Source organism: Stigmatopora nigra, chromosome 19 (assembly GCF_051989575.1).
Source record: "Stigmatopora nigra isolate UIUO_SnigA chromosome 19, RoL_Snig_1.1, whole genome shotgun sequence".
Taxonomy (NCBI): domain Eukaryota; kingdom Metazoa; phylum Chordata; class Actinopteri; order Syngnathiformes; family Syngnathidae; genus Stigmatopora; species Stigmatopora nigra.
Window position 1 is genome coordinate 7725773 of NC_135526.1, and position 139968 is coordinate 7865740.

Genomic DNA, 139968 nt, shown 5'->3' on the forward strand with positions numbered 1-139968 from the left:
CGATCTCCATGTGAATGCTCAGGCGGCTGATGTGCCATTATTGTCTCGGTTCTGACTCCATTTGGAGTCATTACAAAGGAAGTCCCTCATCGTTCTGCCCCGGCAAATCCACTTTTCAACTATTGTTAGAGACTAATGCAGCGTGCCACAGTGAGAATGGGCTGCTCTCTGCCAACTCCGTATAAATGGTCTCCTACTTAATCTATCCAAGATGTCACAGATTTAGTTGAGATAGATAGCACTTGGGAACTCCTTGACAGCCAAACCACAGAGCTACCTAACTAAGGTTCTGTTCAGGGAGCCAAAGCAAATTTGAAAATAAAGGCAACCTATTATCTCAAAAACTCATCCCTGACACTTGTAAAAAATAAATCAATCAATCAAATATCAAATAAAATTTACAAATAGCGAATTGAAACCAATAATACTTGGCAAAAGTGAAGAAAATTTCCATTTGATGGCCGTCTTACAAATTTGGCTTTTGGCTAGAATATATGTTGGACATTAAGTTGTTATGTTTTTCTTTCTAACCAACAGTACCTAAAAATGGGAGGCATTTGTGCTTGTCTCTATTCGACCTTCATCATCATTAAGCATTAAAAAATGACATAAAAAAAAGGTGCTCAACCATATATTTTTTCATCTCAATAGTCAAAATGTCATCTGATTGAAAAAGGGCTTCAGATGTAGTTTTGTTCAACATATCGAAGGGAAGATTTTGTTGAGTTTATCACAGCAGTTTCTATTGAATTGAAGTAGTTCTGCTTGGATGCACCTCATTTTCCACGACATATTTTCAAGCATTCATGCATGCGCTCGCCCAAATACTAATGATAGAAAACACAGCACCAATTATTCCCACGATAATGTACCTGCAACGCACATCAATGTATTTGCACAGGAAAACTAGGCCACTCATTTGCTGCGTTGCGCAAAAACAAAACAGAAGCAAAAAAGAAAAAGACAGACTGTGGTATGTATAGGTTTTGGCAGCAGGTGACAAATACATTATTGCTTGGTGTGCGCTGGCAAACCTGCTGTGGAGAGTGAGCTGTCACAGAGTTCTGCACCCCACACGGTGTCACTCTATAAATATCAATAAAAGAGGTAAGGCGAGATGTCCTCGGGGGGAGCACGGTCGGGTACCGGTACATGAATTAGAAACATCACCAATACATTTTCAGGTGATGGGGCAAAAGGAGAAAATAAATGTTTACCTTGAGGGAGATAAGGTCCAATGATTGAATGTACACTCATGTCACCTCTCACAACAACAAGTGGATAATCATGTATCTAATATATTAGTAGGTTTGGCCAATTGTTGTTGAATATTCATATAATTATTTATATAACATGTATACTACGTCTTTTGTATGGCTGCTGTAAATACTCCACTTACATACATATATTTGACACTAGGCATATATTCACCATGTAGAATGTGTAGTATAGTTTGCAATAAAAATGAAATAAATTCACTTGACATTATGTAGAGTTATTGTGAAAAGAAAAAATGTGTGAACCATTTCCAATGTCATAACTTATTGCTTATATAGGCCTTAAAAAATCGCAATGATGAACAAACACAGTATATTACACACTCAAAAACCTTTATATTTCAGTTTATAGTTTCAAAACGCAGAAAAGGGATAATGTTCCAAAATGGAGAAGGTCCTGCACGATTGTTTCTCATCCAAGAAGTGCCTTTCCTCTTCTTTCTATAGTCTCATTGCATGACTGACTTTTTGTATGCCCTCTAACCCCAAACCTACTTTTCTGCTGGAACACCAGTTTGCCAAAATTTAATTTAATGTTTGTCACAAAATTAGAGCAATGGTAGATTTGGTCCCTTATTTAGGAGAATTTAAAATAAATACAACAACAGTGAAGAATTTTAACTCTGAGGCCAAACCAATTAACTTTAATTCCCCTGAAGGATACGTTTGAGGAGGTTACACAAACCACACATGGTGAGGCAGATGTTGAAACGGCACTGTGGTCAACGGGGCTTCTTATCAACTCACAGTGGTCTCACAATTCAATATGCTGCCAAGTGCTTCGTCACCATAAATGTTAGGCAAAGAGTTAAAAGCTTTGCCAAAAGTAATGCACAAAACATTTAGGTCATGCACTTTGCATTTGTTCCATAAATCTCTTTAAACAAAAAGACCAAATGATACTCATGAGAACATTGGCAACCAGAAAAGTCAAAGAAATGAAAGTAAACCATTTCCGGGGGTGACTTGAAGCAGACATATCCTGACCTCATTCTGCTCATTTTGCCTGGGCGTGCTCTGTCTCTTAACAAGAACCTCGGAATAGTCCTAATGAAGATGGCAGGCACTGCTTGATGCCAATTAATTTGTCTGCTTACGTGCAGACAGGACGGTTAGATTTGGAGAAGCCTTTCTCCCCTTTTCCCTGGTCTGGTCTGCCGTTGCTCATGCATACAAAATAGATTTTGTGTATTGTCCTCTAATGTGCATATTTCCAATTTGCAGGAATGGTCCATTAAGTGTTGTTGTGTAGTACTTGCCTTTCTTTTCTTAAGTTAGGATGCTTGATCTTATTTCGATATAAATTGCTGTTTTCTCACAGTGCTCGATACATCAATTGCTTTCCTCATTTAAAAAAAAAAAAAATACAGCCTGCCTATTGGATTAGCAAAGGAACCAATGTCAGCCATATAGCCTTCAATTGATATCTACGACAAGATTTGTGTGCATTCGACTTGTTTCCCTATGAGATTTGAGCGCTTTATCAATTTTTGACTTAAAAATATCCTTGCCAAGTCCCACTGACACACTTAAAAGTGCATTTAATGTTTGGCAACAAGGTAAGGCATAATCAACCATTTTCGTGGCCCCAGATGGGTGGATTAACAACGCACCGGCAAGGGCCATCTGTTCGAAAAAAGAAAAAAAAATCAAGTGTGTACTGGCAGGAACGCAATCCCTTTCACACCATCCACGTTCAAACGCCCACCGTGAAGAACTCGTCTTTTGCTTTACAAATTGAGGCTTGGCTTCCCGACTCAGAGAATCGATGATTAGGTCGCAAAGGTGCAGACGTATGCATAACTCACATATTTTGGTAAAGAGACCAGCGGCTTCTTGTAGTTGTTATCTGTGCCAAGCAGAGGCCAGATGGGACCCAACCTCAGCACCATTCCCACTGGGCTTTCATTTTAGCACTAATTAGCTGCTTTTAGATGCTTGCTTGGCGACTCTTCTCCTCCAGACTAAAATAACCGAGACTCTCCAGCCAAGCAGGCTGCAGCTCTTCTGAACAGGACATGACAGTCAACGGTTAACAGAATGTTAACAACCCTAATAAACCGCATCTGAAGTATTGTTTTAATTTTGAATATATTTTAGTGTACATTAATCTTCCTTCCTACAGGCAAAAAAAAAAAAAAACCTTCCTGCAAATCCTGGGCATGCTTAGAGGAAAATACAAACACACTCACACATACACACACACACACGTTAATCATTTTTATTTACCCTGGCATCCGAAAACTCTGAAGGGTGCCTCTTACCCTTCGACAGGACTCCAAGCTGGCATGAGGCTTAAATTGTGAGGCTCATCCATAATGGATGTAATTCAGGAGGCAGCAAGCTAGCAATAAAATATGGCAAGCTCAAGTTGCTTAGTGAAACATTACAGAATGAATAACAGTCTTTTCTCTCTTCACATTTTAAGTGTTGTTTTTAGATTTCAAACCAAGTTAATCAGCCAATTGATAGCACTTCTTAATACAAACGAATGCAAAATCAGCACCAGGAAATTGCAGTACCAATCATATAGATTTCAACTCTTTTTTTCACTAACTACTACAGCATATGCTGAATAGAAACTAATATACCTCGACTGGCTCTGAGTTATAACAGTTAAGGGCAATATCGTGTAAGCAATCAGTTCCACCGTTTATGGTGTAAACTTTACAGTGTCTTTTCAGTCACAAGTACTTGATCACAGTCACAAAAAAGCTGAAATTGCTATCGTACACCAAAAATTGGGCCATCATCCACGAGAGAATCGATCACAAAGTCTACAGTTGATGATGGATTATTGAGCCAATAGATTTTCACTGGTGAAAAGGCAACACGTGTGACGTGCTTTGTTAAGACGGAGAAATCCATTAGAACTTCCTTCTTTGTTCACTTGCTCGCCTTCTTGCTGCCAAGCTTTATCTTTCAATCTTTATTACCTCTGCCAGGGTGCTAATGTTTTGGTTGCTGTGTGCTGGCTTGATATCACAAAAACCTGGAGAGCGACAGAGAGAGAGAGAGCCTACTTTGTTTGTTTGTATTCTTCTTAATTAACCATCTCAAAATATATTTCTAGTGCATTCTTTTGTCCAAAAACTCATCCTAATAAGTAGTTTTTATTTATTTTGCTTTAAATATAACTGTGTGTGTTCTCAATCTAGTGATTTTTTGATCAAGCCAACAATTGTCAATTTGTGACCTGCTATCAGTGGAAAATACAATTTAACAAGACAATTCCCCAATCCACGGGCTCTCAATCTCTCTGCTTTGTCTACCAGAATAACGAGAAGGACATTTCCAATTATTGTGTCAGTTACTGTGTCTGGTTACAAAAATGGCAGCGAAATGTACTCAAATATTCATTTATGAGTCATCTGGCATTTTGCATGAGTTACCTTAAAACATTTGTATTGGACGTCTATCACAGTCAATGAAACTTAAACATTGTCAATGACATTTATCAAGTAAGGATTTTTTTAAACAATAAGTGCTGTATTTTTAACATTTTTACTTTCTCTCTCTCTCTCTCTCTCTCTCTCTCTCTCTCTCTCTCTCTTTCTTATGGAATGTGATTGAAAAACGAGACAGGTAATTTGCTCAACAAATCAAGCAGCCATCTTTGGATTCCCCGTGACTCAGTGTCAGTCTTAAAGGCCACAACTGTCCATAGAGCAAAAGGAATTGTCAAGCTTTACAAACAAACAAGGAGCTGGAAATACCTGCATACTAACTAAGCAGAGTCGTGTACTGAACACAGAACAGTCCCCAATGTGTGCGTTGATTTGGGCTCAATAAGAGCGTTGTGACGGCATGACCGAATCCCCGAGGTGCGCTGTGTTAATGACGCTGGTTCAAAGTCGGCACGTCTTTCATGTCTCCTCTTATTTGTCGGCTTGTCTCGGAGCGCAAGAGGACTTCTGAAAGGAAACTTGTATCCTGTTTATGACCTGGGATCAAATGTCCTTTTGTGTGATTTGTACTTGCAAAAGATTCTTCAAAGTCAAATTGTTGGTATTTGACAACCACAACTAATGTAGAATGAGCAGATTGAATGGGATTTTGTTGTCTATGTGTTGTTTTATGACTACATTGCGAGAAGAGCCATGTTTCCATGAAAAAATAGTTTTACCATCATTTTTTTGTATTTATCCGTAACCTAGAAACCAATCAAAGTTTCCACAAATTATAAAAATTCTTCCAAGATAAGTCATTACGCTTTGTATGAGAATTCAACACATTTTCCCTTGAATTACATTCAGTTTCAGGAGTAAAACTAAATAGAAGTTTTAATTTTCTCAAACGACCTTACAGGTAACCTTGCAAATTAGAAGAAAGGCTAATAAACTGGGGAATTGATTGGTTTTCTTCCTAACTGTATATTCATTAACTTCATACCCCATTATATTTACCACACTTGCTTAATTCTCTCCGTCATTGTACAGCATATATACACTTTATTTTCTTTTATTATTATTGATTTTAACATAAGAAGTCCATCACTCTGAAATTTGCCATTGACACATACCTATATAAAATACCATCATCACCGAACTGGCCATTTCCCAAACTTGTTATCACTCTAGATTCCCATCGGGCCAACGGAATAAAGATTGATGTCCTGTTAATGGTCTGCAGGCCTGCTGAACGTTAACGAAGCACTGGTGGCAATCCCACAGTCATTAACGGTCGCGACTTTAAAATCTGTCCCTTTTAGCAACACCTGCTGCCACATGAATCATTGATTGACACTGATTGTCTCCTCTTGATTGTCTTCAAATTGACATTTCCTAGCTTTTTCAAAATTATTCGACAGCTCAACATTGAGTGATCATGTTTCAGTGTCATTGACGGTGACAGACGTCCAATCGGTTTTGACTCAGAGTGACTGGTTGGCATCTTACACCCGGAGGAGATTAGTGCCATGAAAGGAGGGGAATATTCCCTCTCAGGTCAAAATAGGTCAAGACCATGCAGGTGTAATCTTCCTACGATATCAAGCGAAACGTAATGGACGAGAAAATGAAAGATGTGGCGATCAAACGTGAGATGAGGTTTGAGGAAAATGTATGAAATCATCAGTGCAAGTCGACCGTAAATGGCTTTTTATTGTCATGCTAAAACACACAAGGCAGGGGTAAAAAAAGGAGGAGCATAGATTGGGGATAAAATATGTCCACTCATGAGGTCGGAATTACAATGTTAGAATTGCAATGCCGGTTAATGAGCTGAGAACAAGGAAAGAAATAGAATATTGATGGCTTAAAGTTCGTTGAAGTGATATCTAAAGAAAAAAAGACTTCTGAAATAGCCTGAATTCATCCATTTGATGGTGTTCAAGGTTTACCGGGAGCTGAAACCAATCCCCACTGACATTGAAAAGAATGTTGATTACACCCTAGACCGACTGCCAGTCAATCATTCAGCTTTTATTTGTATAATGCCATTTTGAGAAACTGTGGCTAACATTTGTGAATTTTATTTTGGTTAGGAAAGACAGCAAATTGTCCCAAAAGGTGAGGCGCCATCTTAATAACTTATGGGTTTAAATGGCATGTATTTGTGCATATTCCTGCACTCTCAGGAGAACCCAGAGCAAACTGTTGCACACTTGGACTGGGCCTTCGCTTGGGAACTATTGATTTTTGCGGAATTGACTCCCAGAGGAGAATCCACTCACCACAGTGCAGGCGCTTTATTTATAAACAGGGTACTTGTCTTCATTGACAAAGAAGGAAAGCAGATTGATCCTTCTTTGTCTTGTTAGGCGCTCAATGTCATTAGTGGGTTCCAAGGGCTGAAATATTCTCCAAGGTTTTTAATTATAATTGTATTACCGTTAGACATACTCACACATACTGACAGTGGTGAACTGTAAGCACATGTATATTTAATATTATTTTCCCTCATGTCTTCTTCACTGCTATAAAAGCCATCATTAATTAATCATTGTCATATAATATTGATTTTGAACTACAAATGTAAAATTTACCTATGTTTATTACAATGCTAAATAAATAGTGATGAATGAAAGGTAAATGAGACCAAAAATGTCAATTTTGTACAAAGAGTTAGGAATTAACAATGTTTTTTCAGTGCATGTTTTAAGTTTATTACCAAGATTTGTTTTCTTTCAAATATGAAATGACTGAAGATAAAATATGAGTGAAAGTATTGGGGCACAAAGGAATGCGCCCCACAAAATCTGCATAACGACAGGTGACCAATGACAAATAATTCAGGCACGCGGATGTTTTACAAAACCTGGAGCCAAATAATGACCTTAATTATGTTTAATTTATATGCCATTAATTGTGTAGCCATTAACATGTAAACATTTAGCATCTAGTTTTCCTTCAGAAGTTAATTGGAATGGCTCTTATCTGCATGGCTTTTCTAGTTTTTAAAAGCAGTAATGGTAGGCATTCTATTTTCATCAAGTTGGTGGGATAATTTGAAGTGTCTAGCGCTTGTTTTGGATAATAGAATGGAAGCAAAGTTCTGCAATTAAAGTAGAAAGATAAGAAAATAAAAAGGAAATGTTCTATGTGGCCAATAGGGACCAGAGTAGGCCACAAATGTAAGAAGGCAAGCTGATAATGGCCTTGAGTGAAATGGCAAGTGAACCACTACCGCATCAGGCAGCTTCAAAATGTTATGTTTACCGTTTTTTTCCAACTGAAAACAATAGTTTCACAGAAGTCATCCAGCAATTCCTAGAGCAAATTTGATCACTTACTTCATGGAGATCTGCGTCGCGTGATTAAAGTGTTCCAATTTGCAAAATCCTCACAAATGATTATTATATCATTCCTTAGTCATGGTAATTATTACAGTTCTGGTAAGTGCTTAATATTGTTCTGGTATTTACAATCGGTTTTGTTTTCTTCACTTCGACCGAGTTTGACTAAGATTTGCTCAGCATAAAATTCCCAAGGTCACAGTGTGCCATATCTTGAGGGGGTGTATAACCAAAACAAGCATTAACCGAGGCACTAGGTTCAACTTGACAGCTGTCATCATTATTTTCATCACCCTGTCAGTATTTTCCATGATCAAAGTCATGTTAGACATGCTAATGTTGCATTCATGCCATTTCTAGGAAGAGGTTGAAAATCGGACAATTTACCATTGAAACTAATGCCCACAAAATGAAAACTATGACTCCTATCACTAGTACGTGTGTGTGTGTCTGTGTGTGGACTCAGTGAGCAATTTCCATTTGGTCTGTGAGCTCATCAAAGGCCTCACACTTGAAATTTAATGAGAACGTCTGGCAGCCAATTATTGGAAATGACCTAATTGCGTGATATAGTTCTGAAACACACACACATAAACACACACACAAACACGCAGACACATTCGCCTTCTACTGATTTGTTGGTTTGCCCGTCAACATCTGTCAGGCTGGCTCTTCTGCCCATATTGAGATTTTTGTTCCATTACGCTTTTTGGAACAATTGGCTGAATCCTTAAGTGTACAATCCTAGAAAGCCAGTGCCAGTAAATGACACTAAATGAGTTTATAGGACCAAAAATCCCCTATGGTGATTATTATGTTTATGTTCAGATACACGCTTTTTTTTATATTTAAATAGTTTTTCTGCCTTAAATGAACAAATTCATTGAAATTGACGACTATTTCATTCTGAACTCTCCCAGTGAAAATGAAACGGACAACTGTCCCTGTCAATGACAGCCAAAAAAATCTGTTTTTTTGCAATGCGTTTCCAATAGGACAACCCTCAGCTGCTCTTTTCAAAAGTAGAGTATGAATATATACATCATTTTACCAAATACACTATTAACCCTAAGAAAACACCAAACATTTCATAGCTTGAAAAACTTGAGACAAATATTATTAGCCTTTGGAATGATTCCCCCCACCAAGTAACTCGTCATGTTTGTCGCCAAACATAATTACTCCCATCGCTGCCCTTTTCATAGACGCCGGGTGACGAATTCCTCATCCGCTCTTTTCTCGGCAGCTCATTCCACACAGTAGTTCTTAAATCACACCAGGGCAGCACTGCTGTATTCACAAACCTTTCCAAGACAGTCACTGGGTACGTCTTGGAGTGCAACGCGATGAAAGACTCACTGAGAAAATAGGCTATTATGCATGCATGTGTTTTCGCAGAGACGCCATCCAACCCGCGCTCTAATTTGTGGTATAAATACTTGTGACAGATATGTAAAGGATTTCAGCCTGCGTGCAAACTGAAGTTGTACCATTTGATTTAAGATCGCGTACTATCATAAGTCAAGCTCAAAGACCAGAGGACACTTGCATTAGTTTTTGCGCAAATACATTCAACAAAACACTTCAATATACAATCTAATGAGGGCATTTTGAAATATGCAGACCTCCATGAAGGTGCAACACGGCCTGTTGGGGATGAAAGCATCTGAATTTGTTCAGATTGATTTGTACATTGGCCATGAGATTTGCTAATACGGCTCATTGTTTCTTTAGTAAATATGGAAAATGACATTCAAGGCTTATATGTGACATATAAGGGATTATCTTTTATTTATGTTAACACTCCAACTGTGATGAGCAGTTCCAAGTGAGTCATTGACCTCTTTTATGAATAATTGTTCATTGATACATTCTACTACTTGTTATACAATTTGGACACCCATGTAGTTATCATAACCTCCGAAATTCTAATTTGTTCTATGTACAGGACATTTGTAAACCTAAAAATCTCTCACCCAGTCTATCCAATCACATTAACTCATTGTTTTCTCTATAGAAGACATTCAGAGCTTTCCAATGATACCAAATGTCTTATGCAGTATTCAAATTACTTCACATAGATTGGGGAATTTGAAAATAAATGTAATTGGACAACATTTCTTTTTGCCTGGTAGTCAGGAAGATATGAAAGAATCAGCTGAGCAACGACTATGTTGATGATGAATCAGAAAAAAATTGATAACAATACGGAAATTAGGTGAGAATGAAACTTGTGTATGTTTTCCATGTTATTTTTTGCAAACTTTGTCACAAATGTCACCCATAATTATGTATTTCATTTTGTAGTCATTCCTCAGACAGCCAGGTCATGTCAACATCAGCAAAATGTACTAAACGCAAAGATTATTTTGTTTATCAGCACATTTCAATATTTTTAACATCTGCTGCTTCAGCATGTGTTCTGTCGACCATTACTTCAGGCCAGAAAATAGAGCAAATATATCATGTCAATGGTGACAACCTTTTCACATTGGGTGAGCTAAAAATGTGCAAAATGAGTCCAATATGGAGGTAGGGGGGTGGTTGCTTTTTTTAAATTATATATTTGACCAATAATACGATGCAAGTGTTTATTTAATACAACTACTAATATTGAGCCCACAGTGAAACCACCTTAACATTTTCTAAGAAAGTTTAAACAAGGTCAATAAAAAATACAGTTGAAATAAGCACTATGATGTACATGTGCAATGATTGAACTCAAGATTCACAAACATCTGTAAAATTTTGACTCAGGGTCAAGCTTGCAACTATCAATTAGATTTTGGATTCAAGTGTTTCCAACCAGACCATAGTAGCAATTTCTAACACTTTCACTGATCAGGAATGTTATGTTTGAATACAATGTAATTCCTCAAAGACTTGGTTGGAAAGAGTGGATTTCTGGGTAATTTATGCTCTCGTGTAATCCGCAGTGTCTTAATACGCACACAGTAGTTAGTTAAGAGGTTTGAGGTCTTTCTGCACTGCTCTATGATTAATTGCGCGTCCAACCTCTTTGTTAATCATACTGTCTATTAGTGGACTCAAATGAACGGATAGCGCAACAGGCCCATTCATTTCTGTTCACCTCAAAAGAAGTACTTGAGTCACGACTTCTCTTCTGTCCTGACAGATATTTCCAAATTTGAAATGGCCAACCTGCACAGTACACAATCCTGCTTCAGTATGATTTCAAATGACTGGCTTGCCCAACATGCAAGATATTTGAACCATTAACATGTCATGGCTGTGGAAATGATTCATTGGTTCATTTTCTGTACCACTTACCCCCACAAGGTTTGTGGAGTGTCCAGCAGGCATTGGATCCAAAACACAGTTAAACAAGCACTAAATAATAATAAAAAAATAAATTAAAAAAGACAAGGCAAAATCAAATTTAGCCAGAAATAGCCAGAACAATGGCAAAATTGATTGGAAAGGCAGATGCAGGGATGGAGAAATTAGACTTGCATCACTCTGTCACTGAGTGAGTATGTCAGTGATATGGAAATAGTTCGTTTTTGAAATATACTTTATGACAAAACTTCACTCATCAGCCTTTATTAATGCATGACATTTCACGAAGAGCAAGAAAAAAAAAAAAAATATATATATATATATATATATATATATATATATATATATATATATATATATATATATATATATATATATATATATATATATATATATATATATATATATATATATATATATATATATATATATATATATATATATATATATATATATATATATATATATATATATATATATATAATTTTTACTTTCAGTAGTATCTTTTGGCACCATATATATATATATATATATATACACAAACATACACTATATTTTCTACCGGAGACTACATGAAAGTAAGGGAGAGATAGGTCGATATACGCTGATACAAGAAATGGAGAAAGACGGCAAGAATGAAAGTAAATGTGCTCTCCAGCCATGTCTGCCAGCTCAAGCGGAACCTTCATCTCTTGACTCTTTCTCATACACACACACACTTCAGAATGTCCTATCTTTTTCCTAGGTGGGCCACATCGGGGACGGGGACGGGGGGGGGGGGGGGGGGGGGGGGGGATTTACAGTAAATATAAAATCAGTACAAACCTCACATACACAATTTTCATGTTGGCTTAATATATTAGTAAGGCTGATAATTCAGTAAAAACATTTCTGTGAAAATATTTGTTTGCAATCAAATAAGAGCTAAGGTTTATATTTTTCATTGGCATATCCATAATTTCAAAAAGTAATTCATAATTAACTGTTGATCAAACTAATTGTCAACAATTTGATGCGCAGTTTTATTTCCACTTATTTTCAAAGCTACTGTTGTTTGAGTCTTTAATTAAAGCAAACTAAATACTGGTTCAACATAAATCCATAAAACTAAGACTAATCATGTAATATTATGACTCTATATTTCTGCTAGCCCCATGGCTCTCTCTTGAACTGTATTCAACATTTGAATAGATAAATTATGCAGCTTTGCACAGTCCCCTTCTGAGCGTTGTACCCAAGAGGAGAGGGGTGGGTGGAGGGGGTGCACAATGTAAAGCAAAACAGGCAGTGAACCACATGAATTTCAGTAAACAACCTCCCTAATTAGACTAATTGATTTCACACACCTGGCTCCATGATGGATGGAGTAGCCAACTTTCTATGCATGCGTAGCGATTTGTAATTCAAAAGCAAGCTGCTTTTGTGATGCAGCATTGGCTGCAGTTACACATTAAAACATCACACCAGCACACGTGCTGACCTACAAAAAGACAACAGTTCTATGAATAGAACATACAGTCTTGTCTCACTATTCTTTTGGGGGGGCAGGAATTGAGCTCTCCAAAAAAAAAAAGTGAACATTTCCTAGTGTTTGACATCATACCCCTGGAGAAGCAGTTTATCAAAAGCTTACCTGAGTTTTTAGTTCAATCAAAGATTTCCATGCTGTTCTTTCTGCTGTGTTTCATAAAAACAAGTCAAGTGTCAAGTATCTCAATGTGAGGTAAGAAAAGTAGAATAAAAACTTGTGAAAGTACAACTTACCCCCAAATGGACTGACATGAGTGAATATGGTGCATTATTTTTGTACATACCCCCTTTCTTCCAGTACTCTCTTTTTTCCACACTAATGGTTGGATTTCACCCTTCGCATTATCACATGGCGTCTCCCTTTCCTCAATGCACTGGTGCTCCTCTGCTCCCTGCAGCCATCTTACTGTGAAATACAAATTAAGCATGACACATGCCTTCAGAGGGCGCAACGCTTCTAACACCCTAGCTGGCCTCATCTAGCAAAATACCCCAATTTAATTGAACATCCTGAAGCTGACCCCGTGCACGCACAGGGTGAGGAGCGTTTTGGAGGGTAGGGGGTCTGTCGTGTGGCTCAGGGGGCTTCACACATGGCTGCTGCTACTGGGTCGGGCTCGCTTTCTGTGCATGCCGTGCTCTCCACTGTTGATGAAATAACAATTACAACCAACTTAATCGGAGGCTGGAAAATGCTGGAGGCGTGAAAATATTATCAGATACATTTACTGATTCATTCAATCTCATCAGATGCAGGAGAAACAAATACTGTCATTCCAATCACGTCGCATGGGTCATTGTGAAGCATGTGCAAGTATTTCTACGAGCTTTGCAAATGTGGCATATGCATACATATTTAATCACCATACTCTGCTGACCTTTAGTCCAGCTGGGATGAAGAAGAGGCAGACAAGCCAGTCTACACCAATGTCTGCTAAATCCTTTAAATAACCACTTTTGTTTTAATTTCAATACAAGAAACTTCTGTATATTCAAATTTTCTAACCCTAACCCTAAAAACGCTAAAAAAAACATCTATTGAGCAATGTCCTGTGAACTTTTAAGACCAAATACACCACAAATAACATTTTGCATTCAAAGTATTGACATAACATTAAAACTCAACTGTAGGAACAAGAGAAACTAATTTAAATCAATTCAAATGTATTGCACAAAATAACTTACCTGAATATTGAATGCATTTTGAAAGTTAAATACAACTCACTACAGGCTGCATTTACTTGAAGAAAAAAAAACTACTGATTAAATAAAGATTTGAAACTATCTAGCCCTGTTTTCAAAATGTATTTTATTGCTTGACCTGGAAAGGGAATGCAATAACTTGGCTAAAATGTCCAGTTTGATATGTTTTCATCTTTTGGTGCACAAAGTATAATAATGCTTATGATTCATTTTCCCCCACCATGCCTCATTGATGGTCCACCTTGCCCCTAGTGATCCCCCCTCCCCCCCCCCCCCCCCCCCGTACTACAATCAACCCAGGCAGCTGTGGCACAATTAATTTCTCATTAGGGTAGACAATGACTATCATGCAACCTCGCTTGAAGTCTTTCACTGTGGTTATGTCTACAGAACCCCCCCCCCCCCCACCCCCCACATCCCCTTCCCCAAACTCCCACCCCCTCATCATCGTCATCATCATCACCCACGCCTTTAGTGATGACATGCAGCCTGCGGGAAGCTTTCGTGTCCTCACCGAAAGAAAAGAGAAAACAAACAATAATTAGCTTCCTGTTGACACAGTAAATGGACGACCATGAGTACAAATGAGCTCTCCATGAGAATCAGTCAAAGGGGACTTACACTTTTGCTCTTCCTTCATTAAGCAACTACATTTCTTAATTTGTTGATATATGCATCATCAGAAACATTTCATAATTGATACTATCCCTGAGACAAGAGTATTTTATTCCTAATAACATTTAATAAGTGTTTGAACAGTAGTCACTTTTTGTGCCATTTCATTGCTCAGCTCGGTCAATTATCAAATGTTTCCAGAAAGGCTGTTTTGTGTTTTCTTTTATACGTGGCCTTCAAATGTTAATCACACCCATGAGTCTTCACAGCGGCATCTTGGTCAGCAGCTGTATTTTATTTGTCACCGACGTATTTGTTTCACAGTGCTGAATCAACAATTCCGCCTCGGCTGTAAATTTTGGTTGGGTTTCTAGCATGACTACACGCTTCACGCTTCACTAGATGTTTCTATGTAGTATTCGCGCACTCTATTCCTGAAGGTCAGGAATTCCTACAAAATATAAGGAGGACCTTCTATTCTATTGGATTAGAGCACAGGCTATTAGACCCCTTCAATTTATTTCATTATTTAAGAGTTATTGGGTTCTATTTTAATTAGCGCAGGTTGATGTACTCATTACAGTAACAAATGCATGTACAAACAAACAGAGCCATCATATTATTAATCTATCTCCACCACAACTTGAATGGTAAACTCTCTGGCCCCTCACTCCGAGGGGCACTAACAAAAAAAATGGGACTAAAAACATTCAATATGGCAGTCGTTTTTAGAAGAAAAAAAAGAAATTATTTGTGAGTGAATGGTAAAATACACTATGCACTTTGCTGTTTCTTGACCAAAGCAAAAGTTTTCCTTTTGGTTAAAGTTAAAGAATGGACGCCCACCCAGTCAAGTTTGAGATGCTTTTCACTTTTAAAATGCAGACAACTCAGCAAAATTCAGGTTCCTGCATAAATCACCAGAATTGCAAAAAAATTGTGCTGGCTTTCTCCACTGCGAGATTCTTTGAAAGTCCATCTCAAATAAGCTCCAAGCTAAAGATGGGTTTCTGGATGGGAGATTGTAATGATCTTGGAGGGAGATTTCTCAGGCATGACTTGGGGCTACTGCAACATTTGGGGATATGGTCAGTGCGAACGTACGACTTTGATCGATCGTTTCTCTTCACGGGTGTTAAAACCGCCATTTCAGCAGCGGCCTCCGCAAAATAACCCACGGCTCAGAGCGTCTGCTATCTGCTTAGTGAGCAGATGGGCATATAATAGAAGATTGTGCGGGCGAAATTATTTCAAGAAAGGGAAAGTGGAGTGTGCAGCGACTCGACGCCAGGGGAGGGACGGTATTGCATCGTGGCGAGATGCTGACGATGAGTGGTGAGACAATAATGGTGTGGATTTCCCGGGGCAATCGTTTTTCATCTTGTTTTTCAATTTCTTTGGAAATGGAGTATGAATACATGCCTAGTGTAATGTTTCTTATCCGCGCAATTTGTATTTGAGAGTTCTAGAAAATGTTTTTATCCAAAGTTCCATTGACAAAAAATACCAGGATTCCCAATTTATCAGATTAAAATGCTCTAATATTTGAGACGATAAACATTTGACCACTTCTGCATATTTGTATTAACTTTACGTGTTTGCAAAGAGAAATCTGACTAAGTTGGCAACATTCTGAGAATGACAAAAAAAAACTAGTCTAGTCCAGTAGACACTTTGTAATAATTTCAAAACTCTCTTTTGCATTGATCTCATTCTCTCATACTTAATGCAACACATTGTGCAGTGAAATTAAAATAATAACCAAGTTCCCTTGAGGTGAATTTCAACTGTTAATCTTTGTATCATTATAAGTAAGTATAGAATAGATGCAAAATGATATGACCTGGAAAAAAAAGGATGAGCATTATGTTCACTGCACACATTGAAAATTCACTTTCCTGGGCTTGCTGCACAGTTGTAATTCCTCCAATTCAGTCACGGTTTACGCTTGAAACGCCGCCATGAACATTTGGGTTCAAGCAATAGTGGCGCCTGGACACACACTTGAGTGTGAAACACGCTCACATTCAGTGGCTGGCTGGCTCCTCCCACGCCTAAATGGAGCGGCGGCGGACAAACACGGTGACTTGCCGGCGCAGGCCCGGCACCTCTCTAGACCGTGAGGATAGCAGGCCTGACAGCGTAGCTCGCTGATGGACTCATTGAAGCGGTTGGCCAGCATGGACAGCTTGCTGCCATGACACAGCGAGCAAGGTGTGCAGCCCGAGCCACCGCAAAGTTGGCAGTCGTTCCATTCCTACGGGTGGAGACGCAGAGTAACAATCAAATCACAGTTATACATGCATACAGGTAAGTCAAAAGTCCGCATCACTGATGATTAGTCAATGTAAAACTTGAAACAATGATTCAGACAGAGTATTATAGGCAATCGAAAATAATCCAGATTTTTGGGGATTATAAATCCCAAAAATGTAGAAGGTTAAATTGAAATGGCTGAGGCCTAATAGTTAAAAGTATGGTAAAGGAAGGAAATGTTTTGTCTATTGTTTGTTTGGTCAAGCAGCAGTGACATATTCCATTTGTTTATGGCATTGCATTGTGTTGGACAGAGAGATCCAAATGCAAAAGAGCAAGTGGTACTACTAATTATGTTATGCAAACCCAAAGCGATAGTAGTTGTATGCCCATTTCTTTGTGTGTGTGTGTGTTCTTTGCCTAAAGTTGTATGTTCAGCATGTTGTGCAAGCCAAGCAGAACTTTCCATTTTAACTGTGTTTTTATTCCCCAAAGCCTTGTGATTGTACTGTGTATATAAATAGATGGATACTGTCGAAAAATTGAACTCCAGATTGCCTCAACAAATGTAAAATGTCTCCATAGCCGTGGAAACTCGGAATGGGGGAATCACAAAAGAAGATTAACTTCTGGACTTTGCGCAGCCAAGATGAAGAGAAAATTGGCAACTTGAGGAAAAAAAAAGAAACAGTAAACTTTTCCTTTACAAGACAAAATGGGAAAGTAGCGAGATGAGAGGAAAGAAAGGATTAAAGAAAAGAAAGGTAATCGTTTAAGGAGATGAGAATGAAGTCGGTGTGAGATCTGAACCCTGTGGGTGATCCATAGACTCTGATTGTTATGAGATTGCCAGAATACAAGGATGGTTACCTGTGTGGGCGTCGTTCGTTTCCGTTCTCCCTCCTGCGTGGTGACGGCCTTGTTTCGCCTTCTGCTCCTCCGCTCACGGGCCTGCGGCTGTCCTTCCGCATCCACAGGGGGCGCCGCGCTGTAGCCCGATGCGTTGCTTTTACTGGCAGGTGCTCGTACAATGCGTAGTTTGCTCGTGTAGATGATAATTTTTCCAAAGTCCAACACTGGGGACTTAAGGTAAAATAATGCAATTTAAAATTTACAAAACAAAGAACGTGACCATAAATCGTCTGGCTTTGTTGCATTCTGGTGCAACTCACAGTTGGGAAATGCAACTGTCCATTTCTAAATGGACAATAATTTTAATGCTGTTTTATTGTAAGGAATGTGTTGGATGATGAAAAAGTGGTTTTAAAAAGATTTTTTTTTTAACTACGGCCAAATACATTATGCCTTATATTATCTATCCCTTAGTGGTTATACAAACCTTTCTTTTTATCTTTTAGGGAGCAGATAAAAGTAGCAATTTGCATTTTTTTTAACTTGGTGAAATGACAATCAGATAAGGAGCATTGTACTCCAGTGGAGTCTCTTTTGAAAGGAAAAAAAAATGAAAGTATCGAGGAAGGCAGCCAAGTATGTGAACCTTAAATGGCTCTAAAACGAAATACCACCCCTGTATAAAATCCACATTTCTGTCCTCCACTGATAAATGTGATAAGATTGTGGTGTCTGAGATGACGCTTGGCTTTATGTGCGATGGATGAAGCTGACACTAAGCCACCAGGCTGCTCTGATATCATTGCCAAGTGTCATGTTAATTGTTTTGCTGTTTTTATCCCCTCAAATTTTCAACTACTTGAATTGCACAGGCATTTGTTCCATAAGTTATTCATGGTCTTGTTTTTTCCTTGCTCTCTTAAGCATCTTTTTTTAAACATGGCAACTGTTTTAAACTATATAATTCAGTGTGGAAGTCTAAACTGACAATGCAACAGAACTAGTAAGCCTCTTTTATCATAATACAATAAGAAGCATTAAAACTAGACTAGAAGGTTTTAGGTTACTATTGTAAAAAAATGCCCAATCAAGGGCGAACAATACTAAAAATTGAATCCTTTTTTTTTTTTGCTAAAGTAAATATCTGTCTGGCCAAACTGTTTCCTCCCTCACCCCATCAGGGGAAAAAAAAAGAAATCTTTACCATGTGAGTGTGCCATGTTGAAGTGGGCAATCCAAATACACAATACATTTACTATGTTACTACTGAGCCCCAGATTTCTAGTGCTTACTTTAGTATCTCCATCTGTTAGGTTGGTCTGGCCTGCAGCAGCCTTGTAGCTTCCCATTCCTCTGTACACATTGATTCTCTGGGCAATGAGCCCTGTTGGAGGCTCCACACCTGGGAAAAGCAAAAGACATCACGCTAGCACACTTTCTCTGCCTTTGGCCCTAAATTCAACATACTCCTACAATCTTCAGTTTGCGATCAACTATTTTTATAAGGAGAGCGTTTAATTCATTCATTTATCCATTTTCATGCTCATCCTTGTCAAGGTCGCGGGGTGCTGGAGCACCACCACAGAGTGGGAATCAAACCTACGCTGTCTGCAAGTCAGGCAAAAGAACCATTCCACCAACGAGTGGCCACAAGGAGAAGCATTTGGTTCTTAAATGCAGAGATAATTTGTTTATCAACATTTTAGTTTTCACATTTTTTTAGGATAAGTTTGACATGAATAATATATAGGCACATAAACAAAGCAATACAAAGTCCAAAAATGAAAAAAGAAGAAAACATACCAAATATTTTAATATTAAAAAAGTAGAAACTAGATAGGGGTATAAATAATATATCCTTAAAATAATACATTCTGCATGAAGCCAAAGAGAAAAAACATCTCCTACCAAATATTTTGGTTTACGTCATGCTAAAGGAAGAAAATAGAAAATCCCAAACTATTCTTTCTAAGGTTGATTGAGCCAAAAAAAGTTGAAGCGCACTCCATATTTGGTCTGATTGTCAATATCATGATGCAGCCAAATTTCCATGACTATTAACGCAATTGGCCTGTTTGAATTGATGCAAAGCGGCAGCTGGAGGTGCTCAGATAAAAGCGGCCTTTAATGATCTGCCAGGGTTCTAGCTTCCTTGACGGAGGCCCTCCCGAGCAAAGCTACTGTAAGTGCAGCCATCCATTTTACATGAGCCGACGCTACGCTTTGTTGCCGTAACGATAACAACTTACCCCGCTGCTCCGACGGAGGCTCCTGAAAGCCGCACAACTGCTCCATCTCCAGGTGGCTGGGCGGTATCTTGCCATGCGGAAGAAAGCTGTGCGGGTACTTCTCCTCGGGGCTGTCCAGCTCCTGCCCGTCCACGTACACGTGCTTGAGGACCCGGCCGCTGTAGGACGACGCCAGTTTGAACCTGACCTGCCGGTTTGCGAGCAAAGCGGGCTTTTACTTTATCGGCTACGCGTCGGTTGTGGAGGAGACGATCGGTAAAGGCGGAAAGGTTTGATCTATTATTGGAGCGTACGTGTGTGAGCTTTCATCGCTTCTCTTTCAAGATAGAGTGAGAGTAAAAAAAATATACTAAAAATAATTGTGAATCTTGTAAGATTGAGTACTTTTCACTCTATTGTAAACGCTCCATGTACTAGTACCATACCACCATCAGAGGATTAATCCCTGTACACTTCATGTCTCCTCAAATAATCCTAAAGTTTGACAGAGTTAATACATCCTATCTGAGCCGATGATGGACAGCAGATGGGGGAGACCCTGAATTGGTTGCGAAACAATCTCAATGTAGGGTGTTAAACTACCCTGCGATGCATATTTTGGGGATGTGGGAGGAAACGGGAGTACTCGGAGAGTACCCATGCAAACTCCACACAAGAAGGTCGGAACCCACTATCTCAGAACTATGAGGCGGACATTCTAACCACTCTGGCAGTTGGATAGCAGAGTTAACACGAGTCTATTGAAAGAAAATGTTCAGTAGGCGAAGGCTGCAACACCTTTTGCTGTTGCCAGTTCTCGGCTCACTGGTTCCGATCCATTTTTTTTCTTTTTTTTTGCCATTTGACAGCCCAACAAGAAGCATTTGGCAATCTTTCCCCAGATAACTCACCTTCCTGGGCTTGGTGCCATCAGGTCGCTGACTCTTTTTTCTTTGAGGTTCCTCCATGACGGCTGATGGGACAAAGAGAGCAGGTGGCTCAGTCCATGAAGTGATAACGTCAGCATTAAGCAGTCACTGCATCGCCTTCTGTGATGGACGGCAATCGGGGGAGAGCACGGTGCTGAAGAGCTGTGAGTACAAAGGTGGGTGGAAGAAGCCCTTATTTTTCTTGTATGTGTTTGCCGTGCCTCCTGTGCTTAACAACGAGCTACCCTTTGCCCCACCTCAATTGGAAAGCATGTTAAATTATGCACAACTGGATCATGTGCGCCAAAGGGTGAAGAAACCAGAAACTTTGCCATCAAATAGTGATGACTGTTAGAAGAAAAGCATGCATGCATGTTTGTGTGTGTGTAGAGGTGAGTGGGTGGGAGTCTTGTTACGCAACACCTGGTCAGAAGAGTCGAGTGTCAGTGCTGTATACATATTCTACTGTCTATAATATTAAGTATATACACAATTTCAAATGTGATCTGAAAGTTTTGTGGAATTTCCCCCACTGTGTGATCAATACAATGCAATTTTATCTGATCTAGAATGGTGTTATTCAATATGTTGTTTGTGTCTGCCCTGGGGAGAAAACTGCCATGACAGTTTGACAGTAGATTTCCAATACGAGGCTTAGAATTCATAGTGGGCAAAATATCAAGACCAGAAGAATCACACAAAGGCATTAAAACGTGTCTCTCTTTAAAATATATATACTATATATAGATTGTAAATGTCGCCCAGATGACCAAAGTTTAAAGGTCAGTTCAATTTCTCATGTCATTTTTCTGAATTAATTGTTGAACTTCTTGTGAGTCCCCAATGCGGAATTAATAAAGGTTATCGCATATAAACTGCAATAAAGGCTTCACTCAAGAAAGAAACTGGGTCACAGTTTTGGGCATGAACACTTCACACTATGTTCTAACACCCAATATGATCTCTATCCATTCAACATGTGTGCGTATAGCAACTGTGTGCAGGCATCACAATATGGCGTTCTTTTCTATTCATCTTTGTGGCTGCGTACTATTGCATTCTTGCAATAATTGGATCAAATGAAGGTGAAAATATTCAAGAAGTTCATCTCTAAGTAATGGAAAAAATACATTTCCTAAATCCTCCACCATTCTTATTTGATTGCCGACTGTGTGCTGAAATGTAACACCATCCTGTCATCTTATTAGTGTTTTGCCAGCTTCTCCTTGTACGCCTTTTTTGCTCCTTTGTATCTCATTCTGACTCTTTGACCGTGCTTTCTCTATGTACTTTTTCACCGAGCCTGAGCAGAGACTAAAAAAAGGCACTCCTTGTGCTATTTTGGTTTTATTCTCAGGAGTAAAGAGATGCTGCAGTGCAGTGTACTAAGAAATTCATAGTGAAATGAATATCACTCTATTGAGCATTGTTCTCCTTCTGAAGAGAGAATTTATAAAGGGGAATGCTATGAAAAATAATTGATTTGTATTTTTGTACATAAGTAGGATTACCAAATCGCCTGCTCAAGTTTTAGTGACATTGAAACTGATAGACAACCATTCTATAGTTACCAGTTGTAAATTCAGAGGAAAAATGCCAAATTTTACTCCTTAAAATTCATTTCTCGCTATCATTAGATTGTGCAGTGTCCTCCCCATGCACCAAACTTCCCGTTCTGTAGCTGGTTCTGGCCTCAGGCATTTCTGCGACAGGAAGGAGGAATATGAGGGAGTAAGAAGGAAGGGCAAAGACAGATGGAAGCGAGAAAAAATGGGAACGGAGATGGATGAGACCACGATGTCAAACACGGGAAGACAGGAGAAGAGTGATGGAGCACGGATTGATGTGAAAGCCCATACGTATGTCAGAAATCATGTCACTCACACCCAAACCGTAGGTCACATGAAGAAAAATAGAAGGCAAGGTTGACTTGACTTGACATGAACTCACTAAACATTCCCGATTTATTCCATAAACCTATACCGTTCTAGATTTTGTCAGTAAACGTGGCTATTTAGAAATGAGGACAGATTTGGTAAAGAACATTTGAATGAAAATGTTGTTGTTATGTTGGTGAAGTATTTTTTTTCTGTATAAACTGATTAAAACATTATCTGTCATGCTTTGTGGAGGAAATAATGAGTTGTCATGTTCTCGTGGAGAAATCCAAGTTCACTTTGCAATAATGACAAAAATATGGTGACAAAGCAAAAGCAAGTGATTCGATTAGACAACCATTTAAAAGAAATCAGTTTCATGGCTGTAACTTTTAAACTGGAACATTTAAACTTGGTCTTCTTAATTAGTATGTCAGTCAAAAGCGAAGGCAAAGATAGGAAGCTGAGATTTGAAGGGTGTTTTACTCTCTTTTAAGCGTGCAAATAAAAACCAGTGTCAAGTCTTCTTGTAAGCTCCCCACTTCATGTCATGGCTACGAAACAAGATGCATTGTAATTGTAATGGGTGCCAGACTTGTTTCCATGGCAACCGTTGGTCCCCCAACTTGCATGCTCTATAAAAAGTATTGTTTTTCAACATATAGTTAAATTTCATTTTCACTTTAAGGCAAGGTCTCAGGTTGAAACTTGTACATCATCATTTTTTATTATACTCCCACTATTCTAATAATATTTTTATACGCTGTATATTGTAAACCCCTTCGCCCCTATCTGGACGATGTTGCACTACCAATATTGCTGTGAAAGTCTCAAACCTTAGGTTCCACTGAGTACTAAAGAATACAGAAACTGACTTCAGTTACAATGAATCCTTCACACTTATTTAAAAATCTACTGGAGATATGAGCATGTTAGAATCTTCAAATTTGGTAGCAATGCTCACAAGGGGTTGAACTTTGATAAATCATAGGTTTGACCATACATCAATTTCCCCCCCCCCCCCCATATGTAGCATTGGAATACTATTTGACGAACCAAGGACCCCCTACACAATTACAGTCAAATCTTTCCTATTGAAGCATGCGCGACGCGTTGTTGTTGGCAACAATGAGAATATGTCAAGGGCTTTAAATAACTCGCTTCACTTCACTTGCCCACCAGTCTGTCATGTGGGATTGTAGCTGCAGCGTATTCTTTAGATCTCATTTGTTTTACACTCCATTTGATTCATTGGGAGTCTTTCCTATTTTCCAAATGATGGCTTCTCAATTTTAACACTACATTCTTACCTTGATGCTTTTTTTTTGACCATTTGCAAAGTCATTTGTCACTTGTCTATCATTGTTTTTGACTCTGCACGCTTTTATTCTTTTAAGTGATTTTCTATCTCAATCTAGTTTACCATTGTATCACTGTCAAAAAGCTGTATTGCACCATGAATTATCAGATTTCTCCTGAATTACGGGACAATTTATGTCTGACCACTCTTTATTGGAAAATAAACTATATTCACCGTCTTGGGTCCAAAATCCGGGTGGGAAGCATGGATCGACAAATGGGCTGGCGGTCAGATGGATTGGAAGACATACAGATGGATAGAATCATCAAGATGGAGCTTGGTAATAGAATGAATGGATACTAACAGTTAGCTAGACATATCCAATGAGGACTGACAAAAGGCTAAGATTGAATTGCATTCATAAATCATGGGCTTGCTGGATAAATATAATGATCACAAGATAAATGGAAGAATGAAAAACAGACAAATCCAATGGATGCGTGAAAAACAGAAATAAATGAACGGACACATGAACTGCTTGATGGATGGACATATTTATCATTGTAGAGTTGGCTGGACACAAAGATCCGTGGATGGATGCAGTAATACTGTTTCTCCCTCCTATGGTATCACTGCTCTTCCTATAGGATTTTGTCAAGGTTTAACAAGAGTCAGGTATAAGGTCATGGTACAATAACTAGCAAATACATTATCCATGTATTACATAAATAGCAGCCAAAGGTCACAAGCACTGACGTTTCTGGTAGTTAGAGGACTTCAAGTACTTAGGGTCAACAGTGCAAATTGAGGGAGAACGCGGAAAGGAAGTAAAGAATTGTGTGCAGGCAGTCTGTTTAAGGCTAGAAGTACTAGAGATGATGACGTAACCAGGTTGGATCGGATTAGAAAGGAGAAAATAAGTAGAATATGGAAGGTTTGGGCGTTTTAGAGACAATGAAAACTCATTGTTTTGGACATATCCAGAGAAGAGATAGGGACTATTATATCGGTAGAAGGATATTGAAGGTGAAATTCTGGGGAAACAATGGCACCCCGCAAGCAAAAATGTCTACTAGTAGACGTATGTATGGCTGGAGAGGAGACAAAGTGCTGGAAGCCAGCTGCTTAAAAAGTCCTAAAAATCCACTCCTTGACCAATCTCGTGGTAGCAATCAGCAACCGCATCAGGCAACACCTGCGCTCGGATGACTAATACACAGAAGTGGGAAGGAAACAACACAAATAGCAAAACCCACAACTGGCCCAGAGGGTCATAACAGAACAGAACAGAATTCTACCTCCACCAATCAGATCACTCAACACTTCATTGCACTTCATTGTTTGTGTCTGCCTTTGAGTGACACTTCATCCTCTGAAGAGCCTCACTCGCTAGATTGGACACGCTCACATGATCGCAGCTTGTGTTCGTCTTTGTATGAAGACAAGGCAGCCGTTTTCTTGTTTATTTTTAGATTTCCAAGACTTTGCTCACACGCCATACTGTACTTTGTTTAAAAAGATTCAACCCTGGTGGTTCATGATCTTCTTGTTTAAATTCTCACAATGATAGTTAGAACTCTCCTGAGGCCCGGACGTCAACAAAAGTGATTTGTTTATTTGTCCATCTGTTAGTACGGGGTTGACTTAACATTAATAGAGCCATACATCGCAAACAGATGGAGAGAGAGACAAATGGATGAATTGAGGTAGCGCTCAATCCTGATGTGAATGACTGCACTGTGCCTCATTAAGTAAGATGTATGCATTTTGCTGGCCAATCCGATCTAGCCAACTATCTTACAATGGAATTACTCCATTAAACACAGTTCCATCCAGCACAAAGAAGATAGGGAAAGCGGCAAAGACGGCCTGAGGAAGCAACAGCGAGGATGGAAAAAAAATCCTGAGGACTTTTAATCATCACTTCTTGCACTCTCTTGCTATTGGTTCTGTGTACCACCTACACAATTTGAACACTGAGCAAAGCACTGAAGCGGTATAGTACTAATACACACACACAGGTAATTGCCCCAACACGGCACACTTTTATGAAAGAACACCTACACTAATGGCAGGGCCAGGTGAGAATGTGTGTAGTGTATATGAGAGCATTATGTCATAATAACTAAACAACATTTCAACCAGGCAACATATACACACGGGTCATATGGAGGGACATTTAATGTGGTGTGACATATTGCAAATAGCCTGCAGGGGTAGTTTTTCACACTTAACAGTGATGACAAGGTGAAAGAGCACTCGGTGCATTCATGCGGCAGCAAAAGTCTGCAATTAAGACGAGAAATAGAAAAAAGGGGATAAAAGTAGTTTCACGTTTACTGTTGGGTGGGTGGGTGTCATCTTCGACAAAATGCTTTTTTTTTGCTGGATCCAAAAATGAGTTTCACTCGGAATGTGAGGAGTGCACAGGAGCACGACCCCAAGTCATTGGGAGCGGAATGAGGAAGCAGAAAACAGGATGGTTGTGTTCCATATCAAACTATTCCTTTCAAGGAAAGAGACAGGAAGAGAAAATAAAATGAAAATGTAAAAAAAGGTTGTGTTTGCACTCGCCTGGAGGCTCTCTGTCACTGACTTAACTTCATGTTTTCCATTTTTGGGCTTTTGGGATCATTTGCTTTCTCACCTTGTTGTTAGAGAGGCTTTCTAATGGATTGAATTGAATTGATTGAATTTAAAGCTGTGCTGTGTGATGTATAGTGGACTAAAGTTATTGATGTTAATTTTTATTAATTAACACAGTTTGGCATGACACTGTTAAATTAGTTTGGTAGTGAAAACTGTGACTCATCCCCAAATACATGGAAGGTGGCAGCATCATGCGCCTCCAGGAACCAAAGCGCAAGAACCCCGTGAACATCAAGGGCCACCAAAAACAACACAGCAGAATAACAAATAGTCTTGGTAGAATGCGCCTAAACATTCACTTTGAAGCAATCGCATGAAAGGAGCTGAAATGGTACCTTCAAAGCATCCTCTCCCCCCTCCAGTTTTCTTCATACTGCAATATTGTTCCAGCTCGCCTGCAGATAGAACACACGTTTGTTACCATTTAGCTTTGAGCGCAAAAACATTTCAAATCCATTTTGAAAACAAACTGAGAATGACAGTTTTGCAATAGTACCGTCAATGGCCTATTCAATTCATTCTATGACGGGGCTCATAATTCATTTACTCATATAGCCAGTCAATTTTCCTGCTAACAAGCAAATGGGCTGAATGTTCATCATCGTTGTTGTCTATTTTAAACGTACACCGACAAGAATTTGCTTACTAGTTAACCAAAAGAGGACGACACAAAAGAGGCACCCTACAATACAATGATTGTTACATTTCTTAATAGTTCAACCTTGGTGGTCTTGTGCCTGTTTATGACGTCCTTGGTGCAAGAAATATATTCTATGCCTTTCTACACTTTTCTGCTCAGTCGCACCATTTGCTCAACACAAATAAGATGATAATAATAATAATAATAATACAGTTCTGCATAGTGTCTATATACTCCTCTGCTGTGTGTCAAAACAGTGATCAAAGTGATGTATGTGTATCTTGCCTTCTGTGTTTCGGAGCTGAGTGACTTTTTATTCTGACACAACTGCGAGAGTAATAGATAAAAGGTTGAATATTGTCGGTTATAATTATTCATTCAAACAAAGTTATAAATCCATGCTTTTTCCCATTGCACAGTAGAGATTTCCACAATCTGAGACATAACTTTGGCAAGTCCAATTGCCACAAAAGCACCTAAGATAACACTTCAATTTTTTTTCTCTCACATGAATAGATTGGGAGATGAGGAAGGAATAGGTAAGTGTGGCACTTTAGTTTTGTACACACAACACTGAGTCTTTTTCAGCTCGTCATCTTTCCATAGTGTTGGTGGGTGTGCAGATCGAGGCCTGGTGTGTTCCCCCTAGAGCTGTGTTATGATTTCATCGTTTTGCAAGCGGCGGAAGTGCAATCGCATCACCAAGATACACAGCCTAAATTACTCATACGCACACATTTCCCCAAAGGGCTGTTTTCTATATGCTCATGTACTCCACACCTCATGCATTTGTGTGTTTTGTTGCTGAAAGTGCAGGAAGTAATATGATCTCACCGATTTTATGGGCCTGCCTGCTGACTTCAGATGCTTCAAATCTTGACCTATTGCCCCGCTGTGGGAATCTCCGATCTGATTTCAGATCAACACACTGGACTGACTACTTGCCCCTATGGACAGCTTTACTTCAATTCTTATGGCAAAACGGTACACTCACATCTGCAGCAAGACTGCCCCCCGTTGGCAGGTAAAAGAAGGTCGGGCATTGGTGTAGAGTAGGGCAGGGAATAATCACTGAGGCCTCAGTAGGGCAGCTGGCAGGATCCAAAATGTGTAGACTGGAAGGCACAGTTTAGACTGGGGCATGAGGCCAAAACAAAAAAAAATCTTCAAAAAATTCACAGAGGGGAGCTTGCTCTGACCCAACGTGACCTATAATCCCACATTTTGTCTTGGTTTGTTTTCAGGCATCGTTCCATGTGGTGTTTTGCCAACAGGGCAAAGAAAACGTCCAAGCCACTGCAACCACAAACTGGCTTGTCATCACACTTTTTGGGTGAAGGGACTATTGCAAAATTGTGTTTCCTGTCAGTTCCACAATTTGAAACGTGAACAAAAACAACAGCGACAAAAAGAAAACATTATTCGTACATGGAGGGGTTGAAGGTTGGAAATGGAACTTTCCCCAGCAGTGCTTTGAATGAGCTGCCAGGTAGTCAGCCATCTTGACTAGATGGTAATAAATGGCATGTTTGCCCTTTCGGCAGCCATCTGCTTAGTGTATAATGATGTTTTCTCACACTCATAGCAAATGCTTGCTGGCTGGCATTTCAAATTGCGGCAATCAGGACGAATAACATAATTGACCGCCTGCAGGATGAGAATGCAGGAGGGAGTGCGTAAAGACATAACATCAAGCATGAAATTTCAATTCCTTACCAATAAACTGGAAACAAATCATCTTTGCCCTCTTCCCATTCAAAATTACTAATTGGACGTCTATCCCTGTCAATGGCAGTGAAATATGATCATCATCAGCGCAAATATATTTGAAAATATTTTATTGTGCTTAAGGAATTCTAACCTAATTCATACTATGTCATGTCTGAATGTTGAGCAATAACATTAATTTCTTTTTAACCATAACAAAACCCATTCAGGTTGGTCTTTTTTAATGATTAATCTCTGTCTTATGTTTTTATTTAAAGAAATAAGAAACTGGTGTTTTAACATGGGCTTGTAGACTTTTTATACTCAATGCAGTGGCTTTGCAGTTTCCAAGCTTTGCGCCGAGCTGCAATACTCGTTTATTTCGCTGTCATGTACGAGAGGGATTACATTTAATGTGTCAGCTGACCTTTGGCGTTCAAGACAAAATCAAAAAGCTCAGACCTGCAAAATCTATAAAGCATTACACTAGGGCGCTTGGAAAGATTATGAGACTCATATCTCTGTATGTGCAGTAAAAATATTTAAGAAAAAAAATCCCAAGTCATGCAATGGAGAGACATATATTCAACAATTCAATTTTGTTGGCGAAAAAAAGTGTGTAAAAGTGTTGCTTCATACAATACCAAACAATAATTATGCAAAGTTATGATTGACACAGTCATACGGTAAACATTAGTATCTTTAGAATTGTTTTTTTTTTTTGCAATAGATTTTATTTGACATCATTAGAGCAAGTGCTCCTAATAAAGATGATTGATCCTTAAGAAAATCAGGGGTCAGGTCTGACAGTGGCTTACTAAGTCAAGAACATACCAGCGCGGTGGACACGTGGTACGTGCGAGTCACAGTGCGTCGCTTCATCTCTCGTACCATCTGACTCACAGCCAAAGTGTAACAGCAACACACGGCCATCCAGTCGTCACACATGTTCCCCTTTAGATAAACACCACAAAACAAATGCTTTCAGAACGGATCCTATTAATGTTATTATATAACACCTTCCTTACAAACGAAAAAATACTATCTTTGCCCCTAGATAGAATTCATGTCCAATTTTTGGTGTTTTTTTTTTTTTTCAATCTTAAAGAATGTGAACCTCTCTGATGGTCTAGGAAAGCTTTATGAAGTTTTAGGGTAAATCTCACTCACTTTTATCTTATATCTCTCCCTGAGTGCAACCCTCATAGCCAAAGTGGACCCCGGCAGGAGAGGAAAACAAAGACTTTCGCCGTACTGGTTAGCGAGATTCAGGTCCCAACAGCATGGCGCCAAAGCACCAAAAATGCCTGCAAAAGAATTTCCCAAGGTTAACCTGAGTCGGCAGTTAAAAATGACAACTCCCACAGAATATCAGTTACATGTGAACTTGTCTTCGAAGATGTCAAATAGTCCGCTGCTCCAGTCGCCTCCTGTTTGCGTGATAGTGGTGACAGTGGTTTGTGTGATTCCCGTGCCAGGTTGTGTCAGTGCCACTCCGCTCGCATATGGCGCATCATTCGACCTCCAGTTCGTGTCACTTTCTGTGGAGAAGCCATCATCATCCTTCTCCTGAAACATGGACCCTGATAGAGAGGGTCTTTTTCACAAGGAATTTGATGCATTAAATATTTACTGTATTTTATTCTATTTTTCGCACTATAAGTCGCACCCGAGTCTAAATTGAAGGCCTGACCAAACAATGAAAAAAGTGGTATTTATATTTTTGAAAATACAATTACACACACGCACTTTTATCTTTAAAGACCGGGATTGGACATCTATTGTCAATGACAGCTAACGAGTCGGATAATGGCAAAAATGTATCATGACAATTTTATCACAATATCAGCCTACAAGCACTCCATTCAGAAAGAAAAACAACAAGACAGCAAAATCAAACACAAATTTGGGAAATGTTCAGTGGTGAAGAAAAGCCAAACACTTACTGGTGTGTGACAATGTTCTGCTCCATCACTTCAAGTTGCTGGCATCCAGAGAAAGTGAGTAAGGCCTCGGAGAATCGGGAAGGACGAGAAGAAGGCAGAGATGACACTCACCCAACGAGAGGAAGCATGTCAGAAGCAGATAAAAGCACTCGACGCAAGCCTTGGTAAAAATAAAGAAAAAATAAAAATGCTGCTCAGTAGAGATAAGTCCGCTCGCTGGCCTATGTGGACTAAATGTTGCTGAAATACAAGAGGTGTTTCTGAACGTAGCACACAATGCAAATGTGACATTTTAGGGTATTTCTAAATCTAACTCAAAACTCAACATGATTCCATCAGTACAAAAATGACAATAGCCATAGTTTTCCCATGATGCAAGTTTATACAGTGTATTTTCTTTTCTTCTGCTAGTAGCACAGAAATCCAATCATGATTGGCTGTTGTGTTGTAACATTTCATGATGTTGCAGATGTTTTTTTTAGATGTTAATAAAACAGATAGGCCAGAGTGTCACCGATGTCCACAGTGAGGCCATTATCAGCCACAGTGACTTTCTTCTCCTGCAGGTCGATGCTGAACACGGATTGAGGGGAAATAACGACTTTGCCTTGCTCCTCTTGTCCCAGCACAGGTATCTGACGGGTCCCCATTAAGGGGTCTTCATATCTCATCAGCTTCACTTTAGAGAGATCTGTTGAAAGGAAGCGTGAGACGTTAACGTGCCTAGAAAGGGAAAAGTGGCGACATAAAAACACCAAGTGCTATACTATAGTTTCTAGGCGGCCATGCCTGAACATGCAAATGCAAAAGGGTTCAAAACATCCACGTGAACAATGAAACTCTTAATATTTTGATAGAAAATTAGTTTTTAGTTTAAACAAAGCGACAGGTATTACCTACCTTTAATGAGTCGGTTAACCTTAGCCAATCTGCGGACTATGCTGTCCCTGCTATCTCCCTGTCTGATGTCGATTCGAGTAGAGAAAAGACCGTTGCAAGGCTGAGGGTTTACCAGAGAAACGCACACTGCCAGCTATGGAGAGACAAATTATCCATTTCCAATTCATGTAACCTTCAGAATCACAAAGCCGCCCTTCACACCAGCAGTCACCTCGGATCTGAACACGCAGAACGGTTGCCCCGGGCAACAGTCTTCCTTCACTTTGTCGTCGCCCTCGAATGCAAATAAGATGTCGATCTGCTCCAGCTGCGTTAAGCGTGAAAACTGATCAAGAGCTTTGCAAATGCATTCAAAATTTTACTAATTAACTGCTGAGCTAATTGTATACTAGGGTGATGCCCATGATACACATGGATCATACCTCTAGAGAATTGGTGAGGTAGACCAGGTTTTCCATCAGTACTGCCCGCTCGTCAAACTCCAGCTCCAAGTCCAAAACTCTGGGTCCGTTTTTTTCAAGTTTTTCCTGAAAGGAAAGCAGTAACTGATAGTTAGTCAACAAAAGCAACCGTGCCAGTTGATAAATGTTTGGATTGTTGATTAAATCCAGTGTTAGTGTGCATTTTGTGATATGTAAAAACACACACACACAAACGAGTGTCACAAAATTAACATTGATGAAAAATAGGGGAGAAAAAAATTCTGAATAAGATACTGGAATAAGCATTGAAAAGTTTGTTATTGTTTTCTCTTTGTCAATATTAAGTGTGGGGTTGAGATAGAAAACCTTTGAGAGCGATCAATGTATCACTTTTCCTCCACAAGAGATGTCTTTGTTTGAAACAAGAGCAGAAAATTGCCTGTGGAGTGGACCACATTTGTTCTTGTTTTTTGGGGGATTTTTTTTATGCTTTACAGAGGACACTGGGGAAATGCGTTTGTGTGAAATATGTTCATAAAACATCAATAAAAAGAACTTGGAAAGAAATAAAAAAGAAACATTTTCTACTATGTAAATCATTGGGGTGTTGCATTATAGAAAGAAGAGAGCTACTATATTGTCTCCCTATTATGTTCACACCCAATGATTGGAAGCAAACGGCCGGGCAGATTGTTGCAATCGCACCTTGATCATGGCCACAAAGGGCATGACTCTCTTCATGTACTTTTTCAACTCGGGCAGGGCTCCGAGTTCACTTGCTATTAACTTGTTGTCAGGAAGGACGCCGTTGTTGCTCTGCATAAAGAGGACAAACAAAGGAGCTATGTCAGGACTTTCATTTTACAGGAGATGTCCAGTTTGTGAACGCATGTCGCTGACCTTGTAATGTTTGCCTAGCAGGGATAAAGCACTGTGCTGCCATGCGGGGTAACTCTTGGCCACATAGATGGTACAGTGAGAAGGCTTGGGAGGTGGCTTGGAGTCACCTTTCTAATCAAGGAAGACAATATCAAAATCAAACAGATTATAAATCAAGTCAAATTTAATTGCAGTGTTTTGTATAAAAATGCTCATCGGGAGAAAAAAATGAATCTTTTTTTATATATAAAACGGTGTAATTCTGCATGAAGAGACATGTGACTGATCATAAATATATTTATTGAGTATATCAATTAATTAAAATTAACAAGCAACTCCCTGGCCTCTCCAAGCAGTCGCCTGCAGAGGAAGCTACACACCAATAATCCCACTTAAATTCTATTTACCAAAATTTACCTTATTTTTGGGGGGAAGCAGGTAAGCTTTAAGTCTCAGTCGAAGATCGTGTGCCGTTTCCATCAGGTACTGAGAGGAGCGGATGAGAATCTCATCCACTGGACCTGCGATGGGCCATGATGCTTTTGTCACTGAAGCAGACTATAAAGGGAGACAGATAAAAGTAAAAAAATCACATTTAATTTGGACTTTGGAAAACCATCTCTTTTCCAATTGTGATATAAAAAGCGGGTTAAAATTGTCCAGAGAATAGAACTCAGTTATAAGACTTGCAATGGTTGCTAGGTGATAACCTTATTTCCAGCACAGGAGCCCCCGTTTGTACAAGCCCATCATTAGTCTTTTCAAAATGATACACTGTATTGTTAAAACCATGCAAAGTAAGTGGACTGCCTTCATTAATGGTGGAGGAAGTGCACAGAAAAGCTTCTGGTGATCATGCAGAGGAAGAGTGTTAGAAGTGGATTAAATAAAATGGGTTGTAGGTGGGTGTGCTCATGAATAAAGATGAGCATCAGTCTTTTAAAACGTCACTTTGTGCCACAGCTCCTTTCAAGTGTAAAAAAAGGAAGTGAACAGGATGAAAGTAAGGCTTGAACTCCTGGCCAGTACTACTTTATGTGAAGACTACAAGGCATTTGGAAGATGAGGAAATTCTTACCTTGCCCAGCAGTGTCCAGGTGTACTCGCACAGGTGTGGACAGATGGGAGCCAGCAGCAACGTTTGTCTCTCGATGAACTGAAAGACCAACTCTCTGTGCATGCCCTCAATGGCTAGCTCCCTGTATTTATCTTTGGCAGCCTGGAGCAAATATTTATTGTATTAATAGTGGTTCTGGTCGGATTTGGGGGAGAGCAAACAATTGTGTATGGCTTTGGAGGAGGAAAGAAATTCATTGACCTGAAACTCAAAGAAGCCACACTTCAAAGCCTCCTTGTACATCATTCTTTCATAGTGTTGCTCCGTCTTCAAGATTCCAGAATTCATCTCGCTAGCCAAAAAGAAAAATCCTTTTAAGTTCAATCTCGGGGTTCTTTTGACCCATTCGTTGCCATAAAGTTCAAACCCAATTGAAGTGGAACAGGCTGGCAGCATCTCACAGTCAACATGCATAAGACCAAATGAGTTTAAATAGATAAATAAAATAAAATCAAAACCTCCTATATGGAGGCCTCTTAAATGCTGGTGATGTGATCTTAAAAGAAAGTTAAAAAATGCATTTACCTGGCAAAAACGCGATCATTGAAGGTGTCGGCAGGTCCGGTTCTCAAGTTGTTCTGGTTAGCAATCATCTCCTTCACCCACTCAAGCCAGGTGTAAAGGCGCAGGATGCCTGCATCAGCCATGGTCTCCACAAAGTTAGCATCCTCTACCGTGTCGCCGGCATCTGCCAATGCCAGACGCATGCCTAAAACAAAAAAAAATAAGCAGAAAATACTTCTTATAGCCCAGATCACACACAACATTTTTTGTGTATATATACACACAGTTAGGGACAATTTAGGGTGTTCAACCACTGGGTAGATTGAAGAGCTCCATCTAATTGATGGAACAGAACAAACACCTTGCCCTGAAATAAGAGCCTATCAGAGTGGACCATGCTATTTGAAGAAAAGCAGTAATTTCGTGCAGAGCAAACACCAGAACAAATGACTTCATCTCTGAAACTTACACAGAGACTGCCAACTTGAGACTGTGCAAATATCTAGCAGACACCACATCCAGCAAGGAGACATCTTCATCAAAAAGATGCCTCAATTAGACACCACTTGGACCCCAAACACACACACATGCATTCTGTCAATAAATTTTTTACACACACTGTTTATCCCTCAGCTGTCAAATTGCTGAAGCGCACTGCAACAATGAACAGAAATGTGCCTTCAGGGCCCTCTGTCTCCATCTATAGGCAGAAGCCATCTGTCTAACCCCAACAGGCACAAGACAGGTTGAGAACTTAATGTCTGAAATCTCCTGCTGCCAGAAATGGAGTCTCCAGACACACAATGTAACATACAGTATACTCATCTATTATTCAACACTAGAGGAAGAAATCTGGGAAAAGTAGGTTGCGTTAGGAAAATAAGAGTGAAGTGATGCACTCTTTGCGGAACAAATGGGCATAAATCAATAGGTGCAAAAGAACTCCTCCCGGGGAAATGTGCAATTACCTAAAACTAAACATAAGGTGCCTCTTACATTGGCAATCTGGACAAGAATATGTACTTCCATATGGAATACGAGGCAAGTGGTTAAACTTTGATTAAAACAAATGAAATGATTATACAAGAAGTCATCTTTAATAGGGCAGTAACTTATGTCTGGTAGACAGCTGCATCTCATTAGGAATTTAAATGATGTCATTTAGTTTTAAACAAAATGTTTATTGTATAAAAATGAGTCTTGACTCATAGAGTTGGCAGATGTTTTAGTTTAGCTTCAGTGAACAATGCAAATTAAAATCATAACAGGTAGAGTTTTAATATAACTTTTTATTCAAGTTCAATATAGATAGCGCCTGGGGGAAAAGTCAATGATTTTGTTACTAAACATCTGGCAGCAACTATTTAGCGATATATTACAATATTGTTATATTAGGTTGTTAAAACATTGAAGCTATCATGTAAATTCATCATAAACAATGACTTTTCTTGTAAACAAATTTATATTAAATGTTTTCATCCAACTCATGATTGCGCCCATTCAATTTGTCAGATGGTTATTTTAGAAGAATGCAAAATGCTTCAGAGACAAACCCACTGAAACCTACCGTCTGCTGAGAACTTTTTGATGGCTTGGCTTAGGGTGAGGAAGTTTCCGGTTGATTTGGACATCTGGTGGACAAGAAAAGCAAATGTCAGTATACCCCATACACACACACACACACATCATAGAATTTCTATAGAAGTGACATATTTGTTGTGTTCAAGTCAAACAAGTGACGGCATTAAGATTGGACACACCTTCTCAGAATTGAGGAGCAGATGCCCATTGGCTCTCACGGCCTGTGGCCATTTCCCACTGAGGGAAAAATATGACAATGTGATATTGGTGATATGATGTAAAAAAAAAAAAATGTTTAATATCTTTTTTAAAAGTAATAATTTCCTGACCCTCACCTGTCATTGGGCCACATGGCCACATGGTTGTAGAGATAATAAGACAAGTGGTTGGGCACCAGATCTTTGCCAGATACGCGCACGTCCACCGGATACCAATACTCAAACTCTCTCCTAAGCTTCTGAAGATGCTCCCTTGGGATGTCCGTTTTTGGGAAAGGGGATGTTTTGAAAAAGATAAAGTCCCACACCTCTTTGGTCATCTGCTGTGGTCTAAGGCAAACACATGCAAAATGGAAGTTACACATTGGATGTAAATGATGTGTTGTTGCTGTTACAGATATGTGGATTGTGTCCTTACTGGATGCCCAGCGGTGAGGCCCCCTGTCCATTGAGCACACCTCCTTGGAGAAGGTGGGCCACCGTGTAATAAGCCATATATATGGTGGAGTCCGAGAGGGACTCAATCAGCCACTGCTCGTCCCAAGGTAGTCGAGTTCCTAAGGCAACCCAGCACAAACATGCAGGTCAAACGTGCTTACCCAATCACAAAAGTATTAGGATAGCAGACTTATGCTAAAAAAAACCACATACATTTTGACCATGTCATGCATTATTATGAATTATTATTTTTCTTTCAAAGGGAAATAATTCAATTGATTGGCAGTCATTAACCTCACTAGACATCTAATCCAATTTAACTGTCACAATTGACTCATTCACAACTTGTCTCTTCTGGAATTTACATACACTTATGTATGGTCAGTCACTAAAACAATTGCTCACACTTACCAAGCCCATAAGTTCTAGAGCAGGCATGTTCTTGCAACCATGCCAAAGTAGCCTCAAAGTTTCTCCTGGTTTCATCACAAAATCTGTACAGGATGGAATATATAATCAATTAAAAAGTCAGTATAGTAGTCCTTATGGCGATCACCATACACTTGCAAAAAGCATAAAACACATTTGATCAAATGAATATAGCTCCTAATAAGTGGTCATCTTACGTCTCCAAAGTTTTTAGGGCTTCGTTGGCCTTCTGCTTCCATTCTGCATCACCATAGTCCAAATACCTGAGATGCAAAAGAAATCATTTGAATAAAACCCTATAATTGGAAATCCGAGTTGCACTTGGTCCATGTACTCACCACTGATCACAGAGTGCCACCACACATTCATCAACCGACCGCGACATGACCTGCTTTTCTGGCTCCATGTAGATGCAGGCCTCACCCTACAAACATGTGGTGCAGCAACGTGACCATTTTTTTAGAATTTGAACAATAAATCAATCATTCTAAGCATTCCATTCATGGGAGTCATATACTATAACTCAAAAAATGTTTATGATTCAAGAGGCTCTTCCTACCTTCTCGACCATCATTTTCTGGATAGGCTTTTTAACATCCTGGACCTTTTGCCCTTTGTAGCCATCAACCAACATGATCTGATGGGAATCAATTTGTCACCATCCAAGTAAAATACGTTAAAAATATTATTAAAAATTTTATATAGAATTTGGTATACAGACGAACCCCTTCGTAGAATCCTTTCAGGTAGACTTTCTCTTTGGCTTCAGCCAGTTTCTCCTTGTCATTCTGGCTCTGGATCTTCAACTCGTCACAGACCAGTGGCGCGGACAGGTTTCCATAACCAGGAATGTCTATAATAGGAATCTTAGGATACAAATATATCCATAATGGCTTTTCAGACTATTTTTTGACAGGTTTAAAGTGACATATCTGGAAAAGATAGTTTTACCGGCTCAAAGGGGAGAACCATCTTATCCTCGATTCCATACTTCTCCCTCAGGGCCTATTGAAAATACAGTATTCATTTGTTTCTATAAATGTGGCAGTAGGAACACTTATTTTGACTGGATTCAGCTTTGATGGTGTAGAAGAAAAAAAAAACTCACTTGTTTTTTCTTGATGTCCCTAAGAGCAGCGATATCATCGGGGGCGTCAGAAGGCACGCTGGTAACTATACCCGTGCCTAATGGAAAGCAATCACAAAACAGAAGGGATATTGAATTCAGGGCAATTTCTGAAGCTGGGCAGCTTTGCTATTCACACCAAAGCTAACTGCGCGTGATGAGCACCAGAATGGACATTTCCCAAGAGGAAATGGTAAATAAAACTGTTTAAGAAGCCGTCGAAATGTCAGTGCACGAAAGCCATCCGTGTTTAACACACCTCATTGAGCTGCCCAACCTTTAAAACCAGGTAAGCCTGAGGGCAATTAGAACTTTAACAGTGACATTTAACTTTTACCTTTTGCAAGCTGAAAAACACTAAGCTGCAAGTGCAAATGTGTAATGAAAAACACTGAAGTGTGAGTGCAAATGTGTAAATGCTCAGGATGAACTTTCTTTCACCTTTGTCCTCCTTGATGGTGAGCATGGGCAAAGCGTAGATAATCTTATAGGAGGTAAGGGGAGCACTCAGTGCGCAGCCGAGGATGTCCTGCAAACAAAGATGTATATTTAACTCAGCTGGATGAACTATAGGTGCGAGACAGCGGTTTTAAAAGGAGCAATATGAAAAAACTATTGGCCATAAATGGTACTACTGATCAAAATATTGAAGTGCACGACAACAATTCCCCCTTTGGTGTCAACAAAACCAAAACAAAAACATTTTGCACCTCACCGCTTTGATAAGACTTGTCTAAAACCTTTAAAATGCACTGAGAACACAAGCATGGATGTTCACATTACCCATACATACCTGTCCCAGTATTTCCATAACTACTGGTACTACTCCATTTTCCTTGGTAAAGCCTTGGAAGGACATGTTCCTAGCAGACCTCCTGGTACAGATGAAGACATCCCCGCTGGTGGTCTCAAAAGCCACATAGTTCATGTCAGGCCTCACCCAGCAGTTGGTTTGACCGAACATGGTCTCGGGCCTTAGTGTTGCTGCCACCAGGTAGATGTTTTTGCCTTTCAAGGCGCTGCAATAATGAAAGCGTCAGTGCCGTATTTTGATTTTCATTTCTCCAACTTACGTCCACTCATTATTCCACACATTATACAAATGAGCATTAAACATTGTTTACCTGCTATAGAAAACCTTGGATTTGAATTTGGATGTGTAAGGCTCAACCATTTTCATCTTGATGAGAGTGTACTCCTGAGGTCCAACTCCCTACAAGTGAAACAGAAGAACACAATGTTATAAATAACTATATGCTCACTCATCTTTACCATGCCATTGACAATAGCAGTCGTTAAATATGATACAAAAACTACTACTTATACCTCTCCTGTCTGCCTGTCATGGTCCATACATGGTTGTCCATCTTTAGGGGAGTAAATAGTGTACCTACAAAAGATAATCACACTTATTTAATATACATGACATCATGATTATATTTTATCTCACCTTTTGCCGAAATTAATCTTTTTTCTCTCCTTCAGAGTGAGAAACTGCCAGCGGACAAATGAATCGTAGAAAGGGTTCACGTCAGTGGTGATGAACGAGCGTCGCCAGTCTACCTGTAAAATAACAACAAACACTTCATCACTTAACATTAGCTCTTCTAGTCTGTCTTTTTTAAGCCTAAAGGGTGATTTTTGTACCTTGACACCCATCATTTTGAGGTCTTTGATTGCCAGAGGAGGAAAAAATTCCAGCCAGTGTTCAGCCTTGGCGAACTGAACAATATCAGAGTCAGACAAGCCCAGAGACCTCATGATATTCCACTGAAAAGCAGAGGAGCCAGCTTTGGCCACTGCTTTACTCTAGAAAAAAATGACAAGATGAAAAAAAAAAAGTAAATATTTACTGCCAGGTCCTCCCAGTTCAAATGGATTAAACATCTCCTATTCTGACCTTCTTTCCCTTTGCTTTGTCCTTAATGATAATTTCATCACAGATCTTAGGTTGCTCCTTTTTCTCCTCCTCCTCTTCCTCCTCTGGAAACTGTGGTGGATTTCCATACACTTCCATCTCCCGCTTGAGCTTGTCTGCGCAGGCCTTTGTGAAAAATACTTCATGTTATTTTCCCCCTCTCAATATTGCACACTGCATTGGAACTAGCTCAAAAGCACTCACTTTGATTGGCATTCCTGTGCAGTGGAGACCAAAGGGGAAAAGACATTTCTTCCCTTTCAAAGATTGGTAGCCAACAGCAAACTGCCAAGAAACAACATAGGTTAGACAGGCACAAGTGCGCTCCATTCCACTACAGACTGAAGGCTGCATGCCCTCTACTGGCTAACTGGAAAACTGCAGGCAACACAGGCAACAACAACTCTACAATTACTCAACCAATCAAATGTGATATAAATACATATATATTTTTAAAGTCAGCAATTGGGCTTTGATGATTGATACATACTTGCCAAGCCACATAACTACAACTTTCAAGATGATTGGTTCCACCAATGACAAATAGGTTAGGTTTTAGGTTATTTTTCTAAGATCTTTCCTTTAAAAAAAATGCAACTCACCTCACACTTTGACAAGCTGAATGTGTGACCAAGATGCAACCGCCCATTCATGTAAGGGTATGGGAATGTGACAAAATACTTATTTTTGCTGCAAAATACATATTCAAAAAACATGGGAGGAAAAGTGAGAGAAATGATAAGGAATCACTGAATCGCAAATCACAATGTGCATCAATTTTTTGACAGGGGATTGTCACTGATGAAAGCTCATAGGAACGAATTTAAAGGAAAAAATGCCTTTATGTCCCTCATCAGTGACAATTTTTGACTCACCTTTGGTAATTCAGCGTTATATGCATTTTAATTGACTTTAGCAATTCATCTAGATATATTACACAAAACAACTACTTACTGTATGCTTTCCCCGATTGTTGCCGTTGCATCATTCTCAAATGCTTTTTCCTTCTCCCATTTTGCTTGGATTTCAAGCTCAATTTTTCTTAAGAAGTCCAACTTTGCTGTTCCCTTTCGCTCCTGTAGACAAAAAAACGCAGCAATACATTAACCGATGTCGATCTAAACGTCAGAAGTGGAAAGGTGACAACTAAAACTTTTGCCTTAGACTATGATCGAGAAGAAAATATATCAGAAAATTATACATTTTGAGGGTATTTCATGTGTGCAGCTGTTTGCTAGCTAACTTTGCTCATATTTACAACATGTTAGTGTTGTGCAACATATCCTGATTGCCTACTTTAACCCATTTTTGGATCAAGACCCATGCACTTACCGTCATTTTGGTAAATCAATTAATTATTACGTTGATTTAGCAAAATAAATGAAAAAAAGAAGCTAAGGCAAGAGGAAACCCACGCCACCGATGCCCGGCTGATGACACCCCTGTCAATGGTCTGCTAAGAACTCTGGGAGATGTAGTCCAGAGCACATATCACGTGGATAACGCCTCCTACACAAACAAGTCACTCTTTTTGTTTAATTCCCTCAGCGATCGGATATCAGTGTTTTAACATGAGTAAATTCTAGCCACATGAGAATAATTAGTCTCTTGTGGCTGGCTAAATTTGCATTTTGAATGCAAAAAACGCCTGCACACAGTTTTGAGTTTACGACACCAGTCATGTGTTGACGTACCGTAAAGTTCTTCAGTGCGACCTGCCAGTGGAAAGCGACAGAAGGCCCGTAAGCTTATAAATTTATAGACGATGAAAGCAGGCAAATCGGGGCCCCGATTCATTTTATAGACCGCATTATCGTCTCCATCACGATGATTATAGAAAATGTGGACGCCCTGAAGTCGTGGCTGGCAAAACTCCTGGAGCCGATGTGAGTGTTTCAATTGAAATGTCATTTAGCACGCCTGCTACGTAGTTAGCTATAGAAACTGACCACCGTGGCCGATCGCTTGCTTTTCAAGGGAAATCAATCTGTTTTGACTTTGCAAACACTAGGAAATAACCCGATCTCTGTGTTAAATGTAGTAGTGGGGATAATAAACCACACAACTTCATGCGATCTCCCCAAAAATAACTTTACTCAGTTGCACGCCTCCAAACTGCAGGAATGAGCATGCACCCTCTTGTTTGCAATTCTAGAAGCTGTTTTGGAATCATTCCAAAATGTGTAGATTGCTTTAAGATCATGCATGACATATTTGTTGCTATAGTTACCATCGATCGCGCTGTGAAAATTGATATTTATGTTTGCTGTCTTTATAGGTAGCTGACATGAATGAAGTGTTGAAAGCTGCTGATGTTTTACACTCACTTGCCACTACCTTAGCCATTCTGACATAATCTTGAGCAAACATTTTATCAAACTAAAAGGCCTAAAGTATTATTATGCAGATCATTGTTTAATGGGCATGTTGTACCAAGCATAATATTTTACAGCAGCACAGAAAGAGTAATAATAATACAACAATAATGGTTTTGTCTTGATTTAAGATGGATACTTTGTGTGTAGTTTAATACAATGATTATTCTTTTTCACTAAATGGGAAGAGGGGGATATGCCGGTTATTTATGTACTGCTGCATGTGTCAACAATCGACATCCAATCCAGTTTGACTCATCTAAAGCTTGACGTTTTTTGTTTTACATTTGCAGATGTGATGCGGACCCCTCAGCATTAGCCAATTACGTCGTAGCTCTGGTAAAGAAGGATAAACCGGAGAAGGAGCTCAAAGCGCTATGTGCCGATCAGCTCGACGTCTTCTTGCAGAAAGGTATTCATTTCTAACAACAAATCCTCAATGAAAGATCCTTCTCTTTTAGATTATTAATGTGCATCTTAACCAGAACTGAAATTCTGATATCATGTCTGGTTGTTTTGAAGTCATTTCTGAATCGATTCCTGCTGATTTTTACTCAATGAAATATTTAATATGCATTATTAAATGAACGAGAATAATTAGTTTTTGCAACAACAACAAATAAGATAAGAAAGCTCCAAGCTTCTGAAATAGAACCTGATTGAATTGATGAAAGAATATGGAAAATGTAGCGAACAGAAACAGTGTGGAGAATAAGATTAGGTTGAGAATGGCATCAGCAGTTGATGGAGTGATGACATGACTTTTGCACTACAAATATGTCATTAAGATTCCATCAAAGGAACAATGATGCATTAACCTGAGCACTTTTTTTTGTGTCATTACAGAAACGGTAGGCTTTGTGGATAAACTTTTTGAATGTCTGACAAGCAAGAACTACCAGCGGAATCCTGTTGCTAAGGAAGTTCCAAAAGAAGTAGTCAACGTTCCTCCCCCAAAATCTGATGCAGTGGAAGTAAGGAATGCCTGGTTGTCTTTTGATATTATCTAAACATACAATGAAAGGTAATTGCTATTTATTTTTTTTATTCTAAGGTTGAGGCTCCCGAAGAGGAGAGAGAAAACCGGCGCAGAAGAAGTCCTTTGCGGAATCGCTCCGACTTCAACGAGTCCAGGTTTGAATCTGTTCACTTGTATCGGTGCACTAAATGCACGTTTACAGTTGGAAGAGTCATAAATTGTGGTGTACTCCGTTTTTAACGAAGCAGAAGTCGCGATGACAGAAGGCGGGACGAGCGCAAGAGGCGAGACTTTGATCGACACGGCAAGAGCGGCGACTCGTACCGCGAGCGGGAGCGTCACGAGCGACGCAGGGGGAGCTCCCGCGGGAGGAGCAACAGCCGGAGCAGAAGCGGCAGCCGTGGAAAGAGCAGAGGAAGAGGTGAGAGAACGACAACAACCGCAGTTTCGGGAAAAAGAAAAGAACTATTTTTTTGTACGATAAAATGTGGACCGCTTTCCATGTACCTTTTGCTCACACGGGCTGGAATTTGTCTTACTATCCTCAAGGTTGGTTTGTGGGATTTGGCAGGAACATTTTGTGTGTACGGTCCTAACGCTCGATCCCTTCTCCGACAGACTTTAAGTCAAAATTTGACGGAGAGAGGAAGGACGCGGATGGCTATAACTCGTCCAGGTCCCAGCAGGCTCCGCCGCTACTGCCCACCCCATTGCACCCCTTCCCGTCCACCGGTGGCGTCGCCAAGGTCTTTGGCAATAAGAATTCTTCACGCAAGCAGCGATGCAGGGATTATGACGGTAAATTTTATTGCTTGGTGTCAATGATTAGCATCGTATTAAATTGACCAGTAGTATCAAAATATGCAGTGTATGTTGATTGTTTTGTTGTACTTAGCTTTTGTTTAAGAGAACCATTTTTTTTTTGCTGATGGTCATGTTTATTATCATCACTAATGACCATTAATGTTGATAACTGTCCTCTCTGGAGGGTATGGGCGAGGTTGAAATATACTTCTCCTGAGGTAAACAGTTCAAATAGCCTGAGCCCCTTAAGGCCACACAGTCATAGCACTTAGCCCCATGGGATCGGTTCTCTTAATGAGATCTTGTCATAAATACTGTTGAGCTTAGCCTCCAGAACCCAAAGAAAATCAAAAGGTTGTCAAAAACCTTCAGGTTGAACACAATTGACATACTCAAAACACCTGCAAAATGGACATCAGCCTTTCAGGAACGAGTCTTACTTTAGCTCAGAAGGGGGAGACTGCCAAATTGAGAGTATATAAACCTTTTCTGAGTAGTACTGTATGTCAAACAAGAACTTTCTGATAATATCGTACCTCCCTTGCAGAAAAAGGATTTTGCGTCCGGGGTGACCTCTGCCCATTTGATCACGGCAACGATCCGCTCATCGTGGACGATGTCAATCTTCCCAACATTATTCCTTTCCCACCGCCACCCGTGATACCCCCTGGAGGCCTACCCATGCCGCCGCTCATCACCGAGCCACCTCCCTCACTCAGGATACCCCCTCCGCCGATGCCACCTTACGGCCCACCGCCCCCACCTGGCGTCTTCTCTTTGTCTGGTAATTATCTATTCATCTATGATGTCAATTGTGCATCTTTCTGGATTTAGAATTTACAAAACAAACTGGGTTGTTCAGTTGCTAGGGATTTCAGAACTCACCCGTTAAATGTGTTCATATATTTTTCGGTGATTTTGCAATTGTGATGTGAGTTTGTATTTAAAAAAAAAACAAAAAAAAAACAACAACAACCAACGAGGTCTTTACAAGCTCCTCCCCCTCTGATGAATGAAAGTCTCATGGTCATGAGACACCAGCTTGGGCTTTTGTCTCCATCAGGACCTCCTCCTCCACTGATCACAACCAGTGGAATGGAGACCCCCAAGCACCAGTCAGTGATCACGTCATCGCCTCCCGGCGGACCCCCCGGTGTGAGGTTACCGCCTCCTCTTCCTCTTCCTCCTCTGCCTCCTCCCATCTCCTCATCGGTGTCGCTCCGTCCGCGATATGTCCAGTCGGAATGTAAGCAGATTGGAGGCTTATTGTAGAATTTCCTCATTCGTCGCTCATTCCATTGAAATACCCATTTGGATTCATTTCCCATTGTTTTTATTTCTAATATTTGTTGTTGTTGTTGACCAGAAATTAGCAGTGTTATTTTAATTTGTGGTTTGGGTTCTAAGACAATAGGTAAATGTTTGGGGGTTTTGTGGTTGTTTACAATTTAGTTTGTCATATGAGTATTATGTCGCTGTCCAATAAAAAGCTTTCCTCTCCAGGAATCTCTAAGCAAAAACCTTTCTTTTTTTAATGTTACAAAATTTTGGAGAGCTTTTCATTGAACAGTGACGAACGACATGGTTGTTTGTCTGTGTTTCATTTCTCATTTTTTTGTGTTCAATGTTGTCCCCAGTAATTAGTTGCTGGCAAATGCTGGGTTTGACCCATAACAGAAATATGGACACGTAACAAGAGATTGATAAATGTGTTTCCACACATCTAATTGATGATGCATTTTTGTGTTCTCAGATAACTACGACCAAGAAGGCTACAACCCAGAATCACCAGGGCTTACCGGAGCCGGTCGTAACCAGTACCGCCAATTCATTCCCCGAGTGCAGACGCAGCGCCCAAACCTCATCGGCCTCACATCCAGTGACGGCCAAGTATCCAGAGGTGCTAAATCTTTCCTTTTTTCTTAAATACACTTAATTCTCCACAATGGAAGATTTTCCTTTTTTCTTAAATACACTTAATTCTCCACAATGGAAGATTTTAGATGGGGAAAAATTGAAATGAGATTTCTTTTCATTCATTCAGCTGCCAACATAGTCATTCAGACAGAACCGGCAATGCCAGCAAGCACACCTGGAAGCAATATGTCCTGTTTTAACTCGGAGCAGCATAGAAAGAGACCAATGGGTTTTATGATTATTGATGGACCCATGGCTAAAAAAGCATGGATACAAAAGTAAGTCACATTTTCGGCTGCCTGATTTTTTGGGGGTTTACACAATTGTTAACTGTTCTATCACCATTTGGTTTCAGGCCCAACTTCAACAACAAGGGTGGCTTCCCTAAGAGGAATTTCCACGTGAACACCAAGCTGGAGGTGCGCAATATCCCACCCGAGCTCAACACCATCACCAAGCTTAACGAGCACTTCAGCAAGTTCGGGACGATCGTCAACATTCAGGTCACAATTCAATTCGAAACAAATATGTCGTTTTGAATTCCAAAGTGGACGTCATCCAAGGTAACCAAGGGGATTGATTTTTTTTTTTTATCCATTCAGGTGGTTTTTGGCGGAGACCCCGAAGTGGCGTTAATTCAGTTCACGAGCAACGAAGAAGCCCGTCGGGCCATGTACTGCGCTGAAGCGGTCCTCAACAATCGCTTCATTAATATGCGCTGGCATCGCAAAGCCAACGTGCTGGGCATTCACCAACTCGATCAGGGCATGGTGAGCCAGGTGGCCAATCCCAATCTTGTCCCACAGGTAATGGAATTAAATTTTGGTAGTTGTTTGTCAGATCCCCTTTTTTTCCAATCACAAGATCCCGAAAGGTCATATTTTCAAATACTGTGGAATTTTTCTGTTTGTTTGCAGGGCATCAAGCAGCACAATCCCGCTGCTTACGTGCTGAACAAGAATCGGTCCCCAGCGCCAGTCGGTATCACAAATGCGCCTGATAGCCTGAACCCCAATGCGGAAGCCATCAATGTACGTTTTCACCTTTCTTCATCTGTATCATTTTAAGCCTTTCTGGGACAGTAGACCGCTCAACCAATGTGATCCTTTTAAATACATCAGCAAGTGATTATTTTTGGTCATTTTAATTTATCCACAACTCCCTGTATGGAACACTTAGATGGCGACAGCTCTGACAAACACCCACAAGGGCCCCTACGTGTCCACCCCACACAAAACGTCCTCCAAGTGCCTTAGTAAAATGGCAAAACCGCTGGAAGCACAGGAGGCCCTGAAAAAGAAACAGGCATGTTGCTTATTGTTTTTAATACGCTTTGAGAGTGGGAAATTGATGGGCAAAAGTGCCTTTTATACCTGTGCAGTTTTGCCATTTAGAGTCTTCATCTTATGCCTTTTTCCCCCCAAATCAGGAGGCGTTGAAACTACAACATGACTTGAGGAAGAAAAAACAAGAAATGCTAAAGAAACAGATTGAGTGTCAGAAGGTGAGGATTAACAAATGTTCCGTTTTACATCTATTGCCGTCAATGGGTGAATGGATTTTAAACCCATAACATACCCAAAATAACTTAAGTTGAGGTCCACTGTAGTGACCACTTTCCTTGCAAGGGTCCAAATGAGACTCAATTGTTCCTACTTATCAGAATGACTTTGGCACTCACTCATTTGGTCTTACCACTGATCACTTATCAGGCGCTGATTAACCGTCTGGAGAAGAACCGAGGGATGAAAGCAGAGGAAAGGGCTGGCATCATGAAAACGTTGAAGGAGCTGACTGAAAAGATTGCCCAGCTTCAAAACGATATGAATCCGGCCTCACAGGTCTCCAAAGCCAGTCAAAACCAGCCCAAAACCAAGACCGATGTAAGTTAGGAGCCCTTGTGTGGTCTCAAACATACTGGCAAGGGAAATCCTAACCCTTTTTTCAACTCTTTGTACCTATTCTGTTTCATTTCTCGTGCCCAGGCCCAGAAAGAGTTGCTTGATGCGGAGTTAGATTTCCACAAAAAGATGAGCTCTGGAGAAGACACGACCGACCTCAAGAGGAAACTGGGGCAGCTACAAAAGGAGGTCCACATTTTTCCTCTTTTTAATGCTCTCTCATGCACAGACTTAATATATTTCTCATGGTGGTAAAAAGTAGTGTTGCACCACTCCTGATAGAGATGTCTGCATTTTAGGGCTGTATCAAGGGCTGTATCCTTACAATAATAGTATTGCCATCGTTTAAAAGTTGTCCTTTCCACTGCTTTAACAGGCAACACAACTGGGCATTCTTCGATCCCCGACGTGTCGAGGGCGTGGCCGAGGGAAGCCGGCCTTGGAAGCGGGCCCCGTTCGCAACAGGGGCCGCGTAGGATCCGTTAACCGCATGGTGGTGGACCACCGGCCCCGAGCCCTTTTTATCATCGGCGTCACTCAAGAGGAGAAGGAGGAACTCACGTCACACTTTATGGTGAGGACGTGGATGGAAATCTTCACTTTAAATGCTTAGGGTGTTTTGCTGAAAGCTTTTTTGGGGGGGACACATTTTTAGAAATTTGGTGATCTGGAAGAGCTCCGTGACCAGGATGCCACCAGCGTCGTCATGACCTTCAAGACCCGAATTCAAGCTGAGAATGTAAGTTGGAATTAATCGAGAAGAAGAAGCCATTGCTGTAATGAGCTTTTGTATCTGAGACGCCTGTTAAAATGTATTATTATTAATTTTTAAAGTAGCGCTAAACCTTGAGTAATGCTTCCTCTCGTGCCATGCAGGCGGCCAACCAGGGATCCAAGTTCAAAGGTCGCGTATTGCAGATTTCCTGGTACAAGCCCAAGACACCCTCTGTCACTACAGAGCCCGAGGAGGAAGAATCCAAAGATGAAGACAACACGCTAGCAAATGATGCTCAATTTCATTCCTCTGGACCTGCACAAGAAGGCGGCAAAGTATTACTTTTAAAAATGGTCACTTGTGTTTGTAAATGTCCTGGCTTTAAAGGTGGCATCTAAGAGTACAAATGCAATATCATCTTTTTGCCAGCAGAAAGAAGTTCGGTCTTATCTGCCAGGCGAGGAAGAAGAAGAGGAAGAGGACGACGACGAAGACGACAAGTACGAAAGTCGATCTTGGAGACGGTGAAGACATCCACCTATCCGTCAAACCAAGACGGCAATGTCCCTGAAGGAGCCCCGTCAAACCCAGTATTTTCAACAAATTCATTTTAACGACTTCTCAGAAGTGCAAAGTTTTAGTTTTTCGAGCGGTCTCTTTACTCAACAAAAATGAAGGTTCAGTTCTTCAAGATAGTTGAAGTGTGCTTACTTGACTGTCAGAAATGCACAACATTTGCGTATAGTACTGTGAAAAGCTATTTTTATACATTACTGTATTTAAGATCGTTTTCTTCCTTTTTGGGGGGGAGGGAAGGGGTGGGTCAAACTTTCCATACAAGGACCACAAGTACATTTACGCTTTCGCCTCCAGATAACTACAACGCCCTCATTCTAATCATTATTTCAGTGCCACCTGCACGTCTTCTGAGGTGGAATACACGGTTGGGATTTGCAAATCCACCCACACCTTGCAAGTGATCATAAAATCTCATATTTTCCAGGAATTCACACCAAATATGTTTTCACCACTTAACCCTCAATGAGTAATCACCTTCCAATAATTTAATGTAAATATACATCACATTTCTCACGTTGCTTCTCATACAAAAACTCAGCTTGGTTGGTCATTCATGAATTTTCAGAGACAGATGTTTGAATGTAAATTAAATAAAATTGAGTTAGTTTAATCCCTAAATGCTCATATAGAGAAAGAGAAAGAAGAATGGACTTTCTTACTTTGCCTTATGCCCACCAACCCTTTTTGGAAGGTTTTTTTTTTAAGAGAATTACTGATTTTCTTGATGTAAAATATGTAAATTTGCATAAGTTGATGTTGTTTTCTTTTTATTGAATTTTTTTCTGTCATTTTGATGTCTTCTCACGAATTCTGCCCACATTCAAACAAAAAATCCTTCCTTATACTGTATCAGAAATTAATTGTAGTTTATAGTAACATTTACATGCACCTTGATTTAGAGTGGCTCTGTTCCATTTTATTTCTTGGTAGTGAAACTAAAACCAAAAGAATATTTATTGAACTTTTCATGCATGTAAATACATACACTGTATCTTTAAGAGTCACCCATGCATCTTGATTACTTTTTCGAATAAGTTCCCTGTTGGTTTTAAAAAGGATTTAAAAAAAAAAAAGGAACTGGGTTCTTGTATATTCAGAGAAGTTGCTCTATAGCCCCCTTTTTTTCTACTTGAGCGTGTGCGGTTGTATACCGTAGTGTAAAAAAAAGTATGTTTATCAGATAATAGTTTTGGATTTGTTACTGTTTATATTTGCAGGATGTGGATCCTAACAATGTAATTTCTTCATGTCATTTTGTTTGTAAAAAAAAAAAAAAGATGGGTTTCTAATTTACGAGCATGTGTGCTTTGCCAATAAAGAATTTGGAATGAGCTGCTTGGGGTGGGGGAGGGGGGAGAAAAGAAAAAAGAAAAAAAACAATTTGAATATCTGGAGGGAAAAAAAAATCAAGAAAAAAACAAAAATTGGAAAATTTGAAAGGGTTAAAAAAAAAAGCTCAAGCATTCCAAGAAATAACTTAAAATTTTGTTGTCAGTTTGCATTATTTGTTCATGACCATGTATAGTAAGGCTTTAAACATTTTAACAGGAAACTCACCAATACACTTTTTTTAATATCAATTCCCATATTTTACTAACTACTACAACACATTCTTGGCATTAAATTAGTTAAGCCAAAAATAGATTTAAAATAAATGTCCTCCGTATTGACAAATTCCCTGGAAGGATTGATATTTATCTATTATATTGTACAGTAAATGGCATTTAACATGAATTTCCTGTTGACCCTCATTATAGTTACTTTTTATAACTCGTACACTAGCATTGAAAGAATGAATAAATATCTACTGCAAGAATTGATTGCATTTAAGCATGCAGTATGTCTGTCGATTATAGTTCACTGCTGAAAACCTCTTAGATGTTTTTCTTGTTGCAATTTATTTGGCAACCATTGTATTCTTGCTGCAGTTATCCAAACAACACATTAACAATACAGACATGTTTTTTACCAGTGGCAGCTTGGACGCAATGTACCTTGGGGACAGGGCTCAGGTGATGTATTATTCACCCTAGTTGGACTGGGTGTATAAAGCAAGCTGAGACTTGCATTGTGCATGCTACAAATGTTGGATAAATAAGGCTTTTTTTAAAAAAATATACTATTTTTTTTAGGCTTGCACAATGTCAGTCTAATTCATGGTGAGTAGCAATTAAATAGGGAGCTATTAATTCAAATAAAAAATGGAATATAAGACGTTACCAGTCTCAATATTTACTATCAATTTCCCTATGCAAAAAAAACCTGATATATGTCACTAATCTAATGACGTCATGATGGTTTTTTTTTTCTCAACTACTGCGTGGCTCCGGTTTCATTAATGGATGCATTAGAACCAAATCCTGTATCCCCGGAATTGTTGCTCTCAGACGGCGACACTATTGCTGACTGGCTCACGACATTTTCACCTCCTATTTTCGGGTCAAACTGTTGCGTTTGAATCCAGTGAACGGTCATTTTCTTTTCCGGTAGCTCTTTACTTTGAATGGCATTGGCCATATTTTTTGCAACGGCCTCCTTATCACTGACTTTTTTGACAGGAGTAGTATCTTCCAGAATCTCCTGTTCTTCAATATTTGAAGGGGCCTCTGAGATGATCTCTTTCGAGTCATTTTCAGGGTCTTTGCCGCTGCTCTTAGTCTTAAACTGATTTCTACCTTCCTCCATTTTTACCACATCGTTGTGAGACACTAACTTGGACCCTACTTCCTCGCATTCGGCCTCAATTTGCATGTCAGAATTTTTGGGGTCTGCTCGGTTCTTTATCTGATCCCCTTCTACTATGGTGGCGTCACTTTGCTCACCCAGCTGGCTGTTAAAGCCTCGGAAATTGTTTTTGGCGCCCAAGATGTACTTGCCCAGAAAAGAAGCGCCGTCCTTGGGTGGCTCTTGGCTGGCAGAGTGCTCATTGACGAAATGCTGATGAACCCCCTTGAGGTCGTTGTGGATCTTCATGACCACTTTGCCCAGCTCAGTGATGCGATTGCCAACATCTGGTGGGGAAATGAGCAATTCTGGTGAATGGGATGCCAATGGCTACAAGGGAGATGGAAATAGAATGTGCATTTCCACATGTATTACCTTTTCTCCTTGTCTCTTCAAACTCTCTGCGTGCTGATTCGATATATCGTTGCACCAGAGCTCGGCTCACCTGCTGACGATACGGCACCTGGTTGTCCTCCGAGCCTTTTTTGTTGGCCTTCAAAAAACATACTTGATTATTTGCATGCATTACATAAACAATGTGCAAAAAACTGGAACAACTCACTTTTTTTATTCTTGATTATGTACTTTTTAATTTTAAAATTCAAATTGAATACTGAAAAAACAATCATAAATAGACAATACTTTTTAGACTTTGTCCCTTTACAGTTTTTTAATACTATTTATTTAAAAAAATCCAAATAGAATATATTTACAGTTGTTTTTCTTTTTTTTTTTAAATGTAATAAAAATAAAATGTGTTATCAGGAGGCTCAAAATAGTTTTGGACAATTTCAAGCTCAACAATATAGGTGTCAATTAATTTGATTATCTATTAGATGTAGCCCTGATATACAACGTATTTTGTTTAAGTATTCACACAAAATCTTACCAGTGAAGCAATCGGTGGATATTTCTCAGAATTCCAGTTAACACAGCAGCATATCCTTCTAAAAATGCCTCTGTGGGAAAATTCGGAAGATAAACAAACTATAGACTTCCACCCCAATATTTTTTATGCATTGCTGCTCACCTTAAGATATAAAATAAAGCTTTGGGCGAAGGGATGATGTTGAAGGGAACTGGCATGGTGAGGCCTTCTCTGAAATAACTGAGATACAACTTGGACCTGGCAAACTTCCACTCCACATCTGCATCGTCCTTAAATGACATGCCAAGATGTAAAAATGTGTCCACTTATTAAATAACATGTATTAGTAAAGTATGGAAATGATCTTGTATAGTACCTCAATTTTCTGAAAGGAGTTTGTAATCATAGCAATAAGCATGTTGAGTAAAACAATCACAATGACAAGCGTGAAGATGCCGTATAGAACCCTCCCGACAAATTCGGCCAGCGCGAACTGCGGCATGTCCACGTAATCCTGATTGGCCACGCCAAACATGGTCCAGAAAAGGAAATGGAACGTCTCGTTTAACCTGCCGTGAAGAACCGCCGTAATTCAGTGCCGTCAATGACAATAAATCTCCTACCCAACCTCTCTCTCACCTGCCCAGATGCGAAGAAATGACATACGGGACGTAGACGTTGTTGATCCCGCAAAGGAAAGCTGTCCCAATGATCATCAAAATGAACATGAATCTAAAAGGGTGATTGAAATTACAATCAAATATGAACATTTTGCGAGTTAATGACATCCAAAAGACTGAACCTCTCACCTCATCATGTCGTCAATCATCTTCCCTATGGAAATCTGCAGTGTTCCTAAGGACTCGTGAGCTGGAAGGATGTAGGCGAGTCTGGTAAAGCTCATCATGCTGGTCACTGCAAATAGAACCTCGGCAATGAGCTGAGGGTCCTCCTGATGCCAGTTATCGCGTACTGACAACAACAAAAAAACAGGAATGAAATACTGTTATCCCCAATTTTAAACCACACCAGCCAAAACAATGCATAAGAACAAAAAAATAACATTTAAACAAGGGACACCCTTTTCTGTTTTCCTACCAGTTTGAGTGAAGTAGACACACTCCTCTGTGCCATTGGATTCAGGACAAAGGAAATGACCTTTGAGCATGATGACCACGCGTAAAGAAAATGACGCCAAGTACATGCTGAGCACCATCATGTCCAAGCAGTTCCACCAGTCCAGGAAATAACTCCTCAGTCCCTCTATCCACACTTCCTTACACTCATACCAGAAAAACCCTAAGGTGACAAAAATAGGCATTCGGACTTAAACGGGGAAATGATTGAGCAAGGCGACGAGAAGAAAGCGCACCAACCGACAACCCAAACCATGTGGAAGGAGGTGTGCAGGAGGTTCTGCTGCCTGGATGCAAATTTATCCCGATACAACTCCATGGTGATGGATTCGCCCAGCAAAATGATGAGGAACCACAGATAAGAGGCGGAGTGAAGAAGGAACTTGATGACGGGAATCCTTAAGAGCTTCCCCACCTGAAGCCCAAAGTGAAGGTTTTGTTGAGGCAAGATCCGTTTTTTTGTTTTGTTTCACCTTGGACTTGGGCGCAATCCAGTATGCCAGTGAAAGAAGCGGCATGGTGAAAAAAATCCCAATGGATACAAAGAGCTTCCACGCCGTCCTGCTGCCTCGCCAGCCCGCCAGCTTGCCGCACCAGATCGAGGACAGAACTTGTTGGCAGATGGGGTGGGCTACAAACTGCACGTGCACAAAGACAAAAAAAGGAGGAGAGAGTGCAGGTTTGAATCCAGTTGGTGACCGCATGACCGGTTACCTGCTTTTGGTTGTAGTTGACAGCCAAGCGCAGTCTGGACAAGTTGGGGATGCCCTCCTCGAAAGCCTGCTGGTCAAGGTCGTCCTGGCTCTCGTCCCCACAGCTGTTGAGGATGGTGGTGACCTCGCTCTGGTTGCGACACATTCCCAGCAACTCCACGGCAAACTCTTGACAAAGCTCCTCCAAGCTTAGATACTGAGGCTGCATGAGATACCAAAGAACCAAAGAAAATTCAAGTGTGAGTTTGATTCATAAATCAACTTATTTAGTGAAAAAGTTGGTGACCTAATGTGATGAATTGACCTTTTTTTGCCATATTTTCTTTTTTCCCTGCAAAGTTTATTCAATATTCAAAATATATATACGTATATAAAGGTAGAACATATATATATAAATATAGAAGTACCTTTCCTGCCATTGAATATGGTGAAAAGGCCTATTTAGAGGATGCTAGGTGGCGATCAAGCACTGACCTTGAACTCGGGCTCTTTCCGAGAGAGCTTGCGCAATTCGCTGCTGAGACCAAAGGCGCTGAGCATGGCGTCGTCGGACGTGACGGAAAGGTAGGCGCGGCTGGCGATGCCGCGGTAAGTGTTGATGCGGGATAGGGAGAACTTAAGCAGGTCGTACTGACGTGCGTTGCGGCACTCCAGACAAGCGCAGGAGATCTCGTGGGGCCAAGGAATGACGTGGCCCTTCCGGGTCAGCACGGCCACGATGTCGTACAGATCCTTCTGGCAGGCCAAAGTCAGCGGGGTCACGCCCGGGGCGAACTGCGAGTTGTCGATGGAGTGGTCGAAGATGGCTTGGGAGAAGGAGCGCACGTCCATTTTGTTGCCTTTCTCCTGATCCAGCCGGTCCAGCAGGAGCTTGACCACCCGCGGCTGGTTGGTATCCACGGCGACCAGCAGGGCCTCGTGAATCTGCCGGAAGTCGAACTTGACGCCTTGGAGGAGGGCGTCCATCACGCCCTCACTCCCCAAGCGGATGGAGAGGTTGAGGGCTTCTCTCCATAGGCGGTCTTCCGAGTCATCTAGCTGGCGGACAATGCCGTCACCCGTCTTGAGGAGGCCACGCACCAGATCCATTTTCCCTTCCTGGATGGCGCCGATGAGCTCCTGGGGGAACGCTAGTTTTTTGTTCATGATCTCGCGCCATTGATCTGGCTGAGGGACAGCAAAGGCACATTAGCACTTTTTCCCTTCTGTATATAGAATTCAATTGAATGTCTGAATTATTGTCATTATACAATTATAATAGGAATATAGAAGTACTCACAGTGATGTTTTGCATCCCTGAAGCAAACTCGGAATGACGATCCTTTTGCAGTCCAAAAAATAAATGAAGATCTGCCAAGATGTGCGAGCACTTTGACGTTCAGTGGTTTTCTGTGAGTGTTCTGTGAGGAACTGTGGCTTCTATCAGCAGCAACCCATGGGGATCCGGCCAATTAAAATGTAACCACTTCATAATGTGTTTCTGAGTCGAGGTATTAATTAAAATGGTTGTTGTCCACCGTACAAGATTTCCCTGAGGAAGTCAGAAGTGGAAAAACAGGGAATGCATTTCTAAAAAAGACTGTTAGGCTGTTAAATGCAAGAGTATAATTAAAAGATCATTGACAAAAATAAAAAAAATAGTTGTTTCAATACAAATTTCAGGTTCTTGAACCAATAGGTTGTGTTTTATTGGTTCATAATGAAAGGGTGTCAGCACAATACAGCTGTTATACAACAGTGAATAAAATAAAGTACTTTGTAATGTGGTTGATGACAAAACTGAAGTGCATAGAGGACTTTGAAGGTATTGAGTGGAAAAAACGAGATACAAAAATCACTAACAAAGGATTTAGATGAACACAAACAAATAAACTTAAATGTCACTAAACTTTTTTTATGGATCCGTAAAACAATTAAAATACAGAAAATCCTAATATTTTGCATTTTTAATTAAAATATAGTGTAAAAAAAATTCTGCATGCTCATCATTTACTAAAACCTCAACTATGGAACAGTAAAACAGAAATTCAAGTGTCTTGTTCAAAAAAACAAACTTTTTTTTAAATAAAAAGATGAGCAAGCTAAATCATTACAAACAATTTTTCCTTAACCTACCTCTTTATGGTTTTTAAATGATTTATCTTGGGTTCAAAAACAAAAATAAGCATGTTTTTGTATGTTTATCATCTACTGATCGACCCACTGTTGTGTCATGATTGAACTTAACGACACTGCAAAAAATCTACAACCCCCCCCCACAAAAAAAAAAAACTTAATTAAAAATGCAGTGTTCTATCTTAGTAATTCAAACGCAAACAACACATCAAATGAAAATGAATCGTCTAATCAGAACCCCGAGCACATATTTACATAGCAATCCTCTGAGAAACGTTAAATAAGTACTAAAACAAAACGCTAAATGTACAGAGTAAATCAGGCTCCCAGTGCAAACGAGAGTGGACTTCTCGGACGGTTTTAGTGTTGTCCCTTTCGTGATTCCACCTCTTCCTTCATCTTCTGCTCTTGCATGCGACTGCGAGCAGAGCCTGAATGGAAAATTGGAGAATGTTAATATCCTGCGCAATAACATATTTTTTTCCCCCATTCGTCAAAGGAATCAAGCTAAATTTCAAGAAGTTATGTTACTTACTCAAATCATTGAGCCTCTGTATAAGTCTTGAATCTCCGTCAGATTTGCTAATTAGAAATACCACAAAAATGGTTATATAACAAGGACCGTTTTCTCTCTGGTCGCCAAGATTTCACACCAACCTTCCGTCGGCTTCATCTTGGCCATCGACATCAAATCGTAACCTCTTTAAATGTTTGGGAGTTCCTATGTGATCTGAGGTTCTCTTTAAAGAGCGCTCGCCGCTGTTAAGCATCTGATTGATCTTTTGGAAGCGATTGGGCGTCTGCATGAGAAACGGGAGAGTCAAATATTTGCCTCTGTAGGTCAAAAATGCGGTAAACAATACAAAAAGCGGCTCACCCCGAACGATTCGCCGATGGAAACCAGCATTCTGCGGGGAAAAGCAGCAAGTTTAAGCTGAAATTAACACTTTGGAAGAAGTGGGAACTCACCTGCTTCGTGGCGTCATGATGCAAGGAGAACGTGAGCTCTTCATGGGCGAGACGTACACGTTGTTGCTTCCAGGCACACGCAGAGGCGAACTGGGAAAAGGGCTGCGAGGGATTTGAGGGATCGGAGAAAGGGTGGGCGGCTGCAAGAAAGCAACCAGAAAAACGTCAACAGTCCAGACTTGAACGAAATGAAGCAGGGGAGGGATGTCTTACTCTTGTTGAAGCGTATTGAAGAATGTTGGTTTTCAGCTCTTGCATGAAAACCTCGTTATAAAAGATGATGATGGAGTCATAATGGTCGCCGCCGATCAACACGTGCTTGAAAGTCTGTGCGGACACATCAACTTACATTAGCTTGAATAAGAGTCGAGAAATTAAGTGTTCTTTTTCAAATTGAATTAATAAGGCGAGTGGAAAGACAGCGTCACCTCCTGGCTGGTGTTGGGCATGTCCTTATACGACGACACAATAGTCTTGAAGCGTAGTTCCACGCTTTTAACCCTGCATATGGCGTAAATGGATGACATCATCATCTATGTGGACGGAAAGGGCGACAAAAGGTTAGAAGGGAGGTGGCGAGTGGATGGAGCGGTGAAAAATATTCGGGCTACCTGATCGAGGTGTCGATCTCTCATGAGCTCGTAGTTGTGCTGCAAAGTGTGCTGGAAGAGAGTCCAGATGATGAGTTCCAGTTCCGGATGGGAGGAGAGCAGGTAGGAGCAGAGCATCTTCAACCTGGTGTAAGCCAGGCGGTACACTAGCCAGGAGACAAATAAAAAAAATAAAAAAATGAGAATTAGTGTGCGATTCCCCCCTTATATGGAGGATTTTTTTTAATTTTTTACAGCCCATTCCATCTTACATTTCTTATAGAAGAGGCTTAGTGAGTTAGACTTCATTTGTCGAGGGTTCTGTCCCGGAAGCGCGGCGGCAGCTTGAGAGCCCACTTTGGCCGGGGACTTTGGCGCTAAGATGCGAAGGGACGGGTGTACGGGGGACAGATATCTGACAAAAAAAAGGGGGGACCAGCGAAAATGTCTGGTGGTTAAGTGGTTTTCAAAGTTTTTTTTCTTCAAATAACATTTTACACAATGGTAAAATCAGACAGACAAATATGAAATTCCCCTCTGAGTCATGGTGGTTTTGCAAAATTCACTGTTAATGCAGACTCACAGGTCGGCGGCGGTGTGATTGTGCTGTAACGGCTGGTTGAAACTGGCCGGCGTCTCTGTTTGTTCTACAGAACCGAGCTCATACTCCTGCTTTAGGAGATCGAACAGAGGAGAAGCCTAAAAGAAGTTTAAAAAAAAGGCACAATTAATCAATTATAAAGTAATTTCTCACTTTTACATAGTCAGAAAGAGAGGATCCTAATATCAAAGTTTAAATCTTAACAAAAGATCCTTTTTTGGGCTATAAGCCCACATTTTACTCAGAAGGCAAACCTTCCACAAGTACACAGACAGGAGATGAGCACATGCAGGAAATAGGGTGTGGTTTCTACTCAATCGCTGCAGGTAGAGACCCGCAACCACTCGTGTTCTACTTTTGCAGTCTCTTGCAAATGTCAACTGTGGGCGTGCTGTTTGTCATCATCTCCCATAGTCTTTGCTGAGCAAAGTCCAGTATTGACTTTTTATTCAAGTAAAGAAATGATAAGAAAAAAAAAGACCATAAACAGTCACCTTCCACAAGCGAAACACTTTAATGCACCCAAGAGTTGATAAAAAGGAAATCCAGGTGCAAATGGCTAGACTGATATTAGAATTGAAACTAGGTGCAAACAAAAAAAAAGCAGAACTGGGAGGGATTTGCAAGTAGTGGCACCTCCCTTTTCTTTTGTCCCAGCTTGTTTGAAACCATAACAGCTCATAAAAGAACTTCAGACCGAGCAGGCTCACACCAGGAAACACAAGAGAGTGTTATTACACATATGAGTTAAAAAAAAGAAGAATCACTTCATCTTTTTTTCAGGCTGTGAGGAGGCATGATGTGACGTTTTTAGGAAGTGGAACACAAAAATCAACTGAGGAACACACTGAAAACTTCCCATCTTTGACGCCTGTATAACAGGCAAGGACAAATACAACCAAAAGGTATTTAGTCGCTCTGAGGAAGCCGTTGGGGTGTCATTTTTTCTCCTGATCGATCTGCATAAAATTTGTCTGTTACAGACCACTGGATGAACAGGTTTTTTTTTAACTGGGTATGACAGAGGACGCCTACAACTCTTTGAGAGAGCTACAGACTCTACAGCTGGTTTCAAACATGAACAACATGGGTCCAGTGGGTGCCAATCACACTTTAATGCATTGCAACAAGAACGATGACTTCAAGTACCCGCTGTACAGCACCGTTTTCAGCCTGGTTTTTATCTTCGGATTTCTCTTCAATCTGGTGGCTGTCTACATTTTTGGGTGCACGCTAAAGCTGAGGAACGAGACCACCACGTACATGGTCAACCTAGTGGTTTCCGACTCCCTGTTTGTCCTCAGCCTGCCTTTTCGCATCGTCTACTTCATTAAACGGGAATGGATGTTTGGAAGTGAGCTGTGCAAGATTTCTGTGGCTCTTTTCTACACTAACATGTACGGGAGCATCTTCTTCCTCACATGCATCAGCGTCGACCGATTTTTGGCCATCGTGCATCCGTTTCGGTCTCAGAAAATTCGGACCAAGCGCAACGCCAAACTGGCCTGCCTTGCCGTTTGGGTATTAGTTCTTTCTGGGAGTATTCCCACTGGGTTCCTTCTGGACACCACATCACCTAAAAACGTTAACGCCTCCAATTATTGCTTTGAAAACTATTCCAGCAACCAGTGGAAGTCTGAGCTCTCCAAGGTAGTGATGTTCATCGAGACAGTGGGATTCGTGATCCCGCTAATGGTGAATGTTTTTTGCTCCGCCATGGTTCTACGAACGTTGAATAAACCCCAAACCATCAGTCGAGGTGGTAGCATCAATAAGAAAAAGGTTCTAAGGATGATCTTTGTACATCTGCTCATTTTTTGTTTCTGCTTCATCCCGTACAACGTTAATCTCATGTTCTACTCTCTGGTCCGGACCAAAGTTCTCAAAGGATGCTCCGCAGAACATGTGGTGAGAACCATCTATCCCATTTCACTGTGCATAGCAGTGACCAACTGCTGCTTTGACCCAGTGGTTTATTACTTCACTTCAGAGACTATTCAAAGCTCCATCAAACGCAAGTCCACTGTTTGGCACAATGGTGTAAAGCTTCTCGACAGGTTACAAGGAGACAGTGCACAAAATAGCCCAAAACCTACCGCGAGAAATCTGACCTTGAATTATCAGAGAAGTCACTTGAGGGATACTGAGAATTTACAGTCAAAAAACAACTCCACTCTGTGATACCAAAAGGATTCTAGCAAAGACAATTAAAAGAAAGAAAAAAAAAGGATTTCTGCTGAAACAGTACCATGGATTAAGACATATAATAAGAGCAATATTTGTGCCATGGTGACAATACAAACAGAACTATCACTCACGTGACTTGGAGTAACATGGGAGTGTAACTGTACAGTAATAAGCTTCTCTTTTTTCACACGCATGAAATGTAGCTTGTCTTATTTTTCATTTGAAGCCAGTATTATAGCTGTTTTAATGTACAGAATTCGTTTTGAGTCATTTATCAAGTGTGGTGACATTAGACAGCCTTTTTTATGAAAGTGTAAGAATGAGTTGAAGACTGAAGTCTGGTTTCACAAAGTGGATGTGCCAGTTATTGCTGAGCAACCGAACTAAAAGCCACACGACTGAGTCACACAATCACTTACCTTACAGCTGTAAGTTGAATGGGCAATCAATGCCACAGACACACAATGACTCAACATCCAGGTGTTGTCAATGACTGGTAATCATTGGTATTACGCAAGTTTCAAAACATTACTAAAGTGAAATAAAATCAGTCAAACTCAAAAAAAGGTATCGTATCGTGGCAACAGTAATAACCCTCATTGGTGGGGACATGAATGTAAACAAATGTAACGTCCTTTTTTTTTGCAAAAAGCTGCAAGACTGAGCCTTGTAACATTCCTGTCAGGGTCTGATTTGACACAGCAAAAAAACGCATCACTTGTAAAAAAAAAACATCAGCGTGCGAGCAACAACACGCCTCGAGAAATGTGTCGAATTCCTGATCCAAGAGGGATTGTGATCGAGGATGATGACAAAACCTCTGTGACTGTGTGAAATATGCCTATCAATCACTTCTAAAAATGACTCAGAATTTCCCATCAGTGTGACTGTAAACTATTGACGGTACTAGACGTCCAATCCATTTTCCCAGTCAAAATATATTGGACGTTTAACAGTGTTAATGACAATGAAAGGTCAACATTCACAGTCATTATTACCCCGGGTTTAAAAAAATTGGATAATCATTTAGTGGTATTTCTTTGAATTTCAAAATAGCTTAAATTAAAAAAATTAAAACTTCAAATGATCTCTCTGTATTGGGAATGCTTACTAATTAAAAACTAAAAAAAAAGGAAATCTTTAAAAGTGTAGTATTTGCTATATTCATGACACTATGTCTGTTTAAATTAACAAGAATAACTACAGGTTTTGGTGAATTTCAATAAAATCAATCAAGCATGGGAATTGGTGCAAAGAATTACTCTGGATTTAAAGAGACACAGAATAAATGTGATCTTATTAATATGTATAAAAGTAATATAAATCTCACTGACCGTCTTCCAGGCTATACGTTCCATGATGAGGTTCTCGCAAGTCTCCAGATGCTTGACAATATCTTTGATCAGAGTGGTGTCCGCTTTGATAAAACTTTCAATGACTTTATAGAAATCAAAGGCGCTGAGATCCAACACGTCCAGAATCCACGGAAAGCACAGGTCCGCTGTACCCGGCTCTCCTGCATTACGTCCGTGATTGTATCCCCCAGTCTTAAAACTGCTCTCTAGTCAAGAGAAATAAACCTTTGTTAGGAAAACCAAAGTAAAGTCCAAATTTGACCGATATAGGTATATATATATATAAATGACACACCTCCATATGTTGCCATGACAACTTCAAGGGCACAGGCCAAGAGCGATGTATGGAATGTGGAGTTGTTGAGGAGTTTACTGGAATTGATGGCAAGTGAATTAAGGCCAAGAAAGCTTTCCCAAAATGAAATATATATAAATAGAAAACGTTTGAAATCATTCCTACCTGAAATTTTGCTCAGACAGTCGCTTCTCTTCCTAAAAGATAGGGAATGTATAGCATTATAGAACGTATTCTATTGTATTTTCATGCATAAGCGTATAAATGGATACATTTTGAAGAAGAAAAATGCATGATTTACGGTACCGATTTAAGCATTGCCTCCATGACTTTGTAGTAGAGTTTGACACCAAGATTAAATCTCTAGTAGACAAAAATACATTAAGAGCAATTATAAGAACAAATATTGTTGGACGTGCACATGAAAATGTTTCATGGTACCTCCTTTCCGAGAGAAATGCATTGGGGTCCAATGGCCTCAGCAAACCTCTGGCTGAATTTTTGTCCAAGTGTCTCCAAGCGTTTCAGAATATCCTGAGCTGGGTCTACAGTACAGTTCTGATAACCCCCCAAAAGAATGCTTGTCACATATGAACATAAGTTGACATTTAGATTACTGTGGAGGTCTACCTTGAAATATGTTGCTAAATTTGTAGATGGCTGGTCACCACGAGCGGTGAGATCTCCCCTCAACTGCTGAATGGAGTTCATGGTAGCTCTAAAATCGAAAATATTGATCACAAAAAAAAAAGAAGTTCAGAAAATGAGATGAGCTAAGAAAAAAATCTCAACATAAAGAGTTAGGGCAGACATGTCCAAAGTCCGGCCCGCGGGCCAATTAAGGCCCGTGGACAAATTTTTACCGGCCCGTGGCCTCTATCATGAAATCAATAATACACGGCCCGCCAGCACTGTTGACCACAGTATAAAATACATGAGTTCATTATTTTTTTTGTGATGGTCAAAATCACAGTTTGAATATGCAGTGATCATTGTTTTGTTTTCAGCACTGTTCCTACAGTGAGCATATAATAGTGAATAATATGTGATGTTTCACATGAACTTAGATATCCTTGATAGTTTTCTTAATTTTTTGTGGTTTGTGATTTTGGTAAAAACCTAAATGTAAAAAAAAAAAAAAAGTAAAAGTTAAAGTATGCCATTTGTAATTAAAAAAAATCCGAAACGGTTAATTTGTATTTAATGTTAATGGTTCAAAGAATGTCAGGCTAAATAGTCGGCCCGCACACATTTTCACCTTACCAAATCTGGCCCTCTTTGCAAAAGGTTGGACACCCCTGAGTTAGGGTGTAACGTTTGATATCTTAATCACAGTTAATGCATTTTCAACTAAGTAATTGCCTATTTTGTAACTGTATATCATACTGCATTCACCTGATTGGAGTCTGTGGAATCACCATGGCATCTTCTTCTAACATATTCTTCTTAGGTGTTCTCTCCACTTGTACACTGAAAGGATTGATAAATGTTTTTTGTCTCATGTTCCCTTAACTATTGCACTAGGTCATTTTGACATTAAAAATCCTTACTGTTCCACTTTTGGCGAAAGAAGTGTCTCGTCGCTGTCCAAAAACAACCGAGCATCAATGTCTCTACACTTGAGGTAATGCTCTTCATAATGTTGATTGATGCTACTGGCCTTTAGGGAGAAATAAATTATATCGTATGAAGAATGGCAGCGAGGGATCATGTTTCAGAATTTATGATTCGATGTGCTCCACAAGGTATACCTGAGGAAGACCGGATGTGTTATGAAGATCCAAAGAGACCACAAAAGCAGAAAAACTGGTCTGATACACATGTTTCACCTACAATTATAAAGGGTTATTGATATTGAACATGATGTTTTTCCAAAAGTAATGCACAAGACGAAGAGAGGTGCACCTCATCTAAATTGCATTCATTTTCTTTGCACAAGGTTTCAAGCAGCAGGAGATCCACCACCGGTTCTGTGACTCGCGCTTTGGAGTTGACCTGGTTGCGGCGAGACGTTCGTGTGACGGGACTTTGAAATTTGCTGATGGCGGATCCTGAAAATGGCGGATAAAGAACAATATTATTCACAGCAATCCCAACGCAATAAGATACGCCACATGGAATAATTTACAACCCCATGACACTGGATTAGAAACTTCCGACCTACGACCAACGTGACTTACGGTAAAAAGGCTGTAGGCAATCGGGAGAGCATCGTTTGGTGAATAACTCGAGCGTGCAGAGCAACAACTGAAATGATATGACTAGGTCATCCTCCATCTGCAAGGTCCTTCCTGCATTGAAACATCATCAAACTTAAGTATCAGGTTCACAAAATTAAAATACAGACATTGGAAGCGAAAAGAAAGGAAGAGTGGGGGAAAAAAAGGACATGGAAATAGTTGCACAAAAACACTAACCTTTGGCTAAAAGAAACATTGTCCAGCAGGCCCGTATGGTTTCATTCTCCCTGGAAAAAAATAAAAAATAAACTGATAGTGAACAGTCAGCACAGCTTTAATATGAAAAAATTGAAACGAGAAATGTAGAAAACAATTGTTTTTGCCATCGACTTACTTTGTCTGAGTGGGCACCGCAAATATACTTTTACATGTCCTGAAACAACAACAAAAAGAACATTGCAAAAACAATGAATCTTTCAAATGAAGAATCTTTAACTGCTTTATTATTATTATACTTTACTCACTTCTCAAACCTCTGGTAAAGAGCCAAGGTTACTTCATATTTGTTCTCCAAACGTGTCAGTGTTGAATTCACTTTGGTGCTTATTGTATCCAGGTTGATGTCTAGTTTCCGAACCAAACCTACAAACTGCTTTACGCTGAATACATTACGGTTGGTTAAGGTTTGGTGGGCAAATAAATACAGAAAAAAATAGCAGGAGTACTTACTTCATACCAACAGCTTTCAGGACCTGAGTTAGGGTGAAGGAATTGGCATCCATGTCGGTCACAATAGCAAACAGGGCGGCACCCCATAATCTTTTTTGATCTACCTAATGTCAGAAGAAAGAAAATATGCAGTTCAGCTAAACCTAACCAGAATGGATAGAGCAGACTTGGACACTTATGGTTTACATTATATATGAATAGTATTTCTAGGGCAAATGTTGTGGTAGTTAGTAAGTCACAAGGTCGAATACAATCAGCGATGCTCATATGATTGGATAAATGGTCTAGGATTATATAATGATGAGATAATGTATAAACTATACGTACTTGTAATTCATCCAGGGACTGCTGACGACTTTTGTACATCTTCCAGGTCCGGTCGCAAACCACATCGGACACATGAAGCCTCTTGCAAAGAGCAATAAAGTCAGCATCCTTGTCTTTGTGCCTTCACAGGGGGTAAATAAGAGCATCTATTAATAACAAATTTAATATATTAAGTGAAGATTTGCGTTTCTTTTTGTATCAACTTCTCATGATTTCCCATGGAGATGCACCAAAACAACAACAAAACCCATGATCTAATGCAACTGAAACCGATTCATGATTGTTAAGAATATGAATTATATTTCAGATTTTGAGATCTAAGTGAAATATGTATGTTTATTGTGGACAAAGGCCTTAATGAAAGGACGTAGCTAACACAGATATTGTCCAGCTGATCACTAACTTGTAGGAGTAAATGTCAGAATCAACATGACTTGAAGTGAAATATTATAATTGATTATTGATTTGATCAATAGTACATTAGATTATTTTAAGAGTATCTTACTTTTTCGCCGTTAACTCTGTGCTGGTTTTGCCGACCGATGAGGAACTCTCGGGTTTATTTTTCGTCTCTTTGCTTTGGATCGAGCCGGCACTGCGCCGCTTCGGTGGCATTCTCGGATCTCGCTAAATCAAAAAGATATAGCAAATCTTGCTGCAAGTTAAAATGAACAATACGATTTTTAAAAAGTATATTTAATAATAAATCCAAACCCAGCGGGTGTGTTTGGACTACACAAAACCTGGGTGAATTACGAGACTTGGTGCGTTCGATTTGTCTCAAAAGAATGCATGCTGGGCGGAGGCATTGTCACGTTTGCCGCAATTTCTTCCTCAAATTAATCATCTCATTTCACTATTTATTGCTGTTTCACTAATACTAATATTGGATTTTAAAATAGTGTATGGTGTTGATTTTTTTGCATTGACATACGCTATGTGATGTTGCGGAGGAGTGTAAACATTAAAAACAAGCCAACTCTTGGGACAAAACCGCGGGAAAGTTTCTACGCCACATCCGCTTTGAATCGATTCAACCATTCAAACGTCACAAGGAACATATCGAAACAGGGGTTATTTTGAACAAACAATGCAGTCCATTTTTTATCATTTAGTGTATAGAAAGTAGAAACGAATCATTCATTATTTGTCCAGTTGATTACTTTTTTTTTAATCTCAAATGTTCACACCCAAAAGTAAGGAAGTGTCATGTGCGTTGTGCTTAGTTTACTTGACCCTTACTCATTACTGCCCTCTTCTGGTAAATGTGTGGACTATCCAGGACCAAGCAGTTGGGGTTACATACATAGCCTATGCATTATTATTTTAAGGCACACAATTAAATACAATGGTCACAAAGGCCACAACGTTTAAATGTGACAAGGATAGAAAAATAATAATAATATATAAAACAGGAAGATAACACATTGTTTAAATAAAGCAGAAATGCATTTCAAATTCATCTGAGGAAAAATGACCAATATTCTTACAGCTAGGCATTTCTATTTAAGGCAATAAACTAGCTGTGATAAAATATAACTTATAAAAGAAACACCACAATTTTCATGAATATAGATCCCACAATGGAAATGTACATTTATAAACACAAGTAATGCAAAATAACCTAAAGAAATTGACATTCAACCATTTTTATATTTAAAAACATTCCTATACAACAGGTATGCTTAAATAAAACATAAATTACATATATAAACTACATTGAAATACATATATTTTGGCAATTTGTACGGTTATTCTAACAGCTAGCGTATATACGATATCCATGTATCGTACTTTGTTGTTCCATTTTGGAAAGAATACTTGTTTGATGTGAATTTGTGGCAATGTTTTGGAACTTGATTTGGACTTTAATAGGGAAAGCTCTTGTAATAATGACCGGTTTCAATACACTGAATAAGTTACATATTTAGGAGCCAACAGTTTATAAAAATAAAACATTATTAATACAATTTCTGAAAACTCAGCATGAATAAAGCAGCAATTGCTGCTAGTGCAATACCAATTACCCTGTTGGTAACAACTACACCAGTAGAGGTCGTACTGCTCGCTTGATTAATACCATCCTGCAAGGGTGTGTTCATACACTACCACCAAAGGCAACTTAAGAGTTATTAAAGTCATATTTCCAGGGATTTTTGAATAAAACAGTCTGCTAATATATTTCTTGGTGATTTGTAACTCACAACATCACAAGCCTCTCCCATCCTCCCATGTCATGGCATTGAAGTCCATGTTGGTGAGAGTAACCGTGAATAGACCATCCACCCTCTCTGCATTCACGTTCCCCTCTGTGCCCCGCGCGCCGTTGTTTGTCCTCCAGGAGTTGAGTGGTCGAATGGATTTGCAGAAACGCTGTAGGTAGTAAGAAGCAGACAACGTGAGTTGTAAACCATTTGACCATTAAAATGTGGCAATCCTACTTATGATACTGACTTCTTTCAACGTTCCAGTCTCCTTATAGATAGCTACGATGGCCCAGATCACAATCTGCATACAGCAGGTGGTACCCATACACACCCCCAATGCTTTCCCCCAGCGAGGGTACACATAGTCACCATAGTTGAGAGAGGTATTATACATTTCCATGAAGATGTAGGTCAGGATGAACTACAACCGCAACCAAACAAAGAATTTTTCAACTTAAAATAATTAGGAAACAGTATCCCAACTGATTTCTTCAGAGAGAAATTCAAGGCCAACATGCATGCAAAAAATACTTGTGTGTGTGTGTGTGTGTGTTCACTCACCAACAGAAGAAATGGAGTAAAGAATACCCAGCATGCTTTGAAGTAAAGCAAAACTTTGCTGCACCAAGGAGGACAGTGACGAATCATGTCGATGATGTCCTGGCAAAACTGGTTAACCCCTGATAAAAAAAAAAAAAAAAAAAAAAACAGTTATATTGATCAAACGTTTCTACAACGAACACAACTTGTAGGTGGAGAAGCAAGCTGAGCTACCATAGAAGAAGGAGACGCCAGTGCACATGAAGAAGGTGATGATGATGAGGCCGAAACTAGTGCTGAAGGAGTCGATTAAAGTGACCCAGTAAATGCCCCCCTGTGAAGATGATAAATGCAGACAGCAGTTGCATGAGTTTATCTCATCGCATCTTTTGAAGCCTTAAATAAATACAAATTCATAACCTACATCAGTGACTAACAGAAGACCCATCAAGTAGAAGCAAAAACAGAGCCCAGCTAGAAACAAGGACTTGTGCTTGGCGTTCCTACGCAGTTGTGGAAACTCATCTAACACAGCGGTGGTTATTCCCTCAATGTTGCCAAACTGATGAGAGAGGATAATACAGCATGTGTAACAAAGTACAATGAGAAATAAATATCGGGAGGTGTTACGCAGTCTTACAAGTGTGTCGATCCCTAGCATAAAGAGCATCACGAAGAAGAGAACTGACCAGATCGCCGAACCTGGGAGTAGAGCAAGGGCCTCTGGGTAAGCTACAAAAGCTAGTCCTGGACCTGTGTTCAAGTAAAAAGAAAAAGTGATTACTGAAATGTCATTTGAATATTGTCAACTGTCAGAATGAAAAGGTGTCATTTAAAAATACTTGGCACAAATTAAAAAAGAGAGGCCGATTCTTTTCAAGTACTGCATTCCATGTTGCATTGTATAATACATTTGCATAACATAATATCCATCAACATAGGTATTCAATCCATTGAACTCAATTGCCTGTCTTACTCAACTGAGCTTTTCTGACATGAGCATTTCTAATATAGCACTAATTCACAAGGCAACTTCATTCTATGTTAACCCTTACCAGAAACCGCCACGTCTGCAACTGCCACCCCTCTCCTCCAAGCCATATGGCCCAAAACCGAGAATATAGCAAATCCTGCAAAAAAGCTGGAGAGGCAGTTTCCAGAGGTGATAATTATCGTGTCCCTAAAATCATAAGAACCAAGGTTTAGACCCCCGCCCTAAAAAAAACAACACAAAAACATAATTTCCATGTACATGCTGCTGTCACTCAGAAGTAACTCACCTGATGACATTGTTGTCAAACTTATTATAGGAGGCCATGGAAAGCACTCCTCCAACTCCAATGCCTAGTGAGTAGAAGATCTGTGAAGCCGCATCATTCCACACCTTTGAGCAGGTAAAAATACATTGGAGTTATTTTTTTAAATGCAACCTGCATCCGATCTCAGGCTGAAATCAGGACCTGTGCGTTGGTTATTCGTCTCCAGTCTGGTGTGAGGTAGAAAGCGATGCCCTGAAGAGAACCTTCCAGCGTAGCACCTCTGATGATCAAAACTATGAGTACAAAGTACGGGAATGTAGCTGTGACATAAACCACCTAAAAACAAAAGAGGGACAATCAATTAAATGGTGAAAAAAAAACATTCAAACAGGATGCATTTAGGGGAGAATTTGCAATTTAATGACCTTGCCAGCACTGTGGATGCCTTTGATCATACACAGGAAGACGATAATCCAGGCGGCGAGAAGGCACAAAGCCAGAGGCATACGAACGTGACCCGGGTCGTGGAGGCCCTCGCTGTTTACCACGCCCAGAACACGCTCACTAACAAATGAACATAAGAGGAAAGAAAAAAAATGCTTTATATAAAAGGAGGCAAGGCACTACCATACCCTGCTTAATTGTTGGCTGTCAATCAAATAAGTGTTTGAAGAAAGTAGTGAGTGAGGGCAGTTCATTATACACAATTAAAGACGATATAATTTGTGACCAATTTAGGAATCACAAAACAATGCTTTGATGTTAATTAAAAAAACGTGAGCTAGCAGCCAGACAGTTTTACAAAAGATGGCGGTAAGTCAGCTGTAATACAGAAGTAACCTTGATGAATTAGAAAACCAAACCTTAACAGAAAAAGCAACCAAACCAAAATAAAAACTATTATTCCGAGTGCAGCTATTGAAGAAGTTCCATGTGTCAAAACATTGGGAAAAATTTAGGGTAAGTGTACTGCTTCTACCTTCTAATGAAAGAAAATGAAATTCTCTCATAAAGCTGCTAACATCAAGATATGTGCAAATATTTATTTAAGACCAATGAATGAACAAATTGAGTGGAATTTGATAACACCTTTCGATAAGCTTCAAAAGGACATTAGTTTCTTCAAAGAAAAGCAAAGGTTATTATTCTTATCAAGAGTGAACTCTCGCTCAAGTGTATTCCCATGTTTGTATTTCAAACTTAGATACACACCACGAGTTCACTTACTTCCAAAAGATCTCTGAGGGACTACGGATTTCCCCGCTTGATCCATTGCAGATGGCGACATTGGCGACGGCGTCACATGACCAAGGCAGTGGGCTCTGGAATGAGCTCCCCAGGTAATAAAAAGTCCACGCTATAATCACATTGTAGTACAGAGACACCAACACGGCCACACAGAGCATCCCAATGCCGATACCTGCAAGACCAAACCAAAAATACATGCATGGGAATTGATTTTCTGCACATTTAGGGGACTAGCTGCCACGGAACAGGGGGGTCAAGACCTTTAAGCAGAGGGCAGCATTTCCATACGGTGATGGGGCCGGCCGCTCCGTATTGGCCGAGGCAAAGCTCCATGAGGAAGAGTGGAACACCAGTAACAAACAGCATGATGAAGTAAGGGATAAGAAATACACCTGGAAGTCAGTGACAACATAATATGCTCAGTCCAACAAGACCCATTGCATGTGATATATAGGACGAGACATGGTGGGTAAGGTTTGATTGGAGGGAAGTACACACTGATCCATGTAAACATGTTTGACTTTTCTTACCTCCTCCATTGCGATAGCAAAGGTAGGGAAATCGCCACACGTTGCCTAAACCTACGCAGTATCCCAGGCAAGAAAGTAGGAACTCGTACTTTCCACCCCAATGGCCCCTGGAGACGATATCATTTGGGACTGGACTTTGAGTTTGGGATTCGAGCTGTGGTGCGGCTGTGTGGCCATTTTGACAATGTCCATTCAATACATTTGAATTCTACAAGGAAATGACAAAAGAAATACTTCAAAATTAAGTTAACATGGAACATTTCCCAACAGTGTTGAACTCCTTGATTTGTAAACACAAATATTGGGTGAGCCATCACTACAGTATATACATGTATAGATAGATATATGAAGTATAAAAAACTAAATTATGATGATTTAAAATGATAAAATAATCAATCCCTTCACAGTAAAGATAAATTTTTGATAATGAGTCCATGCCAAAACGATGCCAATATTAATAAAGTCCAGAAATGCCATGTTTACAAATATTACATGACGCTCAACTGCGATAGTTCGTTTCTAAAGAGAAGTAGACATAGAAAGACATATTTGCAAGATGGTTTTATTTACAGGATCCAAAAAACACGACGGTACTAACAGAATAAGAATCCAATCGGAGGTTCGAACCCAGAATATCTCAAATGTGAGGCAGACCTGCTAACCACTCTCTATAACAAATAAACCATGGACCTGTCTTGCATTGTGAATGTGCATTCTGGGTAGTTTAGGAGAAAGAAACATGATCCCGTGTAAAACCTGGGCAACAAGTAGGAACGACGAGACAAAACAGTGAAAAAGCGCACAATAACGGAGCGTTCATTTATCGACCGAAACGCAACGGTTTTGCCTATTGCAAAAAGTGGAAGGACAGGTTTGGCAACTTCATATCTACTCATTCTTCACTCCGAAACTCCTGATTCGAACTAGTCAACAGGTTTCCGAAAACGCAAGTTGAACCTATAATTAGAGACAGGAATTGAAATTTTAAGCCTACCTGAGGGATGTTAAAACTGAGGCTTCCAAGTTCACCTTTGCGGCTGTCGTCCATCATCTCGAATTCTATCCACCTGCACGAATGCAATATTAGTGTTAGATTAATGGTTACATGGGATCCTGGAAAGTAATAAACCAGGCGCACTTTCGCATACTATATATACTGTAGGGTTAAATGATGCTTGGCAGTTTACTAGGACAAAGACACGGAAACTAGCCGGGGGCGGGGCTAAGGGAGGCAGGTGTGGAAGAGAAGCCACTCCTCCTTATTTGCTATGACGTCAGATTATCCTTTTTTTCTTAAATACATTTCTCAAACACACTTTATGAAGGTATTGTCTGATCTCATTTCATTTTTTGAATTGCTTTCTACTCACTAGGATCACGGGGGGTGCTGGAGCCTATCCCAGCTGGATTTGAACTCAGGGACCCAGAGCTGTGAGGCTTATGCACTAACCACTCATCCGGCAGGCCAACCTTGAAAGAACAGTCTGTACAAAATAAAAATAATTTCCTCTTTTATTGTATTTCATAAAACAATATTTATTTGACGAAAAATAACTTATAAAAGCAATCAAGGTTGTTGTTTTCAATTATGGCAAACAGGTTTATTTGAAAACAATTGTTCCAGCCACAAAATCCCTCCTGTTTGTGTTAAGGAATACAAAACTACTATTCTTTGAGGGTTTTTTATTGAACCTTTTCACTTGTCATCAGGAAGTCGCCAGCACTTTAAATCCGTGTAATCTTGTCGTGCTTTTCTAAATCCATCCAATCTGTTGCAGCTCTATAATTAACAGCCCTTCCAAAGAAATCAGGGTCAGTAGATTGAAGCTGTGGAGTGTGTTGCAGCTTTTTGACTCAACCTCACCATTTCTAAACGTAGCTCACTGTGGACACATTGTCTTCAAGAAATGGACATCCAAGACTCAAGAACTCTCGACTGGAGTCTGGAATTTGATCACGACCTGAGTTCAACGCAGGCTTTTTTCCAGGAGGATGAAATGTCAGATCTGCAACCCAGCGAAACTTCTCGGTCTTTTGCTAAAGAGGCGAGGATGAGACTTGATTATTTAAAGTTTGGATCTCATTCTCAAGTGCCTCCCAGTGTCGAGGATTCAAGGATACTAAATGACAAAAATGAAAATGACCCAGAAACAAATACTGTTTTTGATTTAGTGGAGATTCTTGAACTCAAGGATGAGGTTGAGGATGACGAGAGCTGGTAGGTACAATTCAAATGTCCTATTCTATTTTCTATTCTATCCAAATCTAAGCATAGAATGAAAGATTTTCAGTCATAGGTTTTTTCTTATTGAATGAGCTGATTTTTCCACAGGCTATACGAGTCTCCCAAAAGGCACATTATGTCAGCCAACCCTGAGTCGCCATTGAAATGGTGTCGCCGCATCCTAGATAATCCGAGTCCCGAAACAGAGGCATCGTGCCGTTTACTTTTGAACAAACTCAATCAAAGTAAGCAACACAAACAATGTTAAATCATACCCTATCAATGAATCATACTTATATCTATCTCTACAGAATCCAGAAATCCCTACAAAAGCGCCATTTGCAAATATCCAGCAGTGCAAAGTCACAGTGGCAGTACATCTGTGGACCCTTTCTTTGACGAAAGACCTGCCGATAGGAAACACGACTCCTCAAAAAGTTTTGGTAATGACACCTGAATTGCATAAATGATACCTATCACCGTCAATGACACTGAAATATAATCATTCACATATTTAATTAACAATACATTTTTTTAAACAGGCAACAACGGTCGGGCCTGTGAGTCGATAACTACCAACTACAAATTGCAGGACATTGCAGATGTTCACCTCATGGCCCGCATACAAGAGGACAGTAAGTCTAGCACGATATATTTCAATGAATATCAAACATTTGCATTGTGAGTCTACATGTTTTTCATCCTGCAGGTTTACGACAAGACTACATCACCATGCCTGCCCGAGTTACAGGGATAAAAAGTCCAGAGCCACAAGTGAGACTTTACACACATTTTTGATTCAGCCTAAAGGAAGTAGTATTCACGTTGACACGCTCATTTGTTGCCGAAGGTGAGACTTCGCCAGCAAGTCACCCAGTTCAAGTTGCTCAAAAGAGCCCAAAATGGAGGTAAGATTAACGTCTACATTGCATTTTCATGATCATGATACAATGTATGTTTATTATGAATATGATACACCTCACAGCCAGGGCAGAGTCCCCCTTACGGACCAGCCTTCGTTCCCTCCAGGCTCTTCGGAACAGCCGAAGTTTGGATCCAGAAAACTGCATGCTTGCTCATCAAACATCAAACACAGATCTTTCATCAGGTTTGGAGAAATAACCTCACAAACTAGAACCATCATAATTTTGTGCTCACCTATAACGTCTGGATTTTGATTTAGAACCGAAGGAAACCTTGCTACTATTAAATGTCCTAAAAACAAATCTACTTTTATATGCTCATACTAGACCATCAAACAAATATAACTGATAGTGTTTTCCATTTTTTAAAAGTAATTGTGTTTGCAATTTTGAAGTAACATGAACAATCTCCACTTCTTGCGAAAGCTTCCGCGAACTCCAGCGACTGGTCGCACTGGATGAAAGGCTCATCGGTCCACAAAACAAAGGAAGTGCAGAGGTCTCAGTCTCTTAGTCCTCGCAGAATACCTCAATGTGCCAAGAGATATCTGTCTGTTAACTCTTGTGTATATGCGTCACCCGAGAGGTCAACTTCTGCAGCTTGGGGAAGCAATGCGTCATCTGCGAGAAGGTGAATGAATGGCCATCGATGCCATTTTGTTGCTTATTTTTACATTCTGCGAAATTTGTTTGGTTCCACAGGCTTAGACTTTTGGCGACATATAGACACAAAACTAATACTGCTTTAATATTAGGAGATGGACGTAGTTATGTACAGTGGCGTGAATAAATTATGTTACTTAACATTCAGTGAATGGGAACTTGTTTGACTTCAATGTTTTGGTGACATGTAGACTGACATCCATACAAAAGAGCGTTTTGGCAACAACTGACTCCAGTTGCAGATAATATGCAAATTATTGTTATATTAAATTCCTTTTTTTTTCTTTGTCCTCTTTTTTTTCCTGTTGGAAGGTTCACTGGTTTGTAATTAAGTTTAGAGTGTGAACGGCTCTCACGTACACAAGAAATGTAAACGTGTTACGCCAGTTGAACAGCAAATCATACAAAATACATCAAACATCAATTCAATGTGACTTTAGCATCAGCAAGTTTGGAGGTTTATTAATGTCTTAGCAGCAGGTTTGAATGTAAAGTAACAAAGACATACACACTTAAGACCATCAATGAGGGAAACAAAGTTTGCATCTTTTTTTCTCTTCAGTCACAGTTTGTGCTGTCTCTTTTAGTCGTGTCGTTGAAAACATAGTGGAGGAAGAAGAAGAAGAAGAAGAAAAAAAACAAGTCCCTAGCGTGCTCAGTAAAAGATGTGGAGAGCATACATGAGTACATCCGCTTGAAAGTATGGTGGCTCCCGTGTCATTGAGTAAACGATTGTGGCTGTGACAAGATTGCAACGACAGCTTTTTTTCTTCCAGTTCAATTCGTTGCTCACCAGCCTTCTTTCGTGCTCTTTCATCGAACCGCAAGACATGGCACTTATGTTCAACGAGTGACAGAAAAATAACATTCACATCATAAAATACGCTCCCTCATATTTTCTTGTTTGAATCGTTGAAGGCTGCAAAAAAAAAAAAAAAAAAAAAACACAGCACGTTGTCACTACATTCCTCACGTGGGCAACCCGTTACTGCTAAATTGGAAAGTATCTTTTGGCGTTGACAAAAAAAAAAAAAGGAAGACTTTTTAAATGGTATTTATATACTAGTCAAGGTGCAACGATGAGAAATGTGATCTTGACATTTTACATAATGCCTCCATAGCTGCAGAGTAGATCACTTGTTTTCAGGAATCGATGCACGTTGTGTCAAAAATGGCCACATTGATATTCACATTTATGTTGTCGGACATGTAAAAGAAAGAAAAGAAAACACGTAGGCCGACAAACAGTATGTCGGCTGTGCTCACCGTCAATAATTTTGTTGATTTACATGTGTTGAGAATACATACATTTAACACACACCTCACAAACACACTAACAACTCAATCTGCTAGATGGTCTTATTTGGGCTGTTGGCCAATAGAGGAAAGGTACTAGGAATATAAAAATACAAGCATATTCATATTTCCTGTTGCTCTTCCCTGTTGAAAGTGGCTCATACAACTAGATATCGGTTTATTTATATGTATATGCTACATAATTCGTTAGTGGCTTCTAATTTGCATATTTTCCTTTAAATGTGATGTTTTTTTTGTACTTAAGTGGATTAATACAAATGTTTTACGTTTACCCTTTTCACTTCAATGTACTGTTTTATTAGCGCAGGGTTTATTGATATACATACAAAGATAAGTATATACAATTCATGATTTAGAACAGATTTTGCATTTGAACTTGCTATTAGAATTTGACAATCTGGACTGGAAAATAAAATATGCAACAGTAGACAGATCTTTTCTCTCACTTGATATTTTTTTTTGTCTTTTTACAATTCTTCAGACAGTGTGTTAAATTCTGTGGGGGAAAGTGAATTATAGAACAAAGATTTTGATAGGGGGGGGGGCACTTCCTCGTCATTCGTATATAGCAGATCAAGGAGGAGTCATTTACAACTTTGGATGGAAGACAACCCTACTTTTGTGAGTAGTGAACCGTGAGTGTAACATAGTTCTGCGCGCTAAATTATTGCAATTTCCCCAAATGATTTCAAGAACATAAAAAGTCAAACAAGTGCACTAAGAGGCTATTAGATATCATGCAGTGTTTAGATTTTGTGTACAAAGGCATCATGTCAAACAGTGTCATTGTGAGCATTTCTTTTGACAGCTCCCTCTTTTGATACGGATTTATTTTTTATTTTTAAAAAATAAGGATATTTAACGACATCCCAAAACAAAAACAAAAAACTAGGTGGATAACACCAGCATTCCATGAATACCATGTGGTGGGGATTACACGTCCTCAAGATTTAGTAGCTTTTAAATCATCTAAGGTGCATGACTGGGGATGAAAAAAAAAATCATACCAAATCACATTTGCAACTACTCGATATTTCATTCGATTTGGTCTCTCGCTACAAGAGAGGGTTAACTTAAAAAAGTATATTGCTTCAAAAGTTTTGAATGATTGTGAACATCTCATTCACCTCTTTTCCAGGTGCGTCTAGACCGACGGACAGACAGACATGGTATCGGTCACGGAAACATAGAAAGATGAATCCGAGAGATTAAACGATGACGACCACCACTTGGAAAGGTGGCCCCCCAACGCGAGCGCCGATGCGCCGCTTTGGGTGAAGTGGAGGTCGGCTGAGAGATGTGTTACAATAGTCCCGTCCGTCCGGCTCTGTAATGGAGGCTCTGAAAGCATGCGTCCCATTGGTACAACCGCCAACTGGTCAGTGGTCAAAACAGAACTCTTCATTTGCTCTTTCCGGAGGTGCTGGAGCCCCCCGCTCCACCCTCCAGCTTGTCGGCGATTTCGGACGTGTCTAACTTGTCGGAGCCGTCCCCTTTCTCGGACCTCTCCTTCTCGGATCTCTCCTCGCCGACCGGCTCCGATCGCTCCGACCTGGCGTCCGCGTCGCCCTCCGACCTTTCCTTCCTCTCGGAACGGTCGGGGTCCATTCCCGACGTGCCGGGCTTGTCCCATTTAACCAGGGACTCGTGCTCAGTTATGCAGGTGGTGATGTTGGATGTCCAAGCCTTTAGATCCTCCTGTGGGGAACAATGACGGCCAAATGGTTTGGTTTCTGCACAATTTTAGCTGTTGCTGATGGTCAAATGGAGATTTTCTAAGAATGACGTGCTTTTATACTTGACTGCATATTACCACTTACAAACACATGACCCTTTTACAGACATATTGACTTTTGATGCAGTTTTTTTCCAAGATATGCAAGGATAAAAGGTTCAGGAAATGAATGTTTTGCCACATTTTTTTATTCCAATAAAAATATTTTGTATTAAAGTGACCAGTGCAAAAAAATGCTCTGTTTAGAAATAGTACATGACATTTTGATACTATAATTAGTTTCTAAGTAGAAAAAGTCCCATTCATGGACATGTTTGTCTGTTGGTTTTATTTACTGCATCCGGAAAGTGGATAAATGGTCTTACCTCATCTTTTGCGTGGAATACTAATAAGCTATTCCCATCAATGATTCTGAGAGAAAGAAAAATAGTCATGGTCAGTTTCTAAAGCATACAAAAATTTCAAGTTGTCAGGATGCTTAAAAAAAAGCACATTTGGAATTGATCTTACTGAAGAATGAAGACATTTTTCTTCTTCTTGTATCCCATTGAAGGATCAAAAGTGTAGTTAGAAAGGTCGACAGATGGTTCCCCGTTGTATGTTGTGTTGTGGTTCCTGGCGTCCTTGTAGAAGGTCAGCTTGCCCTCTTTTAGCACACAATAGACGTTCACCCAGGATTTGCTGGAATTGGAATCATGCAACAAATCAGAGGAAAATATGTTTTAGAAATATTTCACACAGATTGCTAATCACTATCACTTGAAAATGCATGTTTCTACCTGGTGGGGCTTCGCTGCTGGGCTTCCAGATCAGATGTGGTGGCCTTTTTGCGATATAGGAATCCTTCGTTTTGTGCCGTGTGCGACGGCGGCTGTGGTGTGGTCGGAGCGCCGGTGGCCGGAGCCGATCGGGAGCGCCGACTTTCCTCTGGTTCTTTTGGCCGGGGCCTCCTCCTCGGTTTGGGTCGGTCTCGAGCCCGAGGCCGGCCGTCAAAGCGTGTCACCGGAGCCGAGAGGCTGCTGGGAGGTCGGTATGGCTCTCCTCTGGCCTGACAGGGCAGTTTTCAGAAAATGTCTCCTTTGAGGCTCGACGTGACACGCTGCATTCAAATCACTGTAAGAGACGACTTACATTTGCTGCTTCTCTCTCCTGGACTTGTTCTACTATCTCTGCCATTGTAGATCTCTTTTCCCTGCAATGATGGGAAAATGAAAGGCACAGAAACATTCCCTTGTATAAATGACAACTGTTCTGAGACAATTTGTCGGCCATGCCAAAAATGTTACTATGTTATGATGTTTTTTCTTGATTTTTGATCCATTTAAAAGAAAAAATGTGACATATACTCTAGTATGTGCATTCTTTAGGTGGCAATACTTACTATATGTGCAATTCCAAAAAAATATTGGTAAATAAACTAATTTGGGATCAACATTCAGAGTGTCTCATGTCTGCTGCTTTTATATTTAAAATGCGTTGGACATTCAAGCAGGGCTCAAGATCTGTCTGCCCATTCCCCTGATTAAATCCACCAAAATTGTTGCCAATAGGGAATATGGGCCTGTTTTTTTTTTTTTTTGATGGCAGAAATTGTCCATCTGCTAGCAGTACCCTGCAGGACACACTCTGGCTAGGTAATAATCCCAGGCTCTGCGTTGAGCAAACAACAACATTCTTAAATGGGTGTGGTGGAGCTTGCAATGGTATGAAAATAAAAAGGTATTTGTTTTGCATTCAGGTGCAGTCGCGTTGCCTGTGAAAATATTACATTGTCTGATAGGATCTATTTTGTGAAGTGAGAAGGAGGGTGGTTTTCGAATAATTCTTACCCCGAGCGTTTGTCAGAGCCCTCTTTACCCGAGCCCTCCAGGTCACTGGAATCCTGTCGTTGCAGCCTCTGTTTGCTACCTCCTTCCTGTTCGCTGGACGACTGCCTCTCCAGGCGTCTCCGGTACCGTTCCTGACGGACAATCATCGGCAGCTCGTTCAGCCTGGCCTGGATTTCCTGCTCGCTCGATGTTTGTCTGCCCAGTTTGTATTCCCTCTCTCTTCTGAGATGGTCCATTTGAGGGTCCGAGCGACTCCCACGGGGATCCCTCTGAAGACGACCGTGGAGGAGGTCCAGTCCCGACTCGGGTCCCGCCGTGTCCGCCATAGGAATATCGCCATACTGTTCTCGCTGTGCTCGACTGGCCTCTAGGAGAGGATTCACAGCCTTGTGGATATGATTGATCCCAGAATGCATGAAGTCGGCTTTCAAATGTTGCCAGGCGTACGCCATTTTCGGGTCCATGATGCCGCCGCTCGGCGCCAGGTAACCCGAACTTCCTAGACTTCCGCTGCTGTAATGATTTTGTGCCAGATAGCCCGAGCTACCCATTCCACCCCCACCGTGATAATTCTGAGCTAAATAGCCTGAACTTCCCAAATTTGGCTGCGGCGCCAAATATCCCGAACTCCCTAAATTGGGCTGTTGTCCCAAGTATCCGGAACTCCCCATATTTTGAGGCTGTGTCAAGTAACCAGAACTTCCCATATTTGGTTGTGTCAAATATCCAGAGCTTCCCATATTCTGGTGCTGAAGAAACCCCGGGTTTGCCATTACTCCGCTGCTTTGTTCCTGTGCCAGGTTCCCCGAACTTCCTAACCTGGCACTGGCTGCGTGTCTTTGCATGGCATATCCAGAGCCACCCACGCATCCCAAATTTAGTCCAAAGTAAGCAGAACTCTCAGCACCATCAGGTGTTTGATTGTTTAAGCCAGGGTATGTAGAACTGTCCTGTATTCCGCAGTTAGAAGCCAGCACTGAAAAAGCAGAGTCACTTCCACCCCCAATGGTCTGGTGGTTCATCCCAAGGTATGAAGGGCTCGCCATCTTCCCGCCGCACTGCTGCTCGAACCCATGGTAGCCCGATCCGTTCAGGATCGGGTTGTAGCCGGCTAGCGAGGTGGTCAATCTTTGTGTCGTGGGAGGGGTAGCCGGTTCTTGTAAAGGTGGGGGCTGGATTTGGGCATGCACCATCTGTCTCATGTAAGTCGGGGTGGAACTGAATGAGGGAACGCATGGAGTTAGACAAGATAGTGGGAACATCCTTCTGCTGAAAAGTGGCGTCTTTTTGTCTTCTTCCTTTTTCTTCTCAGCCTGAAAAAGGATGTCAGATTAGTATACTTGCAAGGGCAAAAGAAATCAAACAAAAAACATAAGCACAATACAATTGTAGTAAAAAATAAATAAATACATGACAAAAATATGGAGGAATATTTGCTCATTCCTTTTTCCAACTGCCACGGAAGAAGAAGCAATGAGTAAGATAAAGGATCACGAGACACCTTGAAATGGCACAAGGATGCAAAATGATGGAAGACACAGCCCGGCCGAGTCACTTCGATTGCCCGAGATTATTTTTTCTGTGTGTTGAAACCTTTTAGCTACAGTCAAGCTTACAGCGGAAAGCTGGCGGAGAGAGCTGAAGCGTTCTTTCCAGGTTACGGCAGCCTTGCGGAAGGCTTCGTGGCGAAGGATGAGCTGTTCGACCTCATCCGTTTGGGCCTGGCACTGTCCCACCTCTGGCTGCTTGGAGGTGATGGGAGGTTCCTTGGCCTTTAGCCAGGCTTCCGCTTTTACCGTCTCTTGGGCAAACTGGAACCTCTCGTGCTCTGTCGAGGACAAGCGCCCGTTAACAGATGCTGATTGAGACCGTTGTTCTCCATTTTACTTTTATATTAGACTAGGACTGGTGATTCCATATTTTATAGGGCTGCATTTTAATTTCCGTCCAGTGTTACATTCAGTTAAATTTATTGAACATAGCATTTTATCAAGAGGTAGGCTACTCACTGCTTTGTAACCGTTCCTGGTGTCTGTCCCATTTCTCAACAAGGTCCTTCTGCTTAGCCAGAAGGCTTTCCAATTTTTCTTTAATCTGGAGCCATGACACCCACCCCAAAAACCCCAATTGATTAATATCAATTTATCTTACTTGATACTTACATAATTAATAATAATACATTCATATTTTTCAAATTTAAGTAAGTAATCCAATGATTTTGCTTGCCCGACCTCGTCTGACGCAGAGTTGCCAGCAGCTATAAGGATCTTGCCGAGATCTGCACATTGTTGGATGGTTTTGCTGCGGCCGTCTATTTTGGCTTTGATCTCCTGGTGTTGTTTATTCATGACCTCCAATGCCTTCAAATCCCTAAAACCAGTGTATAATATTTTGAATTCCAGATTAGAGAAAGGAAATCATACAATTACTTGAGCTGCAGTAAAAATACAAACATATTGTGACAATACTCATTACGCATTAGGAAAAACTTTAGACACCACTTCTGTCATGACAGACCCCAATGTGGATTACAACTTGACAAAAATTAATCATGTTTGTAACATAATTTAGCAACTTTGGCTCCTCAGAAGCTGCTATATATCACAAAGGGTGACAATTGGAGTTGTGTAAATTGGCCTATGTTTCAATACAAGCAAAATGAAGAGTAAACACCAGCTCACCTTGGTTCGTCCCAACAAATCTGGCCCATGATGCCCTCCATCCACATGAGATTTTCCCGAACGACCGAGAAGAACTGCACCTTGTCCGTAACCGAGGTGACCTGGACACGGCTGGCCTCGCAAGAACTCAACAGCTCCTTCCAAGCCTCCATGACTTGGTGCTCTTTAACCATAATGGCCTCGGCCTTCTCCCCGGCATAAATGGTACGTAGCTGTGCGGCGTTCTCCTGTAGCTGGCGTACCTGAGAGTACACCAAATGTCTTCACTACTGAAAGAATGAATGATTTTAACATTATACTAGCACATACCTGTGTAACTAGGAGCTGAAGGGCATGCTCAAAAGAGTGCATTAGTCTCTGCAGGGTGGCTGGATTGGTGATGTTTGCTTGGCACGCCCTCACTTCAGGCAGCTGCTTGCTTTTTCCGGCGATCTGAGCCATGACCTGCGATGGCGACCAGAGTCACGATCACCAGTGATTTAGAAATAGGAGGCTTGTGAGTGATGTGCTTCAGAAATAGTAGCATTGTCTTAGGACAGTTTCCTTAAGAGGGACATTATGTCTGCCATCTAAGGCTACAACAATTAATTAAAACAAGTTGACAATTCATCCATGATCCATTGAATGGACCATTATTTTCATGAACTATTTGTTTTCTAGGGAGCTTTTTTTGCTTGCAAATGATCCAAAATATTATTTTCTGCAAATATTCTATTGTTATTTATTATAAAACATGCACACTAGGCTAGCTGGTGATTGGGAACGCACCTCTTTGCAGTCAGTGAAGAACTTGTGAAGCTGCTTAGATGCCTCCAGCATCTGTCTGCGAGTCTCTATCAACTCCAGGAGATCGGCCCAGGATTCATTCAGGCCATCTTTCCACTCGGCAACGGTGGCGGCGTCCGAATGACCGCAGTCGATCATTTCGTTCACCATTTTGTTTACCTGCTCCATCCGCTGCTGGCCAATGGTGCTCGTTTCGCTGGCAAATTTAATGAACTTGTCTTGTAGCATCTGGACAAAAAAAAAGTACATGTGTAACCTAACATTCCTGAGCTTGTTGTGGAATGATCCTAATTCTCACCGTAACATGCTCCAGGTCTTGGCCAAGATCGGTAGAACTCGCTACCGTCTCACGTTCAGTGATCCATTTCTCTAATTCCTCTACGTCCTTGTTGAGCTGATAAAGCCAGTACTGCTGCTCCAGCTTGATCTTTCGGTGCTCCACCATGTCTTTCAAAGACACATACAGTCTGTCTATGTGGGACTGCTGCTTAGTGATCTGCTCACTGAGGAAGAGAAAAAAATGATTTAAAAAAAACAAAGAAATGATACATAGTGTGTCACCTCTTCATGGATTTATTTATAGATGACATGCGGGTGACATCAACCCTTGCAGAATGAAAAAGGACAGGCACAAAGGCAAGAAAAGCAGACTTTTTATGTGGGTAGGTGAAGAGAAAGTCAAACGAATCGTGTCACACCTCTCCGGGTGTCCGAGCTCTAGCAACTGCTGGCATTGCTGGGACAGCATGCCTACAGTCTCCGCATATGTTTCTACTGTTTGCTCCAGAGACAAGTGCGTCTTCAACAGTTCCAGTGTGCTAGGCTCATCCTAGTAAGAAAAAAAAAGAGCAAAAGTGAGCATATGGCTCTACTCAAGTGTCAGCCTCCGACGGAAGCGCCTGTCCAAGTTGTCCCTACCGTGCCTTTTTCGTCATTGGCCTGCTGGAGCTTCTGAGTGGACAACCAGGACTCCACCTTGGCCGCTTCGCTGTAGTATTGTTGAGCCTGCAACGCAGCATCCAGCATGACCGATCTCCTTTCCAGCTCAAGTTGCAAAACCTCCCACAGCTGCCGAACGTGACCAGCCCCTTCACGGACAAATTCTACTTCGGGAGTGCGCAACGAGGCGATGATTCCAGCTCTGTCCAGAACCTCCTCGACGCGAGTCCGTCGCCCCGCTAGTTCTCGCTGGAGAGTCTGAGGAAGAAATATCAGGTGAGCCCGAAGCGGGCTTTTCGCTTCGAATTGACATCACGGATAACTCACCTGGTTCTTTTTGACATGCTGCTGTACACTGTGAAGATTATTTCCATATTCCTTACATGTTGCCAGGGGAAGCCTTTCTTGAATCCAGAGCTATAAAGTCATCACAATTGGTTATTGCACTTGACGACCTTGGTCACATATACTTACATATACATATTGGAACGCTAAGAAATATGTAAAGGTGAGAAGATGATGAGCTGACCATTTCATCCTCGAGGTCTTGAGCCACTTGATGCATCTCTTTTGAAGCCAGCAAGATGCGGCGTCTCTCCTTCAGAGGCTCGATGAGACGAACGATGCGGGTCTCAACCACGGCTGGCTGTTCACCGGCATCCTTGTCACTCGTGGTCGGACTTCGTTGGGGAAGGCAGACCCCCTGCAAGCCACCCAGTTCCTCCACATCCTTGTAAATGTCCCCAAACTGAGACTCCATAGCCTGCGCCGAGAGTATGCAATGACATTTTAGGGTAGGGCACAGTCATTTTGGTCAACTTTCATCGTTTTGCCAGTAAAAAAAAAATACTACACTTGATATGTCATTTAAAAGCTGTGAACATTGAGACAGAACAAATCACAAGTCAGGTCACTTATGCCCATTTGTTTTAACAACCAAAAGCCTAATAAGGGTCCATACAGTGCTACTATGTGATATTTTGTATACATTTATACATAAATTTAATGCTGCCATTTTTTTCCTTTCCTCACAAGATTTATTCCGTTCTGAAAATATTTCTGTTTGATTTAGCGTGGGCCATTTCTTCCTTTATACTTGCCTGGAATTTTTGGAGCTGCTCATTGAATGTGGGCAGATGATGTGCCTGTTCCAGTTGGGGGGGCTGCCGCTCTAAGTGGGAGAGCTGGTTGTCGAGATCTGAGTAGCTCTTCACCGCTGCTGGCTCGGGCTTGTTGTTCTCAAAGAGCTGGCGAGCCTTGGCCTTGGTGGTGGTCTCCAAGTCGGACCAACACTCCCTGATCTCCTCTAGCTTTTGCTGCACGACACTGCGCAACTCTGGCTTCTCCTGGATCAACCCCTGGCCTTCCTAAGGGAAGAAAAACAGAACTATGGGAAGAAGTGATCACACTAACACTACATGACAGAAGAGATGGACATAAATGATTGTATCAGTGCTATCAGTGATAGCCTTATTTAGTTGACAAACATGCATTAGGCGAGAGACTGTCATTTCTTGGCTGAGTGTCTTTGCTTCTTCCTTGTACACTCCATTAATGTCAGCTATAGCTCCAAGGGATGGATCATATGGGACGAGTCGCTGTCTCACTTAAGATAGGATATGGAGATGAAAAACACGACAGCCAGAATAAACATTTACCATATTTCTCGATATATTGGGTGTGAAAGGATGTTTTGTGTTTTTTTTGCATTACGTTGTCACTCAAACTTTCCTGGGTCATCATTTGCGTAGGAGCCTCACCTTGATCTACGCATATGTCATTGTTTGGACTGGGGAGAGAAAGTTGGCAGTGGATGTAATGTTAGATCTGTGGCCAAAAATAACATGGCATAAGATAGCTCAATGCCAAGGCAGCAACACATTGCTTGCTGAGAAGCAGAGAATGGGCCAAAGTTGGGCCTCGGGCTGACCTACAAATCGTGCATGGTATATTTGCTCTTGTACCTGTGTTTTTTCTTGCTTAGGGGTTCATTGTTCATCAGAGAGCTTGATAGATGTCATGCACAGAAGAAAATGCATGAGTGGATGATCATTTTCGGCTAATGTACCAAAAAAAGAGAGCATTTTTCTGTTTTTTAGTGTTTGTGTGTGTAAGAAAAAAAATATATATAATGGTTTCCCGAATTGGGAATGGAAGAATCAAAATATTTGACCTGCTGTTCTTTTATGAGTCTATTCCTAGGAGTCAGTAAGTAAAATAGGAGCTTTACGTCTGCTTCCTATACAGTGACTGCATTTTGCTTGTTGTTAAAATCATGAGCTAATACTGTATTATTGAGTGTGATGATTCCAAGGCCTCTGGACTTGGAAAACATACCCATTAATCTTGATAGAGTCATGCATATTATTTCATAGTGGCAACTGTTTATCTTTGCGAGAAAATGATGGTGCAGAAGCTCTGCAGAAAAGAATTCAAAGTAATTAAAAAAAGAAATGAAAAGAATTCAGGAAAAATAACCAAACACATTCCAAATTTGGCTATTTTATCGTATTATTTTGCTTTAGGGCCGGACTATCTTTTCTAATGCCTTCCACAGTGCAGTGCTATATTCCTCCTCTTGGCTCAGCCTATGTGTTCAACTTTTGCTTGTGCTGGGTCTCTCTCTCTTTCTCTCTCTCTCTCTCTCTCTCAGTCTCTCTCACATCCCTCAGCTTCATTCTCCCTCTCATAATGCAGAGCCAGCAGAAAGCCATCTCCCTTGGCTTTACTGACACATAGAGGCAGGCAAGAGGAGAAATCAGAGAGGGGGTGGTGGAAGAAAGGGAAGAGCAGCGGATGAGGAAAGACAGAGTACAAGAGGAAGGGAGGCAGGCCAAGCAAAGGTTCGTGGAACAGAATCTGGCTGGCTGTGGCTTTGCTGGGCCGTAGCTCAACCTTTATGCCAAGTTAGAGCCAGTCAACATCTTGCCAGGTGCAGTGACAGCTCACAATGTTGTTCTGGCCTCCACATTACATCATCGTACTGTACTAAACTGGGCAGACTTCTTGAATGCTGATCCAGCAATGGAATTGCAGTTATGTAAGACCACTTGCTTTCTGTTAAAAATATAAATCAATTTCAACTGAAGAGGCCACACTGTCAAAATCGGCATCATACATTTTTGGGTCTTATCAAAGCTATTTTAATGTGTTTATAGGTGTAGCCTCTTAATAAAACTATTATTCCAGCATCTGCATAACAGCACCAAATACATATCGGATATAAAGTATAAAGGCAGAATTTTTCAGCATTTCTACTGCTCTTCACTGAATCTGTAGCTCATCACAGCTCGAGCTAAAGACAACACATTGTTTAAATCAAAATGAGTGAGAATCCAATTCAAATAAGCTCCAAATAGTCTAATTTGTGAATTCTAGTACAAATATCAGCCAACTTTGATTCAAAGACAGAACAAAAAAGCACCATGCTTTCTGAAAACCAACAAATATTTATCTTAAATTCTACAGTAAGTATATAACTGCTCTGACGTAACACTACCACATCTTGTTGCAACAATGCTTCTTATTGTACTGATGAAGACCCAAGCTTTTGCTATATATATAAATACAGACAAAATGACACTCCGATTCACACCCACGGTGCAATTTAGAGTCCTCGGTTGACCCAAGACGAATGATTACCAAGAGAAGGCCCTAGAATGCTATGGGAGAAAATGCAAATTTTGTACCGAGATCTGTGATGATTCCCACAACCTCACACAGGATCATTGAACATTTTTGTATCGACATTGGCATCACATTTCCAGTATCCGGAATTGGAATTACACGCAGTATTGTATTGCTTTTTCTCATCATTGTTTAGCTAAAAGTACTACGATTTAAAAAAATATTGTAAGGACGTAAAAAAATAAATGGCATGACATTGATGAACTAATAAGATGAACTAATAAACACTTACTATCTATTTTGATGAATATGAAGCAGAAAACCAGCAAAGTGAAAGCTTAAATACTGTATTATCAATAGTTTTGAAGACACAATGTTCTATAATTGTGGAAGGTTTCTGACAGATTTAAGTTGCCAGTGATAATCACCAGCTCATTCAATAAGGCTACCAATTTACATTCCAGTTTAAACATAAAATGCTTTTCCTGTATAAACTGATCAAATTATTAATACAATGCATTAGGTACAGGAGTAATATGACTTGTCTTCAATAGCCAAGGATATTATTAGTTACACAACTATCTTATGAATATTTAATAGTGGAGACAGCAGTAAATTAATGTATAAAGATCATTACAGTCAATTGTATTTGTGCATTAAGTGAGCAGCAACTGATTTAATGACCTATATATATATATATATATATATATATATACATATATATATATATATATATATATATATATATATATATATATATATATATATATATATATATATATATATATATATATATATATATATATATATATATATATATATATATATATATATAACAAGACATCAAATAAGAGTAGGCTATCATTTCTTATCTGATTTCAGTGTGAAGTACTTTTAGAAGGATTATTGAAAATGAAGGATTTACTTTACTAAAGGCAATATCATTCATTCATTTTCTCAACTGCTTTATCCTTTACTAGGGTGGCGGGGGGTGCTGAAGTCTACCCCAGCTGACTTTGGGCCAGAGATGGGGGACACTCTGAATGGGTAGACAGCCGATTGCAGGACACGAGGACATGTACAACCATTTGCTCTCACACTCATACCTAGAGGAAATTTAGAGTGTCCAATCAGCCTACCCTGCAAGCTTTTGGAATGGGGGAGGAATCCAGAGTACCCAGAGAAAACCCACGCAAGCACAGAGAGAACATGGAAACTCCACATATGTGGACCGACCTGGATTTGAACCCAGTACCCCAGAGCTGTGAGGCCAACGCGCTAACCACTCAAGACACTGGACCGCCCGCTAATATCAAATTGAACATTAGACATCTGCAGCAAATATACAAACTAGAACATGGTCTTTCTGGATGAAAACAACATTGAGAGCACACCGGGCTAATTTCCATGTGAATAGCCCACCTGGGCTACAGCAAGGTAGAGGACAGGATCACATAAAAACAAAGTTAATTAGTAACGCAGGTTTTGCTTTCCAATCAACCTGCATGAAGTGTAAAATGAAAGAGAGACACGTTAATCGTAGAGTATGATCGGCAGTCCTCAAGACACCCCCAAAGCTAAATGATTGGCCGAGGAAATTGTAGTCTTTACATCGCTGCTAGGGAGGCAAAAGGGATCATGTCACTTGCGAATGTGCAAAGCACGCCGAGAATAACCTTGACAATGCTATCCAGGAAGCCTCCTTTGCCAAGTAATGAAAGAGCCATAAGCCAACGATGACAGCTCTCCCAATTTTCCCTAGCCGAGAAGACGACTCAGACATGATCACAGAGTAGCCCCCCGCTCCCTCTGACTCACCTGCTCTATCTACGTGACCTCTCAGTCTTGCATCGCATCCACTCACCTGTTCTATCTTGGCAAGCCATTCCTTGTTCCGGGCCAGTTCTGCCATGAAGGCCTGGTGCTTCAACCACTTCCTGTGTAGCTTTTGAGCCTCATCTCGCGCCGTGTCTCGGGCCATAAGCATCTTCTCTTCCGCCCGCTGTCCCAGTCACTCAGCTAGGGGAGACAAAAATAGCCACCATCAGGAGGCCAATGCCCGTGCCGGCCCTCTCCCACAGGACGTCCTGCTCGCTTGTACACGCCAGCCGCCCTCTGCAGGGGCCCGGATACCTGTGCTCTCACCGCCCACCCCTACCGGGATCTTTTTCTGAAGAAGAAGAAGAAGGAGGGGGGGATAAAAAAATCAAGATAAGCACCTCAGCAGTAGTCGCAATGGAAGCACTCGAGCCCTTGGTTCGGCTCGCCCCGGGTCCTCATGCCCTACCACTTGAGAGCTCTTGCGGTCCTGATGCTGCAGTGCCGGCTAGCCACCAAAGGCAAAAACAACCAGCAAAAAACAGGAAATGAGCCAAAGGCAATGTTGAGATGGAGCAAGGCGGGCGGGTGTCCGACAGATCTGGCAGGTGCCGAGGTATCTCCTAGCCTCCAATGTCAATTCAAATCCAGGAACGGGCCAGGACGTAGTTGTAGCATCGCCAGAGCAATCTCTCAGCCGGAGCCAACCCGATCATCCGGCGCACGCTAGTCCCGGTCGATCTATAGTCCTGGCTTGTGAAGCAGTAGACGGGAGGAGGATGAGGAGGAGGAGGAAGAAGAGTTGGAGTGGGAGGAGCAGGGAGAACGGGATGCGGAGGCAGTGCGGAGGAGGCCGCTTAACACAAGCGATCGGATCTTGAAACGCATCGTTACCGATGCCGACGTGAGACGCCACGCGACATTCTTGCCCGGCCGGGCTGGCCTTTCTCGTCCTGTCGAGCGGCTCGACCGCGTGCTGCTGCTGCTGCAGTCCTCGCCTCTCGGCTGCGCGTGCGTGCGTGAGTGTGTGAGTGTGTGTGTGTGTGTGTGTGTGTGTGCGCCTGCGCGCCTGTGCAATGGCAGTCAGCACTGCAGTGCCAGAGCAGAGAGAAGGAGACGGCAGGGACGGGCACATAGAGAGGATGCAAGAGTACATGGGAAGCAGGCGGCGAGAGGGCACGTCAAAGGGGGGAAAACGGGGGAAGAGGGCAAAGATGGCGGTGGGGCGCTGAGATACCGAATGGAAGAAAGAGCCTGCGTCATCCTTGGGTGTCACCAGGGACATTTCATTTCTCTGCACTAGAAATGACTGCACTCGGGAGCGCCGGCAGGATTTGGGATGGAGGAGGGGTCATTGTAAAGCGGTGAATGAGAGGGCTTGCGTGCAGCTGACTGAATTGGATCAGCACATCTTGGATGCTTTAACTCTTTCGCTGCCATTGACGCTGGAAGGGAATGACAAATCCATTTCAATTGGAAGGTGGGCATTGAGTGGCCCTGTTTGTCTGTGATTGACGACCAATACACTTTGATTGGAGGCAGGGTGGTTTTTGCAATGGGCAATGTGGGTGACTGCAGGGGTGCACGGGTACATTATTGTCACTCATTTCCACGAAAAGTTAGTGGAAGTCTAGTTTTATGTTCAACCCGATGTTCCAGAACCTAAAAAGGATGAAGTACATATGAAACATTTGCTACAGTATAAGCACTGACTTCAGATAATGGCAATTATCTAGACAATTTTATTATTTAAATTTATTCTGTTATACTTTTGTGACTCAGGGTTGGTGCATTATACATTTAATTTTGTCTCTTGGCATATTTTTACTCTACTATTGGGTCCATTTATTTTAATTTGGCTAAATTTATATGAACGATTACCTACATTTGTATTTCAGCATGTACTTGATAAACATTAATATTATTATATCTTGTGTTTGTAAATTGGGAATTTGAAGTGGGTTTAATAGAGGATCGTCCCAGGGCTGAAATTTAGCCAGGGTAGCCTCTGGATTACATTCATAGAGTCATTTGGCAATATGTTATAGTAGTTAATAGCATAGAATTTAAGGTCAGGTAATTCCAAGAACCTCTTGTGAACTACTATCACCATCTAGTGGAAGAAATGTGCACCTAATAGATTGTATTTGCTCACATTCTTGTAAACAAACTGATTTTGTATGTTGGTAAACAAAGAGAGAAAAGAGGGAATACTAATGATAGGTTGAATGAATATTTATGTATCATATATATGAAGCATTGCAACCTTCATATGGCTATTCTTACTAGAACGAAGAGAAGAGGCGAGACAGGTAAGGCAGGGTGAGTGCACAAGCAATATTAGCGATGCATTTTTAGGGGGAGTCTACTCCAAACATTATTTTCTTTGATTATATTTGGTTACAGGATGAATAAATCTACTCATTTTGTGTATCATTAAACATTTGAAGGGTGGAATGTAAAGTGTCCTGTCCAAGTTGACATGCATTGATTGAGACGATCCTAATAAGCAGTTCCGTTCCGTCAAGAATGGCCCCGGTAAGTTGCTAATACACCTGCAGTTAGGGGGCACCACTTTAAACACTATGGGAACTAACCAACACACTCTTAACCTTGACCATGAGTTCCGACACCGTCAATGGAGCCTTTAATGATAACTCAGTATAATGACTGACTTCTCTTTGGAGAAGAATGTCTAATGAACATACATGTTAGTGTTTAAAAACCTCTTCTTTGCTTCAGTTGGATGCAAAGTGTCAGAAAAAAAACAAGTAAACAATCCTTTTTGTGCAATAAATATACTTTTTTTTCATTCAAGACTCACATAGTGATTCTCCAGTTTAGTCCAGTCGTCTTAAATGGAATGATTCATATTAGGATTCGGGGCAGGGGAGGAAAGGTAGCCAAATTCCTTTGCTGGGAAAACGTGTCATGACATCAGCAGCCAAGATCTGCATGACATAAATCAACAAGACGGCATGTATTAATGTTCGACTTATGACTAAATTAAAGAGTGCGGCTTGTCACTGACCAAAAAATTTGTTTTTAATTGCATGGTCACCGTCTTACTTTTCTGAGAAGTGTCTCTCAAATCACTCATCAGTTATTTCTACATACAAAGATATAAAGCTCATCAATCACCATGCATGTATTATAATAATGTAACATCATTTTTACAGATTGCCTGGGACGACAACTTATATATGTTTTATTTTTTCCTCGCATTGACAGAAGTAGTGGTGTGCAGTCAGTTAAAGTGAATTGCACGTCTAATGGAGACTAACTAGTTAGTATTCAAACACTTTTTAAAACTCAATTATTTTTCTGACCAACCCTATTGAGGATAAAGCCCAAAAAATAATAGCAGAAATATTTCAAGCTGACCCTAGCAACCTTGTTTTTAATGCATCCATTGTAGAAAAAAAATTGGACAACCCTGTCATAGTGCCACCTTTTCCATTGATGGCATTTTATTGAGGTGAGAAAAATTCCTGCAATGGCCAAAACATGCATTAACATACCACTGAAAAAAAACAAGGTTATCGTCCCCCTACCTTACTCGCTTATTAGCCTTAACTACCCCTTTGGTAATATACATCTACGTTTGGCACACAGACCTCTAATAACAAACAGCTAACAACTGGTCATTACTGAGGCTTGAGCAGGAGATTTACAAATCTTTGTCGGAGCACCATTGGACAGGTTACATCCCTTCCTTGAAAATGGTTATTCCATCACCGGTGGAGGGAGAGCTGCGTGATAAAATCTTGTGATTTATTCCTGGCGGCTGATAATTACTGGTGTGTTGTCACCTGTCAAAAATGAATGGACAGGCAGAGTACAAGTCTGTAGTCTGCGCACTCTTTACAACGCTGCAATAAATCTGAAATGTTTGTGAGGCCATAAATCGCCAGTGGGTGATCAAGGATGTGCTCTCCATGGCGGCATGGGATCAACGTTTCAAAAATGTGTCGGAGATAAAAGGTACGCTGAAGATCAGCGGGTGATTTGAAAGTTTTGTTAAGTAAAGGTGTGGAGCTGACTGACTGGTTTACAATGTGTTGGAGTGGCCGAATGTTTGAAGGCAATCTAAAGACAAAATTGGAAAAAAAAAACATTCAATCGCAAATTATACTCTAGAAAAAAAAATTGTATTAAGTAACCCGATTTTTAAAGTGATTATAATTTAATACTATGGTTTGCTCTGTTGTTTTTAATGTATTGCTGTTTTTAAGTGTTTTATTTTTATCCCCCCAACCCAGAGATTTACTTCTCAGATATGAAATATGCTCAGAAAAACAAAGTATTCATATATTTAAAAAAAAAAAATTAAGACATTTGTGAGGTGGAGGGTTAAATGGCCATTATCAATTTCATTATATTTCGGAGTAAGGAGGTATTGGAAGATAGATTGCCCCAGCCGGCAGCAATAGCAAGTTCTAATTGTAAAGTATTTGGTCTTGTTTTTCCCTTCTTTGAAGTTTAGGCTTTGCTCTTGTCCCCGAGGTGCTGCCCAAGCCTGATTTATGAGGATGGTTTCCAGGGAAGCTACTCTAAATTACATAGCCCCTTAAACCAGGGCACAGAGAAGGTCAAGTCGTCAGTCGTGAGACATCTAATTGTAAGAAAAATTTAACCCGCGTTAGATAAGAAGTTTTCAAAACGCAGAAACAACGGGTACGCTCGGACCACTAGGCGATATTGCCAAAAAGTCGAAGGATTTCCAAGCATACTAGTACGTTTTGAATGCTAACAAGTGTTGAAACTTGTAAAGGATGTGAGGGAGAGTCAGAGGAGGTGACAGTGCCATTTGGCTGGAGGGTACTCATAAACACGGTGAGGGAGAGAGTGCACCATTCCTCACAGGTGACTGTATCATGTGACTTCAGGAGCTTTAAAAAGCAAGTCAACGCATCCTGTGGAAGCACAAGTGAGTACAAGGCATTGGTGGAAACTTGGGTGGGAGCAAAAAGTAAGCCGTGGCCCCGCACGTCGCGTGGCGTCCACTTTTTCACTCTCGCAACGCCAACGAAAGTCACAATGAGCTGCAGCAGCCTTGCCGAGTCAGAGTTTTCAGAGGAAGAGTCGGAGCTGTCCGCGCTCGTCCAAGGAAAGGACGAAGGTAGTCCACAGACATGCTTTCCAGACAGCGAGAGCTCAACCAGCAGCACCGGCGACCCGGAGGAGGGTCAAAGCAAAAAACGCAACAGGCCCGTTCGTTCCAAAGCCCGACGGGTGGCGGCCAACGTCCGCGAGCGGAAACGCATCCTGGACTACAACCAAGCCTTCAACGCTCTACGAGTGGCTCTGAATCACGACTTGAGTGGGAAACGGCTCTCTAAGATCGCCACCTTGCAAAGAGCCATCAATCGCATCTCTGCTCTTTCCGTGTTCCTCAGCGCAAACCCGGCCGGCAAGGCCTGCACGCACCGAGAGTGCCACGGGTCATCGGCGGCTTCTCACCTAGAGGTGAGCAAAGGTCATCTGGAATGTCAAAATTACCCTCCCTGGTACGCATCCTTCCCTCATCAACAGATGCGAGCAGAAGAGGCGCCTCCCGTGCACGGACGGCCAACGGATTCGCACGTCTATGTGGATAACGGCGCCTCGTCGTGCCCCCCTTCGCCACACTACCCTTGTTATCCCACAGAGGGACAGCTTTATGCCTCACGCAGCGGCCCGCGTGACCATCCACCCAGCCCAATGCGTTACTCTCAGGTGGCTGACGGCTCGGGGTACCAGTCTGCAAGGTTTGGATCCTGTAACCAAGGCTACATGGACACTTTTGTGGAAGCCTCTCCAGCCTGGCAGGTGAACTATTTTCAGAAGCATGAGCACAGCGGCCTTTATTCCGGCACAGACATACTTTAATAGGAAAGACCTCTGGGGAAGGGTCTGATGAATATTTTTGCTTGTTTCTAGTGATAATATCAATTGACTTTTATAATACACTCTAGGCCAATGGTGGCATTATCCATATTGGGAAAAAGGAAATTGTTTTTTGTTGTTGTTGATGAAATCTAAACATATGTTGATTGTTCATATTGTAAAATAATGCTTTACTCTGGAAAAATAGCCATTGTCAATGACTTTGCAGTGTAAAAAAGCTGAATGACTTAAATGTTGTAGCTTGATCTTTCCATTTTCATAAGAGATGCATAATTACCTATGTGCTTACTGTTGTGCAACAAAAAGTAAGTTATTCAATGTATTTTCTTCAAAAAAAGATATTTATTTTTACTTGGCATACTAGTCATGACTGTATATTTGCAAAGACATTTTTATACATTTCCTAATTAAATTGTCAAATGACATTATTCCCCTTACCCTTATTGGCTCGTTTTGACTTTTGATACACTGTTTTTAAAATATCTAAGTATGCACGTCCATGTGTGCAAGTACTGCATGTGCATTTATGTGTGAGTGCTTGTTAGAGTATAGCCTAAGGTCGACAACCTTTAGAATTCTGTGACTGTGATGACAGAGGTCCTCCACTCACTTGAAAAATGTCCCCGCAAGTCCATTCTTGTCATTTTTCCAGGCGACAAAACGTTGAAAAATGATCAACGCATGAAAAAAATCAAATCTCATTACGTCAATTCTTATCTTTGCTGATTTCAGTCAAAGCAACTCTTTCGAAAATCCTAAAATTCAGGGATTATGAGCATGAGTCGGTCAGCTGGTGGATCAAAAAAGGGACAAATTAAAAGCCATAGTGGCTTATGTTAGTAAACAAAAACCTTCCCTCCCTTGCCAAATAGCATGTCATGAAAAACAGCTCTAATATTACATTATTGGAGGGAGTTCACAGACAGATTTATGTGGGTTCAGGAAGGAAGACTGCGCCCCCTCATCAGTGTGGTGAAATCCCCTGTTGGAGCAGCACTGGCCCGAAGGTACAAATGCAAGTTTTTTTTTCTGTTTTCAAGATCCTAAAAGGTCTCTCAACAAAGGCCCTGGGGAGAAATGAAGCAGCAATCCTATTGGTGTGGCAATTACCAGTCCGGAAGGAAAGGGAATTTCGGACAAAGAGATCAACAGTCAGGTGGGAGTAAAATAAGAGAAAGAGGACATGTGAAAGAAGAGTAACGCCACTTCAGTTTTGGCATATTGTGAGCAGACGTGAATCAATGGAAAAGTTTGAGTCACCAGCGCGAGACGATGGCGGCTGACAGGCCTCAATGACAGCATGTCTTGATATACTCCTTTCTTGGCAGAACCTAGTATCAGGCACTATTTTTTTATATAATCCTGGGAGGGTATCTTGAATAGAAAATTAAGTGGTGTTTAAGAAAATAAATCTGGATGATTTGGATCAGTGTGACCTTGTTATCATTGTACATTCCTATATAGAAATAAATCCTAATCTCACCAAGTTATTCAATCAAGGGATTTCCTTATTTTAGGTTTTCTTTCCGCAAAAGCTCTGAAATGTGACATTTGAATTTAGGAAATGATTATATTGTTGACATCATTTGCATGAGTCCAATTTCAGAGAAAAATGACCTTAACATTATCCCTACTTTAGAACAGTGTTTGTCTACTCCACCTGCTGAGTTTGCAGACAATATTCTTGCAGGTTCATTTAATAATGCATGAGTCACCTGACAAATTACCTCACCGAACCCACCACCTCACCAAAAATGAATGGAGTGTGTTAGTAATGCACGTGTTTCTTAGACGGAAAAAAAAAAACAAGCTAACATGACAGAAATGATGCAAAGACTTCTGACTAAAAGTGCACGTTGATATATTATACATAATCCACACAAACTACAATATGATGTCATGATTTACTACAGTAGATGATCTAATGTAGAGAATTAAGAAAGAAATCAACCTCATTTTTTTACATTGGACTTTTCCCTTTATTGTTTCTAGTAGTCTTCAATCATGTGTCATTAATTTGTTTTTTCCCTTCTCAAGGAAGTGTTCAACATAATTTTATCATTTGTCATGGCAGTAGACTTGTTATTATGGAAAAGCCTCATCCCAGTAAATGTTAAAGTGGTGTCTCTGCCATTTTCCAACTAATGAAACAAGATGTAGCTTGTTTTATTGATGTTTGGAGCCAAAGAGGGGTGAGCAGTATCATGACTTAAACACGAGATGGAGACACTGGACTATAACCAGAATTCAGTTGCATTTACTCTCCAAAAAGGGGAAAATAATAATTTAATTTCCTAGTTGTTTCCACAGTCTTACAGTTTTACTTTAACAAAATAGGTGAACTTTGCTATCGGAGGGTCGAAGGCCACCACAAAGTATTTAAAGTAACAGTGCCTGACCTTTTATTGCGCTACGGTTGAAGCGAATGAATTTATATTATATTTTATAGGAAGACGGGTAATAAAGCGACCGCAGGGGGAAAAAAAAAGACTATTAGATAAGTTGGGAGGTTAATCATTCTGTGTGTGTGTGTGTGTGTGTGTGTGTGTGTGTGTGTGTGTGTGTGTGTGTGTTTTTACCCAAAACCTAAATAAATTAGGTTCGCATTTTAGAGATATAAGTACATGGAAAAAAATCATTATCAGCAATGTATTTTAAATAAACAAAAAATATAGTCTAGAATAAACCAAATGTCTGTCTTGCACTTTAATAAAACTGTCAGTGAATCCTCATTTTTGAAAAGCCATAATGAATTGTTTGTTGTGGCAATGCTGCTTTGTTTTTGTTATTTTAATTGGATTAGAATTGCTATTTATGTTTAGAATTGTAGAGTATTTTTTTTATTTATTTTTTTGCTGGGTACTGGTGCCCGTTCAATTAAATGAGCCATTTTACAGTGTAATTGAATTCTTTCTTCCAGTTAAGCCTTATTAAGTTCAATTCATTGTCATGCTTGGTAGCACCTCGACTTTAACGCCTGAAGAACAGCAGAGAGGCTCAATCACTTAATGGTAGTAAATTAGTTAGCAGAATGGCTCTAAATAATTGTTAGAAAGAAATTGTTCAATTCAAAGCCTATTTGTCAACCTGTACAAGATCCCATTCCGGGAATATAAAACAACACCTTGTTAAATCATTGGACAACTACTCACACTGATCAATTATTTACTTTTTTGCGAGTTCTTCCTTTAATTAGCCTATATTTTCAATTCAATACAGCTCCAAATAAATGTGAAATTAATAGGAAATATAATTAAACTTGAATGATCAGATTAATGAGGAATGTTTTTTTATGTCCTTAATCTCAGTTGCATCATAAACTACTATCTTTCTTTTTTTAGTTTGTCATACTAACTGTTTTGGTGAGTGGTTAGCAAGTCCGGCCGGCTCACAGTCCGAAAATCGAGGGTTCAATCCCTTTGGATGCTCCTGTCAGTCTCCCTATGCCCTGTGATTGGCTGACAAGCTACAGCACACCCGCGAACGACCCTAGTGAAGAGAAACAGCTCGGAAGACGAGGGAATAAATGAAGATGCAAAGCAGCAGACGTTTTTTTCACAACCCGGGTTATTAGATAAGTGTGGTTTCTCCTGGCAACCTAGATTTTTATACACTTTTGTACAATTGTATTTAAATATTCATCCCCTGGGTTTAATAGCTAAGCCGAAAGGAAAATTTCATCAAAGTTATGTCATTAGTCATAGATAAAGATACATTATATGTTAGGCTTACTTGTCCTCAAGGGTTTCGCTGTAGTTTCCTCTCATGGAGATTTTCTTTTTTTTCTTCCTTCAGTTTCACTGTGGCTTGTGATTTAACCAATTCTTCTTTGTTGTATTGGCAACTAGACAGATGAGGCAATGACTAAAATAGAACAAATAACAGGTATTCAAGCTTAACTGGTAAAAACTAAATGGATCCATATGTATATTGTATTTTGCTTTAAATTGATTACATATTTGGAAGTATGTTTTGCCACGTTCAATCCATTTTTTTGTCAATAAATTGATTATTTAAGCACACTTACTAAAACCAGACCTAAAATGAGACAATTGCCATTATTGATATTGAGAAATGGAAAGTCTGTATGGGGGGGGGCAGGGGGGGGGGGGGGGATAAGCATTAGACAAGTGTGCAGAGGCATCAAAGTGGCATCTGATAATTAATTAGTGCAGGGCAAAAAAAAACAGTTTTCGGACGGATTAAACACAACTTCCTCCAATCTGTTGTTTGTTATCCATTACTTCATCTCAAATATTAATATTTTAATTGTCGCTGTTGATTTGTTATTGCATGATGTCGCCCTAATCAGGTGTGCAGGGTTATTTTCTAATGCAAATATGATCCAATGCCTAGTGTAGCAAGCAGTTGGCTATCTGTTTTCATTTGCAGCTGCCTTTTCATGAGCATTGAATAACATTTGGAAGAGGCGAGTGTACTCTGCTTTGAATATCTTGCATACCTTTTAAAAGGGGGTGGCTCAAAATAGGGGCGTTATTCTAAAATAAGTACCAAAGGGGCTTCTGATCCTCCCCTTGAGTGCCCCATTAACTGAAAGACTTGTGTGCTGTTCCTAGCCATTACTACCATGTGCGTCATTACCCTTGTGTGAACTACAATTTTTCTGACTGCATGTTAAGTAGAAATAATGGTGCTTAGAGGACCCTCTATTCATGACAGCCTTCAGGATATTGCATTCATCTTTTTAAGAAGCACTGAATCCTAAAGCTCATGTAAAAGGTGTGAGTGCTTTAGAGTCATGGTTCTTCATAGCTACATAATGCAGCGGACAAAAATATCAATGCCACACTTATGTTTTGGCTTTCACTTTTGTGAGTTGAAATATTTTCTACACAAGCATTTCCTACAATTAATATTCACAAATCTGTCTTGTTAGTGTTTTTCCTATGTCAAAATAACCCACCACATTTCTCTGTTTACCTCTTTTTTAACATGTCCAGTTCATTTTAATGTGCCAAATGGGAGTTTGCTGTTGTTTATATTGTGTTTTTTTTTATTCAGAGAAGAACAAAGAACGAGAAGGAATACTAATACAAAAGCAAAAAGATGATTAAGTATAAAAAGTTTTCTTTTAAAATTGGCTGTTGAGATTACTTATTGGAATACCCAGCTGGAATACTGTCAATATCAAATTTATAATGACTACTAAAATAGTGGAGTCTTTACCTGCTCAATGTCGTTTGCTGTCATGCCGTGCTGCCACTTTCCACCAATACACACCTTTTTTTTATGCTACTTATTATCCGTAGCCTTGCTGTCTATCCATGCCAAGTAGGAAGACCTGAAAAAGAGAATGGGCAAATGTAAAAACAGGTGAGTGCAGAATACCACCAAAATATTAATTAGTCATCATTCTATAATGTGTAGTGATGCTTCCACAATTTTGAATTTTAAAACCAACAACACATAAATAAAGAACCATTATTTTTTTTAAAGGCACTCCATTTTCTCTCCCACATTCATGGAATCTAGCAGCTATTTCGGAGAAGTATTGCACACATTACATCTAACTGTTAAGTATTATTTCCTCTCTCTCTCTCTCTTTCTCCCTTGGAAATCAAAACAATTCCACCTCAGCTTTTGTGGTATTCAAGACAGCCATAAACAAAGGCTATACTGTATTGTCTTTGGTCTTCTATGCAATGAGAGAAAACAACACTTTTATCCTGTGAAAGAACAAGCTCTTGCTTTGCTGTTTTATACGGAAGACTTTTTGGCAAACCTCTTTTTTTTTTTAACTCTCCTCTAGATGCTCCATGAGTAATGTCTTGTTTCATTTCATTCCAGCATCAATCACACATCTTGTTGCTATCCAAAGGCACAAGCTTCAGACTGATTACCTTATAGGAGTTCAATGTAGTAATGCCAGAGTGGGGGGGACAAAGTAATATCTGAAATGATAGATGTCTGTAAAGACAACTATGACTAATTGGGAGCTTTTGGGGGAGTATCAATTAAAGTTAGAGAATACAAAGAATACACTATGCTTATAGAAGAAAAAAAACAATCAAGGAAATCCAATTGCTTTGCTTCAATTGAATGACATTAAAAACATTGCAAATGGCGTCGGAGTGAATGCAAATAAATCAAAACTAAATGATTTTCATTTCACTCTTACTAGTCAAGAAAACCATAAAATCTTCCATAGAGTAATGAAAACACAAGTTTTATGTGACTTTACTGAGAATAAAATACAAGGACATACCAGTCAAGTGTGTATTTGTGTGCCTCATGAACTTGCATTGATAAAATTGCTGCTATGTATCAAGAGAACCGACTGACACATACTGGTGAGCCTTCAATTTATAAACATTTATTCTCCATCCAGTGTCAGACTCTTAACTTGCACACCAATTAAACAAAACACTGCAGGCCCAAAGCACATTGAAAATCAATTTGTTCAGTGACAGAGCCTGCCACCCATACCCCCCTCCCTTCGTTTTGTCCACCCATTTAACCGCATACTCTGTCATGGCTAGATAGAGCTGGGCGATCTGGTCAAATTAAGGATAACACTTTTCTTAAGATTGTTCAATCTCAAGTCTTAGTAAGGATTTTTCTTTTTTTCTATTGTTTTAAGTGGCCCTCCTATTAACCTGTCATCATCAACGGAGAGACAATGGAGGTTGATGACCCTTATAAATATCTGGGTGTGCACCTCTGCCATAAAGTGAACTGGTTTGAGCAGGTTTGGGCTTTGTATTTAAAAGAACAGAAGAAAAAAAACAGTTTTTTTGGGTCTTTTGATGGGTTTGATGTAATACGCTGTACATATTTTCTTGCTAGTTATTTATTTGGTGACAGTATGACCACAGTCAAACTGATCTGAGAGTGGGTGCTTGTATGAGGGAGGAAGGTGGGTTCCAGGGGGGCTGTTTCAGTGCAAAGGATACACACTCTAATGCAGGGCATCCTGGGAAATCCCAAGCATCCTCTGCATATCATTTTGGCAGTCCGGAAGCGTGCCCGCAGTGATCTCATCTCACTGCGCCGCAGGACACACCATTTTAAGAGGTTGTTCATCTTTGCAGCTCTCAAGATGCTTAACCCAAAAATCTGCAGGAACGAGTGAACAAATTCTTTAATAGGAGTACCTTATTATACTTTAATCTAGATTTTTTCTTTAATTCATGCGTTTAAGTTTGCTGCCGGTCACTATAAATTCTCCCTCTTCTATTTATATTTAACGGTAACTCATCTTGGATAAATTGGTGAAGAAAATACAACAGTTTGAAATGTAATCCGTTGGCAAGTTTCTCTGGCAACGACAAACAAATCACAGGATTGATTCGCCGGGAAGCCAAACACTCCCTGATGAATTCAAAGGCAAACCAATCACGGGATTGGTTCGCCGGGAGGCCAATCGTTACCTCATAAAAGTGTTGGAGGGCTGTGAAAGGGCCTGTGTAAACATTGAAAAGAAGTTGACTATTTTAAATCTTTTAGGGATAGAGGCCATGTTTCCATATGGCGAAAATGTTAATTTGGGTTTTTTTCTACTCTTACAAGTGCATTTTTAATCCAAAGCTTCCTCAAGTAAATGTAAAGTATGGCTAATGGTGCTCTAATGTGTTATGTTCCAATTGTAGCAGGTTAACATGATGTAGAAATGTTCCATGTGTCCTAACACAACATAAAGAAGTTAAAAAAGCTCCCTTGCCAATCGATTGGTAATCCAGCCAGCGTGTTGTGTTGCTGTTTGACTAAATATAGTAATCAAGAAATTCTACTGCAGCAGGCAGAAACCACTGTCATCATTTGAGAGGGAACGATAACACCTAGAATAAATAACATATGGTTCAAAACAGACACTCACAAAATCTGTGTAAGCGAGCAACACACTTCTTAAACCGCTAATAACGGGGAAAATAGTATTAGTATATACAGTAATCACTCAGGTTGCAAGGCAAAATAAAATGGCAGATGGAGTTCCAAAAACAGATACTTTGAGGGTGTTTATCAAATTATAAGTGAGAAATCTAGGGCAGAACGAGGGTTTAACAAGTTTAAATTGAGAAAAGCATTGGCTTTAGCATATTCATTGGCACAAATGTTGTATCTTGTTGTCTCTCCCTTGCAAATGGTTGTGCGTGTCTCAGCCTCAATGTGTGGTTTGTCCTTCCTGAATAGTCGAAAGCAAATTAGGTCAAATATTGTAATACCTCTCTTAAAACGTCACATGGGAGAGAGCATGAGCTAAGATTTCCCACAGTCCTTTTATCCTGACAAATGAAGTTTGAAGATGACCTTTAAGAGAGGCAGATGAAGCAAGCTTGTCCTGCTTTTGCATTGGCAGACTTTGCCCAAAGGATGAAGAGAAAAAAAAACATTTGGTGAATAGATCAGAGGGTCCTCTTTGTAAATTACAAGAGAGATAGAGCCTACAGCTAAACTAATCTTGAAATTTTAAATCCTCAACTTGTGTTTTAGGTCTTAAGAGTCACGGATAAGCCTTGATGTAATCGTTGCAACAGCGCTGTGGAGCAAGCAGTTTACTCGTCGTGTTCCAAAGAATATGGAAGCGGCCTCATTTTTTTTTACCCTCTTCCACTGCTTCTTGGCCAATGAACTGAAATGTCTTTTGGAGGAAAAAGCTGTGGTAGCTCAATAAAATTTCTGTGTTTCACAACGTGTACAAATAAATTAGTCAAGTCAAAATCAGGTTAGAGTCATTTGCATTTCCAACAGATAATCAATTGTCTAAAGAAAATGGAGTGTAGTAAAGACAAAATGATTCTTCTGGTCATGGAGTTGCTTTCAAAAGGTGAGGTCAACAGAAAGCGTGCAGGAGGGACGCTTTAATCACATCATGTCATCTTGCTCACTGACCAAAAGATTAAAATCAGTTTGTACAGCAATGCCGTAGGCCGCAGTCAAGCCCATAAATATTGGGACATTAAGAAAACGGTCATTTTGTTTGGGATTGAAACACAGCTGTGACAGAAAAAGGAAATTTGAGCCTCACAATATCTGTTCGGGATAATAAAATGTTCACCAGCCATCCAGGAAAAGCTTTTCTAACATTTATGCGTGATGTTTGTATGTTCTACTGGTGCATGTTGGTGTTGTCTTGAGGTTAATTGATGAATCCCAATGATGCGAATGTTGTTTTCTCTGTTGGTGCCCTCTATTGACTGAGCAAATCAGCTAGGGACACGCTCCAGTTAAGTTACCTCCAACTCCAATTAGGCTAGCAGTGCAAAGATTAGTGGGAAATGAAGCTGGCTCTTCTGATTTGGCCACATTGCATTTCAAGTTGATGCTATACAAGTTAACTGTTTTGTCTTACCTCTCTCACCAAATACAATTCATCTGTTAACTCTGGTGTCTCTAATAATACCTTGTTTTCCAGTCACTTTACCACTTTTAACACAATTCCCTATTTTACCAAGCAACACCCTGACATCATGAATTGATTAAGGGCAAGTTCTCACAAAACTGTGTAGTACGTGGGTTGCATATTTGGTCCAAGTGAAAGTTTTGACAAATACAATCGACACATAGAATGGCATCTTGCAGGATTTGAAATGAAATATGCAGGGGAGATAGCTGAGATGGATCTAAAGTCCAGAAAGTTTACCTCCAAAGTCATGTCGCAATTGATCAAAACATTGACTTGAGTCAACTTGAGAGCATGTTTGCATTGACTCAAGAGAGATGGGAGCTTTTTCCCAGCTAAATGTGGTTGAGAGGCAAGCTTCACCTTAAAATGCTTGGCAGGCAATCACAGGGTATCAGGACAAGCCAACTGTAAGCTATTTTGATCAAAGCAATAATCAGAAGCAACGTGGCCTTTAGTATCTCTACTGAGCGTCAATGTAGTGTTCTATATCTAGATAATATAGAGCATCACTAACAGATAAAATGTAAAATGAATCATGCTTACTTCATATATTTACATGGATTTAAATTCATTTACTAAGGGCATTTGAGTATATTCTACTTAAAACAAATGTTGTAAAATAGCCAACAATTATTCGCGGAAATAAAAATGGGTAGACTTTACCGTTTGGTGATTTTCTTGCTTCCAAGATAACAAATTTAGAGGCCCAGTATTTCAGAAAGTTTATTTTCGTTTTCTTGCAAAAGCACTTTAGTTGAGGTTGTAACAGAACAAATGAAAATGATTTATCCCCCCCCTCCCCCTCACTGTTTTTGATTGCGATCCCAGGCCACAAAAATGAGAGACTTGAGCAAAACTTGTCTTTTCTCCTGTTCCCACTCTCGTTCTCTAAACAAACCAACTGGTGGAGCCAGATGGCCACCCACACACTTTCCCGGCCACGCTTCTCAACTGCTTGTTTACATATTCATGAGTGTCTGTGCATTTCAAGCATTTGTCAACCTTATCTATAATACCCTGCGACAAAATTTGGTCTCATTTGTCCCCGTCAAAATCAGACTGATTTGACTCCGACTTTGCTTGACTTGATACCGCATGTAAAAATCCTTCAAGATAGAAAGCAAACTCCGAAAAAAAAGAGAAATGGGAGCTAACAATATAGCATAAGAGTGAGACACTAAGAAAAAAAATGTAATGCAACCGTGAAAGAGCAAAACATTTTGATCCCTGGAGAGTATCCTTGTGAAATTACTGTTTCCATGGCCAAATGGCTCTATTGGCTAGGATTCTGCCCATTTAATTTTTTTTAAATTTCAATTTGTAGTAATATCTTGCACAATTAGCCATAAACCCATCACAGTTTCAAAAGATTTATGTAGATTAATTGTATTCTGTGCATTTTAAGTGTTTATTGTCACTACCATGTGATGCAAGATTGCTCATTAGATAAAATTGAGTATTCAATCCGCACCGGGCTTTAATTGCTTTTTTTCGGGGTTATCACAATGAGCATAGTTGTTTAGTCATGGTGTGCTACACAAAAGCTATAAAAGTATATCGTTTCTTTTTTAATTTCGGCATCTAAAATGTTTGTGTAGAGGCAATTCTGGGCTTTTTGTTTGTTTGGAGTTGCAGCATAAATCAAGGGTTGAAATAAATCTACATGCATCCATCTATTATACTGCTTTTTTGAAAGCCCACACTGCTTTTGTCTGGGATGCAAATGTGAATTAACATACGTGCATTGGGTTTGGAGAGGAAAATGTAGGCTTGAAAAGAAATGGAGGTCTGGAGCCAAGGTCTTGCACTGTCAGCTCAGGAGGGAATGAGAGAAAGGTAGATTAAATAGAGCAGGAAATGAGCAAATGGCTGTTGGATAAGATTGTAAAAGGTCTATCGGGCAACCTGGCTAAGATACCATTGTAGTTGCACATGCTCAGAATAGGTGCACGATAAGGAGCCCATTTAGTTACGTGGGCATTCATTTCAAGATCATTGTGAGGCTACCTGCATACAGATTGGGATGACATCACATAAAAGCACTTACATTTTAGCAAGCACAGTTTTTTTTAAAGAAAAAAAATAGCAAAACAGTGTACTTTCCGTTTCACCATTGGTCAAAATCCTACAATTGTGAATGAGGTTTCTAGTTATACTTTTTTTTTTCTAAAGATTTTGTGGACTTTTGGGACCAAGTAAGCAGGAAAATATATTTTAACATTCCTGAAATGTATACAAAAAAAACCTATCAACTCTGAATGAAGTGTACTGCAGTGTACCAAGTAAAAATCGGAACATTACTAGAATACAGAGCGCGTTTTTGAAAGAGCTTTTGAGTCAAAAAACATTTATGACCAATAAGCAGAATTTTCAAAATCCAGCTTAGTTGATGTCTAAAGAAAAAGTGCAGCTCATGTGTAAAAGAGAGGCAAGCAAAAAAAAAAAAAAAAAAAGAAAGCTGCCATAGTGAAGTATAGTGCTGCAGAGAGACAGCCGCAAATGTTTCTGTCTTGTCTAGGGCAATCAATGTCTGTGAGTCTGCCGAGAAATGACAGAAAGAGGAAGAGCCCATATCCGGACAAATGATTGGCAGCTGCCGTATCCCACTTGTCAAATAGTCCAATATGACCTGTGATGACATTTCTACGACTTTCAAAACAATTGTATTATCAAAGACAGGAGATTTAATGACAAAATGAAGTAGCAAGAGAAGACACGAGAAGGACACGGTGAAGAAATATTCAAAGCAAATTGAACCATTTTCTTCTCTTCATGAGCAGGTTTATAAAAAAAAAATAAAACATTGACCACTCTTGTGTTTCTTTGGCTGCTTATTGCAAAGGACAAGGCTACTTCAGAGCTACTGTTAACTATGAAGGTAACCTGATGAGAAGACTTCAAATTTGACCTGAGAGGAATAAACCCTTCCACTGTCACCACTTTTTAAGGTTTTAGTTTTAAGTTCCCAGAATCGCGCCAACATTTCCAAACCCCCTTTGACACAGTACTCATAACACAGGCCATATTGTTTTTTGAAAGTCTCTTTTTTTTTCATTTTTAAAAGGTCATTCGGCCACAATGAGGCACTGATGCGCTTCAAACTCCTTCATTTGATACGTTCGCTGTCCATGGTGCTGAAAAAAAACTGTCAACTGGGTCACACGGGGTTGACTGACTAATGCATCGTCTGTGAGTCACATCTACCCTTTGTGTTTCTTTTAAAACACATTACAAACCTCACACAGAAGGATTTTCTGGATATGTAAGGAAAAAACTGAATAATGGCGAGACTCCCACTGTTACTACATGCATTAATAGTTCTAACCATCTTGTTTGTGATTGCCGTCTGACGGTTTAAAGCCTGGAGAATGCCCCCCTGATGAAACTCACTGCGCTGTCAGTAGTGTGTCAAGCTCTTTTACTGATATGACAGATCCAGTACTGTGCACAACACCCTGCGGACTACTGAACACGACTCACCCGTTTGCACGCTGAAGAAAGCGTGACGTGTGGACATCATCAATGCAAAAGAGGCTGACTCCCCCCCAACCCCCAACCCCCACCCCACAGACACAGTCCATTCTAGCACCGTGCAAACATCTCAGAGAGCGAGAGAGAGAGAAAGCGTGAGGGAGGCAGAGAGCCAGAGAAAGGAAAGGGGAGATTATATAAAAGAAGCTTTGGGTACGCAGGCAAGCTGAGGTGACCGGCGCGAGGCAGGACGGCCATCAACTGGGAAAGTGATCGCTGCTGTTTATGGATACGCACGCCCTATAAGGTAATCTTCATGATGAAACATTCTTTAAGGGAGAGAAACTGAAGCAGGAGGGGGGTAGTGGAAATTGCAGTCCTTGAATTCTTTAATAATGAGACATGTACACGGTTGCTTCATTGTATTTTGCGTTCTTCCAATACTGCTTGAATGAACTGGGTTTTACTACGGTTTGGTGTAGAGCAAATGTAGAGTAAAGCTAACTTGTTCGGCAAACTGTTGCTTCTGTCCTCGGGAGCACCGCACCCCTACTTTTTGTGGGTGCAGTATTTGCCTGGACAAGAGAATGGAAATGAAGGGGACTGTACGAAAACCTGTTCGGGCTGGACAAAAAAAAAAATAATAATCATGTCGGGACAAGAAGGCTATAAAGTGATCTGGATTTTTTTTCTGTAAAAAAACTAGTTAAGGGGCACCAATAATGTACTTTTCAGACATCTACATTTTAAAAGGCCATTTTCCTAAATCCCAATGGCAGAATTAGTGTTGTTGACATGCATGTGATCAGACAAGTCAATGGAAGATTTGCATTGAAAGATAATCCAGATTAAAAACAGTTTGAAATCTTGATGAAATAGCACGGCGTATTACCTTTTGGAGGGGAGAATGGGGTTTGTTGTCACATTTTTTTTAAAAATGTGATTCTCCATCCAAATGTTTTTCCTTTCTTTCTTCTGACTGGGCTCACCAACAGTAATACACACTTGTGCTTTCAATCCATCTGCATTTTTTTTATGCCTGCCTGTGTATGTGTGTGTGTGTGTGTCTTCCCCAAGGATCTTCCTGAGCCAATGACCAAAGACTGGGGTATTAAACCCCTCTCTGCTGACAAACATCCATTGTACCACCAGCACTGTTGGACTTTGTGCCAACGGAGGACCGGAACTAAATGTCCACGACATTGCCAAAAGCTGTGGCTCCTGCCAAGATTATGAAGTTGTAAGTAGGTTAATAGATCTGCCATTCTCCCAGCTAATCCGTGAAATGGCCCTCCTCTTTGACGAAAGACTGTAAACGGAGTAAGCATGACGGTGGCGCTCTCCAGGCTACGCTGCCCCTTGAAGCAGGCTCAGATGCTGCTGCTGTGCCTGGGCATCGCCTATTTGATGGCAGGGAGCATCTTGCTCATGCAGCGCTCCAACATCCGGGTGGCCCGGCCAAGCCTCCCGGCGCTCCCCCCCTCGTCGTCACTGGCGGCGCCTCCGACCACCCTCGGAACGGCCGGCACGAGCGTGAGGCTGCGTTCCAGATGGGCGGCGGTACAGTCTGCATCTGGGGCTGAGATAGGGCGTCGTCGGCCCGCTTCCCAAAACCTGGGACTTCAACACCTGCATCGTCACTGGCTTCCTAGCATTGTAGCGGACAGTCCAGACAGTGTGACTCCTGTCCAAAAGAAGATTAGCCAGAAAGGTATTGAGCTGTCAATTGATTTATCTGTTCCACAACTACATATCTGTCTACCTAGTTACAAATAAACACATTTCCTAATACTTGACTGAAGCTAGACAAGTTGCTGGAAAGCAATTTCCCTGAGTTCATAGCCCAGCTTTGATAATACAAAAATATATACAAAGATAGCATGCCAACCGATGGGATTCACATCAAATAATTTTCAAATTTTCACCCCGTAATGCTCATTGTGGCTGACAGGGAAATACGCCATGAAGTGTAGACATCATATCATATCAATATTATGGTTTTAGAACCCAATCAGAACTTTATGGAACAAATATATCCAGATTTAGATACTATACACATACATTATACTGTTTAAACGTATTCAATTCCAACTGCAATATAATAACGTATCTTATCTATAATTAGATTTTATTAAAACTTATAAAACAGACAACTACATTTGTCTATATTGCACTTGAGTTCTTATACGATAATCGATTTATTAAAAAAAGTCAAATTTTACTGTATCTAAAAAAAATATTTTGGGCAAAACACAGAAATGCAACAAGTATCATTTAAAAAAAAACTTTCCAAACCGTTAAAAAATATTAGTATTATTGGGATATTGTGTGTTTGAGTGATTTAAATAAATCCTTGTTTAATTTAGTACCATTATTTATTTGACCATGTGTTGTTTGACTGCTAACTGTTTGACAAATGCACCAATCTGTTCGTCTCATAAATGTGCCATTGTGACTCAAATATTTAATCATCTAATAATAATTATGTGTAAATATTAACAGAAAGGGTTCTTTTGGCAAATTTGATACAATATGCACTTAAAAAATAAGGAAAATTAAATAAAATATGATTGAAAGGCAGTGTGGAAAGAGACAGGGGTTTTCCTGTTAAATAATATACGACGAAATAGCAAAATGACACGTTTTTGTAGAAAATGTTTTGGAAAGTGGAGTGTTAATGCACGGTTCTCACGCCAGACGTTCACAGCAGACTTCATATTTTATTAACGGGCTGATAATCGTGACCTGAGAACATTAAGAACATTTGGAAGACTTTTCAGATGAGTCTTCAAAATGTCATCACTGGATTTACACTTTATTTGTAATTGGCCCTCAAAAGTGCTCCAATGAAGAAGTCATTAAATTGAAATACTTTCTTGAAGTATCTTTAAATCTATCTTTTTTTTTTTTTTGCTTTGATTGCCTGGAAACATTTTGCTGAGATGACCAATATAATTGGATTACCTCCAGTGGAACATTAGTTCTGGTGGCTCATTCTTGAAAAGTATATCAGGAGAGCTCTTAATCCAATTGTATTTTTTCAAGAGAATACACAATTATCTGGTCACTGAGGAGGGATAGAGATGAAAAATGTTGCGGGCCAGAGCAGTTTTAATAACCGCCATCTGGCAAAGGTTCTTATAAAACAAGTAAAAGTCGAACAGCCTTTAATTACACAGATCCATTGTGGTTTGGAGGCAAAATTGCCTCAGGGATAAAAAGCAAGCCGCTGCTATTGATAGCACACATAAAAACAGAAGGCAATTTTTAGACAAGATGTATTCATTTACCATGGTAGAAGCCAAGTAGGAGTTCCTAAAAAAAAATTAAATAAAACAAAAACTGCAGATTGATCCTTTCATTTTTTAAAATCTCTTCTCAGAGGCTGAGGTGGGGTAACGTGGGTGCTCAATAATGTGCTACAAATGAGTCACACAAGAAAAACAGCATGGCTGAGGTTGTGTAATTATAGCAGGAAAACCCAATTTCTCATCTAACTCAGCAGGTAAATTGTCCCAATCTGATTCGCTCTCGTAATTTCCGAGATGTCCGGATTTTGTGTTTAGCTCTTGCAAAGCATTGAAAATCTCTTTCCTTGGCTCGCCATTTTTTTAGCCAAAAATCCCCCAAGTGGAGCCCTCCGAGGTGGATTAACTGTTGCTAAGCAAATGTTGATTCTTTTACAGCCATTACTACTAGGTACTAGGCACTAAACACTACTGATTCCATTTTTAGGTGGGGGTTTTATTGCACTTGTGTTAACAGGTAACACTGAAACAGCCATTGGTCACAAAATCGGGCACAAAACCAGACAATAAGAAAAATGAAAGAGCAGTAAAGGCGCCAAGGAAAACAATGTTGCATCTTAAAGGCTGGAATATCAGTATTTTTACAGGTTGAATTGGTGATTCAAACTTGCATGGGAGCCAATAGCGGAACGAATCAACCTCATTTATGATGCAAAATGATGTGTACTCAATTTACGAGCGGTAGTCGATGCACCTGCCAATGCTCCAAGAGGAGTACCGCTGTTTCAAATGCAATGGTATCCGAGGATAAGAGGATCGTTGCTTTGGCTTTCATGCTGGGATCAGGGACTTTGCAAAGTCTTTGATGGTTTCCTAGCAACCTCAATGCAACAAGACTGCGCGTCATATAAAGCTTTCTGTCAAGTAATCGCCACATGACCTCGTGTTAAAATAGAGTATATACCAAAAGATTTTAAAACATTTTAGAAGAGAAGAAAGCTTGTTTATTAAATTTCAATAAAGTGTCAATGAAGTGCTCACCTACAAAAGCCATCATTCTTCAGTCAATCATTGCATTTAGTACCTGTTACCTGTCACGCTAAATTCATTGTTCCACATATTCGCCATGCTTACATCACTCATATCAAACTGGCAAAATCCAATGAAGACCTTTTTCATGGGAGGAACCTTCACAAAATAAACGGCTGTTGATTGGCTCTTCTACTCACAAGCTCCCAAAATATTTTTCCCCATCAAATAACCTTCTTTACTTCTGTTTTAACAAGGAATCAAAGTGGATTTCGAACAAAACTTGAGACATTGACCAATCTCCCTTCCTCTTAATTGGCGGCCAATCTACATTGGGCAAAATCAACAACAAAAAAAGAGTTTAATAGTTTACCAAGCACACATTTTCTCCAGAAAATTGTGTTTTCTCGTGTTTAGTGCACTCTGACATCAATTTGAAGAACAGCCTTCCGTTGTGTTCTTTTTTTTGTGCTTTAGATAGTATCACAATTTGGAACTTTTTTTTTTTTTACATTAGTATGCACAGTGCATGAAAACCACCCTAAAAAACATATTTGTTTATCCAGTCATATCGAGATTATGCATTGAACAACAATGGCTAAAAATAATTTCTTGTTTCTGAAGCAAGGAACTCAATGCAAAAATGAATAAACATCATCACATAACACAAACAGAGGCGTGAATGAAGTACCTATGAAACCTTTTGGCTGAGTTTTAATAATATTCATTAACTTTTATTAAATCTCATCTATTCAATTTCCTGACGTACAAAAAGTGAGATTTATTTGCTCGCGGCTTCCTGGATAATTGGACTTTCAAGCGTGAGAATCTGACCCCGACTTGGGTCAGCGTAGCATGTAATGATACCTTTTCCGTTGCGGTTTGATGGCTCTTTGTGCATCAGTGATCAGGGGGAATATTGAAAAGTCAGTCATCAGCAGAGAAGGGCGTGTCAGTTGGTGCGTGCCCTTTTACTTGCTTAGGTCGTTAGTCTTCTTGGCGAGGAGAGTCATATCCAGCCATCTGTCTCGCCGTTTAAAAAGGCAGCATAGTGTCAGGCCCTAGCACAATCATTTTTATTCAGTCGCAAAGTTCCTTCTATTAAGCCCGGCTGCAAATGCCTTCCACTTCGTCTTGGTTTTGATTCAAGTGACTGTCGCCCGGGTCAGTGAGGTAACGTTCCAGCCTAGGTGGATGCGTCAAGATGCAAGACGTTTCCTACGACAGCATTTCTTTTCATTCTTGAATGCAGCAGCTGCTGGTGTTTTAGTTGTTGTTGTTGTTGTTGTTTTTTTCCCTGGAGAGGAATAGCCTAGATTCTGTCAGCAAAGTATGTGTAGTTAAGACTGTCTGTCTGTATTGCTTGGTTGGTTTAAAATTCTATTGTTCTGATGGACGGGTGAGTCAAAATCCTTTGTACAGGCTAGAGGGGGACGTTTCTAGCCAAAATGAATTTATGAATTTGGTGTAGGGAAGGCACCAGTGATTCCATGCTCTGGTGCTTTTCTCTCCATGCCGTCAAAGTAGTATTTTGCTGCCAAATGCCTTCTGTCTACATTTATCTTCTGCAACACCTTTTCGATTCAGTCTTTGGCCCTTGGCAGCAATTAGATTTTATGTTGGTTGTAAGGGAGAAAAAATAAAGCTCAACGGTCGTATCCTTGAGATCTTGAAAGCAAAAATGCCATGGAAAAGACTCTTGGGAGAAATTCGCAAATACATTCAAAAGTCAACACTGAATGTGTTCCAGTCACCTAAAGACAGAAGAGTATTTCTTCACAGGATATGAATGAGGTATAGTCTAAAAATATGACAGCGTCACACCAAAGGGGGTAGATATGAACCAAGAGTTCTGAAAAAGAGATCCTCACCCACACTTTGCACCACACAATGTCTGGAAAGAAAAGGGTGAAATCAAAGGCCAAATTTGGATGACATTTTCATTAGGAGCCTTCATCTTGTCATAATAGTAGTCTGTCACAGCCCATTATACAGTAGATTACATAATTATATGTGCCAGGGTTAATTATTTTGGGAGTCAATATATTCACCAGTGTAAAAATTAGGCCTCAAAAGAAGCTGAAATACAGCCTACATTCTGTTGCATTTCTCATCTTTAAGACTAGATGGAGCTAGTCACTTAAACAGTGCTGATTCATTATTGAAGGAAAAATGTAAGAAAATGTGAGTGTTTTGTTTTGCATAAAATTATCTTGGTTTAAATATATATTAATGTATATTACCTGAGATGGTTTCATCGTGATTAATCCCAAACAGCCCTTCTACTTCCAATTAATACTTTTGCAAAATGTTGATTATAAAATAAAATGTATATATATATATATATATATATATATATATATATATATATATATATATATATATATATATATATATATATATATATATATATATATATATATATATATATACACATATACATATACATATATATTTGAATATACATATATACTGGGATTTGACAAAGGGGCAGGCAGCGATCGATCTCATGATCAAGTTTAGTCTCCTTGACAGCAATAGACATTGTAGGAAGTAAACTTCCTACAGTGGATTGTTTAATATGGCTGTGATTGGCAGGCAGGCAACCAGCTCTGGGCGTAGGATGTCTGATGCCTATAATTAGCTGGGATTGGCTTCAACACTCCCATGAGGGAGGTGGCCTGGAAAACAAATGAATATTGTTTAAAAACAAAATCAAAATTTTTAATGGAATGGAATGATTATTTATTTATTTTCATCCTGGATATGGCAGTCCCACAAGGACTAACTGACTAGCCCAGGGGTCTGTTGTAAAAATAGCTCACCGGTGGTGGTATACTTTGAAATTTTCGAGGACTATCGATATTTGAAGTGACAATGTACTACTACAACAATCCCCATCTAAAAATGAAAAAGTATTGCATGTGATGGCATTACAACCCGAACACCATCATCTCTTTAATGGCCGAAAATATTTCTGCTCCATCTAGGGACTTACATGGGTTGCTTCCTGCACAACGCAAGCGAACGAGCCCTGGGAGGAATTATGCTTTATGACCTGCGGAAAATGACCAGCACGCTTTGTCAAGACACCTGCTCCGAAAGGTAATTTTTCCATGATCAAGCCCCAATGAGGGGACCACAGAAGCCCTGCTGTTTGAGTAAATGCTTTGGCTCTCAGTCTCCTTCATGAAAGCCTCCTGTGTGTTGAGCCAGTGGAGCGCCAGGTGGCTAGATGACAGTAAAAGATGAGGCGGGGTGAAAGAAGCAAATAGGAGGCCGGATCTGTTGCAAAAGTAAGAAAAGGGGGAAGGAACTGTGTGTATGTGCATGTGTGTGTGTGTTCCGATGCCCAATGTGAATTCACCAGTGTGCCGGAGCAACCACACCTCCAAAAAAAATGATATTAGGAGAATTCCTTTGCAGAAAAGCTGGTACATTTCTTCAAAGCAAAAATCAAGGCTTCCTAATACTTTAATACCTCCGATGCATACAGATTTACGTCTCACATCTAAAAACGGTGAAGCGCACCTCCACATCGCACTTTGGCCCTTCGCTCACCCCTGAAGAAATTCCGCTCGTTAACCGAGTGCGCCAATTACCGCAACTGGCAAAAAGTAAAAAGTCAAGGCAATTCACCAGCAAGCGTCCAAAGCAAATGGGTAAAGGTCAGTTTTGATTGGGTTTTTCTCTTGGCCTAAGAAGAGAAGCAGTGGGATGTGAAAACAACATTCGTGAACGGATAGTGAATCATTGGTAACTGGGGAAAAAAAACAATTGTTAGATGAGCACGTGAGGACGTGAACTACAGGTAACATTATTTCCTGCGGGTTTTAGGCAAAGAGATGTGAAATTAATGAAAAAATAGCATTAGGATAACCATCCTGCGCAATGTGGGTTGCTTGAGATGAACAAGTGGCTTTACTGAGGCGACTAACTGGGTTTATTTACTGTGTGTGTTGTCAGTGGGTACCAGTTTGCAGGGTTGGAGTATGGCGCTGAATGTCACTGCGGGAACAGGATCAGTAGCACGCAGGTTGGCGAGGAGGATTGTAGTCTGCCGTGCAGAGGGGAGAGGGGGTCTCCTTGTGGTGGCGTGGGACGCCTCTCCATTTACAAAGTGGAAGAGCGGATGCCCGGTCACCACAAATGTAAGTCAAGTGTCCTCAGAGAATTTGAAGGGAAGATTTCTCCTGTATTCGTAATAATGGCTGACGCAACACCAGTGGTGTTTTCTATGGGTGTATTCACAACAAGTTCCCTGTGATGATTCACAGTCCAGGGTTACATATGTATATGTATAACGTATATAGGATAGTGTCAATGATAACTTCTATTATTTTAAAACCCTAATGAAAATGTAAGACTTAATTTCTATGAAGTGCAATTTACGTATTTTTCTCCCTCTCTCTCATTTGACCACAGTCCAGAATGTTAACCAGCGAGGCTGCTTCAAGTTGGACAACGACACTATCAACACCTTTCCTATTTACTCATTTAAAATCAATCTAACAGCACCGTCCTGTATCGAGACTTGTACCGACAAGGTTTGAAAATATTTCTTCTTAATTAAGATGTTTAGCCTTGTATTGCAGAATTGGGGCTTGCACCCTTTTAACACAATGAATGAATTATACACAGCTTTTTTTTCAATATCCATGTCCTCATCCATCTTTGATTATTTGTCTGTATATAAAGACATTACACAATTAATGTTAGCTCCTAACCTAATGACGCTGTCAGCATGCTTGGTTTAACAGGTTTCATAACCGTGAAGCAACATTCTCTAAGAGGTGGGATGTCCAAGACCACATGGAGATAGCTACCAGGATTTTTGCATTAAATCAGCCTATAATGAAATAAATCTAATCTGTCATACTACAGGCATCTTTGTCTCTCCTAAAACTGAAATGGTTGATAAAATTATTACATGATTAACACAGCGTAGCGCATAAGCATGTCTGGAATTATGCAAAACTTTCTCTGAAGTTGTGTATATGGGTCATTCCAGTATTGGAGGACATTATATACATCCTACCCTTCAAATTTGAAATACAATTGTGTTTTCCCTACTTCATATGCAGGAATTAAGTGGCGTAAAAACCTTTTTGGCACGTTGAACTGAACTGAAATGAACCTAATGAATCACAAAATATAGTAACATTGGCACGTCTGGTGTGTAGGAGCTCCCGCTTGCCGTATTCAAGAAGCCACATTGTTTCTGTACTTGGACATCCTCTCTGTTCAGTCTTGACCAGAAGTCTGTTAGAGATCAGTGTGCGGAAAACACCAACACCACACCGGCGACAGCCGCAGAGGAGAACTACTATCGAGTCTATCACACACCTGTTCTTGGTGAGCTATTTCTTATAGTAGATCTCTGTGAGATGTTTTTTTTTTTTGTTAATATGGAAACCCATCAGTTTCTTCCCAGCATTATAATTTCAAGGGATTTGATACTAAATAGCATAAGTGTGCCAACTATGGCCAGTTTTTATTGGCCAGATCCAAATGATGAAATAATAATGTAATATGGCCCACAAAACAAGCTTAAATTTGGCCTACGTTCTGTTGCATTTCTCAGCTTTATCACTACATGTGGTTAATCACTTGATGCCTCTAAATCATTTATTATAAGAAAGTGTCAAATTTCCATATTTTGTCTACCATAAATTAATTTATATCAAAATGAAATTTAATTATTATTCTGTTTCTACATAATTGTTGTTTAATTCTTGCAGTAGAATACTCTATGTTTTATGGATGTTTCTGTTACCATATTTCTTAGGAATTGACTGTAATACATCTAACCAATAATGAAATAAGTCAACTACTCCTAAAAGCAACAACAACAAATTGCTCTTCTAGACTCCAGGTGCAAGGAGAGGATGTTTCTACCACAGCAATCCAGCTCTCTTGTGGCTCTCTCCAGTTTTCCCGGTGCCGGCAACACTTGGGTCCGACACTTGATTGAGCTCATGACGGGTTATTACACAGGCAGCTTCTATTTTGATGGCACTCTATACAGCAGAGGTGTGACTTGCGTGGTGTACTGCTTTTTTCTCCTTTTTTAAAACTTTTTTTTTCATCTGACAGGTTTCAAAGGGGAAAAAGACTTCTGGAGGAGCGGTCGCAACATTTGCGTAAAGACTCACGAGAGCGGAAAGAAAGAAATTGAGATGTTTGACTCGGCTATTCTACTGATTCGGAACCCCTATCGGTCCCTTATAGCTGAATTCAACCGAAAGTGTGCTGGGCATTTAGGACATGCATCAGAGGCTCAGTGGAAAAGCAAAGGTAACACAATGTCTTTGACATAGCAATGAAAAAAATGCAATCAAAGTGACTAGTATTACAATACTAATACCATAATGTCCTCTGTTGAACTGCATTGTTACAGAATGGCCAGACTTCGTCTCCAGTTATGCCCCCTGGTGGGCATCCCATGCATTAAATTGGTTGAAATTTGGACGTCAACTACAAGTAGTACATTATGAGGAGCTCCAGAGAGCTCTTCTCCCCCAACTACGGCTCATTGCCGCCTTCCTTAACATCACTGTGACCGAGGAGCGGTTGATTTGCGCACAGAGCAACCAAGACGGCTACTTCAAACGGCCGGGCCCCCAGCAGCCCTCCTTTGACCCATTCACCCCTCACATGAAGCAAATAATAGACACATTTATCCGTACTGTTGACACGGCACTGCAGAGTGGGAACTTCAGTGGTCTTCCAAAAGAATACCTACCCAGATGATGGCACGGAACGTTCATCCAATGAGACGATGAGACAGCCAAATGCACGCAACGGCTGATAAAAGTGGACTAACTGTTTGCCAAGCCAGATGTACAACGAATGCAACCGCACGGGAGATTAGATGAGAAAAAAAACATTTGCGCCCAGTTTAGGAAGAAGGCGGAAGCCTGTAATAAAAACCTCCAGATTGACTCTATTTCTCAGTTAAGAGCAGAAACTGAGAGAGGATTCGATGTAAGATTATCGAGTATCGTTTAAGACTGCAAAAAAAAAAAAAACATGACCGTACAAATTGAACATGGAAATAGTTTCTCAATTTAGCTGTTCTTTTAGTCTACACTCATGTTAATATAAACATATGACCACCTGCTGTATATGGATTTTTTTCATTAAATACATTTATATGAAATGGTATTTTGATGTGTTATGGCAGTTCAATGAAATGCTGTTATTTTCGGGGGGAGATTACGAGGTTGAACAAACGTTACAGGGTCAGTTGGACTGGAAACCAAAACAAAATTGACCTTTACCTGATCACAATTGAAACAAAAAGTCTAAATATGAATCATTTTACTAGACAAACATTAACTAATGCTATGGACTCCATTATGTATAACCAACTCAATTATTTGAGTGAACTTTCTCAGACACCCTCCCTCTATTCTTTTTTTTTTTTTTTTTTTTTTTTTAAAGAGAGTTGAAATGATGTTTAATCTCTGAACCATCATCCAACATTTGGGAAATGTCAAATGTGTCCACAAACTGGAAAGTTAATTGACAACTTTTTCCAATAACATTATAAAAAAAAAACAGGCAAAAGTGCTCCGTGAGTAAATTAAACCTGCAGGATTTGCCCTTTCCATCCGAATTTCATTAGCCAACAAATCCTACCAGTCGTGCTAAAAAGGTGACACATAAAATGTCAATTGTAAACAAATGCTTCATTTCCCCCCTCGACAGGTGTCACCACAATTGACTATCGAGTAAAACCTTGGGCTTAATCATTAAAAAGACGCACACTTGAGTCAAGATCATAGGCCTGTAGAGATATGGGCAAGTTATCGTAGAGTGTGAAGAAAATGAAGCTTTTACTAAGAACAGGGGCCACTCAAAGGTAATGGCAGTATTTCTAGACCACATCACCTGCAAGTGGAATTAACTTGAGACAGCTTTGACTTAATCATAGGGAGCTTTATACAGAGGGAAGAAGATGTGCACCTCAGGAGGGCATTTGCATGAAACTACCGCACTCAGCTGCAGTCACAAGACTGTCACATTTGCGTAGGTGCAGTCCTGCCGTCTGCTGCTGAAACTCTGCGGGTACCAAACATGTCACTCTAATGCTTACTGACAGCACGGAGGCCGTTTAAACAGGAAGCGGCCGTTTCTAAAAAAAAGAGCTATTTATGCGGGTGCTCACTTTTGTTTGTTGGAATCATTCATTTATGTAGGAATTGAGGGCAGAGGATGAATTGGATCCTCGCTGCCACCTCATTTGCATTGATATTCGCTAAAGCCAATTAAATTATTGATTGATAGCCATGGATATTCTTAAAATAGGTCATTTTATTGTCATTTATTGTTTATCATTTGATTTGACTCTCGTGTTTTGAAAATTCAATATAATGGTGCTAATCAACCTAATACTGTCTATAATTATTAGATCAATATAACACTAATTGTTCACTCTATCATTAATCTTTGTCTGTATTATTACTAATACCCATTTGTACACATGGTGTGATAATAAAAGCAAAATTGAATGATAGGGAAATACAAGAAAATAAGAGGATATTGGTAATGACAGTAAGATAATGAAAAGAATACAAAAATAATACAAAGGATACTCTGTGGTATTTAACTAGAGGTACTTAATAAAAAATATATATAGATAGATAGATAGATATAGATATATATCTATATATTCATATATTTAAATAGACAGCTGTTTTGTGTATTTTGGATGAATGAGAGGGTTGCATACAGATGGATGTGAAAATGCTTCAGAGGTTTTGCCATGTACCACTAGAAGGCACCAGAGGTCTTTCTAAACATGAAAAATGTGCACTTCACAACATCACTTTAATTTTATCCAATGCAATTTCGGGAAAAGGCAAAACATTGCATCTTGCCTTTAGTCTTCATAATAAACAAGTATTTTAGCAAATGCAAATATTGGATTTATTTAAATATAGGACGATTCCAAAAGATTTTTTTTTAAATGAATGACTGCAGTAAAGCACTGGTGAAAATTAAATTCTCTCTGTAGAGAAAATTTGGGTGTGCAGTGAAGGACAAAAACACCCGTGAACATCTGTTATATACAAGACAAAATATACATGTTTGCATATGGACTGCCATTGATGAGCCACCCAAACTTTGTTTGGCGTGTTTCAAGAAACATACCTGATGGATGACATACCTGACGACTACTATCACTCCATCGTTAACAGTGAAGCCAAAATGTTCCCACATTGTTGATTTTAAATAAAGCAATTCTCCATTTCTCCTTGTACATTCGCCAGAAACGTTCTCCCAGTAAAGACGTCATTTCTTCTTTGTCTGCAATGTATTTTTTTGGGGTTTTTTTTTTTGAGTAGGCGCACCACCTTTACTGCCCCCTGGATCGAAGAATAACTAGGTCAAACGTGAATTTTTAAATGTTATTTTGATTTTTCTTTTTTTCTTTAATGTATATTCATTTAGTTAGTTTATTTATTTGTTTTTAAGCAAACATATTTGCCATCCAATCGTGATGCCTGCACTGTCACAAATACAAATATGTTTTGACCTTTTTATAGCTTCTGATGATCATGACTTGTTTTTTTTCCCTTCTCGAAGGTATACTGCCACACTGGCATCTGGTTATCAGAACATTTCTATCTGGATGACTTCCGATTATATACTAAGATAGGCCATACTGCATTAGATGCTCAGATGTTCTGCACCAATCTCGAGGTCACCAGGCCTTTGTGACAAAAATGTTGACATGTTCCTTAAAAATAAAATGAGCTACTTCTAACCAATTGTAGATATTTTACTTTAGATTGTGGTTTAACCAACACCATCAAGATTTAAGGAATGACAACAAATGATGACAGTAATACAATTCAATTGTTGTGTGGCAATTTAGTGTGTTGTAAAAGAGGCTGAAATGTAATTACACTGCAAAAAAATGACAAGCAGGTGGCTGGTCCTGGAAATAATGTACACTTAAATTCATTTTGCATGCACAATGATACATATTTTTTGATGTTGGACTGAGCTAATGAGGAGAAGTTGCTGAGCTGATGAAAAAAAATGACTCAGAAATTCACATAAGCAATCATCTTTTACCTGAAGGTCATTTATACTCAATGTTCTGTCCTTTTAAATCTCTAAACGCGGCTGAACACACTTTTGTCATTTTCTTCTCATTTCCAGCCAGTTATCGACTAAATAAAAACTCACATTTCAATTTAGCACGAATATCCAATTTACATCCATGACAGCTTTTTTGTTTATACTTTTGCATGTGGCATGATACAAATGATTTAATTTGATCTTTCATTCAGTCAAATTGAAGCTTCAAGCTCAGACAGACAAAGAAGAAGGCTTGCAATTTTCCAGACTCATCACAAAAGCTATACAATTTGGAACAATCAGTTTAACAACAATTAGTCACGGCTAAGAGAAAGTATGTAATCCATTTATAGTGGCTGTCACAACATAGACCCCCCCCCCCCTTTACACCCTCAGATATATAATCTGATTTAAAGAATCAGACTGGTATGCTATCGCATTTGTACAGTTTTGTGTCTGCTCAAGGCGTAACGGACTATATTGCTTCTCCCAATCAGAACACCCACTACAGTACCTACCGTATTTTCCGGCCTATAAGTTGCATTTTACTCATAGTGTGGCTTGGCCTATGATTACTACTTAAGTTATATATTTTTTATTAGGTTGGAGTTATCAGAAAACCTGTTATGTTAATAGATGTCTCTTTAGCTTGTTGTTTTCTATTGTTACTTTAACATCATATTTTTTTTCTTGGTTTAGGATCAAACTAAAAAATTGCCCTCTAAAATATATGTGTCTAATAGTCTAGCGCGCAGGGGTGTCCAACTCAGTTTGGCCCACGGACCACATTCATGCCAAATAGATCTCAGCTGTCCCAATCTATTTCATTTTTGGCCAAAGAGTTGACTTACCTGCAGCCATTGGAATCAATAGCTTTATTGTTATTGTACAAGTACAACAGAATTTTGTATGTACAGCAAGAATCAGGTAGAAACAACATTACGAGCTGAATCGGACCTTGTAGCTGGCCGCTTCTGGCCCGCGGGCCCTACATATGACATTCCTACTCTAATGTTTTTTTTCCTCTTCCTTGTGTATTGTTTAAAATACAGTATATATTCCAGTACAAATATGCTGTTTTGACTCTGAGCAGAGGTTGCCAGACAGGCATCGTCTAGGCTGTGATCCCACATCATGGGGTTAACGGTGGAGCAAGGGAGGAGGCCGTGGGTTTTGTGAAACTTTTTGCCATGGAACATTCAAATGCTCTTTCTGTTGTCGGAGGCGGGGAGGCCCCCGCCCGTCACTTTCCCAGCAGCCCTTGGGCCGCTGACAGGGAGATGGATGATATCTGCAGCCTGGCCGCATTGCCTCCCTCACTGCACACACACACACACGTACAGACACATACACACACACACACACGCCTAGAATATATGAGTTCTCGTCTTTTATAGCTCACGCTGCCCTCGGCTACAAAGCTAATATACCACATATCGAGGGGAATGAAAGCCTTGCAACCGAGAACATTGTTTGGACAAAAAATTGGAGGATTCCTGCCTTGTTTGTTTGTTATAAAATACCACATTACATGTGTACACAAAGAAACAGAAAGCATATTTAAAAACTGTTTATTTAAGAAGAAAATCACATTTTGGAAGTGTATGCAAGGAGAAATACATTTGGAAAAAGCTTACCTATACTTCCAATATGACTCAGCATGCCACAGAAAAATAATGACATAGTTAAAAATTTATAATATGATTCAGTAAAAGCTGAGAGGGAACAACAGTATAAACACTAGTAGTATAGTAAAATAAACGGCTATAGATATAGATATAGACATAGATATGTGTTGTTTTATCTAAAAAAAAAGCTTTAAGCAACCTTCTTTTATATGAATCTCATTTATACTCCTGTTAAATAATACGTGTATCTTGATGTGAATGCAGTATTATCATTTTAAAGGAAGATATTTTTGTACAGCTCTTTTCTTAGATATCATTACAGTAGTACTCACATTTCCTTATATGGCAGTAGTCGTATTGTTACTGTATCCACCCTGTTGTCCTTTCCAGTGTAGTACACGCCAGCATCTCTCTACCGTTGTCCTTACCTGCTCTATTGATGTTTTGGCAGTTAGGCCCCCACCCAGCGGTTGGATCACCTTAGCAACAGCAGCTGCGTACTGATGTGGAGCTTGGAGGGGAGGGGAAGGGGAGAAGGGGGTGTTAGGAACATGGGTGGCGGTAGACTGTCTCTTCCACTTCACTTCAAACATGCCGCCTTTCTTTTTTCTTTTTCGTCCTCCTCATTCTGGAAGAAAGAAAGAAAAGATAGGCTGTGATGCACACAATATATAGAAAAGGGAAGAAATTTAAATGTGGGGGAGGGGGTTCGGATGTGTGAAAGGGAACATCTATCGCTGTTTTAAGCGACTGCTTTGGAGGGGAGGAGGGGGTCAGGTAGAAACTTCATCTGTTCTATTCATGTACACAGTGGGTACCTCAGCAGCTTCCAAATTATTCCATTCTAATTATCTCCTGCCGACTTTAAGCCGTCTGACTTTTAGTCACGTATTGGTGGAGAGAAAAAAAATCAAGAGGATCCGACAACGAAGAATCCTGTCTTTTTTGTGACCACAAAGTAACACCGACGACATTCAAAGATTTGTACTAGAAGTATGTAGCAAATATACATATTTTTTTTACTTTAATAACAAACAAGGCCCTTGCTTCTTAAAAAGGAAAAAAAAACCCTGCAAGGCCTTCCTCAAAAGGCATCAAGTTGCTAATAATATTTTTCAATAAATATTGTTTAGGGAGAAATTAGGACAATTATGCGGGATGAGATCGATACAAACTAATGAAAAATAGAGCATATAAGCAGGTTTGAATTTCCAGATTTAAAAGGCTTGAGAAGAATCTGCTTTGTTGGGTGATAACAATTAAAATAATAATAATTCAAAAAGAAATACAACTCCAATGCGGACACGCTTGAAAATAAAGTTAGAATGTCATGTTCATTTCCACCAAAACTGAAGTAAGTAAATAAAAGTATAAAGTCTTTCCCCCACTTAAGTATTTCCACTTAACTCAATAAATTAACGACTAGGAAAAGGAATGAAATAGACAACAGTATCTTCATTTGAAGGCATTGAAATATTTAGCAAATCGTACCAATGCTATAGGTCCCATTCAAATCTCATTTGCAGGTAAGTCAACCTCAAAGACAGAGGACAATTATCCCAGCCTGTTACAGTTCAATAATTCCATCAAGCCGCCAGCCAGATACCCCGTTTCCCTGGCAACACCTCTCAGGTAAATCACTGATGAGGGAGGCGAGAGAAAAGGCAGCCAAAATGACTCAGGAGGAGGTAAACAAATCTGCTTAAAAAAGCATCCAATCGCCTATTTGTAGGGGAAAGTCCTCAAATCTTAGCGTGTCCCTCAAACGTCCTTGCCATCCACCAGCACGTTTTGCACAGCACTCTGAGAAGACTAATGAACTTAATCACATGTACCATCACCCCCAGGGAAAGGGGAATCTTTGTCCTGCCAACACAATTAAGGGTGGCACTACGATTTATAATCTTGATTGGACGGCAAAGCAAATTGAATTGGCTTTAGTGCGGAATTTGGAAGAAAAGGATACACGCTTTGCCGCACAGGTGCGCCGTCATCATCAGCGTGTTCAGGTGGCTGTCTGGCCTCCTGCCGCAGTGTCTGGAAATTCAGACGCAGCCCCACCACCCCCATGGAAAATCTCCCCTTCTTCTTTTCTCCTTTTCCCATCCTGCTGCGATAAGAGAACCCACTAAACACAGGCAGCTTCACCAAAAACGCACAACTTAACAATTGAGGCTAAAATAGAGTGAGAGAGAAAGACAGAAAATATTTGCACTCAATTCTGGGAAAGAGGATCAAGGATTAACTGACTGTATTACTTTTATCAGGGACTAAAGGGGAAAGGCATATTGTGATGTGACCAACCAAGAACAAAGCAGCCTAATCCCAGCACACAATGGTCGCCTTTGGTTCATCTTCATCCGAGTCTGGAAGAATTCTGAAATATTTTTTAAAATATTTTGCTGTTTTTGCCACAAGCACATTATTTTGCTTTCAATTTTTCGTGCGTAGTTTTAGTAAACCTTGAGATTAATATTCAATGTATGATCTAACCCTCCTCCCTTTATGACATATAATATGCCAGTATTTTTTCATAAAAATGACTAATTTGTTTGATACATATTTTTTTTTATATTCAATGTATAAACTCAGCCTTCTCCCTTTTATGCCTTACAGTGAATTGGTATTTCGCTATCATAAAAACTAGTCATTTATTTAACACTCCAAAAACTTGTTCTTTTAATCATTTTTTTGTTTGTATTTTGAATAGAAATTATTATATTATTTTCCTTCACCTCATACTAATATTGTCATATAAGATTTAAAAAGGTCCCGTCATTTCAATGTGGCACAGTAATATTTCACTATAAATGATCATTCACCTTTGACATGAATCATTTATTAATTTTTTTGGTGCCTACTATAATTCCTACACACGTTTCCAAGAAATGTTGATGCAAACTATTGAGATTAGATGAATAAATTGTAATCCCAAATGTACAAACTGTAGTATGAAGCTATTTTTAAAGGGTCATATCGTGTCCAAAAAGATGAAAATTTCATTGGATACATGTCAGATTTGACTTCTTTGTTAACATTAGGGAGCTGCTGAGGATTTCATCAGAGGGCTGGGCACTGCCAGACTTGACTGCGTGTCAGACAGACACTAATAAAACTGTCTGGCTGTTTTGTGGGCACCAGCTCCACTCTGGCTGCGACGCGTCTGACTGCTCAGCACTTGTCGCACTGTGCCTGACTATTTGGTATTCATGGCGTCCCTTCAGCTGTTGCTGGGGGCTCTGGAGTACAGACCGTCGGATCGTTTGGCATCGGCGCCGCTCGCTGTGAAACCAAATGGGAGGTTGAGACGTTGAGGACAAAAAAAAAAAAAAAACATAATTAGACGGCGCGAGATTGGAGACAAAGAGATACAGGGAGGGGTATTAGAGATCAAATTGAAAAAGTGTTTGGTTGGCACTGCGTTTTGGATAAGAAATCAAAACTCGGGTAGTCTTCAAAACAGGATATCATGTAAAAGAGGAATTAGCGGACATATTTGGACAGTGGGGACTTTTTTTGACAGTATACTCATTTATTGTAATGGTACAGACTAGTATTTTTTCTATTAATGTACATTGTCATCTTCAATTTGACTTTGAGTTTCAATGTAGATGAATCCAATTTGCTAAAAGATATAAGCCAGCAATGGAAATCCAGTCTTATTATTTTAAAGAATGACCTAAATTGTCATTCATTGTTAAACGATACTTCGGTAACTTCTGATGGTACGAAAAAGCTCTACAGTTTGCTTATGTGTTTTGTCGTTTAGGAAGAATAAGGCTTCCAATAAATACTGTATGAACATTATTTTCCTTGACAGATTGGGGAAAACATTGTGCTTTATTATGGTGGAAATAGCAGCAGCAGATGGATCCTGTCGTACAAAAAAACAAATGGAGGTTAGTCCACATTATTGTGAGCTGTGGTGTCAGGGGTTTATCAGCATGAATGCAGGGTGTGGTGCTGCCCTCCCATTCCTGCTGTTCATTGCTCAGCAAAAATATCATGTGGAAAAATATTAGAAACAACGTGATGTTTTTTTTTAAACATAAAAAAACAGTGCCAATCAGCGAGACATGCACATTCCAATAGTAGAGGTCATCATCACATTTCTTGGCCCATTTGAGCACTGCCTGAAAGTCGATTGTGCCCTCCGCCCGCGTCCCAAGAGCCTAACCCGTGATTTTGTATCAGGAGAGCTCACAAGTTAGGGTCTCAGGGAGCAGGTGAAGTACGACAGAGTCTAGCAGGGACCTGAAATCTGCTTTGCGGCAGCAATGTTTCCCTTTTTTTTATTGACTACTGTGACCATTTGTGCCCATGACTTCAAAATATTTCCAAAACCCTGAATAACTTCATCCAAGGGGCTCAGTATGGCGCTTTGTATTGACAGAATGGATTCCTCATGCAAAATACAACAAAAGACGCAACAAAGAAAGACAAACAAGGAGAGAACAGAGACGACATGGCGCTATGACAAAATGATGCAACTAAGTCATACGGCAGAAGCTCAAATAAACGCACAAGCCTGCTCTGTGCTAACTAGCCTTTGTTTCGGGAAAGAAGAAAATGCCCTGCAGCCACGGGCTTTTTTTTTCCCGGAGCATCGGCTGATCGTCAGTCAACATTTCTCCCCACTAGGACTGCGGGGACTGGACCCGACTGATTGTCTTCTCCCCTCGGCTAATCGAGCCAGAGACATTTAGCAGCCTAAGCCCTCAAACAGATCTTTTATTTAAAGAAATCCTAATCAGGTATCAAGAATGACTCATAATATGAAAAAAACACAACTAAAAAAAAAACACATCCATAATATAATAAAATGGCAAATCAAAATAAAGGTAGGACAATGCAATCTGCCGATGGTTTAGGCATTGAACTAGAATAAGTCAGAAGGAAAAACAAACCCCAGCACATTGCAAATTGTAGCAAATATTAAGAGATAAATAAAGGTAAGATAATATCATGCACCCAAACACGCCTGACACCCCCCTTCCCACCTCATCATCATCATCCAGAAACCCCCCCTCCTCGTCACTTGGTCACCCCGACTCCTCCCCCTCGAGAAAGAAAAATCAAATAGCTGTCTGACTGTCTCCTTTTCTCTGGGGAAGGCCAAGCAAAGTAAGAGGCTTCCGGAAACCACGGCGTTTCTCTTCTGCTTGCCATCCACTTTGGCTTTTGTCATCTTCCGTAGAGCTGCAGATGAAGATGGAAAGAAGAGAAACGAAAGAAGAAGGTACCAAAGTTAGAGATAGAGAGATAGAGTGAGAGTTAGATGAGTGAAGCTGAGGTATCTGTGAGAAGTGGCTGCCAGATGCAGGTCAGTGAAGTGGGAACTCCCCTTTTCCCAGCGACCCCCCCTTCCCTTTCCCTCCCTCTGCAGCATTACTCCATGGCAGTTGTTGCTTGATCAGCTCCATCTCAGCGCCTTCCACAACAGCACTACCAGTGCTCCTCCTCCCTGCTCCAGATACTTGGGCATGACGCCCATGGGCACCCACTCCGCCCCACTTTCACATTTCCACCTCTTCCTACTTCCTTTAGCGTCCGACACGGCGAGCTCCCAGCACGGGTTAAAAGAGAGGGGGGGAAAAAAGCCCCAAACATTTGCCTTTCAAAGATCCCCCCCCCCCCCTCCTCCTCCACACCTCCCCAGTATGACCCGGGCTTCCCTGACTCTTCAGCATCCCGCTGCCCTCCGCCCGCCCCCTTTACCCCAGGTCTGTACCTGTCTGATACTCCCTGTCTGCAGCTGCTTGCCCAAAGTGAGCTACTGCAGCAGGAGTCTGCAGCGACAGCCCTTGCTCTTTCTCCTCCTCTCTCTCTCTCTCTTTCGCTCTCTCCCTCTCTCTCTAACAACACACGCACCCTCCATCCAGCCTTTGCCGGTGAACACGTTCCACCCTGTGCTGATCAATTTCTTCTCTTTTCCAGACAAACACACACTGCAGCACAAGTGTAGCAGCCAGCCAAACGGCTCAGAAATATGATGAAGGAAATGTTGCGTGTCACTGAGCACAAAAAAAATGTCATCTCAGATAACAGACGGACAGAAATGGCAGGTGTAACCCATGCAAGACGTACTTTAGCCCGGCAAATGCAGGTTTAGCTCTTTGTGTTCAGAAACGTACTGGGTGGTTTTGAGTATAAGATTGAGAAAAAATACCCTTTCAATTCCTTTACTACACTCCATGTGAGGTAAATTGTAAAGCTTGAAAACATACATGTTGGTTGCCAAATGACACAATTTGCATGCCCACTAACTTATTGACAATATTCAACAATCAACAGAAGCGATTTAAGATCAAACAACAAGTTTAAAAGAAAAAAATGGAGCAGATCGTTCAGCTGTACACCTTCCTTGTGGCTTGGCCTATGTTTAATATCGTATTTCGAACACCAACCTAAGATATACAAGTGGGATAAAGATGATCATGTTTACGTCACTATCACACTATCACACGTCACATCTGCAGTCGACAGCTTGACCATGTCTCAGACTTTAATTGCTTTCAATACCCTTGGCAGATTTGGGCTATGACCCTTTGTGACATAGTGGGGGCAGGGGAGCGAGATCCGCAAATGTTATCATTGATTGATTACGCCCTTTAATAAGAACGAGAAACAACAGCGCCGCCGCGTCTGCTCCACGGTGGAATTGGGAAATGGAGGATACTGCGAAGGAAGCTTGTAGGCGTCTCTCACACTTGGCCTGTCCCTTTTCCGCAGATAGACGCAGAACGCTATCTGCGGAAAAGGGACAGGCCAAACGTGAGAGACGCCTTCGAGTAAATGCCGCTGCCAATGTCAAAAACGCGGCCAGGTTGAAGTCTAGGGGGCGGTGGGGGGTAGTTTGCTTTCGCAGATTGGCTCGGCGATAGCCATACTGGTGCAGAGCGAGAGGGGGTTGGGAGTCCAAAGCCGTCCGGCCGGTGGGGGCCGGCGGGGGGGACCGTATAGGTGATCAATCAGCTCCATTACAGCAGTGACACTGCAGAGTCTGGAGCTTGGCCGCGTCCTGCCCATCACCCCACCGAGTAGACGCACACACAAACATGAGCTGCTTGGTTTCCAGTCTAGACTGGAAATAGAAGCCATTTGAGTGGGGAAAATGGCGTGCAGTGACAGATAAGCAATCCAGTTGCTGTTTCTCTCACACACACACGAGACATATTTAGATCTGTTTGAACCGCACTGAGTATTTCAAAGCACCCAAAAATAGGAGAGGCTGTTTTGTAATTCCGTGAACCCGTGATGAACCCAGATACATTACACAAGCAGACGGGCACTCTTGTTTTTTTGCTGAACAATAATTGCTTAACGATCACTGTGAATGGATATTGAATGTCTAACAGGTTCACTTAAATTTCCAGACCAGTGTTTTATACCGTATGTCCTTAACAATAACTTTTTAACTAATATTTTTTCTTCATAGTGGGCCTGCGACATATAATAACGATATACAACATTTTAGATTGCCTCTGCTAAGTACCCGACCATCGAGTAACCATGAGAAAGCACCTTTGATTATGAGGCTGTCTCGATTGCTCACAGTTAGCTGGGATAGGCTCCAGCACCCCCTCGTGAGGCGGAGCGGTATGGAAAATAAATGAATAGCACAAGCGAGGGTGAATTACAATTAGCAAGTGAGCAGTGAAGGACGGCGGAAGGGGGAGCAGACGGGGAATATGTGTTGCACAACGGCAGCAGGACATTAATGACCATCATGTCTTGTCACACTGGCTGTGGGGGCCAGTCAGCAGATCTTGCCCTTGTCCCTGCCCTTCGCCAATCAATGCCATTGATTTCTCCCAGGGGTCAAGGGGCAAGGGTGTATCAATAAGAGAAGAGTGGCTGATGCGGCATTCGCAGAGGGGCTGACTCCAGACAGATCGATAGCACCCCCGTCTGCCGTTGCTGTGTTATGTTTATTCATTTGCCATTAATGCCACTGCGCTCAGACAATACCTTTTTTATAGGGAAGAAAAGCTTGGTGTGGCGTATTTTTTTTTTATATATATAGTCGTTTTAAACAGTAAATTTACAAAGCAGGCTTGTCCGAGATTCTACTTTAATTGTTACAGGCCATTTGGTACCACTACTTAGAAGTACAAGTTGTACTGTTAAATGCCCAACAAAAGGCGAGTGATGTAACATGACCTGCTAAAATGTTGTTTTCGTGATCGCAGATAAAGCACTGCAAGATCATTGTTTTCTTTATGGCAGATGCATCTGAAGCAATTATATATGAGATACATGCATCAAACACATGCCTATTTTAAAAAGAACTACTCGGCTTGTGGAACAAACAGCAGTTAACAATGGGGTATTCAGATATATTACAGCCATTTCAATCCATTTTCCACACCGCATAGAAGGAGAGCCTGTCAGTTAAAGGGCAGCAACACAAATCTTAAATACCCACGTCTTTAATCACTACGCGTCTACAAACTCCAACCTCAGTAAATATCATTCATATAAAAGAAATACACTGATTCAAAGGGATAAATCGTCAATTTATAGCCTTCTGAACTGTTGAAGAGATTGCTGCCCTTAAATAACAATTTTTTCCTCCAAATATAAAAGGCAACTAATGTGGCCACTACCGTGAGAATATGGAGACTAACCACAAGCCACCAAGTTAAAAATACCTCATGGCCAACCATGTCTTAAGGTCAAGTGCAAATTGAGAACATGATCATTAGTGGAAGGCAGTATTTTGTATCATTCTGATGTCATACGTGTACTCCAAGGAAAGCTAGAAGGTTGTACAGTTAACTCCCAGGGTATCATTCTAAACCATACAACCTACTACCTCAACCCGGATGCACACATTTTCTTTAGAGAATCATAACGTACACATCTAGTATCTTACATAGCGGCCTTGTGCTACCATTGGGCGATGTGTATTGTCGCCCATTTTACAAAATGGATCACCTGATTACATAGGCATTTTACAAAAAATAGATCAATAATAAATAAAACAACAGTTTTACAACATGATGTTCACACCACAATGACAAAGACCCACAGAGGCGAGCTTGTGCTGTCAGATTTGCCACAAGATCGGATCTACGGGTTTGCGCCACATGGTTATACAGCCAAAGTATCAAAATAATTTCAGAAAAGATGGTCCGGCAAAACCATAAGAGTAAAACCACAATAAACAATGTTAAAATTGTTGCTCAGGGCAAATCCGGTGGAGTAAAAAGTACAGATGATGGGATTAACCTACCCTTCGTGTGTTCCTCAGTTGACTGTGCTCACCGGAAAGGGTTACGTTGTCCTTCATGTCCCTAAAAACAAGAGAAAAAGAATAAAATATGTTACCTATGCTACATTATTGTGACATGCATTTGTTGTTTGTAACAACGCATTTTGGCGTTCTCTTCAAAATGAGAGAAATAGAAAAAAAATAACCTTGGGTAACCTAAACAATGACAGATCGCTGGTGTTAATCGATATGTTTTAAAAGAGTAGCGTTTCCTGCAAATTCATTATTCGGACAATGGTCACTCGGCGATTGTAAAGTTACAAGGCCACAGAGTAACTGAAGTTTTCTCCCTCCTGGCCAGAGATGTATTCAACTTTGCCAAAACCACAGAGAGCTGAGACAGAGAGAAATGCCAGTGTAATCAAGCATGCCACGGTCAGCTACCATTAACTGTGCCTGTGCCAGAGAGCCCACCGCAATGGAATATTCCTTCGGTCGCAGTGCGACAGAACCATAAGAGAGAGACAATGAAATTGCCACTGTGATCTCGGATTTCCTGTTTGAGTTCCTCAGAGCAAAAAAGGCAGCAGGATTTGAAAAAAACCTTTCGCTCAAAGCCTTGCAAGGCAACAAAATACGGTCTTAGCTCAGCGGGGCACCCCGCGCCATTTTCTTGATAACAAACCTGTACAAGAGACGAAAAAAAGCAGCGTAGAAAGTTTTGCTGACGCTGTTAACTTGGAATACTGTCGTATAGACTTCTCTTCTTCCTGGCACGATTAAAAATCTCGGTAAAGGAGATCCCACGAGTTCGCAACAGAGAGCCGTGCGCGGTATTCGGCTTCCACTGTGAAGGCATCCTTTGTCTGAATCAAAATATTAGCCCCAGTCTGCCCCCTCCCAAAATCTGCCACTTTCTTTTTCAGGAGTCATGGCAACCCCTATGTGGCACGCCGCCCAGTACCCCGAGGAGAATCGAGGTAGAGGCTAATGTGGTGTTGAGCAGGAATGCCTGATGTTATTGGCCTGCCGGTTAACCAAAATTTCAAGTTAATTGCCTTGTGTCTTTTCCACCACAAAAGGAAGACTTACACTCAACCTCCCATTCGCAAATATTGGATCAAATGTTTACAGTCTTCTAATACAAACCAAACACAGAGTGTATGAAATGTATTTCTCACGGAATGCACATGGGGGGGCACGGTGGAAGAGTGGTTAGCAATTTTGTCTCACAGGTTCGAAATTTAGGGATCTAATCACCCGACCTGGTGCCTGTGTTGGTAGGTTTTCTTCGGGTATGCCGGTTTCCTCCTACATCCCAAAAATATAAATACTAGGCTGTACTAAATTTTTCATATGTTTGAGTGTGAGCGTTGAAAGGTCATCAGTATTTGTATGTGTACCACTAATATTGGAACATATAATACATATACATTATATGAGTAATTTAGTAAATAAGGGATATGAAAGCAAAGGGCACATTGTTGATGTAGCTGCATTTCAGGAAGTTGGCATTACTGAGCATTATTAGTTTTAAATTGGCCCTTGAAACAGAACAGAGTCAGTAAAGAGAGCCAAAAACCCTTTTTTGAGGGGGTTGGGAAGGGTCATTTCATATCCTGAAAACCACTGAAAAGACAGCAGACAAAGGTCAAAGTTCAAATTAGAATGGGGTGCAGGGGTTAGACGACCCCCCTTTGGGATAGGATAAACCATTGCACACCAGACAGGAGGAGAAAATGTGACAGTTTTTTCCATTCTGGTCAGACATACCATAATGTGATAGATCTTGCGTCAACGGGGGAAGGCAAACTATTTATTTGTACATATAAATATGCTACCTTATCATTACAAGATCATTTCAAATGTCTGCTTTTGACCCACTCAGATATCAGGACCTTTTGGGGAGGGTATCTACTAACGTCAGTAAAAGCCTGCTGCCCCTCCAGCTATATAAAGATTAGGCGTTATCAGTGACCCATCAGGGTTTGACAAATAATAACATTCCATGACAGTCAATCTGGAGTGTAATATTGCTTAATAGGCCAGAAAAAGATTTCTTGGGATGAGGTGGGATGGCATGACCGACCTGTCTTTCCATCCTCCTGCCTAGCACCAGACTCAACTCAACAATATATTCTACCACCAGTGATTGGGTGTAGCCGACTAATCTACAGCCAATCAGAATGTATACAAGAGGGGCTTGCTTGGAGGGTGAGAAGATGAGACTCAACACACACACACACAAACTGGACTCAATTCCATAAAAAAATGAGTCAAAAAGTAACTTCACATGAAAATACACTATTTTTATGACTATAAATCACAGTAGCCAAAAATTGCACAATAAATTGAAAACAATAAATGCACATAGTCGCACTGGAGTATAAATTGCATTTTTTTTCTGGCAAAGCAAGACCAAACATTACATTTTAAAGTAATAGAAAAATAAGGCCTAACTGATGAAATAGGCACCTGATCATTTAGAATCTATTTTCTGTAGTGTAAATATTGCTCCGTCATCAGTCATTTGCTCAGAGACGTATATACAATAACAAACCAAAAGGACATGTTTCTGAAAGGCATCGAATTGATTAGTTGACTTGAGGCGTTGCTGTTCTCAGCCTGGACTTTAGATGGCTCAAATAGCGATCAATACCTAATGAATTCCAAACGGCTGAATTAAAGAAACAAATGCATCCTACACGATTGCGTAAAGCAACCTCAACGGATCAATGAACGGGGCATTACAAAGCCAGAGGAACGTATCTTCTCAAATGACCCTATTGTTTCGGAGTTTATGATAGAATCTCCATGTAAAATCAGAATCCCAAAACTAACATTTGCATCATTATTCATCATTACGCCTACGACAAAAGCGATGCCATTGTCAAACTTTACAAATAAAAAGTTAAATCATCATTAAAATATGGGCAGAGTTGAAATGACATTACCCAGCCAATCCATGAAAACAATGTCCAACTTAGGTATTCTAGACCAGTAGCATTTTTTTTTTTACAAAAATAATCATGTGTTGCCAGCTATTGCACTTAAACTCATAAATAGGGTTGAGAGAATAAGTAATACGTGACGATTTGGAAATGGTAATTTGCACTCTGATACCTTGTGATAACAGCTGGGTGAAAAGTGTGGGCAGATCTCAATGTGGCTAATAAAGCAGGTGACATGCAGGTAAATCAGCACGGGCTGGCCATTAGTGCCTAAATGGCTTTCTAAGCACTTTGTGAATGGAACAGTGAACATGCCCCGAATAAATAAATGATTCACAGTGCAGCATGCAAATTTTATGGTGCCAATGGAGAACTGAAATGGAGATGTTTTGGCCATTCTGCTTGCGTTTCCTTCTATAATGGCAGTAGTTTGGTTTCTGCTCTTCCAACACTTTCTATTGTTTTTTTTTTCAACAGATCACAATATATTGATTTTACAGCTTACTGTGTAAAAAACAAAATATCTTACACTCAAGAATTCATTCAACATTATACAACACAACATTGAATTGGGTCCGGAATACTCTGTCATACTTGTAAAATAAATACATAACATAAGCATTCCAACTATACATCCTTTTTAGCACATAGTTTTTACGTATTTTAGCACAGATAAATAATACAGTTCAAATAATGTGGCTTATCTGAATTCAGGCTTACTTGATGTCATCCAAATACTTTAAATTGTAATAGTTTTGTTCCTAAATTATGTTTCGGGAGGGTGAACCAAGTCTTCAAGTGCGCTTCATGGTCTAAAGTTGTGTCGTCCCATAGTGAAAACAGGATGGGACAGGGCAGTTTGGCGCTGTTTCCCCCCTGCTGGGCTACATGGTGGCAGCTGCCTTTGTCTGCTGTTAACCCGTTAAATCCCACCGTGGAACCTATTCAGGAACGTGTCACACACCCCAGGGGTGCTTTTCCTAGGGAATAATGACCTCAAAGGTATTGTCGAGGATTGCCACCGTTTGTTTATGTCCGGAAAAGTTTGGAAGTCATGTCAAAATGCCAAAAAAAGATTAATTATCTTTGATCAACAAGTATTCTTTTTTTAGAGGGCTCATTTGAGTTGAATTTGTCTGTATGCTTAAAATTTCCACCTCCGTAAAGTGAGAATTTTCTGATCAAAGAGGAAGAAATTTGAATTATTATGATTTGATTTTGCAAATCTGTGCTTTGTTTATCCTATTTTAATGCTATTTTTTGCCATTTCTCAATATAAAATGTCTTTGACTTTTGAAATAAAAATGTAAGGTTATTATTCACAATTTGACATAAATGATTTACGGTATACCGACCACCGAAACCCAAGCTACTCAAGAACTTTTATAAAAATAAACGGCAATATGATTGGGTCACCGAGGCCCAGCCCAAAGCGTCTGGGGCTGTTTATTTATAAACGGCGCGCCAACAAATAGAGGACGAGCTCCAGAAACCCGATTAACGTTGTTCCCCTGTCGTCTGATGGTGAACGTCTACAAACCGGGGTTGTTGAGTTAACGCAAGATAGGCTTCGTGGCTTTGAAGCTTACGGATTGTAGGTGGAGATACACGAAATGGAGCGGCGAGATAACAGGAATCGAAAAGAAAACAAGGGGCCCTCAAAGCCTGCATGGAAAAGAGCTAAAGCTCGTGTTGGAAAAGGAGCCAATTAGGGACGCTGCGATGCCGTTTGTGTAGCAGGATAAATATGTGAATGTGAGAGGACACTTAACAAGGTCAAGACTAATTCTTTAAACAACACACAGCCTTTTTTTCCCACCTTGAGAGCACTTGGTTTACATTCATTTTTTAGCCATTATAATGGAGCCTTTGTGAATTCAGAAGTGAAATATTTAGTCCATGATTTTCTTTCTAACATAATGTTTGAGTACAAATAAATATTTGTAGTGTCATATTTTGATATAGCCAATTTGTTTTTGTTTTTTTGGAGATCAGAGAGCAATAGCATCTTTTGAACCAGTGCACAATGGCTTTTCTTTTTTTCTAGTGTAGCATGGCTGTTATGAATCGTGATTTAAGGGGCCGAAATATTTGGTCAATAATTTTCTGGGCAC

General features: G+C 40.2%; 12 protein-coding genes and 2 long non-coding RNA genes across 19 annotated transcripts; 5 read left to right on the forward strand and 9 right to left on the reverse strand.

Annotated features, from left to right (window-relative positions):
* Positions 1–15403: 15403 nt before the first annotated feature.
* Positions 15404–28471, reverse strand: grxcr2 (glutaredoxin and cysteine rich domain containing 2). Of its 2 annotated transcripts, XM_077740167.1 has the most exons (8): positions 28387–28471; positions 28227–28301; positions 27088–27147; positions 20909–21088; positions 20019–20205; positions 19062–19171; positions 17788–18000; positions 15404–16918 (listed from the first exon to the last, which is right to left on the reverse strand). In XM_077740167.1, exons 4-8 carry the CDS (start codon positions 20963–20965, stop codon positions 16637–16639), a joined length of 849 nt encoding a protein of 282 aa, XP_077596293.1. In that variant the 5' UTR covers positions 20966–21088; positions 27088–27147; positions 28227–28301; positions 28387–28471; the 3' UTR covers positions 15404–16636. The 2 variants fall into 2 exon arrangements, with proteins under 2 accessions (XP_077596293.1, XP_077596294.1); XM_077740168.1 differs by lacking the exons at positions 27088–27147; positions 28227–28301; positions 28387–28471 and having other exon boundaries at positions 20909–21140.
* Positions 28472–29627: 1156 nt separating this feature from the next.
* Positions 29628–31235, reverse strand: plac8l1 (PLAC8 like 1). The gene is made up of 4 exons (XM_077740169.1): positions 31046–31235; positions 30479–30696; positions 30270–30406; positions 29628–30053 (listed from the first exon to the last, which is right to left on the reverse strand). Exons 1-4 carry the CDS (start codon positions 31069–31071, stop codon positions 29922–29924), a joined length of 513 nt encoding a protein of 170 aa, XP_077596295.1. The 5' UTR covers positions 31072–31235; the 3' UTR covers positions 29628–29921.
* Positions 31236–31407: 172 nt separating this feature from the next.
* On the reverse strand, positions 31408–42098 carry lars1b (leucyl-tRNA synthetase 1b). The gene is made up of 32 exons (XM_077740162.1): positions 41910–42098; positions 41532–41653; positions 41180–41267; positions 40782–40862; positions 40560–40703; positions 40307–40468; positions 40110–40222; positions 39986–40049; positions 39784–39872; positions 39453–39678; positions 39101–39188; positions 38642–38718; positions 38485–38538; positions 38259–38399; positions 38093–38170; positions 37872–37957; positions 37731–37796; positions 37516–37598; positions 37085–37223; positions 36784–36996; positions 36628–36685; positions 36435–36498; positions 34889–35072; positions 34565–34655; positions 34325–34465; positions 33664–33804; positions 33268–33378; positions 33073–33183; positions 32368–32472; positions 32157–32252; positions 31946–32078; positions 31408–31736 (listed from the first exon to the last, which is right to left on the reverse strand). The coding sequence occupies exons 1-32, from the start codon at positions 41913–41915 to the stop codon at positions 31531–31533; spliced, it is 3561 nt and encodes a 1186-aa protein (XP_077596288.1). The 5' UTR covers positions 41916–42098; the 3' UTR covers positions 31408–31530.
* A 48-nt stretch (positions 42099–42146) lies between these two features.
* On the forward strand, positions 42147–50066 carry rbm27 (RNA binding motif protein 27). Of its 3 annotated transcripts, none has more exons than XM_077740164.1 (21): positions 42147–42463; positions 43246–43364; positions 43799–43926; positions 44007–44086; positions 44180–44352; positions 44550–44729; positions 45283–45519; positions 45799–45981; positions 46489–46635; positions 46780–46930; positions 47008–47155; positions 47255–47458; positions 47570–47683; positions 47832–47957; positions 48082–48156; positions 48365–48535; positions 48638–48742; positions 48930–49127; positions 49209–49292; positions 49430–49603; positions 49698–50066. In XM_077740164.1, the coding sequence occupies exons 1-21, from the start codon at positions 42405–42407 to the stop codon at positions 49794–49796; spliced, it is 2955 nt and encodes a 984-aa protein (XP_077596290.1). In that variant the 5' UTR covers positions 42147–42404; the 3' UTR covers positions 49797–50066. The 3 variants fall into 3 exon arrangements, with proteins under 3 accessions (XP_077596290.1, XP_077596291.1, XP_077596292.1); XM_077740165.1 differs by having other exon boundaries at positions 49701–50066; XM_077740166.1 differs by lacking the exon at positions 45799–45981 and having other exon boundaries at positions 42148–42463.
* Positions 50067–52160: 2094 nt separating this feature from the next.
* LOC144212922 (short transient receptor potential channel 2-like) lies at positions 52161–56585 on the reverse strand. The gene is made up of 13 exons (XM_077741116.1): positions 56568–56585; positions 55763–56455; positions 55290–55490; positions 55049–55213; positions 54816–54990; positions 54538–54738; positions 54249–54411; positions 54079–54171; positions 53816–54008; positions 53602–53729; positions 53461–53530; positions 52947–53064; positions 52161–52858 (listed from the first exon to the last, which is right to left on the reverse strand). Exons 1-13 carry the CDS (start codon positions 56580–56582, stop codon positions 52161–52163), a joined length of 2913 nt encoding a protein of 970 aa, XP_077597242.1. The 5' UTR covers positions 56583–56585.
* Positions 56586–56944: 359 nt separating this feature from the next.
* rb1 (retinoblastoma 1) lies at positions 56945–67416 on the reverse strand. The gene is made up of 27 exons (XM_077740910.1): positions 67142–67416; positions 66637–66757; positions 66310–66413; positions 66105–66239; positions 65975–66013; positions 65818–65867; positions 65581–65691; positions 65306–65451; positions 65152–65229; positions 64951–65060; positions 64796–64870; positions 64031–64118; positions 63842–63958; positions 63707–63763; positions 63566–63597; positions 63401–63477; positions 63085–63311; positions 59546–59661; positions 59235–59377; positions 58984–59129; positions 58801–58905; positions 58586–58699; positions 58373–58512; positions 58281–58311; positions 58061–58203; positions 57939–57985; positions 56945–57834 (listed from the first exon to the last, which is right to left on the reverse strand). Exons 1-27 carry the CDS (start codon positions 67249–67251, stop codon positions 57764–57766), a joined length of 2733 nt encoding a protein of 910 aa, XP_077597036.1. The 5' UTR covers positions 67252–67416; the 3' UTR covers positions 56945–57763.
* On the forward strand, positions 60629–63297 carry LOC144212784 (lysophosphatidic acid receptor 6-like). The gene has a single exon (XM_077740911.1). It carries the CDS (start codon positions 60641–60643, stop codon positions 61742–61744), a length of 1104 nt encoding a protein of 367 aa, XP_077597037.1. The 5' UTR covers positions 60629–60640; the 3' UTR covers positions 61745–63297.
* A 987-nt stretch (positions 67417–68403) lies between the features above and the next one.
* On the reverse strand, positions 68404–73621 carry slc6a7 (solute carrier family 6 member 7). Its single transcript, XM_077740590.1, has 14 exons — positions 73415–73621; positions 72421–72628; positions 72151–72282; positions 71870–72062; positions 71068–71206; positions 70844–70978; positions 70664–70767; positions 70439–70563; positions 70024–70136; positions 69808–69945; positions 69618–69717; positions 69405–69523; positions 69091–69264; positions 68404–69009 (listed from the first exon to the last, which is right to left on the reverse strand). Exons 1-14 carry the CDS (start codon positions 73469–73471, stop codon positions 68845–68847), a joined length of 1902 nt encoding a protein of 633 aa, XP_077596716.1. The 5' UTR covers positions 73472–73621; the 3' UTR covers positions 68404–68844.
* A 583-nt stretch (positions 73622–74204) lies between these two features.
* LOC144212635 (uncharacterized) lies at positions 74205–77974 on the forward strand. Its single transcript, XM_077740668.1, has 8 exons — positions 74205–74638; positions 74753–74889; positions 74956–75087; positions 75187–75279; positions 75354–75418; positions 75495–75552; positions 75630–75752; positions 75994–77974. The coding sequence occupies exons 1-8, from the start codon at positions 74328–74330 to the stop codon at positions 76200–76202; spliced, it is 1128 nt and encodes a 375-aa protein (XP_077596794.1). The 5' UTR covers positions 74205–74327; the 3' UTR covers positions 76203–77974.
* On the reverse strand, positions 76655–91990 carry sptbn4a (spectrin, beta, non-erythrocytic 4a). Of its 3 annotated transcripts, none has more exons than XM_077740666.1 (20): positions 91432–91990; positions 91009–91314; positions 86618–86884; positions 86047–86280; positions 85845–85934; positions 85497–85775; positions 85277–85407; positions 84877–85081; positions 84561–84806; positions 84102–84236; positions 83793–84034; positions 83343–83481; positions 83121–83205; positions 82728–82939; positions 81112–82424; positions 80414–80474; positions 80062–80330; positions 79793–79963; positions 79648–79693; positions 76655–79245 (listed from the first exon to the last, which is right to left on the reverse strand). In XM_077740666.1, exons 2-20 carry the CDS (start codon positions 91129–91131, stop codon positions 78949–78951), a joined length of 4545 nt encoding a protein of 1514 aa, XP_077596792.1. In that variant the 5' UTR covers positions 91132–91314; positions 91432–91990; the 3' UTR covers positions 76655–78948. The 3 variants fall into 3 exon arrangements, with proteins under 3 accessions (XP_077596792.1, XP_077596793.1, XP_077596791.1); XM_077740667.1 differs by having other exon boundaries at positions 91009–91163; positions 91364–91990; XM_077740665.1 differs by having other exon boundaries at positions 91009–91990.
* A 3925-nt stretch (positions 91991–95915) lies between these two features.
* Positions 95916–97024, forward strand: bhlha9 (basic helix-loop-helix family, member a9). The gene has a single exon (XM_077741020.1). It carries the CDS (start codon positions 96003–96005, stop codon positions 96831–96833), a length of 831 nt encoding a protein of 276 aa, XP_077597146.1. The 5' UTR covers positions 95916–96002; the 3' UTR covers positions 96834–97024.
* Positions 97025–109798: 12774 nt separating this feature from the next.
* On the forward strand, positions 109799–121130 carry LOC144212975 (sialate:O-sulfotransferase 1-like). The gene is made up of 9 exons (XM_077741208.1): positions 109799–109993; positions 110764–111397; positions 116954–117068; positions 117930–118114; positions 118389–118510; positions 119147–119318; positions 119832–119996; positions 120060–120260; positions 120364–121130. The coding sequence occupies exons 2-9, from the start codon at positions 111013–111015 to the stop codon at positions 120714–120716; spliced, it is 1698 nt and encodes a 565-aa protein (XP_077597334.1). The 5' UTR covers positions 109799–109993; positions 110764–111012; the 3' UTR covers positions 120717–121130.
* Positions 110058–123269, reverse strand: LOC144212976 (uncharacterized). Its single transcript, XR_013329851.1, has 2 exons — positions 123123–123269; positions 110058–111370 (listed from the first exon to the last, which is right to left on the reverse strand). It is a non-coding gene; the product is annotated as an uncharacterized LOC144212976 (long non-coding RNA).
* Positions 123270–125612: 2343 nt separating this feature from the next.
* Positions 125613–135342, reverse strand: LOC144213143 (uncharacterized). The gene is made up of 2 exons (XR_013329894.1): positions 134925–135342; positions 125613–126314 (listed from the first exon to the last, which is right to left on the reverse strand). It is a non-coding gene; the product is annotated as an uncharacterized LOC144213143 (long non-coding RNA).
* Positions 135343–139968: the final 4626 nt, after the last annotated feature.

Excerpts from the sequence above, each read along its gene's own strand:
- LOC144212784 (XM_077740911.1), top strand. The coding sequence starts at position 60,641 with ATGAACAACATGGGTCCAGTGGGTGCCAATCACACTTTAATGCATTGC.
- plac8l1 (XM_077740169.1), bottom strand. The coding sequence starts at position 31,071 with ATGGAGCAGAACATTGTCACACACCA. Across the intron at positions 30,407-30,478 it reads CTTCGAAGACAAGTTCACAT|GCATTTTTGGTGCTTTGGCG; the intron begins GTAACTGATATT and ends ATTCTTTTGCAG. Across the intron at positions 30,054-30,269 it reads GGGAGAGATATAAGATAAAA|GGGAACATGTGTGACGACTG; the intron begins GTGAGTGAGATT and ends GTTTATCTAAAG.
- rbm27 (XM_077740164.1), top strand. The coding sequence starts at position 42,405 with ATGATTATAGAAAATGTGGACGCCCTGAAGTCGTGGCTGGCAAAACTC. Across the intron at positions 42,464-43,245 it reads GCAAAACTCCTGGAGCCGAT|ATGTGATGCGGACCCCTCAG; the intron begins GTGAGTGTTTCA and ends TTACATTTGCAG. Across the intron at positions 46,931-47,007 it reads AAAAAAGCATGGATACAAAA|GCCCAACTTCAACAACAAGG; the intron begins GTAAGTCACATT and ends ATTTGGTTTCAG.
- LOC144212635 (XM_077740668.1), top strand. The coding sequence starts at position 74,328 with ATGGACATCCAAGACTCAAGAACTCTCGACTGGAGTCTGGAATTTGAT. Across the intron at positions 74,639-74,752 it reads GTTGAGGATGACGAGAGCTG|GCTATACGAGTCTCCCAAAA; the intron begins GTAGGTACAATT and ends ATTTTTCCACAG. Across the intron at positions 75,753-75,993 it reads AAACACAGATCTTTCATCAG|CTTCCGCGAACTCCAGCGAC; the intron begins GTTTGGAGAAAT and ends TTCTTGCGAAAG.
- slc6a7 (XM_077740590.1), bottom strand. The coding sequence starts at position 73,471 with ATGATGGACGACAGCCGCAAAGGTGAACTTGGAAGCCTCAGTTTTAAC. Across the intron at positions 72,283-72,420 it reads TTGCTATCGCAATGGAGGAG|GTGTATTTCTTATCCCTTAC; the intron begins GTAAGAAAAGTC and ends ACTGACTTCCAG. Across the intron at positions 70,768-70,843 it reads GACGAATAACCAACGCACAG|GTGTGGAATGATGCGGCTTC; the intron begins GTCCTGATTTCA and ends ACCTGCTCAAAG.
- lars1b (XM_077740162.1), bottom strand. Across the intron at positions 40,704-40,781 it reads GCACAGGAATGCCAATCAAA|GCCTGCGCAGACAAGCTCAA; the intron begins GTGAGTGCTTTT and ends TTTTTCACAAAG. Across the intron at positions 38,171-38,258 it reads TGAAAGGATTCTACGAAGGG|ATCATGTTGGTTGATGGCTA; the intron begins GTTCGTCTGTAT and ends GATTCCCATCAG.
- LOC144212975 (XM_077741208.1), top strand. The coding sequence starts at position 111,013 with ATGACGGTGGCGCTCTCCAGGCTACGCTGCCCCTTGAAGCAGGCTCAG. Across the intron at positions 117,069-117,929 it reads CAAGACACCTGCTCCGAAAG|TGGGTACCAGTTTGCAGGGT; the intron begins GTAATTTTTCCA and ends GTGTGTTGTCAG. Across the intron at positions 120,261-120,363 it reads GGCTCAGTGGAAAAGCAAAG|AATGGCCAGACTTCGTCTCC; the intron begins GTAACACAATGT and ends GCATTGTTACAG.
- sptbn4a (XM_077740666.1), bottom strand. The coding sequence starts at position 91,131 with ATGCTTATGGCCCGAGACACGGCGCGAGATGAGGCTCAAAAGCTACAC. Across the intron at positions 82,940-83,120 it reads CCAGGAACGGTTACAAAGCA|AGCACGAGAGGTTCCAGTTT; the intron begins GTGAGTAGCCTA and ends TGTCCTCGACAG. Across the intron at positions 79,964-80,061 it reads CAGCAGCGAAGCCCCACCAG|CAAATCCTGGGTGAACGTCT; the intron begins GTAGAAACATGC and ends TTCCAATTCCAG.
- rb1 (XM_077740910.1), bottom strand. The coding sequence starts at position 67,251 with ATGCCACCGAAGCGGCGCAGTGCCGGCTCGATCCAAAGCAAAGAGACG. Across the intron at positions 65,692-65,817 it reads AATGTTTCTTTTAGCCAAAG|GAAGGACCTTGCAGATGGAG; the intron begins GTTAGTGTTTTT and ends GTTTCAATGCAG. Across the intron at positions 59,130-59,234 it reads AAGCCTCTTCTATAAGAAAT|TGTACCGCCTGGCTTACACC; the intron begins GTAAGATGGAAT and ends TCTCCTGGCTAG.
- grxcr2 (XM_077740167.1), bottom strand. The coding sequence starts at position 20,965 with ATGGAGGAACCTCAAAGAAAAAAGAGTCAGCGACCTGATGGCACCAAG. Across the intron at positions 20,206-20,908 it reads ATGGCACCAAGCCCAGGAAG|GTCAGGTTCAAACTGGCGTC; the intron begins GTGAGTTATCTG and ends GCAAACCGGCAG. Across the intron at positions 19,172-20,018 it reads GCCTCCGTCGGAGCAGCGGG|GTGTGGAGCCTCCAACAGGG; the intron begins GTAAGTTGTTAT and ends TGCTTTTCCCAG.
- bhlha9 (XM_077741020.1), top strand. The coding sequence starts at position 96,003 with ATGAGCTGCAGCAGCCTTGCCGAGTCAGAGTTTTCAGAGGAAGAGTCG.
- LOC144212922 (XM_077741116.1), bottom strand. Across the intron at positions 54,991-55,048 it reads GGATTGCGCCCAAGTCCAAG|GTGGGGAAGCTCTTAAGGAT; the intron begins GTGAAACAAAAC and ends TTTGGGCTTCAG. Across the intron at positions 54,739-54,815 it reads CCACATGGTTTGGGTTGTCG|GGTTTTTCTGGTATGAGTGT; the intron begins GTTGGTGCGCTT and ends TTGTCACCTTAG.